The sequence below is a fragment of the Carex rostrata genome, chromosome 12, assembly GCF_964058835.1.
Source record: "Carex rostrata chromosome 12, lpCarRost1.2, whole genome shotgun sequence".
NCBI classification, from domain to species: domain Eukaryota; kingdom Viridiplantae; phylum Streptophyta; class Magnoliopsida; order Poales; family Cyperaceae; genus Carex; species Carex rostrata.
In genome coordinates this window covers 7847661-7982981 of record NC_135929.1, presented here as the reverse complement: position 1 = coordinate 7982981, position 135321 = coordinate 7847661, and the positions used below count along the sequence as shown (strand labels likewise).

General features: G+C 34.3%; 16 protein-coding genes, 2 long non-coding RNA genes, 3 other non-coding genes and 4 pseudogenes across 25 annotated transcripts; 12 read left to right on the top strand and 13 right to left on the bottom strand.

Annotated features, from left to right (window-relative positions):
- Positions 1-14619: 14619 nt before the first annotated feature.
- LOC144563188 (uncharacterized) lies at positions 14620-16289 on the bottom strand. Its single transcript, XM_078312603.1, has 3 exons — positions 16056-16289; positions 15588-15836; positions 14620-15079 (listed from the first exon to the last, which is right to left on the bottom strand). Exons 1-3 carry the CDS (start codon positions 16215-16217, stop codon positions 14741-14743), a joined length of 750 nt encoding a protein of 249 aa, XP_078168729.1. The 5' UTR covers positions 16218-16289; the 3' UTR covers positions 14620-14740.
- Positions 16290-18835: 2546 nt separating this feature from the next.
- On the bottom strand, positions 18836-21097 carry LOC144562803 (Rab5-interacting family protein). Its single transcript, XM_078312097.1, has 4 exons — positions 20927-21097; positions 20015-20210; positions 19529-19548; positions 18836-19175 (listed from the first exon to the last, which is right to left on the bottom strand). The coding sequence occupies exons 1-4, from the start codon at positions 21016-21018 to the stop codon at positions 19145-19147; spliced, it is 339 nt and encodes a 112-aa protein (XP_078168223.1). The 5' UTR covers positions 21019-21097; the 3' UTR covers positions 18836-19144.
- Positions 21098-30880: 9783 nt separating this feature from the next.
- LOC144563587 (beta-1,3-galactosyltransferase pvg3-like) lies at positions 30881-34479 on the top strand. Its single transcript, XM_078313074.1, has 2 exons — positions 30881-30886; positions 33715-34479. Exons 1-2 carry the CDS (start codon positions 30881-30883, stop codon positions 34477-34479), a joined length of 771 nt encoding a protein of 256 aa, XP_078169200.1.
- Positions 34480-37669: 3190 nt separating this feature from the next.
- Positions 37670-41211, bottom strand: LOC144563177 (glycerophosphocholine acyltransferase 1). Its single transcript, XM_078312586.1, has 8 exons — positions 41053-41211; positions 40862-40945; positions 40378-40435; positions 40179-40279; positions 39578-39673; positions 39397-39490; positions 38808-39045; positions 37670-38310 (listed from the first exon to the last, which is right to left on the bottom strand). The coding sequence occupies exons 1-8, from the start codon at positions 41125-41127 to the stop codon at positions 37968-37970; spliced, it is 1089 nt and encodes a 362-aa protein (XP_078168712.1). The 5' UTR covers positions 41128-41211; the 3' UTR covers positions 37670-37967.
- A 1214-nt stretch (positions 41212-42425) lies between these two features.
- Positions 42426-46755, bottom strand: LOC144562801 (urease accessory protein D-like). Its single transcript, XM_078312095.1, has 8 exons — positions 46573-46755; positions 46429-46494; positions 45603-45677; positions 45322-45366; positions 44733-44966; positions 44287-44369; positions 43649-43814; positions 42426-42629 (listed from the first exon to the last, which is right to left on the bottom strand). Exons 1-8 carry the CDS (start codon positions 46675-46677, stop codon positions 42504-42506), a joined length of 900 nt encoding a protein of 299 aa, XP_078168221.1. The 5' UTR covers positions 46678-46755; the 3' UTR covers positions 42426-42503.
- Positions 46756-49638: 2883 nt separating this feature from the next.
- Positions 49639-49710, bottom strand: TRNAD-GUC (transfer RNA aspartic acid (anticodon GUC)). The gene has a single exon. It is a non-coding gene; the product is annotated as a tRNA-Asp (tRNA).
- A 699-nt stretch (positions 49711-50409) lies between these two features.
- On the bottom strand, positions 50410-52579 carry LOC144563031 (uncharacterized). The gene is made up of 2 exons (XM_078312401.1): positions 51271-52579; positions 50410-50993 (listed from the first exon to the last, which is right to left on the bottom strand). The coding sequence occupies exons 1-2, from the start codon at positions 52438-52440 to the stop codon at positions 50577-50579; spliced, it is 1587 nt and encodes a 528-aa protein (XP_078168527.1). The 5' UTR covers positions 52441-52579; the 3' UTR covers positions 50410-50576.
- A 4664-nt stretch (positions 52580-57243) lies between these two features.
- Positions 57244-57362, top strand: LOC144563731 (5S ribosomal RNA; annotated as a pseudogene).
- A 2342-nt stretch (positions 57363-59704) lies between these two features.
- LOC144563032 (uncharacterized) lies at positions 59705-63114 on the bottom strand. Its single transcript, XR_013514239.1, has 2 exons — positions 62956-63114; positions 59705-61234 (listed from the first exon to the last, which is right to left on the bottom strand). It is a non-coding gene; the product is annotated as an uncharacterized LOC144563032 (long non-coding RNA).
- A 2197-nt stretch (positions 63115-65311) lies between these two features.
- On the bottom strand, positions 65312-69357 carry LOC144563199 (katanin p60 ATPase-containing subunit A1-like). Its single transcript, XM_078312619.1, has 7 exons — positions 69099-69357; positions 68014-68455; positions 67587-67784; positions 66907-67151; positions 66555-66713; positions 66032-66119; positions 65312-65752 (listed from the first exon to the last, which is right to left on the bottom strand). The coding sequence occupies exons 1-7, from the start codon at positions 69221-69223 to the stop codon at positions 65471-65473; spliced, it is 1539 nt and encodes a 512-aa protein (XP_078168745.1). The 5' UTR covers positions 69224-69357; the 3' UTR covers positions 65312-65470.
- A 1527-nt stretch (positions 69358-70884) lies between these two features.
- Positions 70885-73392, top strand: LOC144562802 (2Fe-2S ferredoxin-like superfamily protein). The gene is made up of 7 exons (XM_078312096.1): positions 70885-71088; positions 71696-71809; positions 72075-72128; positions 72227-72289; positions 72393-72455; positions 72981-73088; positions 73190-73392. The coding sequence occupies exons 1-6, from the start codon at positions 70924-70926 to the stop codon at positions 73014-73016; spliced, it is 495 nt and encodes a 164-aa protein (XP_078168222.1). The 5' UTR covers positions 70885-70923; the 3' UTR covers positions 73017-73088; positions 73190-73392.
- Positions 73393-75587: 2195 nt separating this feature from the next.
- Positions 75588-81035, top strand: LOC144562798 (uncharacterized). Its single transcript, XM_078312092.1, has 17 exons — positions 75588-75729; positions 76135-76335; positions 76454-76498; positions 76684-76724; positions 76837-76918; positions 77155-77199; positions 77388-77444; positions 77567-77626; positions 77719-77846; positions 78564-78810; positions 79134-79200; positions 79313-79383; positions 79460-79549; positions 79803-79911; positions 79998-80089; positions 80214-80319; positions 80745-81035. Exons 2-17 carry the CDS (start codon positions 76213-76215, stop codon positions 80840-80842), a joined length of 1461 nt encoding a protein of 486 aa, XP_078168218.1. The 5' UTR covers positions 75588-75729; positions 76135-76212; the 3' UTR covers positions 80843-81035.
- Positions 81036-82266: 1231 nt separating this feature from the next.
- LOC144562799 (P-loop containing nucleoside triphosphate hydrolases superfamily protein) lies at positions 82267-87292 on the top strand. Its single transcript, XM_078312093.1, has 13 exons — positions 82267-82546; positions 82730-83073; positions 83400-83479; positions 83562-83613; positions 83876-83917; positions 84006-84084; positions 84302-84333; positions 84479-84547; positions 85129-85203; positions 85547-85663; positions 86187-86237; positions 86520-86655; positions 87009-87292. Exons 1-12 carry the CDS (start codon positions 82420-82422, stop codon positions 86652-86654), a joined length of 1203 nt encoding a protein of 400 aa, XP_078168219.1. The 5' UTR covers positions 82267-82419; the 3' UTR covers position 86655; positions 87009-87292.
- Positions 87293-88187: 895 nt separating this feature from the next.
- TRNAE-CUC (transfer RNA glutamic acid (anticodon CUC)) lies at positions 88188-88260 on the top strand. Its single transcript has one exon. It is a non-coding gene; the product is annotated as a tRNA-Glu (tRNA).
- A 727-nt stretch (positions 88261-88987) lies between these two features.
- Positions 88988-91789, bottom strand: LOC144562796 (Protein phosphatase 2A regulatory B subunit family protein). Of its 3 annotated transcripts, XM_078312090.1 has the most exons (4): positions 91585-91789; positions 91431-91502; positions 90070-91239; positions 88988-89558 (listed from the first exon to the last, which is right to left on the bottom strand). In XM_078312090.1, exons 3-4 carry the CDS (start codon positions 91228-91230, stop codon positions 89220-89222), a joined length of 1500 nt encoding a protein of 499 aa, XP_078168216.1. In that variant the 5' UTR covers positions 91231-91239; positions 91431-91502; positions 91585-91789; the 3' UTR covers positions 88988-89219. The 3 variants fall into 3 exon arrangements, with proteins under 3 accessions (XP_078168216.1, XP_078168215.1, XP_078168217.1); XM_078312089.1 differs by lacking the exon at positions 91431-91502 and having other exon boundaries at positions 91585-91786; XM_078312091.1 differs by lacking the exon at positions 91585-91789 and having other exon boundaries at positions 91431-91564.
- Positions 91790-94022: 2233 nt separating this feature from the next.
- Positions 94023-94095, bottom strand: TRNAE-CUC (transfer RNA glutamic acid (anticodon CUC)). Its single transcript has one exon. It is a non-coding gene; the product is annotated as a tRNA-Glu (tRNA).
- Positions 94096-100231: 6136 nt separating this feature from the next.
- LOC144563586 (F-box/FBD/LRR-repeat protein At2g04230-like) lies at positions 100232-101008 on the top strand. Its single transcript, XM_078313073.1, has one exon. The coding sequence runs from the start codon at positions 100232-100234 to the stop codon at positions 101006-101008; it is 777 nt and encodes a 258-aa protein (XP_078169199.1).
- A 3593-nt stretch (positions 101009-104601) lies between these two features.
- On the top strand, positions 104602-105334 carry LOC144563730 (uncharacterized). The gene is made up of 2 exons (XR_013514401.1): positions 104602-104763; positions 104965-105334. It is a non-coding gene; the product is annotated as an uncharacterized LOC144563730 (long non-coding RNA).
- Positions 105335-107366: 2032 nt separating this feature from the next.
- LOC144563585 (protein LURP-one-related 5-like) lies at positions 107367-108338 on the bottom strand. Its single transcript, XM_078313072.1, has 2 exons — positions 108099-108338; positions 107367-107657 (listed from the first exon to the last, which is right to left on the bottom strand). The coding sequence occupies exons 1-2, from the start codon at positions 108336-108338 to the stop codon at positions 107367-107369; spliced, it is 531 nt and encodes a 176-aa protein (XP_078169198.1).
- Positions 108339-109185: 847 nt separating this feature from the next.
- LOC144562795 (RNA polymerase II transcription mediator) lies at positions 109186-113912 on the top strand. 3 transcript variants are annotated; one of them, XM_078312086.1, is made up of 9 exons: positions 109186-109378; positions 110103-110257; positions 110368-110578; positions 110676-110789; positions 111001-111086; positions 111165-111570; positions 111661-112119; positions 112248-112547; positions 113488-113912. In XM_078312086.1, exons 2-9 carry the CDS (start codon positions 110157-110159, stop codon positions 113812-113814), a joined length of 2004 nt encoding a protein of 667 aa, XP_078168212.1. In that variant the 5' UTR covers positions 109186-109378; positions 110103-110156; the 3' UTR covers positions 113815-113912. The 3 variants fall into 3 exon arrangements, with proteins under 3 accessions (XP_078168212.1, XP_078168214.1, XP_078168213.1); XM_078312088.1 differs by having other exon boundaries at positions 109209-109378; positions 110011-110257; XM_078312087.1 differs by lacking the exon at positions 109186-109378 and having other exon boundaries at positions 109736-110257.
- Positions 113913-114994: 1082 nt separating this feature from the next.
- Positions 114995-116286, bottom strand: LOC144563220 (chalcone synthase 2-like). Its single transcript, XM_078312650.1, has 2 exons — positions 116109-116286; positions 114995-115995 (listed from the first exon to the last, which is right to left on the bottom strand). The coding sequence occupies exons 1-2, from the start codon at positions 116284-116286 to the stop codon at positions 114995-114997; spliced, it is 1179 nt and encodes a 392-aa protein (XP_078168776.1).
- Positions 116287-118828: 2542 nt separating this feature from the next.
- Positions 118829-119823, top strand: LOC144562800 (chalcone synthase 2 pseudogene; annotated as a pseudogene).
- Positions 119824-121696: 1873 nt separating this feature from the next.
- Positions 121697-122565, top strand: LOC144563584 (chitinase 2 pseudogene; annotated as a pseudogene).
- Positions 122566-127925: 5360 nt separating this feature from the next.
- On the bottom strand, positions 127926-129273 carry LOC144563215 (chalcone synthase 2-like). Its single transcript, XM_078312646.1, has 2 exons — positions 129096-129273; positions 127926-128981 (listed from the first exon to the last, which is right to left on the bottom strand). The coding sequence occupies exons 1-2, from the start codon at positions 129271-129273 to the stop codon at positions 127984-127986; spliced, it is 1176 nt and encodes a 391-aa protein (XP_078168772.1). The 3' UTR covers positions 127926-127983.
- Positions 129274-130722: 1449 nt separating this feature from the next.
- Positions 130723-131600, top strand: LOC144563582 (chitinase 2 pseudogene; annotated as a pseudogene).
- Positions 131601-135321: the final 3721 nt, after the last annotated feature.

Below are 135321 nucleotides of genomic sequence, written 5' to 3'. Positions count from 1 at the left end.
ATCTGTGAATTGTGATCTTTGAATTGTCAACTGTAGTGCAGTGTGTTCTCAAAGTGGTTATCCATCTCGGGTCCCATAGAACCAGTGGTGGAGACTGAGTGTTGATGCACATCAGCACTTAAAAGAACAAAATAAAGAGGGAAATTGAAACCAAAAATGAGTTTTAAGGGAAACTTGGATTTAAAATTGCTATAGTTGTTAGCTATATGAATTGATAGAAAAAACATTGCGATGTCTGCTGGTATATATATATATATATATATTTATATATATGATATATCAGCCCCAATTTTCAGTGACTTGTGATAGAATGTGATTTGCTTCTGCAACAGAGGATCCGAGCGCACCTTGACAGAGAGACGGATAAGCATAACAATGAGTCAACGAGATGGCACAGTGCAGATTGGATGGCTCATATTTAATATCAAGAAGAGATGTCAGATCTAATCTGGACCGTTAATATGAAATTAATCAGGACTATGAGATTTACATACAAACCAGGGAGGGGGGAGGGGTCCCACAGTACAGCTTTAACATAAAAAGCAGCAACAAAACAAAGGAGAAAAATACAAAAAATGCATGACAGAGGCAAAAAGCAACAAAGAATAGAATATAACGCTACACAAGGGGACACAGAGAGAGAGAGGGGACAAGCAGAGACGCACAGGCTTATTATGCTAATGCTAATGCTAATGTTATGTAGCAAGATGGCAATGTATCAAATCAAAATAAAAGATGATATATGCACATCTACACGCGTGAACTGTCTTTTTTTATACAGGCACAGTACGGAGCATTTAAGGTGACCAGAGGTCCAGAGGAAGCATTTTGCATGGCAAGGTCTTGTCTTCCCCCATGCCATACTATACCAGCCACCAGAGCACAGCAGAGCGTACCTCCCTGTTTGAATATTCTCCTGCCTCTGTCACAGTGTCACACAAAACATGAGCACTGAGCCACTGAGCATTGAGCATTGAGTACTATCCTCTCTTCTGTTCTCACCTTTAATTCGATTTATTGCGAATTCAATACAGTTCCAACTGTTCGGACTATACTCATGTTACTCTGCAATTCTCCAATTGCAATCTAGTGGAATATTTGGCGTTATATGATAGGTTTAATTTTATTATTACAGAGATGAGAAAAGCAGAGAAATTGAGCAGAAGAAGGGGATTATTACACAGGTAATTTAGAATATAAAATCAGAATAATTACATGACATATGCAACAAAATATGCATGAGAAGAATATTTTCTTCTTCTGTTAGAATACAAACGGAAGTTTTTTCGCTTATTATCTATTATTATTTTAATCAAAAGAGAAGGATCAGATGCTCTATATTTCATTTCCATGCATTTTTAATCAGTGTCATTTCTTGCTCAAAAAAAAAAAATCAGTGTCATTTAATGGGAAGATTGTTTTTTGTTCAAAAAAAATAAATAAATAATGAGGTGCTATTTTAAGAGCAATAATTATATAAAAGAGACTTTTTTTCTCTTCATGCTCTTATTTACCCTTCTTCAAATTCTGTTTACTACCTAAAGAATAAAAAGTGGCTTTGCTATTTTTTTTCCTTCATTTTTTTTTTTTTGAAATACAACTTCCAACTAAAAAATGAACTAAATTTTATTTAAAGTTTTAAACTCTTCTTACTTGGAATGATTTAAAATAGATAAAACACCCAGCCAGATATTTCAACAATTAATGGTTTAAAAAAAAAATTAAGAAAGAAAAAGATGGAGCAAAACAAGTGTAAGTGATGCATTCCCAGATTAAATTACTCAATACAAAGCTTTATCCTCACACATTACAAAACACTAATCTCTAATCACCAAAAATACAGATAAAATCATACAATGTCATAAAAAAAAAACAAAAGAAAGAGGTAGCTAGGGAGATTGAGAGAAGTGAAGAAGAGGTCATGCACACAAGCTAGCTAGAGCGTCCAAGAATGCGTCCCTTACAACCTATTTAAATCTTAGACAGATAGAGACTAGAGAGAAAGAAGAGAAAGAAAAAAAAGGTAGCATGCAATTACCAAGAGAAGAGATCGGACCGTAATGCCTCAATTCCCCACAAAACCAAAGCAAACAAGCTTCGGATTTATCTATGCGGCTGCTGCTTGTTTTTCACCATTGCATCATGATTTGAGTATTCCCTACATTGCTCCCTTGGAAATGGCCGAGCACACTGGGATTCCATATCAGAGAGATAGAGATAGAGATAGAGAGAGATATTGACAGCCGCTGTCAAGTTTCAAAAAGAAAAGAGAGAGAGAGAGAGAGAGCAAATAAGTGCACGAGTCAAAAATAAAGGTTGGCTATTTTTTGTTGTGAGGAAACAGGCAAGGAGAAGGACAGTTGGCAGGAGAGATGTTTTTTTTTTTAGCAGGGAATATTCTCATGAAAAATTGTTTAACTTTCGGTCCAGTGTATATATTAACAGGAGGGATCCACATAAAATGTTTTTTGTGATATCCAGTTACAATTTATATTTTTAAAGTTCAAATAATCAATTCAAATTGTTTAACATGATAGATATGTTAAAATGTACTTGCTTATCAAATTTTATATTTTTTTGAATTTTTTACTATTTAATAAGTATTTTACAAAATTGTTGTTTTTAGACCATTGAATTTTTGTACCTATTTTAATAAATAGTAAAAAAAATAAAAAATATATGTAAAATTTGATCTGCAGGTATATTTTAATATATCCATTATGTTGAATGGTTTGAATCAACTGTTTAGACTTTGAAAATGTAGAGAGTAATTCAGTGCCACCAAAAAACATTGTAAGTGGATCCCTCCTCATATATTAAAAGAATACATTTTGCACGAATATTAAAGCAAAAAAATAGTAAATTATGCATGGGAAGAGAAATAGGCGAATTTTTTTAAAAGATAGTTTGCATCTCTATTTATAAATCAATTGAGCCACAAAAAAAATTTACGTATTTTGGAGTTTTCTACTATTATTACTTTTGTATTAATATAAGTTTAGAGGAGGATTTTGGTTGCTTCAAAGTCTAAAATTTAAATAATAAATCTGAATTTTAGTTGGTTCTTCTTCTTTAGAAAAGTTATATAAAGTCTGTGATATTTTCATATAAAAAATACTATAAAAATTATTTTGAATTTTTATACAAAAATTTATAGTAATAAACTAATAATAATATGAGGAGTGATCCACTTACAACATCTTACAATAATTTGGTTTGACAATTTTTAAAGTCTAAACAGTCGATTCAAATTGTTCAACATGATCTCTATATTAAAATATGTTTGGAGATCAAATTTTATGTTTTTTGAATTTTCTTTTTTACTATTTATTAAGTATTTTGCAAAAATGTTGTTTTTTAGTGGTCTATAATTGTCTAAAAACAACAGTTTTGTAAAATATTTATAAATAGTTAAAAAAATCCAAAAAATATAAAATGTTATTTTCAAGTACATTTTTATATAGATATCATATTGAACCGTTTGAACTTTGAAAATTGAAAAACCAAATTGTTATAACATGTTGTAACTTATAAATGTAACTTGTAAGTGGATCTCTCTCTAATAATATTGCAATTATTATTTTTGTTTGGGTGTGGGTGGGGGCGGTTTGTATTGTGCATGTTTTCTTAATGCTAGTGGGGGTAATTTATTGTAAAGAGAAATGAAATCTAACACATCCTAGAAATGAAAACTAATTCCAGAGGTTTGTCTCCAAATCTTAGGTAGGTTGGTCAAAAAGTAACCCCACCACACATTGTTGGGACCTTAAATAAATAAATATTCTCATTACTCATTTGTTTGTTTCTATTTTTCTCACTATATAAAATAAATATTCTCACATGTTGATTGGCATCTTATAAGATAGTGGCTAGAGTGGGAAAAATAGCATGACAGAGTCGGCTCTATTATGGAACGGTACGGCGGTATGGAACGTGTATCGGTTACGTGCTATGACTCACGTGTTCCGTGCTGTGATTATCTTTTGAAAATTTGGCACAACACCGTACGTTACGTGAAAGATCTAGTTACAACACGGCACGTGATCACACGGATCACGTGTGATCCATGTAATTAGAACCGTTAGATCTTGATCAAATAATGAATCTTGAATAAACTAACTTAAATTATGATAAAATAGTCATGCAAGTCACGCGAGGTCACGACACATTTGGATACGGTGTGACTTACGTGGCATGACTATTTGCTTGTCGCAACCGCTTATTGACATTTTGATCACGACACGGCACATCACGAGACCAAAATCACAATGTTTTAGTTACAACACAATACGTTTTTTCCACTCTATTAGAAAGGAGTAAAACCCCTAACTTATAGCATATATATTATAGAGAAGTAATATAAGAGCTTCAAATCAAGAAAAAATATCCAAGCATCAAATGCTTGAATTATATTAAGTTTGAAAAATCATATTTTGTTACGGTAATTCTAGAAATATACATATATTTTCTAATACATTTATCTAACAGTGTTGAGAATTATCAATTATGAAAATTTCAAATAATAAAATTAAAGTACAAAAAATCGTTTATTATTTATTTACATATGTTTCATTTTTTTCCCTTTTTTAAATGAGGAGGGTACAATACCTTTATTTTTTCTGTCTTTACCTTGCCTCCATTTTTAAAAATATTTTGTTTTTGTATTTATGTGAATCAATAATTTAAAAAATTAACGTCTAAAAATTATCCCTATTAGTACGTTTTTTACAAGCTCTTAATGACAACCAAAACAAAGTTGAAATGTCACAATTTTGTATACGTGCATAGATAAAATGATGTAGATCATATCCAACGGTTTCATTTAATTTAGTTCTTAAATTTTAAATTTTGAATTATTAAAGTTCCTAAAAATAAAAATATAATAAAAACAAAAAATAAAGATATTTGAACAATCTTTTTAAATATTTGGTACAAACCAAATTATTCCATAACAGTGAGTTTTAGTGTAACTTGTACCTGGAAAGGATAAGCAGAAGTTAGTGCGATTGGATTGATATTTAAGCAAAGTTGTAAGCAAAGAACAAAGCGCACATTGCACAGAAATCAAGGATTATAATATAGCACAAGGGGAATGAATGCTCTCTTTTCCACAAGTATGTCAAGTATAAAAAATCACATTAATTAATTTCTTATTATGTTGATCATGAATAATCTTAATTTTCAAGAAGTAGACACGTCATTGCAAACGTCATATACTTACCTAGTTACCTCTCTTCGGCCCTCTTCGGCGCACCGATGAAAATGGATATGGACATAGAAAAATTGAAAATTTGAACTGCTTTTACTTTTTACTGTTCCAAACATCTCTTCTCCAACAAAATGATTGATAAAAATGGAAAAGCTCCAATCTATTGCAATGTTTTTGTCCCTAATTCTTTCCTTAAAAGAAGTAGATTAGAGTAATGAGTATTTAATCATATACTAACAAAGTTATTAAGTTGCACTAAATTTAAGAACCATGCTTGAGATGGTTTTTGAGACACAAAAAAAGGTACATTATACAAATATAAATTCCATGAGCATGCATGACACTTGGAAATGGAATCTTCACACCTTTTTCTCTCTCTTTTTTTTTCCTCCTTTCTGCTCCAAAAGGAGGGATAACAAATTAAAAATTAATACACAGCCTTCCAATCTACGGTGCTCAAAAACATACCACATGAAGACATGATAGAAGAGAAAGTAGGTAATTGGAGTATCTAAGGAGACATAATATTTATTATTATAGTTAAAAAAAATTGTTTATAATAATAATGTTATAACCAAGGAATAGGGAATAGGTGATTTTGAATTTCGTATGACATGTTCGTCTGTCACTGTATTTCACCCGACTTGCTAGCTTTGAATGTTCAATTTTCTATATTTCTTGTCTTTTTTTTTTTTTCTTCCTCGGCACTTTTATTTTATTTTCTCTCATTCAATTATGTTTTTATTTATTTTTTGCGATTTTTGAGTGAGCGCATATATGGATCAGTCAATTTCTTTGTCATTTTCGTAAACAAATGTTATAACCAACAAAAAGGGAATAGGTGGTTTTGAATTTCGTAGGACATGTTCGTCTAACACTGTATTTCATTCGACTTGCCAGCTTTGAATGTTCAATTTTCCATATTTCTCGCCTTCTTATCTTTTTTTTTCTTCCTCTGCCCTCTTTTATTTTGTTTTCTCTATTTCAGTTATTTTTTTGTTTTGCGATTTTTGAGTGAGCGCATATGTAGATCAGTCAATTTCTTTGCCATTTTCGTTTTTTTTTCTTCTCTTTAACAATTAGACAAAATAAATCTGAGGTTCAGAGTACGAGTAAGTAATTTATAATTCCATTGATAGATAATTAAAGATTATAAATTGATCAAACTCTACTAATTCAAATTCAGAAATAAACAGTTGTCTATCTTGTTACAGAGTGACTCTGCCACTGTCAAGAAATGTGTTATTAGTGTCAAGTGTCAACTCTAATGATATATTGTGAATTTGGAAAATTATATCTGTATTAAATTTATGAATATGATAATAACATTATTCCAACTAAAGATTGTTGTTGTTTTAGGCAAGAATTTTTAAAAATTATTATTAATTGTAAGTTTGTAACTAAAAAAAGAACATAATCAAAGTACAAATCCACAGTGAGTGTAGACTATTTTTTTTTTACAATATCAATTATAAAGGGGGAAAAAAAATACTTAGAGGTGCTTAATTTTATTTTTATTTCATTTTTAGGGTGTAACTGAATAATTGGAAATTTTCAGGGTTACATACAAATATTATGATGTCTATTTTGTCTTTTAAGTTGAGACTTGAGAGCCATGTGAACTTTTGTACTGGAAAGTCTCATCATTTTTTAAAAGAAGCGCAGCATTATAGTTAAATAATATGTTAAACAAAAGGTAATAGTATTAATGTAATCGTTAAAACTTTATATATTTGATAAAAAAAAAAAGTTAGAAGTAATTTTGAATTAATCCAAATTTAATACACATTTTATTAGATAATCAAGAAAACCTATACATAAATTTAAAGGACTTTCTCGATTCTTTTGGTATGTTGAGAAATATAGAGATCCATTGTGGAGAGTTTCAGAGGCGGACTCAGAATTTTTGTTGGAGGGCAAAAAAATAAAGAATCTGATTTAAATAATTAATCGGGTCTAAACCCATTAACTAATTAGGTACTCGATAAAAGAAAAATAATTTTTTAACTTATACTTTTCAATTCTCTGACTTGTAATTTCTAATTCTCTAACCTATAATTCTAATTACCAATTATAATTCAAGAAATTTATTTTATTTTAATCCTAAATTTAATCCAAATTATAAATTAAACATTTAGAGGAGGGCAAAAAAAATTTAAAAGGAGACAAAGTCGATTGAAACATCCCGATCTCTATTAAAACTCAAAATTCAGAAAAACAACTGCCCTCCGAGACCATGTGGGTCCGCCTCTGAATAATCTCAAAACACATGGATAACCTTTTATATTTTATTTATATATTTTTATGTTTTGTGATGAACCAATATTTCTCAATATATTAAACAAATCCGGGGACCAATGATCTGATTCTGATAACCACGTGGGTAATATTAAGGGAAACAAAACAAAAGGTACAGAAGAAATGCCACTGACTGTATACAGTATACATAAATGATAGCATGCCTTAATAAACAAAACAACACATATGATGTCTTATAAAAAAAAAACAACACAGATAGATGCTTCAGACAGATAGAGCCTGATGCACATAATTTTTTTCTTTTCAGAAATATAATAAATATTTTGCCAGAAACGAGATAGATGGTACTTTTTTTCCGAAATTTTTATTTATACCATTTAAAAAAAAAAAAAAGCTAAAACACTCGTAAAATTGGGGAATTCGAAAAATATCAGGGTTTTCAATTCAATCTGCGATCTCATTTTTGGGAGGGCACAGATTGATTGGAGGTCCCCATAGAACCTAAATATCAGAGTATTAGTATATTATGGCATTTTTTAGTTTTTGAGAGGCCTCCAATTCAATCTGCGCCCCCCCTCCCCCCTCCCCCGCAAGAATAGAGCCGCAGATTGAATTGACGGTCCTGATATTCTTAGAATTCCATATAAAATGTGGTTTTTTTTTTTCGGAATATAGTATAAATAAAAATTTCGGACTTTTTTTAGGTGTCACATAATGACTCGAATTATTGATTCGATTTTTAGATATTGATGTAGGTCTTCAAATTTAGTCACTAAAAATCCAAAAATTAAAAAAAACCGTAGCATTGATTCAGTTCCTTTATACATTCGATGTGAATTTTCTTTTTACATTGATGCTAAAGCATCCAGAGTATTACTTCAGTTCCTTTAAATTATTTCAAATTGTTCATGATCAAACTTGAATTTTTTTAGTAAATTTAAAAAAAAAAAAAAATTGTGAAAATATGAGTGTTGCATGCCTTTCATGAGCCTGTTAATAAAACTCCAACAAAATAAGATGCATGACAGGCTGCATAGCAATAATGGCAAATCAGAAATGATTTAAGTGCATATTCATTCATTCATGGGTTAAAGAAAGAAAAGCAGCACTACTACTACTATTACTATTAGAGGTCAAATTGAAAGATTCTCTGCTTTATTGGGGATTTAAGTGCTGCCTTTTGTTTCAGTTCCCTGTTCTTCCTAAAAATAATAATAATAATATTAATAAAAGCACTTCCCATCTCAGTTTTGATCTTCTTTGGTTAGTACAACTTACACAAATAATTTGTGTTTTATTTGAAAAACATATAATATTTTTTTATTCGCGGATAAAACGCGAGTCACGAATTATTTGCGAGAAAAACACGAATTATTTTTTTTTTGGGTTTTTTTTGCTTTGTTATTGTACCGAATTATTTCCGAATTATACTTGAATCACAAATTTTTGACATTGCCAGACCGAACCTGAACTATTCATTTGTCACTGTGAGTACAAGTGTACAACACTTGAGTTTTGTTTCTTGCCCTCTTTTGCAAATAAATGGGAGAAAATGTTAATTTAGATTATTCCGTATAGAAATAGAGTTATTATTAAACTGTATATTAAAATGTTGTAGAATATTAAATTTACTAATATTATAAACTTTAACTATTTTTATAATTTTTAAAAGCTGACCCTAATTAATAAAAATACATCAATATTTACAAATCAAACATGATCATTTAAAAAAAAAAAACTTTTGTAGTAAACAAAAATCCTAAAATAATAAACTTTGATATTCGACAAGATTTAATATGTAAATTTTATTGTGCGAATTGACCATTTAAATATAAAATAGAAAATTTAATGACATGATAATATTAATATATTAACTTAGCACTCTTTCTCTGTATATATTTGCTCAATTATCATAGCGGTCTGAGTTGGAAAGAATTATGTTGGCCCAATTTGCATGACATACGTAGGGCTGTTCATAAGTCGAGTTAAATCTGAATTATAATTAATTCGGATTTAATTCATGAGTCAATTCGAGTTTCTCATTCAAAATCGAGTTGAAAATTCAACTTATGAGAAATTCGAGTCAACTTAACTCAACTCGTGACTCATGAGCCAACCTAAGAGACAAACTAAGATCGATTAAACAACCCAAGTTTCAATTTAGAAGTGGACTTAGAAAAATGTATAATTCTATGTTGTTAAATCCACATCACAAATTCTACCAAGTATGTATATCAGGAGAATAATCATAGATAAATGGAACAAGTGATTAAAATAAAAAATAGTACAAAGCCTAAAATAACAGTTGGGAATTAGAGTCTTGATTGAGTCATGAGTTGAATTCGAATCGAGTTGGAAGTAACTCTGATTCAACTCATGAATTAACTAAGTCAGTTAACTTGATTTAAAACTGATTCGAGTTGTTAGTTTATCATCTTGCTCCTCAACGAATTTATATAGCTTGCATTTTGCAGTAACTCAAATTTTAACAAAGATTAAATGATTTTGTGCATTACATGTGTGGACTGAATTGGTCTGAATTTTGATTGGATGGTCGAAATTTCAAATTTAAGATATGACTTATGAAGTTATGAGGTAATATATAGAATACAGACTCCTTCATTTCCACATTTTATATTGTTTATGAGGTAATATATAGAATACAGACTCCTTCATTTCCACATTTTATATTGTTTTTGGTTCAACATTGGTCAGGGGCAATATTTTCTTCTTTCTTTTCTCTTTCTTGGATAAAATAACAGTGTTGTAAATAACGGTGTGTGTTTGTTGGATGAACAGGTTACCATTAAGTAATTATTCGGTATGTTGTGTATTGTATATATTAGTTAATCTGACATTTGAGGTAATTTTTTTCGTCCTTTTGAAATTTTTAAAATGATTGACTAAATAATTCAATAAATGACTGACTAAACGGACTAAATAGCCGTTTAAATGGAAAGCGGATGATTAATCGAACATACGAGACAATTTGACGTTCTCATCCGCAAACAACCTTTCACACCTTATGTTTGTGACAGTTTGGTTACTGTCATCGACCGAGTCTAACCGTCAATTAGTCAGACAACTTGACCGTTTTTTTTTACAACACTGTAAGGTAGAGATCAATGAATTTTTTTTTATTTATTATTTTACAAGACAATTTGTCAGCGATGCATTGCATATTTGTTGAGAATATAAGCAACAGAAGATCCATATCAGTAGCTGACTGTCTAATTCATGCCAGGTGGGAACGAGGCACGTGAGCGGCGCAGGGGCCGTGGAAACAGCGCACGCCTATGTTAGATTTCCTATTCAATATTCCAAATCCTTTTTGTGTCTGTTCATTGGGGGGCCACCATTTCCTATCCTACCGAAATTTTTATTTCTACCATATTAACTCAAAAGATTTCTTTTTGAGTTAATGCAGAAGATACGAATTCCAATTTAGAGGCCTCCAAATAAAATTGGCAGCTCTATTTTTTTGTTTTTTTTTTTGTAAATGGCACAAATGAGGTGATTTTAAAAATCAAATAAAATTTCAATTTAAATCGGCACTGATGAGGTGGCACAAATTTCAAAAAAGTCATACAATTTCTATATAAAAATAAAATGGAGCCGCAGGACTAATTGACAGCCTCTAATATTTGAAGCCGCTAAATAATTTGGTGGCATGAGTAGTTTTCAAATTCTCATCAAATGAGAGTGTTTTGGATTATTTATTTATTATTATTATTATGATGGTATAAATACAAATTTCAGCCTATCCTAAGTTGGAATTTGCCGATTTCTTTATTTATAGTGTAAAATACCAACAATTCATAGTATCATTTTTACAAAAATTTCTCAAGAATTGAAGTACAATTCAGTATAATTGGATTTATTATTTGAGTCCTTAAGATTTTTTGTGGCTTCTAGACTGTAACGAATCATTGCAGCTCATGAATTCGAACATATCATAGCGACCTTGTTTGTTTTGGATATTTTTGCAAAATAATGCTACATATTTAATTATTTATTGTATAATACCATGAATTGAATGATCGGTGGAATTTGCATTTTGAGCCTCAAATTCAGTATGCTATTTTTTTTTGTTTCAATTGTCCATTTTCTTGGTAAATAATGATTAACTAGTATCGTATAAGTACGTTACAATATAGATATATTATAAGAGAATAAAAAAAAATTCATACAAAAGTAACATATTTTTATAAAAAAAGGTAGATTAATAAAATAAATAATTATTCAACAATAAAAAATATCAATATATTCTCATACAAATGTAAATCACACCTAAGAATTTTATTTTTTCTGGTATATAATATTTTTTTTGTTATGTTGGTTAACATAGAAATAAGAAAAATCATCAAAATAAGTTGTATTATTTTTCGTTGTCATATTATGACACATTCTGTTGTATTATTTGTTCTTTCTGACAAATTATCCTCTTAAAAGACTTATATTAAATAACATATCTGTTATTAAAACAAAAAATTATAAGACAAGTATTATTTGCTATTGTTATTATTATAAAGGTTATTTTTTCTCTTCCTAAGAATTATATGTATGTACCTAAAATAGATAACATAATCATGTTTACTTAGTTAAATAAGATTATTAAATGATAAATAACAATTCGTATATGATATAAAAAATTGAAAAAAAAATGAAGACATGATTGATCAATTATCAATCAATCTAAAAATTCTTTAAAAAACATTAAAAAAATGTAATGAAGGTAGACAAATAAACTTGTGGCGAGTACATATATAATAAATTTTGACTTTTAAACGTAAAAAAACAAAAAAAAAATATGCATAAAAAAAAAAAAAAGATAGACTATTTGATTAGAGAATTGATATTCAATCCAAAATTTTATATTTTAATCATAGCCGTTGGCAGCTACTTATATAAGAATAGAGATTAACAAGGCTAAAGCAATGTACTCTCCTCGAGAACATTTTATCTTTTATTTTCCTTTTTCTCTTTGAACTTAACCATGAACACCTTTTAATTTTGAGAAAAACAATTTTGCTCTTTGGAAGAATTTCGGCTAGAACTAATCAAAACCTATCTTTTATCAATATAAAGATTTATTATTTTTAATTATAGATCATGTCTTGTATAAATTTTTAATCATATACAAAAAGATAAAATAAATCACTACTAATGCTAAAAAAAAACACTGACTGTTGATAATGGTAATAATTGGCTATTTATCCACTAATATTAATCATATAAAAAATTAAATAACTATCCACCAATAATATTAACTGTCGATCCTTTTTTATAATGTGTATATCATGTATAAAAACAAAATATCAACTTAAAGCAAAAATCTCCTTAGCAATTCCTGAAACACTGAAAATTTTAGTTTCAATTTTGCTGATTTGCATTTTTTTTTTTTTGCAGCTCAAATGGAAGTCCAAATAAAAGGGTCCGAAAATTTTATTTATACCATATTTAGAAAAAAAAAAGAGAGTAAAAAAACATGTTTTATGTGGAATTTCAGAAATACCAGGGCCGCCAATTCAATCTGCGGCTTCATTGGAGGGGCTGCGGATTGAATTGGAGGCTCTAAAAAAACCCAAAAAATGCACTGTAACATACTGGTATTTAGTTTTTTTTTTTTTTTTTTTTTTTTGGGGGGGGGGGGGGGCTCCAATTCAATCCGCGGCATCCAAGAATGAGGCTGCATATTGAATTGGAGGTTCTAGTATTTTTCGAATTTCCTAATTTCAGGGATTTTTTTTTTAAATGGTATTAATAAAAATTTTGGTGAAAGGGCACCATAAATGAAAATTTAAGAAGTAGAGCATAGTGACAAATTCTTGTAGCCTACGGCAATGTTGCCGTAGAAAAACATGTGACAAATAATAAATATATGAGAGCCAAACAGTGCATGTCCCAACAAACAGTGACCACTGTACTAGTTTCTCCGTATGTTGATTTATAGTAGTAAAAATATTTTCCAGTAATAGGACAAAAAAATTTCAGATTTCAGCAGATAGAAATTTGAGTTTCTAAAGACTTGTAACAAAAATTAGAATGCTAATCCATTTGATAAAAACTGATATTTTTTAAATTTTTATCTCTTTTTTTTAGTTGATATTTTTTTAATTTGTTAGACTTATTGGTTAGAACTTTCAGATATCTTATCAATAATCCTTTACTATAATCTGAAATTAATCTGAGGACGAGAACCAGTTGTTGATAAGTAGCAAAAGTAATACCCTCTGTGTAGAAGGTCTCATAATAAAAGTTAGGTGGTTACTAACTTTACTCTTAACTTCACTAAAAATCAATCTGAAATTGACCCAAAACATTCACAATTCATCCTCAATCAGTTGTACAAACAACAACAACAACTAAGCTTTTAATTCCAAACAAATTAAGGTAGGCTAGAAATGAAACCCAATCATAATCATAAAGTCTATGAGTTTCATTTCATGAGAGAATAGCTCAGTTGTACAAACAACAACAACAACTAAGCTTTTAATTCCAAACAAATTAAGGTAGGCTAGAAATGAAACCCAATCATAATCATAAAGTCTATGAGTTTCATTTCATGAGAGAATAGCTGCTTTTCGATCATTAGTCTATTGTTGGCTTGCCATACTTATCACGAGTTCACGACCCTCATCTATTATGGCTTATAACAGGCTATGCAGAAACTACTACCAGTGGAATTCTCAGTTGTACAGATATAGCTAAAATGTACCTCAATTATCAAATTAAGCACAAAAAGAAAATAAAAAAGGGAACAAATGACATACTATAGTTAGTGGTCTAGAGTAGTACTCTATGATGGTATCTTCTTTCAAATATTTTGTTGATTAAAAGCTAATCATTCTTGGTTTGCAATCATATATATTGTGACCAGCATTCATTAATACATTATTTGTAGGGGGAATTGCACAGACCCCTTAAAATCTTCAAAATTACGTATTTCCCTCTTAGAACTTTGAAATTATGTATTCTCCCCTCTAAACTTCAAAAACTCACAAATTTATCCACTTTATTGTCTTTTATATTAGAAAATTTATAAAATACCCATTTTATCATTTTATAAAAAGCATAAAACACCAATTTGACTCAAATTTGAATCTGAATGGTTTCTCTACAAATGTGACTCAAAATTTAGAGAGAAAATACGTAATTTTGAAGTTTTTGAGGGGTATACGTGAAATTCCCCCTTATTTTTATAAGTATAACAACCAAAACATTCTACAGTCACTAATAAAAAGGAAAAAAAATCCGGTAAATAAAAAACACTCAGACATTTTCGTCGAGAGCTTCCTCTAAATCACGAGGGCCATGAAGAAGTCTCGAATGTTCGGTCGTAGTATCAAGGAAGTACAAGGAGAAGCACATTATGACACTAAAAACCACCATCGGAATCGGACCAAACATCCAAAGGAAAAGAATGAACGAGATGTAAAATGCCCTCAAACCAAGCGACCAAAAATGGGTGCCTCGGTTCAAACCCGATGATACGTACTCAACAAATTCGGCGGTTTTGAGGGCTTCATCTTCTTCCTTTTCTTCTCCTCGTGATTTCTTCAAAGATGGAATCCCAAGCAGGAAACTGGTGTGTGCATAGTACCGGATTGCCTGATAAAATTAAGTTCTATTATCACATTCTTCAAAGTACACAAAAATTTGAATTCACAATCCAACCGTCTGATCAGAATCCGAGTCAATTTGAGTCATTTTGAATATTCATGCCAATTTTTGAAATAGACGGTCCCAATTTTTTTTGTGAGTTGCGATTCAACCAATAAACCCAAAATTTATTAGTGCATTTGTATTATTTAACTGGCGTTGGTATAATTGGGCTTGTTACTAAAGTGGGCTTGTGGGCTCTAATTTTTTCATATTAACTTGAGTTAAGCTTAGGTGCTACAGATAGCATAAGTTTTTCATATTAACTTGGTATAATTGGACTAATTGACGGTTAGACTTAGCCTTACTCTATTAATTTTGTCCAAATTGCCCAAAGCTTTTTGTCCAAAAGTTAAGACAATTAATTACAGTTAAGAATTTTAAGTAATAGTGCACATAAATTAAACAATTTCCAACAACAAGATGATTAGCTGAGGTAACAAACTAAATAACTAACCTGGACATTACAAACGAATGCGAAAATAAAGCAGAGAGCAATGGCGAAGAACTTGACCGACGAGAGGAGGTTAGTCTTGTTGCCATAGATGAGCATGGAGGCCGAGGTCAGAGGGGAACGGTTTGCGTTCGCGCCCATGAAGACGCTTATCAGCGACACCAGCGTTATGGCGGTGGTTGCCAGAACCGTCGATGCCATTATGTTGTTTCTCAGGGTCTGCACTGCTAATATTCCATTTTTCTCTGAATCCTGTATTTTGTTTTTTCCTTTTACAGTTAAATAAGGAATAGTTAAATTAAAAAAAAAAAAGTAAGAAACCTTTAATCTCCCTGGTAAATTAAATTAATACTTGTTAAATTTGTAATTAAACTTGGTAATTATATATGAATTAATTAAACCTCTGTAAAATGCTTGTTAATTGAAATAAAATAAGAAAGAAATGGTGAAACAAAAGCTAAGGGATCTAACGGTCATAATTGCGGTGGCCCATCGTTTACGAGCCATGGCGTTGAGGCCTATGACAGTGCGTGCGGGGTGGCGAACGATCATGCGGAGCAGCCACAGGTGATAGCCGGTTACAACAGCAAGAGCCACCGGCACTAGCACCAGGTCCAGCCGGTTTTCCTTCATTTCTCTCCCTTGCAATTTTGAAGGGGTTCTGTTGAGTGTTGATCAAGCATAATTAAGATCAGCGTTCACTGCAAAAAGAAAAGCAAAAGTGAAAGAAAGCTTGCGGATGTATTGTGGCTAAGTCTCTGTATCCTATTGTATTGCTATATCTTTGATCGAGTGACCAACTCACCAGCATAGTGACAAATGAATAGTTAGGGTTCGGTTCGGCGGAGTCAAAAGTTTGTAATTCGGATATAATTCAGAAATGATTTAGTATAATAAAGAAGAAAAAGAAATAATTTTTTTTCGTATTTTTCTCACAAATAATTCGTGACTTGCTTTTTATTCACGTTTTATTCGCGCATAAAACGTATTATACGTTCTTTTACTTTTTATTCGGAGTTCTGTTCGAAAACATCAAAAAAACGAATAAAACATGAATTATTCGCATATATTGTTACTGTGGTGACCTGCCTCTCAATTTTAACAAAATCATATAACAAAATAATAACATAGTATTGTTATGTTATTGTGACTATGACAATGTATATTGTAATTAGGGAATCAACGGGCCGATATGAACTGAGCCGGGCTAGGTTTGACTGAGCCAATCACGAACCGAACTAGCTTGTTAACATCTTGTTTGTTGTGAACTGCGTTGCATACAGACCATTTGCTATGAAATAATTTATTTTCTTCTTATAAGGGTTTCATTCTCAAAAAAGAATACTAAAAAGTTGAACAATAAATTTATCTTATTTATACAATGAGCTAAGAAATGAACCGAGCTGACTCAAATTTGAACTTCATAATTTATATCGAACTTTTTTTTTATTTTTTGCCAGCTCTAATTATAAATATTTATAATGGCCGAAAAAGCAATGTGGCGCTTTGCACGGGCCACAGTAAATCCATACTAGACAGAGATGGAGGCTGTTGTCTCTTTCATTATAATGTACGGCTACGCAGTACGTAGGTTGTAGACCGTGGCAGCTAGAAGCGGTGCCTTGTCATCGGAACGAGATACGCTGCTATTTAAAATCCTGCTATGCTGTTATGCTGTTCTTCTCTTCCTATCCCAATCCGAGTGTATAGAGTGGAAAAATACACGCTGTGTCGTAATTAATATGTTATGATTTTGGTTTTGTGGCGTATTGTGTTATGGTTAAGTTATTTTTTTACATGCTGTGTTGTACTGTGATTATAATATCAAGAAGTGGTCACGATACGCGAATGGTCACGCGAATGTGCAGTGACCAAACGTACTTGACGTGACTTGTATGTCCATTTGATCAATATCTAATTATTCTAATTACACGTGACTCGCGTAACCACGTGTTATGCCGTGCCGTGACTAGATCTTTCATGTGTTGCATCGTGCCAAAGTTTTAAAAAATGGACACGGTACAGGACACGCGAGTCACGTCACGTAACTGAACTGACACGCGTATCGTGTGTTCCATGATGTAACTGTGTCATTCCGTGATGGAGCTGGCTCCACGGTGCCATTTTTCTAACTCTACGAGTACCTCCCATTGGGGAGTTTGGACAGATTTCATTTTTTTTTTTTTTTTTTGAGTAAAAACGGATACGGATCGGATAGTGGTAAAACCATATCTGTATCCGTTTTTATTTTCCGGATACGGATACAGATCGGATATTAGACGGATACAGATACGGATCGGATATTAACCGGATACGGATATCCGCTTTTTATAATAGTGAATAACATAATATTTTTTCATAATTCATATTAAATTATATAATATATATCTACTATTCGGATACGGATAATTAAAATTCAAAACCATATCCGTATCCATATCCGCACGAATATTCGGATATCGGATATCCGTATTAAATTTTCAGATACGGAGTCGGATACGGTCGGATAATATCCAACCTGTTTGCACCTCTACACCCAACTATTTAATATCCCTGTCATTACAACAAATAATTTTCTCCATCATGATTTCAAACCCATTACCTCTTAGAGACCGACTGATTTCATTTTTAGAATTTTTTTTTTTTTCTATTTTTTGGGCGTAAATAGCTAATTTTTTACAAGGTTCCTTTAGTTAATTCTATACGGTTGACAGGCAGGAAAATCTATGAAATGATTTCTACGAATTTATGAATGGAAAAATAAATTAGATTTTGGAAAAAAAAAAAGTTTCTTCTTTGTGAAAATTAAAGTATGTAAATTTTTATAAAGGGGCCCGTGTACCATAAACGAGCCCACTGTAAGTCTCCTAAGGTATACTATTCTTTTTTGAAAAGACTTGGTAGAAGGGAAGGTATACTATTCTTGAATCAGAGTTATCCAATCCAATTTGATTTGATGCAAAATCATTTTATTTATAGTTGGATTAACAATCCAATCACGCACCGACTAACACCAATTTTGGCAAATAATAATTGTTACCTGCCCCCAAAAAATTGAGAATCAATTTTTGGCATTACAATATACCTGAGATATCTTTATACTAAAAGTTTATCTAAGCTTTTACCAACATACAGAGGCATTTGAAAATAATGGGGTGGTGTGCAGTAAACAATGGCAACAGTTGGTATTTGTTGAATACCATAATGCCTCAATACCATGGCCAACTTATACATGTATAATTCCTCGTGTATTGTTGAATAAAATAGACCAAATTGGTATCTGCTCAGATAAGATGTCAAAACATTAACAATTGTACAACAGTTAAATTTACTCGGCATGATATCGAAGCCTCTGATCCAACAAAGATTGAAATGAAGCTAATCTCCTCTAGATAACAGGCAGAATGGCAGAATCATCGGTAGCAAAAAATTACAATTACCCTTAATCTCAAATATTACAAATAAAAATAAAAATTTAATCTACTGAAAATCTGGTACTATATAACAAATTACAAAAGCTAAAGTGAAAAGAAAAAAGTTCATCACCAGCGATCTTTTCCTCAAAATATATGAACGAAGTCATACGCAAATCTGAAGAAAATAAGTCAAGGATTCTTATGAAAAAAGTTACTGAGGTGGTGCATGTAATATCAGATTAAGATCCTACAACTATCTAAGTTCACTTTTATAATTTCTTTTATGAAGGTAGGATTTTGGTGGTGCAATGTCCCTACAACCTAACAGAAAGAAAAAGAAAAAAAGGAAAAAAAAAAAAAGGCGGGGAGGGGGTGGGAATCAGAGAGAGAACAAACAAAACTCAACTGATAGTCTGATATAGTTACTAAACTATACCAGTACCAGTAATAATACCAGATTGGAACAAACTATGCACATGCAATTTCGAGAAATAAAATATAAAGAGGCTTCATGCTAGTAAAGGATACGTCCAGAAAAGCACAAATGACTGCAAAAAAGAATGCAACAGTAAATTAATAACAATTAAGTAAAAGGAAACAGTTAGCAACAATTACCAAAAAGAAAATATAGTATCATTCAAACCAGTGAGTACAATTTGCAAGGATTACCAAAAGTCATCATTCAAAACAAATAACGATATACTAGCATCAATATGGCTGCTCGGTTAATACACAGCCAAATCTAGGCCCCACCAATTAAAATCAAATATTATCTGGTAACTTTTCTAATCTGAATACTAAGTATTGATTGCATATATCACAAGTTGGGTCATGGTAGTTGGTAGGGTAATTAAAAAAAAAATTTCAACATTGGAATTGCAGAATATAATTACATCAAGGAAAGAATAATTTGACCCCATATCAAAACCAGGTTGATTTGTAATCCTCGCTTGTACAACACAAGTATTCCAATTTGCAAAAGAAGAACAAAACTTGTAGTAAAATAAAACTAACCATGAGGCCGCCTAGAATACCATCAAGAAGAATCCTATTCCAAGAATCAAAGTACGAACCAGCAGAGAACTTGGCCTTTGCTGCCAGCCCGAGAGAGGCGGCTAGCATCACCATAAAATAGAAGACAAAACCAGTAAGGCCAGTGAACCCCCAAATACCAGCAACCACTCCTCCTATGATAGACAGGAAGGTTCGGCTGTGACAGAGAAAGTTCAAACAATATAAGATAATATCATGTGTGTGAACAACAGGAGATTATTTTTGTAATCAAATTAAGCATGGCCAAAACACCTACGGTATACCCCTTCTTGCCCAACTAAATGTAATTTTTTTTTTCTATTTTTGACGTCGTTTTGTACAGGCCTATACAGATTGGTACTGGACCAGACCAGCAAAAGATCATGTACGAGTTCACTTAAGTTCTAATCATGCCCAATTGTGATTACATGTCTGAGTCTCGGTTTCTATTTTTCAGTGCAAGATTAATGCTCAACTGAATCCTCTGTTGCTCAACCCAGTGTATCCTCAATTTACCATTAATGGGGCAAGTTATTGTTGAACAAACCAAAATACAAAAAAGTGATAGCACCATGCCAGTAGTGAGCTCAGACAACTAGACTAGCAGTATATGGTGTAGTAGTGCTCTTAGAAAACTGATACGAACAAACTAACACAAGTATCTTATAAACTATATTGGCATCTCAAATCTTAAACTTGCATTGACCATCTCACGAATTGATCAATTTTAGGTATGTACCAAACCAAAGATCGTGTTGAAATCGCAATAGGATACTTGTGATTGGGAAGATCCAATCACACATCCACCCACTTGGAATAATCTTAGTGGCACGAGAAAGGTTATTGCTTTAACATGAATAGAAAGGATGAAGAATCAGGGGAGCAAGAAGAGACCTGTAGTTGATCGATTTCATGTTGGATTGGAGATTTTCGCCATTGATGATTGCGGGGAGGTCAGAAGCGGCAGATCTATCCTGAGTCGCCATGGCCTCCTCTGCGCTTTTCTTCCGATCAACAAAGGAGGCGATTAGAGGCGGAGAGAGAAAGGGGTTTATTTCGGTGCGTATTTTAGTCTTATAATGGGATGAGCTCAGATCCTCCCCGGTACCGTAATAGGGAATCTTTTACAATTACTGGATCTGGACCGTTCTTTTTTAACTTGGCACGAATCTCAAAGCCCAATAATACTGCCCCGCGCTAGCCCGAATCTCAAACCGTAAAGTGAAGGGAATCTTTTACAGTAATGGATCGGATACTTGTCCATTTTAAACTTTATAGGTATCCGGGATTACAGCACCAAGTTTGGATATCCTACAGTACCCCAATGTTTGAGTTTAGATATGGACCGTCCGATTCGAATCGGATCGTCAGATTAAAGGGGTCCGTGAGCTCCATCTTGGACCGGATTAGGAAAGATTTGAATCGGACGATCGTGATCTAAACTCAAATATTGAGTTACTTTAGGGATCTGGACGAGGTCACACCTGGGCTGAAATATAACATCAACATTGCATCTATAAATAGGCTGGGTTTAGAAAGCCCAAATAAGTATTTTTATTATGTACAATATTATAAACGACATCATTAAAAGGACCAATTTGCAAAATGATTTGGGCTTTAATAGTTTCAGTTTCAGCTTCATTCAAATTTACAGTTCATTATTTTAGAACATATCCTCAGGTTACGGTCGTAATTACCACTAAGTTAGAATTAGCCCAAATTAGCCCAGAAATAATAAGAATGTTATTTGGAGAATAATTCTTTTGTATGTTATAGAGGGAGGGGGGTTTTAATATTTTTTTTCTTCTTCTTTTTCTTCTTTATTTTGGATGAACGAAAGTAGATTATAATTATCTCCCTTAGTTCATTAAACAATGGGATCATAATTTCTTATGAGCAGAATTATGTTTCTGCGAGTTGTTAGATTAATTTCAATTAAGTGGCCTAGATAATGGATGTAAATGTTTTGGGAGTTTTAGTCTCTGAAGTCACCAAATAAATTTTGTAACTCTTAGTGTCATGAATATTGAGAGTTTCAATTCTTTTGGTTTTCCACTGTTAATAGCACACTAAATCTAATCCGTTCATTTGGTATTTGATGGATGTACCAGATTAAAGCTAAACAAATATAAATAGGTCCTATCCCTACCCATTAGAAGTTACACACAAATATTTTCATTTCAAATGTTTGTAACATTAAGAGAAAAAGAATTAAGGGAGAGAAACTGTTTATACACCAAGTTGAAGTAACATGGCTGCATCTTTCGCATCAGGTAATTTTATGTTTGTGACAAACATATTCTATAAGATCCTAAAAATTATGTTTGATCTATGTTAATGCATAGAGACTTACTCAAGTACAATTAAATTGGAATTATTCCATGATATATTAAATATGGTTTGTTTGTTTGTTTTTTTTTGTTGTGAGTAAGAATGCAAGAGTGATTAACGCTTGTGCAAAGTTTTGTAATTTCTTCTTAATGATGCATCTTTTCACCTGATACTCGCTACCTGGATATCATAAAAAAATGCATCTTTTAATTATTTTCCACCGTGACAAGACAGTTGTGCAATTTATTATAGGTAGAGGGTTAATTTAGCAAATTACTTGTGATCCGGGAATATATCAACATCTGTTGCTTTTTTTTAAGTGAAAAGCAGAACTTGCTATTTTTCTCTCTCTCTTCAAAGAGGATAGGAAAGAGAAACATAGGAGATAGAGAAAAGAGCAGAAAGTAACAGAAATTTAAAGAGCAACGGATCTCATTCTCTCATAACATGTTTGTGTTGTGAGAGAAAGATTCCGATGAGATTGAAATGTGTATGATGTCTAGTTTAAGGTTTTCTATTTGTATTGAAATTTGCACAGATAATTTAAATTGACAGTACAGTTTGAATCTACTCACGCAAACTTAAATCGGACATTAAATAGATTTTGATCCTATAAAAACCCTCTCCCGGTTTGTGTTACTTTTTTCAGGACAAATTTTTTGCTATCTTCAAAATTCTAAATATAGATCTGTGAGCAAATGTTTCCGTAATTAACTTGCCACAAATTAATGTTTAATGCGAATTTTAAATCTCGATATACAAAAATTGATATTACAAATTTTTAAAATTTTTAAGAGCTAGCATTTGATATAATAACAAAGACACATGTCTTATGATGTGGGAGGTCAGGGATTTAAAATTCATATAGAAGTCTTTTATGGACAATTAAATGGAAGTCGGTAAGCTAAACCTCCATCTTTCTATATAAAAAAAAAAAAGATATTAGAAAAATTTCCGTATAAGAAACCGAACATTACCCTTAAAAAAATAGTCTTGTTGCCCCCATTAAGTATGTAAAACATAAGTGATTTTTGAACCGGAATGAATAACTCAAATTCAAAATATTTTTATTTGTTTCAATAACATTTCAAGAAATATGTTAATTTTTTTACGTCTGCAAAAAATCTTGTCTGAAAAATATTTCATAGTACTTCTAGTATATCTAAATTATAAAATACTTTATCTATTTTGTAATTTTATTTAATGTTTCTTTTAATATATTCAAATTATAAGTTCTATCCTGTGGGTCCTTTTTTTTGTCCTCTAAAAAATTGTTGACGTCCATAAATATCGTGTTATAAAAACAATAGTTTCAATTTTTATTTAAGTACCACATATTTTGTTGAACGCCATTGATATTCAAATTTAAATATTAAAATATAAAAACATGTGGTGTTAGAACTCCACGATCAAATTATGGTTTTTTGGGTGTTTTGAAGAGGGTATTATTTTTCACAATTCAATTCATAAAAATATTAAGGGTTTGTTCGACATGTACTAAATTTATAAAAGATAAATATTTATGGGCGTGAGATCTGATGTTACTATTAAACAGACATAAAAGAAAAATTATATCAGAGATGAAAGATAAAAAAAAAAAAATGAAAAGACTCGATTTCACTTCAAAATTTAACCTTGAAGTGACAGAAAGTTTGATAAATATTCCAATTGTGAATATTGAATCATTTTAAATAATATTTGAATAACTATTATTTCACAACTAATTTTCATGTTATGGGTGAGAAAAAAAGGTGCTAGGACGTATATTAGAATTAGAATTAGAATTTTTTTTAAAAAAATCTCTTTGTTGTTTATGTTGAAATAGTTAATTGATTGAGCCGATAAACACACTAAATAAGTAAAATAAAATAGACACAGAGAAACTTAAAAATTGAATTTGTGAAGTCACGTGCGTCGCATATATTTCCTTATTAAAAAAAATATCAAAAATTGTGAAATTGTGAGGGAAAATCGAACTCTCAACTTTGAAATAACTAACCGGTTTAGAACTTTTTTTCTAGCCAATTGCGTTAAATCAAATTATTATTATTATTATTATTATTAGTATTATTATTATTATTATTATTATTTTAAAGATAAAATGATGGAATTATTAAGCACCATTATAGTATTTTCATATCATAAAAACTATGGCGCCATAGTGTGCTATTCTGCACTATAACCGCGTTTGATGGATATTGTACTGTTTTTTTAGCTATTCCATAAATCTTTGATAAAATTAATAATATAAAATAAGGAACTCCCGGAATAAGTAAGAGTCACCATGTCAAAAATAAATATTGTGCAAGTGCATCAATTATAACTAATAGTCAACTCATTGGTATATGTAATAATTAATCTTCATTTACGAAGCAAGCAAAGTCTACTCACAACTCAAAAGTCCCAATCAATAAATATTGTTTAATATTGAGTATTATATTCAGCAATCAAACATATACATTTAATAAAAAGGTGGCCAATATAGATGAATATCATAAGATTTATTACATTCTCTTACAGTTTATTTTATTTGACATACACTTTTTTTTATTTTCTATTTTAATTTCTAGATGAGAACGGTTCAAATGCAGAAGCTTTCTGTTGTATTTGTATTCAAAATTTAAAATTTAAAAGACGAATTCAAGGTTTTATTGTTTATTTCATAAAGAATCTATCCGTATAAAATTTTATAATTTTTAGAAAATATTTTAAGCCGGCTAGTATGACATCAGTGTCATTTCAGTCTATACAACACTAATTCTAAAACCTATTGAATCGACTTTAAACGAATAATCCAAACTGTTCAAACTTGTCACACCCCAAATCCTGGGTCTGACAGCCTGCCGCGTATATTTATCAAGACATATATATACACAAGGCAGTTGATCTTTTATATGCATTACTAATATCCTCATCTGCTGTATCCGTGTAATAAACCTGAAAATAACCCAAAGGGTGGGGGTGAGAATAAATTCTCAGTGCGAAATTTGCCACAGTTTAGATTATTGGACTTGCAATCAGACTCTATATTCAAAAATGAAACCCAAACAATAACAATGCAAACAGATATATATATATATATAATCATAAATAACAGAATGCCAGTGCTCGACAACAATTTATCAACCTGAAACACAGTTCACGGAATTTCCAAGATGAATTTCAAACACAACATATATTTGGCTTAACTCGACTCATTAGGGCTTGTAGCAATTACAGATGTTCTTTCGAGCTGGACCCTTTATCAAACTCACATCTGTAGGGTTACTGACACCTACAGATGGCCAACCGAGCTGGACCCTTTATCTGACACTCATCTGCAATTGCTTGGCTTAACAGTTATTAAGGCCTGGTTCAAGTCACATAAAGAAAATTCTCTTGAGATGTCGTTTCCAATATTCGCAATATTCAATTGACCTTCCAAATGCATTAACACGTAGGAGAATGCCACCGAGCCATAGACGTTACACACTAGTCACCCACGATTCCAATTCACACATCATAACATAATCACCCTCCCTCGTCCCAACCGGTACTGGGAAACATTGAGGGCCGTTCACCTAAGGCCATTTAGGATCCTGGGAATCAAAGCCAGCATACAGCCCGACTTTGCAAATTCATTGGATCCAAGTGTTTAACTTCGTAAATCCATTCACATACATATCAAATCGTGGTGACTTTCAATCAAATCAGATCATAATAGATCGACACAACCTACAACCATACCAGCATGCAAATCACTCAAGTCATATCAATTCGAGTTTAATTTGATTGGGCTATACAAATGCTTTACACAATTCAATGATGCAATCAATGAGATTCAACATGACAAACGAATAACAGTTTAATTCCTGAAAATAAAGTATCAAACAAGTCCAAGAATCCCGCACTTGATTATGACGAGTGTACCGCTTAATTAAGGATCAGACGTCTCGAAGTGTCCCGCAAGGTCTTGTTCGACCGAGTCTACGCCTATATTACATGTATACTTAATTTAAATCATTGTTCAACGATTTATCTGCTTACTTGAGTGATATTATTTTCTTTATACTTTTCTCAACGTAATTCATATATTTTTGGTGTCAATCCTTTTATTCCTCTTTATTACTTAACATTTATACAATCTCACATAAATTCATACATATGGTCATAACAAGCTATTTCAAAGCCTATCTACCAACATTTCAATTTAAGATCTCTTTACAATTATTTCCATTCACATATGGCCGACCATGTATATAAATTTCAACAATTTACACTTTGTCCCCTTCACTTAAATTATTTACACTATCTAGGGATAATTTGCATAACAACCCCTAAACTTTTAACATTTCACAAAATGGTCCCTGTCAGTTCAAAGGCACCATACACACATTATCAGCACCATACCAGTAGTATACTAGGCTGGTACCACTGGTACCAGCACTATGCAAGTCAGCACAACAACACCTCAGCACAGGTCAAAATAGCCTCAACAAGGCATCAACAAGCAACAGCAAAACAGGAAGACAGAACAATGCAACCAAGTACACACAGGAAAACGAGCCATCGAGACCAGCAAAACAGAAACAAGCCCCAGGTCAGATCAGAACAGGCACACTAGAAATCAACAACACGGCTCAAACCTCAAGTCAGCACCAATTGCCGGGAAAATCAACAACCCGAGCAAAAAGGTGTAATTAACTACAATTCCCTCAACAAAATACAATCAATTGAACAAGAGGCTCGATAATTTATCCGATTAGAGCTAGCCTGGTATGGAGAGAGCAAATGGGAAAGGGGAATCGACACCGGAGCAATAACAACCCGAAATTAGCACAACTCAGCACCAACCAAGCATCAGAACAGCACCAATCAAGCACCGAGACAGCACCAATCAAGCACCGAGACAACACCAATCAAGCACCGAGGCAGCACCAAGCCAACACCGAGGCAGCACCACGCCAACACCAGCACGGCACCAAGCCAACACCGAGGCAGCACCACGCCAACACCAGCACGGCACCAAGCCAACACCGAGGCAGCACCACGCCAACACCAGCACGGCACCAAGCCAACACCGAGGCAGCACCACGCCAATACCAGCACGGCACCAAGCCAACCCCTCAACCCTAATTTCTAGGGTTTCATGAGAGGGAAGGGGAGGCAGAAAAGAGAGAGAGAGGGCGGATGGTTCTGGCGGGTCGAACCGAGAAGAAAAGGAGAGAGAGATGGGGCGGGTCCAGCGGGTTCGCCGGCGACGGAAGAGGGAAGAGGGGGCGGAGCCCCTTTGTTTTTGGCGTAGAAAGAGGAAAGGGGACGGGGGGGCTGGGGGTCTGTCACGGGTAGAGAAGGAGAGGAGAGAAATAGAGAGGGAGTTATTAAATTGGGTTGCTTTAAGATTCGTGCTGGATGAGATGAGTAGTTGATATAATTCCAAACTTTAAATTACAACATTTAAGATCTGTGTTAGATTTAATCGGATGGTCCCAATAATTCAGCATTTCATTATGGTCTCATTTTAATTGGTTTAAATTCCGTTTCTTTCATAAATTCAAATCGAAAGTTCATAAAATTTTGTAACTATATTTGTACATATAATTTGTGTATTTATCTCTCAATTTAAGATTCGAATAATTCGTTCTCCTTTTATATAATTATATATATTCAATTAGTTCTCTAAAAATTCTAAATGAACGAGTTTTATAATTTATATAATTTATTTGTACGAATAATTTCGTATAATTATACTCTTATTTGGAATTCAATTACTTATTTATTCACACGAATCTAATTAAATCAATTTCTTCTTTCCTAAAAATTCAAAGGAATTGTAACGGATTTTCTAAGTTTCTAATTTACCGAATAATTATAATTTTATTCCTAGTGCTATATTTTATCTTATTTCTAAATCTCTAAATTTTATTATACATAATTTCATACATTATTTATATTACGAAATTTTAGTTTCGTTTTAGTCGGTCAGAAAATTTCTGAACGATCGTTAAGTTAATTAAACTTTTTTTTATTTAAGCCAAATGATCGATTTAGCAAATTTAATCATGTTTTAAAATTTCGGAATGTAACAAAACCGATCTACTTCATTAGTTGTGTGTTTACATGCAAAATTTATAATTTTTCGAATTTATTTAGTATTAGATCAAGCGGTCAAATGTGAGAGTTTTTAAGTTAATTTTAATGTATTCATTTTTCAATATTTTTTTCCATTTGATTTGATACTAAAATACATAAGGTGTCACAAAATATCCGTAATTAATGTTTTTTGGTTTTGTTATTTTTATAGATAGGTTAGCTGCCTTTTGTGGGAAAAACCAAAAAATATGAGTAACTTTTTTTTTCATAAAATTATTACTGTGACATATATAAAGCAATCAAATTTCACCGAGTTAAAATTAAATTATTGAGTTGATTTTTTTTATTAAATTTCCATAGAAAATTGGTGGTCACAACATACCCTTAATCTCTAATTTGCTGTTGCGTATATGACTTTTCAGTTTGCTGTTGCGTTGAAATGCACAAGTAGTTCCCAATTTTTTATTAATGAAAAATAAAAATTAAAAATATCGGAATCGTTTTGTTGAAAAACTAAAATCTATAAAATATGGAATGGTTTATCCCGTCTCATTAATCTTGATTCTAATTAGCGATCTAACTAAAAAAAAAATTGGACGAAATAGACTATCTCGTTTATCACTGTAGTAATTTTTTTATTAATTTTTTTTTTCATTCTCTTATATGAAACAAAAAATGTTGCTACAATACTGGACGAGATAATCTATTATGTTCATAATATTTTCGAGTCTAGAGTTTAGGATTTAGGGTTTAGAGAATGAAAAAAAAAACCCTAAACTCTATTCTGTTCAAGATATTTTTTTTCCTGCTTAGCGAGACTAACAAAACACTAATTTAGATGAAATTTTTTGTTTTGTCCGAAGGACGGAATAATTAATCCCGTTTTTCTTATATTTTGATTTTTCAGTAAAACGATCCCCAATAAAAAAATCGGCAAGTAGTTCAGCTGTTGATGCCACAGAAAATCTGAACTTGGTCAATGCAAATGGACGCAGTATAACCGGCGCACGTAACGTTAGATGGCATTTATTTTATTTTGTTTTTAATTCTGATGTAAATGGTCACAATTTTAATTTTAGAAATGTATTAAATATCTTGTAAAGAATTAGAAAATTGGAAAAAAAGAATGTTTTATATATTTCTAAAATTAGATATACATTTTCTGTTGCCAACTCAAAGGTCAATTTTTTTGCGTTTAAAATTTTAACACGTGATATAATGTTGAAGAGAGGAATGCACTGTGTACCGGATTGTGTGATGTGTAGTGCGTGTTCATTTGAAATAATCTTTCATCTCTTCTTTGAATGTCGTTATGCAATGGAGGCCGAAATTTTTATAAATATCCAAAAAAACTATAAAATTACGGAATCTACCCACTGTTTGAATGAAATTCGAAAAATACCCAATCCGGTTATCCAATAACTGGATTTGTGACAAATTTCCGGTTAATGAATTCCCGGACTCAAAACAATATATCCGGTTAACCATTCACTGGAAAGTTGTTGTTGTTTTTTTTTTTTTTTTAACAACATATCTGAAAGTTGTATTTTTTATTATTTTTTTAAAAACAGAATTTTTTTAATTTTTTATATTGAAATATTAGAAATGTTGAATATATTTCTTTAAAAATAGATGAAATACAATATAATTTGATTTATTAGAAAGACTGCAACAAATAACCCGGATCAATATTTTTCAGGCCAGATTTTTCGCGGCTGTAAGAAAAATTAATATATTTCTTTGTGTTATTGGAAAAAAAATAAAAATGCTTAGATTTTGAGTTATTGATCCCGGTTCAAAAGTCACTTCTATGTAATCTAGAAAATATTGTGATCCTTCTAGGACATTTAATTTATGAAAAGTTGTATCTATTTTTTATTATTCAAAAAAAATTCTCAAAACAGATACAACTTTTTATAAATTAAATGTCCTAGAAGGATCACAATATTTTCTAGATTACATAGAAGTGACTTTTGAACTGGGACAAATAACTCAAAATATAAGCATTTTTATTTTTTTTCCAATAACACATAAAGAAATATATTAATTTTTCTTACAGCCGCGAAAAATTCGGCCTGAAAAATATTGATCCGGGTTATTTGTTGCAGTCTTTCTAATAAAGCAAATTATATTGTATTCCATCTATTTTTAAAGAAATATATTCAACATTTCTAATATTTCAATACAAAAAATTTTGTTTTTAAAAAAATAATAAAAAAAATACAACTTTCGGATATGTTGTTAAAAAAAAAAAAAAAAACAACAACTTTCCGGTGAATGGTTAACCGGATATATTGTTTTGAGTCCGAGAATCCATTAACCGGAAATTTGTCACAAATCCGGTTATTGGATAACCGGATTGGGTATTTTTCGAATTTCATTCAAACAGTGGTTAGATTCCGTAATTTTATATTTTTTTTTTGGATATTTATAAAAATTTCGGCAATGGAGGTATGGGGGCACTTTGCTAATTTATTCTCCATTTCTAAGTCGGCACTAATGACTTGGGATTAGTGTGGAAAAAACATGCCGTGCCGTGACTAACACACTGTGACTTTAGTCTCGTGCAGTGTCGTGCCGTGACTAAGTGAACAGTGATCCGTGCCATGCTGTGCCGTGACCAAAATGTCAAGAGGTGGTCATGGCACGCGAGTCACGCCGTGACTCGCGTGCCGTGTTCAAATGTAACCAGGCACATTTCTTACGTTTAACTATTTTTCATAATTTAAGTTAGTTTATTCATGTTTCACCATTTGATTAAGACCTAACGGTCATAATTATATGTGACTCACATGATTACGTGTCGTGCTGTGCTGTGATCAGATCTTTCGTGTGCCGTGTCGTGACCAAAATGTCAAGGGGTGGTCACGGCACGTAAATGGTCACAGCACGCGAGTCACGGCACGAAACAATAACATGTGCCGTGCCGTAACCGTATCGTTCCATAACAGAGCCGGTTCCGTCATGCTATTTTTCCCACACTAGTTGGGATCGATCATGGCAAGGGTTCAGGTGTCTTAATCAAGAGAGCAAAAGAATCTGAACTACTAGATTTGGGGGAGTTTTGTGGGGCATTTGAAAAGAGAGAAATTCATATCTTTTTAGAGGCAAGAGGATGCCATCAATAGTGTTGGCAAAAAAGATCAAAGAAGAGACGGAGCTTTGGCTCTTGTGTTGCAAGGGAGGTAACAAAGGTGGCTACAATTTGCAAGTTTAAAATTAGAATTGATGTATTAGGTTAAGGAGTTGTAATCAAATTTTATTTTCTGTACACTTGATAGCTACTATCAAGTCTTCTTTTTTTTTCTTTCTTTTTTTAAAATATGGTGGTTCGAGCATCTACACCACAAATGTTATTTCAATTTATCTAACATGACAATTTGTTTTTGGTTGCTTGAGAGGTACACTAATTTATGAAAGTAAACTCTCTTAAAGAAATTAATTTTTAATTGTTGGTTGCTTCTCTTGAGATGTAATCAATAAATTATAGGTGTAATTTTTTGTTGTTTTGATTTTATTGGCACAAATGTGATATAAGAGCAAAATTAGGGTGTGATGTGTTCATCAAGAGGGGTTGAGCACACCTCCAAAAGACTATCGGATTGACTTCGAACTACATATTCAAACTGTTGAAATCCAATTATTTCATGAGTGATACATGTACATGCAAAAATTTTAAAGTTTTGAATTTATTTAACACAAGGTCAAGCGGTCAAAACAATGAACATTTTATAAGTTATTTTTTTAATTGTTTTATTTATTAATTTTTCATTATTTTTTTGACTGCTTGATCATGTACTAAATGAATTCGAAACTTTAAATTTTTTGAATGTACATGCATCACTCACGAAGTACTTGAATTTTAACAGTTTAGATTCATAGTTTGAAGCCGATTTGATAGTTTTTGGATGTGTGCTCACCAATCTCTCTTGATGAACACATCACACCCTAGTTTTGCTTGTGACATAATATGGTCATAAAATATCATCAAATCGTGTCTTGAAAATTATAATGTGTTAAAAAAATTATTATTTTTTATTGAAGTTTGATATTTTTAAAAATATATTATCATACTGACATATTATTCATTATTATATGTAAAAGCAACTAGTATTGTGTTAAATCAAATTATTTTAATATTTAAAAATACAACCAAACAAAACTCTTACCTGCACTGTTAGTAAAAAAAAAGAAAGAAATTATAAAATATAATTAAATCTCCCTCTACTAACCTGAATCCCTATCTTGATTGAACCTGACTGAAACGGATGACCCAAATTTACTCTCAACCCAGACGTTTAAATTAGCACGAATCTTAAAGCACAAATAATCCTGGTCCTGCACCATCCCGAGGGGAGGCAATTTATACAGAACAATTTTCAATTTTTACAGAACACTTTTTTTGGATAGACCATTTTACCCTTCAGTGAATTCGGACTCAAGATTGGCTAGGTATAGAAAGAGAATCGAGAGGATATGAACAGAATTTTTTATTTTTAAAAATAGATGAATTCTCTAAAAATTTATATCTCATAGAAATAATTAAATCGTTAATTGAAAACGTAAAGAAACCAAATTATTCTGAAATTTTTATTAATAACATGTAAAAATATTAAATTAAATTAAATGAAAATAATAAATCTTTCTGTAAAATTCAAAAAATAACATTTTTATTGAATAAGAATTATTCAGCGGACTTAAAAATATCAATTTCACTTAATAATCTAACGGACTTGAAATTAAATTTTATTTTAATATTAAATGGCCCTGCTTGATTTGATGCTTTTCAGATGACACGTGTCATCATGATTATTCAATGCTTGGTCCGCCAATCAAGTGAGCCATCAGCTATATATTTTAGTTATTAAATGAAGGATAAAATAGTCTTTTCAAAAAAAATGTTCTGTAAAAATTGAAAAGTCCATCCCGAGTAGTCACTGACTGAGAATAAATCTAGACCGTCTGTTGTAATCAAGTACCTAAGAGGATACAAATCCCAACCTAACAACCTTCTTGACTTCTTCCCTCCCTCCAATTCCTATGCATATAACCTCTCTTTGGTCTCTTATTTGCAAACAAAAAGTACACACAAACAGAGAACTCTCTCTCTCTCTCACTAAGAGATACTAAGCAACATCATGTTTGGGTTTGGAAAAACCTTTTCTTATGCACCAGTCATACTAATCCTTCTTCCTCTTGTTTTACTTAGTGTGATTTTTTTGGTCCCAAATTCTAATAGCTATCTGGAGTTCAACTTTTTCTCTAACTGTCAATTACAGACCGCACAGCCGCCGTCTCCCGAGTTGAAACCCGAATTCAAACTCTTATTCGGCATCCTAACTGTCCCCGAGAAAGCCGAAAGGCGAAATATCATTCGCATGGCCTATGCATTCCAGAAGCCGATCCCTCGTGTGCAAATAGACGTTCGTTTTGTATTTTGTACACTCAAGACAGATGAACAAAAAGTATTCATTGCCATGGAGATGCTCACTTATCATGACATAATCATCATGAATTGCACCGAGAACGGTAGCGAAGGAAAGACATACACATACTTCTCGAGCGTACCAAAGATATTTTCCTGTGAAGAACGGCCGTACGACTTTGTCATGAAAGTAGATGATGACGCGTACTTCAGACTCGACAAACTATACGAGGCATTAACAGATAAACCTAGAGAGGATACATATTTGGGTAAAGGCTACCCTCCTTTAGACCAAGACTATCCGCCGTACCTGGTTGGAATGGGGTACGCGTTGTCGTGGGACCTGGTACTGTGGATTGCAGAGTCAGAATTTGCTCGAGACAATACACACGGTGTCGAGGATATCACGTTGGCGATGTGGCTCAATGTAGGAGGAAAAGGGAAGAATAGGTTCAATATGAGAGAAAAAATGTACGATTTTCACGGCATCGAGGCGAAGGATTTCCCGAACGACACGATTGCGGTGCATGTGCTGAAGAACGATTTCACATGGATGGCCACCTTGAAGAACTTCAATGAGAGAGATGGGCTGGATCCATCTCCTTTTTACCATGTTTAATTGATCAATCATAATTAAGCTCAATTTACTAATTATTTGATTATGTCTATAATTAGTTTGGTCAATGATGTGTATTTGTTCTCTAATTAGTTTATTAACTGACCTTTTCATTTGGTAACTCAAATAGTGCCTAGCACTGCTATTGTTTTTTATTAATTGTATAAATATTCTCTGAGAAAATTATTGATAAGCCAAACATATATTAGGTTAATTTTTTTTCCTTTACTAGTCTGATTCTACCAACAAATTAATTAAGCTTGTTAGTTTGGCAAGATTTTGTTAAACTTGTACATAATTGTAAGAAAAAAGACTATTTAACACCAAAACAACATAGCCCATATTTTATTTGAATTATTTGTATTATAATTTGTGCATCATTTGAGAGCAAAAACTGAAACAACAAATTAATCTTCCTCATTTTCCATTGCAATAGTATAATAAAATAAAGTTTTTTAGTGAATCCTGAAATGATTATAATGTATTGTTGGTTGCTCTTTGATCAGCTGGTCAAAAAGTTATTTTTTTTTTTTAAATAGCAAAGAGTTAAAAATTTAGGTTTGCTAATTTGGAATGATATATGAGAAAACATATTAGAGCATTTATTACAATAAATATAATTAAGTTCCAATAGAAATTACTTACTGGTATTTTGATATTACAATATACAAGTAATAAGTTGGTCTCCTTTCCAGTAGTATGGATTTCATTGGGTTGTTCCAGGCAGATCTGAGCCGTTTATTTCAGGTCAGACATCCAGATCAAGCCTGATGCTTCACAGGCATGTACAAATTCAGTGTTGATCTGGATCCTAAGACTGTGCTCCAGATGAGGGGACGAGAAGGGAGGGAACGACAAATTCATTGTGCGGAGGTGAGAGCCTACGAAATCAGGGCTGACCAAACGAGCTCACCTGCTCTGGAAGGGGAGAATCGGAGAGGGAGCGAAGGGGAACGAGTACTATTTAGAGGAGAGTGTCACTTAAATTTTGGTGAAATCTGTCATCCCAAAATCGGAGTGTAGGTTTTACTGTTCGGAGGGTTCACCTCCTCCATCGCCATCCCCTTCCTTTTCTTTAATGAGTTGTTTTCTCTCTAATTTTAGAGCACACCCTAAGAAATAAATCGGACTGTCTCAAAACTCCATATTGTTTAGGAGAAAGATGAGGATCTGTTGGTTCTGGCTTGATTTGAGGATCCTTGAATCTGATTTTTTGGATATGACTCTGACTTAGCTTTTAGTTGTTATTTTGTGGTTATAGCTATGTTTCTTAATTCTTAGTATGCTACTGTTTTGTAATAATCTTAGCTATGAGGATTGATGTGAGAATTTAGGTGTTATATAATAATTCTAGCTATGAGGTTGATGTAAGAACTTAGGTGGGTTGGTAGTGGTGGAATTAAATCTGCTGAAATCCTTAAGAATTTCAGAGACCCTGAAATTCAAAATCCAACCATCTAAATTTTTTTATACATGAATCTCAAAGCATATAGTTTTTTATGCACAAATCTCAAAATATATAGATGGTTGAATTGAGAATTTCAGGTTCCTGAAATCCTTGAGAATTCTAGCAGATTTGTTTCCGGTAGTGGTACCAGCTTGGTACTATTTTCACCCTTGTGATTTTCTAATGAAGATCAGTGACAATGACCACTTTTATTTTTTTAAAAAAACTAATAGCGGAGACAAAATCTATTGTATGAGTGAGCAAGGGCGGACTCACATGGTCTCGGGTGACGTAGCTGCTTTTCTGGATTTTGAAGTTGCCTCCTCCGGATTTTAAGCTTTAGCGGAGATCGGGACATTTCGATCAACTTTGTCTTCTCCTGAAATTTATTTTGCTCCCCTCTGCTTGTTTGATTTGTAATTCGGGCTAAATTTAAGGTTAAAATTAAAATAAATATCTTAAATTATTATTAATAATTAGAATTATAGATTAGAGAATTAGAAAGTACAAGTCAGAGTATTGAAAAGTACAAGTTAAAACATTGTTTTTTATTGAGTACCTAATTAGTTAATGAGTTTAAACCCGAGTAGCTATTTAAACTCAATTTGATATATTTTTTTGCCCCCTGACGAAAATTCTGAATCCGCCATTGTGAGTGAGAAAGTGTGATTTCCTCTTCTTCTTTTTTCTTTTTCTTTTTCTTTTTCTTTTATTTAAAAAAAAAAAAATAGGTAGGCTGTCGAAAGTGTGATTTCCTCATTAATGATATATTCTGGTAACTGAGAGGAAAAATACCTACTGATTTCCATCACTTCGCATAGACAGCATTTACAAGAAATGAAATAAAATAAGAGTGAGTCTATGGTACTGTGCATATTATGGGTTGGCACCGTGCTACGGCTCTATATTCGAGTTTTCAAATTCTAACGGTCGATCCGAACCGTTCATCTTGTTCTCCATATTAATATTAATATGTGTTTGGAAACCAAATTTTATATTTTTTTGAAATTTTTTTTACTATTTTTTTAGATATTTAGAAAATTACTTGATCTGAAAATTCTGGACCATCAAAAAACAGTGATTTTCAATAAATCTAAAAAAATAGTAAAAATTTTTCAAAAAATTGTAAAATTTGGTCTCCAAACACATATTAATATGGAGAACAAGATGAACGGTTCGGATCGACCGTTAGGATTTGAAAACTTGAATATAGAACCGTAGCACAGTGCCAAATCGTAATATGCATAGTACCATAGACTCACTCATAAAATAAAGCTACTGATAATTTGGAAGTTAAAACACACGCATGGAGAAACTAGACAATAGTTATAGAGACTAATTAAGCAACACGATTACCCGACTTCATCATATTTCAAAACGTGAAAATAAAGAGACAAAAAAGGGAAAAAAAACAGGCGGGAATTCAATCACATTTGTGATCTGATAACATTCTTGATGCACAAAAATATTTTTTTCCTTTTTCTTTTCTTTTATTGTAGAAGGAACAATTTTCACTGAAGTTGAATAAGAATATGACATGTATCTAATTACTCAGGATATTTCATGAATGTTATTACGATCTCAGCTCATTTATCTGTGATTGTTATGTTAAAGAATTTCCACAAATAGTTAAATGTAATTTGCTGTCGTCATATATACGAATGCAGGCTTTCCATTAACCACTTAATAAAAACAGTGCAATTTGGGTGTATAACAAGTCAAATGGCAGAATTCTAGATTCTCATATGATAAAAGAAAACTTCACTCATCGCATTCTATTATACATGTGTTTATCAGAAAACATTGGCTTAAACCTATTCAAACAAACAACTATATTTACATCCAGGGAAACAAATATATTCCACGAAAGAAGAAAAAATTGCATTGACAAATGTCTACAAGCAAACGTTCTTTTTTTGTTTTGTTTTTGTTCTTTTTTTCCCATTGTCATTGATGGAAACAAGAGGCACCTAAGTGCACTTGCTGTTCGACACAACCTATGGAGAAAACTAAAATCCCAAAATTCAAATTTTGGCTGGAATTTCTACGAATTATGTTGTTCTTCATATTCATTAATGTCAGCTTGCGGGACTGGATCCTGCATTATGGGCTCCATCTCCAGTTTTTTTTTCTCCATTCGTACTACTTTCTTAGGCAAGACTTCTAAAGTGAAGGTCCCACCATTCCATATTGTGGCTGAGACCTTCAAAATTTGGAAAACTATGTGTAACCAGTACGAGAGGAAGATTGGTACAGTAAGTGCCATCGTGGCAACAGTGAAGAGACCCTGAAGCAAAATGTACATTAAAGGACGGTTTTGGTCACCTAATAACCCGCTTAGTCTCCACCATATGTTGTTTGCCTTTTGTGCCTTCTTAGAGAGTTCCCTGATTGAGAATACGTTAGTAATAAATCAATAAATTTTCTGCAAAAGAATTTAAATACATATCAAATTTATTTGCCGGGAATCTGTCCCCCTGAAAACCCGGAAGCTCTCCGATTCAACAGTTTCATAGGAAAAGACTAGGTGTCTACAGAACCCAAACGAAGCACATAAAACCTTAAAAAAGACAAAAAAGGCTCCAACCAGCAACCAACAGTAGACAATCTGCACTAGACCAGTACGGACTAGCTGGAATCTAGTGGTATCAAGTCCGTCATATGATTGGATTACAATGTCAGATTGGTAACCGGGCAAGTAGCTCAAATCAAACCTAAACATATTGTTAAACACAAAAGAGGCCCAAAAAAGTAATATACAGAAATCAAACAAATAGGTTTCCTATCAGCACAACTGCTACGGACCCCAATACGAAAATCCTTGACTTACAATATTGGATCCTGATTCCAATTACTTCTGATCAGATCTGGTAAAATCACTTACCGGTAAGAAGTCATGACTTCTGGGTCCTGCAACAGCCGCTGACGGCGCAGCACGTCAACAATTAGGAAGTAGAGGAGTTGCCAGAGTGTATATGCAACAAGCGGTACAAAGAAAAGCCAGGTCCATAGGTACGACTTATCTTCTACATATGGCCAGGAAACCCTAGCTGCAGAGCCTTCTGGATGCATGGCTGCAAATGCCAGTGGGTCCCACCACCGGATTGTGAAGAATACAATACCTGTGAATTGAGTTGTGTAGATTATCAGGATAGAAGGGGGAATTCACACCAGGTGACATACAAGTCAAGAACAATAGTGGTAGTGTGGTACTGTAGCACAAACTATAAGCTGTCAAGGCTCTACTGGACCCACATGCTGGGATATACTGCACTTGTCATAATCAGTACTACAATAAATTGTTACTTCTAGGTATAGACTGATTTGCGAATCCTATGAGATATTACTCCAAAGGAAGTAACTAACGTTGGATACATCAAACATGTAAAAGAACTACGCAGTTCTACTGGGACAAATTCACAAAAAATCGAAAAAATGAAAGAAAAATAAAAGATAGGCAAAGTTAAGTTTACCAGGCAAAAGATGGATGAGAACACTGACAATCTTGTCAAGAGAACTAAATACAAGACTACATCTCCAAACAATTAATGCCCATGCTAATGGCCCCTGATCAAATTTAAAGCCAATGTATAAAAGTTCTCTGTAGATGTCAATAGGAGAGAAAATGGATACACGAATCAAATAGGTTCTTACCTCAGCAAAGGAGAAGCACACCATGAAGAGTTTTTCATTCTTTGGGTAGAAGAGAAGTGTTACTAGAAAAATTGTATTTGCATAATAACAGAAGTCCTGTGCAGAGTAAACAAAAAAATCAAAACCAAAACACACAAGTTAGATTATGTGTCCTGTACAGAGTAAACAAATAAATCAAAACAAAAACACACCAGTTAGATAATGCACACATGATCAATGGTATATATATTGGCATGAGATGTTATACAAAAGAACACCATCACTTTTGGTTGAATAGCACTCATTTATGGTCCGTCATTGATTCATTACTAGATGAACACTACTCAAAAGAACAGTACCTTAATCTCTTGTTAAAGAACAAATCATTTTAGATCTAAAGAGATAAAAGCACCATGTGTACCTCCAACAAATTGTCATTTTCTTTGATACTAGGAAAAGGACAAACATGCAATGCATTGCTAGGTACAAAATTATACATGACAAAACAGTAACAAAATTCACATAAAAGGTAACTAAATATCAACAACAATCTCATTTTCTTTGGTCACGTAAATGTATTATGCAGGCGAGCATATATTTAAAACAAAGTGAAATAACTTACCAGTAGGTAATAGTGCCACTTCTTGTAACGATAGTATATCCATCTGAGAGGTACAAATATAACATAGAAGAAGCAATACCAATACGGAATATCCTGTGGCCCTAAGTATAAAATGAAAACAAATGATTTTTAGTTTAGGAAGTAGCAACAATGTTATTTCTTATTTTAAAATTAAGATGATAGAGAAAATGACACATACTGGCACCCAGGACGAAACAAAATGCACCAAATCCCGTAACACCCAACAAATAAGTCACCTGAAAAATATAACATTTTGTGCTAAACCATTCAAATTACAAAATGAATGCAAATCCAGTAATCATTTGAAATAGAAGTGAAGTCCTAAAAAACACACACAAACCTCCCGTACTATTTGTTTTTTAAAAAGAAAAAGAGCTCTTCATCAACCCTTGAGCCATGCACTTTGTAAAAGAAGTCACTAAAACATAATTTCTACCGAGGAATATGGAGAAATCTCCAAGTATTTCTTCAGACACATACATTTATCAAGACTGACGTGATCACTTGGAACTAAACTAGCAAATCCTGAACCAATCGGGAACCAAAATGCAATTAACATGAAGAAAAAGAACAAATCTCGGTAACAGTTCACACAAAGCACTTGCACTAGGACTCCAATAGGAAATAGTAGGAACAAATAAATTAACAATAAAAAAATGAACCTTCAAAATAGTTCGTTCGTGCTTCTCTGCCTCAGAAGCAATCTTTAAAGCTTGTTTCGACAATATCTTCTTCGCTTGAACCCTCTAATCGACCAAAACAAAAACAAAAAACAAATAAATTGCAAAATTAATCCAATCTATAACCAAATTACTGAAAAACTACAAATATCTGCACAAATTCTCTCACTAACCTTCGACCGATCCGACAGCCTTTGCTTGAATCCGTCTCCGTCTCCGAAAGCTGCGTCGGCCTCATTCTCCGCCATTTTTCTCCCCTTTTGCTTTCCGGTACTAAAAGGTCGCCAAATTGGTTTAACCCTCTGATAGGAACGCGTAAAAAAATGAAGAAATAAGAATTGGAAATGGAATTCGTGTCGTACCACTGATTGGAACGGAGAAGTTACGAGAAATGATGATCTCAGAGAGGTCAAATCGCGTTGAAAATTCGTACGGATAAAAGTGATAGGACTAAAATTTTCCCCTTCCTTTTGCTCTTCGCCGACACGTGTCCCGGTGTCAATAGAGATAGAAGCGTCTGGTACTAGAGGAGGTGGCGGTGAAAGAATTTTTGTAGATAGACTCTGTAAAAAAATTACGAAGTTTAACTCTCAAAAAAAAAAAAAAATTACGAAGTTAACTCTCAAAAAAAAAAAATTACGAAGTAAGTTCCTTTTTATTTGGGAAAAGAGAAGACGCGTAAATATTATTCGGAATTGGGCTAAAAATTGTGGGCTGAAAGCCCATTCAATTTAATAAATTCTTATTTTCAGGCTCAAATGAAGCCCATTTATTTATTAGTTTCTAGTATTTTTGGACCATCGTCAAATTGGACGATATTGGTTTATACTTTTATTGAAATCAAAGCCATCTGAATTTTAGAATTTGATTTCCACAAAAGCAAATTTGAACCGTCGAGTCTGAAATAGATTATTCAAATTTGCGCGAGCTTCCAATAAGCACGATATTAATCGAGCGGAGATGAAATTCCTCGCTAAGAGCTATACAAAAGACAATGATGATCTTAGTTGTTAAATAAATGCAGTATAAATTAATATGATCTCAAATAAATTCAATGCCAGTATATTCAATGCCAGTATAGGGCATCATTAAAACAAATTAAAAATAGAACTGAAACTGTGATTAGTAGAACAAAGTACACATGATGGTCTCGGAATGTATCTCTTGCGGTACTTATAATAAAGTCCTAACTGGTACCTGACCTGAATTCATTCATAGCCTCGGGGACGGGGACTGAGTTGTTCTATTTCGGTACAAAAAAGTTTCTGCACAAATTTAGTTCGTCTATTTTCTCCAGAAACGGTGCAAAGTCATTCTCCGCACAACCAATGACGGTGCAAAGGCAACCCGGAATTGTCTCAAATAGGAGATATGCAAGTGGGAAGTGAGTTACAAGAAACCAGACCTGACCATATGCTGAGGGAGATAGAGATGGAGATGAACTCGTTACTCATGCAGCCACCAAGTGATGAAAACAGTTTGCGTGAAAAGAAACTACAACAAGATCATGGAACTCGTCTTCAGTTACTTGAAGCGTATTGGTATCAAGTACATTGTTTCTTAGTCTACACACTTTCACAAATTCTTAGTCGTACATACAACAAATAACATTGTTTTCTTATGTTTACAATCCAGATTGGCAGTAAGGTGGAGCACCCAGAAACATCTCCAAGGAAGAAAGATGGGTTCGCAAGAATGCATACACAGCCTCTGTGTTTGTTGCCGCGACACGGGTCACTAAACCCATTCCCTACAAAAAATATACAAAGAGTACCTAATTGACCTGGCTGCCTCTAAGATATGATAGAAGCTGTTTCTAGCGAGGCTATGGTACTATGCATAGCGCATTATGGTCTGTACTATGGATCAATATCTGCATTTTCAAAGTCCAAACAATCAATCTGCACCGTTTTAACATGATCTTCATATAAAAATGTACTTATAGACCAAATTTTACATTTTTTAGAATTTTCTTACTATTTTTTCTAGATAGGTAGAAAATCCCTTGATCTAAAAATTCTAGACATTAAGAACTAGTCTTTGATCTAGTGACAAAGGCACATGATCTCTATGTTCTCGGTCATGGGTTCGAAATCCAGATGGAGAAAATCCTTTGTTTTATTAACAAGAGTATTAAATAGTTGGGTGGCTTGACCTCCAACCTGTACTCAAAAAAAAAAAATTCTAGACATTGTAAAGTAGTGATTCTATCTAAAAAATAGTAAATAAATTCTACAAAATTGAAAATTTTGTCTGCAAGTACATTTTCATATGGAGATCACGTTGAACAGTTTAGATCGACTATTTCAAACTTTGAAAAAAAAAATTACTGATCTGTAGTACGGACCAATCTGCGCTATGCATATACCATAGCCTCACTCAATATAAAAAATGCTCATGAGGTGGGTTTGGTTGAACTGAACTTTTTTAATTGTGAAACTGTAAATTGAACCAAACAAAATGAAGCTGTGATAAAACTAGCAATTGCAACAGCAAATTTATAGATGGAGAAAGAACATCAGACATTTATCAGTTTTGCAACTGACATTATTTTTCTGGTTATTTGAAAATAACACCCATCCAAAGTTGACAATTGTTTATAAAGAAAATTTAGATGTTCTAACATAAATTTTTGAGAGAAGTTCAAGGCCTATCTTAGTTCTTTTTTGAAAGTTCAAGGACCAACTTGAACTTCAGGATTATTTAGTTTAAGGGCTACTGAAGGGTTTATAGACCAAAACCTTAAATGTTTTTCAATAAGATTGATACCTGGGGGCCAAATGTACTGCATGAAGCTATAAGATCTGGAACAGTACGGTCTTGCTGAGTTTCCAATTTTGCATATCGACCAAAAGAAGTAGGGGGGCGTAGCTGTGCAGACATCATTTTCTTTACTTCTTCCTTTATTTGATTTTGTATGTGCTTCAGCTTTGGACTACAAAGCATGCAATAAGAAATTAAGTTTTTACCAACCCTTACTTTCAGTGCCAACATGTATTATCTAGGTCTATACGAGTTTTGGACTACTTAGGTACACTATGAAACAAAAGTAGTTGCATATTACATTTTGTATCAGGAAGCATATTGCTAACTAATTATAACAGAAGTTTTCACTATAGCCATGAAACTGAAAGCCAATTGATCACTCTATAGCAAGATTAGCTTAGGTCCAAGATGGTAATTTTCACCAGTTTGACCATGGTTTTTGCTTCTTTTGTTGTTGAGGGTAATATGAGATTAAATTGGACTAATCAAGGTTAACTATCATCTCCTTGAGAACATTAGCAAGAAATAATTTCTATCTACTATTTCATACAGCAGATAAAAAAAAAAAAAAAAGATGGACTTTTACTGAACAAAATGTATAAAATAAAAAGATACAAAAAATATGCGAAAGGCGAACTCACCCCAAAATAATTATCATGGCAATTACTTGATAATCATGCATGCGCTCAGCAATGCTACAGATCAAACTTTGTTCCAACAAAACCTATTATCACATGTATTTCATCCCACTTAATTAAAATCAATAAAAGGAATATTTTTATCACAAAATGGTGTAAAATAAAGTAATGCTCAAAAGGCATCAATTATATTTTCTAACACCATTGCAACAAATCAGTTCATCCCACTACTGTGTACAATAACTCCAATTTTTGTTGGCAAAAATGATTACAAGAACATGACTATCTGATCAAGGTTAATTTAGTCCCTAAACATTTACTAAAAAGATACTAATGTGTTTTTAGATACAATAGACCAGCTGTGAGTTTTTCCAGTGAAAAATTAAGTTCTGATTAGGCCTCAACTAAAAAAAAGGTACAAAAAAAAAAAGAATATATAGGAGGATTACCGAATCAATGAAGATAGGCCGATCATTGTCTAAGTAAACACAATTTGTACTTTTGTAGGAAGTGAACTCCCACTGCTCCCCACTTTGGTACCGGCCACTTGTGATCCAATCAACAACAACCAAATTGGAACTAGAAACAATTCTGAAATTTTGCTTCTGATCATACCTGGCAGTCGAGAAACAGGTGACAGGATCTGGAATCAGTGCCATAAATGCTTCTTCTCCAATTCTCGCCTACTGAACACACAAAAACTTGCTATTAACAAAGGTATTTTTAAAATTTGATCATCACTTTTATTATAAGTGCAAAAAACACCCATCAATTATAATGTTTGCATGTTGCAACTAACAACCAACTTTCTTTCGTTTACTTTTAAGAAAGACCAACATTCATAAGTAACCTTCAGAACCCTGTCATCATTATTGATTGCTCATACCGATCTATGTATTGATAGGTTCATTGGTACAAAAATATCATTTGCTAAAGCAAAGGCAATTTGTGATCGAGTTAGCTGGACTTTTAAGAAGTTAGGTACGTGACTGTCAATTTTTCAAAAACTTAAAAAAAAAGGCATATAAGTACAATTACCTCCAGTATTTGCTCTGAGAACTTTGAGCCAACAGACTTGTATACCTGTTAATTGTTCATTGCGTTAGAAAAAGACAAGGAATTAGATCTGCAGAAATACTGAAATAAAACCACAGCTCCAAAGAATAAAACTTAACATTCTATCTTTAGTAAATTAGTTTCATCACTATACGGCCATTTTTGTCTTCTAAGGCTCTGAATTAATAAACAAACAGACAAAATACAACGCAATTCATGTAAAATTATATTCCTTAATAAATAAATAAAAAGCGTGATGCAACCTTCGTTGAAGCCTGGGTAGTAACAGAAGCAGTACATTGGTCACCTATAGATATCTTACAAGAGATTTTATCACCCTGCAATTTAATTCAAAATCCTTTAATCTTTTGACAAGAAAATGCACATTCTTAGTTTTTGCAACCAACTTACTACTACTTCCTTTAGTTTCAAATAATTAAACAAACAGTATAACAAGTGCAAAAAGTGTGAATCTGTGCAACTTTTAAAAAAACTTGATTCAACTATTGAAATTTATTCTATGTACAGCTCTGAATATTTTTTCTTCTGCTTGACTCAGACCTTAAGTTCTTTAATTTGCAGTGTGGACTGTAAAATTTATCTTTTACTCAACCAATACCAATAATAAAAAGAAAGTTCAAGACCTATATTGACAAAAGTATAACAGATCAAGGGGTTACTTCAGTTGAACAAAACTCAAAAGTTACAAGGTGAACTAGAAAAAACTACACATCTTATGTAAGAGTATTTACTTGTTGATCAATTTGGGACTATTCAAGTCTGACAAATTTAATTAACATGAGCATTACCAGACTAATCCTTCTAAAAGGTTCTACATTCAATTGAACACAAAATTCAGGCTTCCAATGATATCTGATATGACTTTTCAATTCACAATTCCAGATGAGAGAATTTTTGTGATGATACTGATATTAGTTTAACAACAATGCTGCACTATAACTTGCATTGAATACAACATAAGGTTTAAGTTACTTTCCAACAGGTAATTCAACTTTCTTTCAAACAAAGACAAAATGATCCCCATTTTGTGATTTAAAAATTATATGATTTACTTTTCAATGATCTAACCGAAACTATGCCACCACCATAGGAGAGAGCATAGATCCAAACTGCATCAACCTGAGAGGCGCCCACCTACATTACAATCGGAAAAATCAGGTGACATTTCAGAACTTGTAGGGTCTAATTCGAGAAAAAAAAAAAAGGTTTTACCTTTTTGGGGAGAATAAGCTTCAAGGGGTATCTGAAAAAACAGCGAGTGATGGTTGATCTGCCTCTCACCTTCTCTACTGTGACTACACCCGATGCCTCCGCCATTTCTCTGTGTGTTTTCGTCTTGTCTCGCTTTCTTTCTTTCTTTCAACGCCTCCAGATGTTTTGAGTAATTAGACAAAAGTCTAGGGGTGTTCATCGGTTCGGTTCGGTTAAAACCGAACAAAAATAGCTAAACCAAAACTTTAATCTGTTTTTAAACTGAGAACCGAACCAACCGAATTAAATTAATGAACCGATAAAAACCGAACCGAAATAAATTTCGGTTTATTCGGTTTAACTAAGAAAACCGATCAAATCAGATCTTAACAAAGAGAAAGAGGAGATAATTTGCTCCATAGTCATGATTGATATTTTCATCAGTATTAGATCTGAGTTCAAATCGTAATTTAGTCCAACCCACTTAAATCATAGTCCATTTTGTTTTCAAAATTGTGAGATCTCTCAAAAGAGAGGAAAGAGGAGAATGAAAAAAAAAATAACAGATCGAGAGAGAGGAAGGAAGGGCGAGAGAGAAGAGAGAAAGATAAGTTCAAACAAAAGAAAAGAAAAAATAGAGAGTTCACCTTGCCGTCAAGAAAAAGAGAGAGAGAGAGACAGCGAAGAGAATAGGAGAGAGAGAAAGAGAGCGTTACAGCTAAGTTAGAAAAAAAGTCTGATCAAAGCAAAAAAAATTGATATATAGTTAAGTTCAGTCGATTCAGTTCAAACGGTTTGAGAATTTTTAAACCGAACCAATTAAAAAAATCCGAAATAAATCAAAAATTGAATCGAACCGGACCATTTAAACTGAAAAACCGAACTAATTAGTCCAAAGTTTTTCGGTTCGGTTAAAAACCAAATAAACCGAACCAATGAACAGCCCTAGACAAAACACCCTTCTAATACCGTTTGTAAACGCTCTGATTTTTTTAGTATAATTTTATATAATAGGCCCTTCGTCTACTTGTTACTATAATGGTCGGTAGGTTAAACGTCAGGTTTACTGTGATATCATCTGAGAATATAGAATTCTGCTATTTTAGATGATGTTTTTATTGTGTGATCTGCCATATTTGTTGTTGTGTGATCCAGTGTTTTAAAAATCGGTTCTTATACAGTATTAGAAAAGTCACCGCATACTGCATATATGTGGCTGCATATTCGGATTTTTATTCGGATTTATATATGCGGATTTTAAAATAAAAATTCATATTAATTTGTATACAAAAAAGTATTTATAATTGACTGTACATATTAAACTGGTGATAAAATATTAAATATCAATTCTCATCTCATACTAAATGAAATGCTGAAATTTAAAGAATTATAAATCGGCCAAATAGATAATATACGGAAAAATATATGCGGCCGAATATGCGGTCGAATATTCGAAATCAAATATTGGACCGAATACGAATATTCGGCCGAATAGACTGATTTTGAAAACATTGCTCACCACTATACTACAACGACTTTGTTGTTTCTCTTGACCAAGTTTAAAAATATATTCTAAATATGTAATTTTTAATTTATCAAAATACAAAGCCGAAACGTGATATTGCATCCCTCTCTCTATTTGTGGGCAATAAAATTAAAAACACTAGCTAATATTGACAATAAAATAAATTAATAAAATTCCATAAGTATTGCTTGGTTAATTAGATTGTTCTCCCGCTGATTTATGTTATATATCATGTGAACATTAATTGTGTTGCTTAGTTCTTGACTTCATGAAGTTGCGTTATAATTAATGGTTACCATTAGCAATGAATTTTCTTTATGTTTTTTCTTCCAAATTTGGGAGTTCCAGATGGCTTGATTTGGTAATTTGATTTTGCATTTAGTCAGTGCATGATATTCAAAATGTTTTTGCATGTTGAGTTAATTTGTTTATATCCAAAGAAGTTGAGAATGGTACTAAATATGTACTTAAAAACTATTTAACTATATAGATCGAATGAGATTTACCATTTTGCGGTTGTTAATTTGGATTGGGGTTATCTTCAGGTACTTAAAACAATATTTACAAATTGGCATATGAAAAGCAATTTGTTTTATCTATTCATCAAATATGGTATATTGTGCATTCGATGTTTTAGAGGTGTGAATTAATCAACTGTCATGTAATAGCAAACTAAAATTTTTATTTATACCCTTTCAAAGAGACAAAAAAACACTCCCAAAATGAAGAAATTTCACATTTACCGGGCCGTTAAGTCAAAGTGAATCTGCGGCCTATTTATATATGGAGGACCGCATATTAGCTTAGAGGTTCCTCAAAATTTAAATAATGAACTGGATATTTGCTTAGAGGTCCCTCAAAACTTAAATATATTCAATATTACAGTATATTTTTTTTTGTTTTTGTGGGGCGGCCAAGCCAATTTGAGGTCCCCTATAAATGGGCTGCAAATATGGAATTCTACCATTTTGGAGGCGTTTAATTTTTTAATGCTATTGATTAAAATTTCGAGATAGTAAACCAGCAGCACATACGCACATATCCACAATTATACTCTACACAAACTAACACATTTTCAAATTTCTGCAGCACCGACAGCAACAAAGGACAGGAATAACAAGAACAACTGCTTTACATGCTTCTCCACCTGGCTTGCCTCAACAAACGCAGCCGAAATAACGCGAGGCCTGCCCCGAGTTATTTCATAAATTTGGAATTATATTCATGTTATAGAGATGGTATCCGTGAATTTTCTTTTCTTCTTTGAAATATTGCAAAAGTACAACAATAATTCATAATTGTCTGAAATGTACAATAAAAAGTCATATTTTACCAGCAAGGGTCTAATCTAAATGACCACATGGTCTAAAGGGAAATGTCAAAAACTTCTAATAAATCGGTAGGGGTTATCAAAATTAAGCTGCTGCAGGTGACGACACTGGTCACACTACACAAAAATTTGTGGGTAATGGAAACGTTTTTGCCAACTTTTATGTGTAAAAAATAAATAACCACATGACGACACTGAATTTACTTTCCTATATAAAAAATGGAAAAAAAATCGCCGTTGCCGGGGATCGAACCCGGGTCACCCGCGTGACAGGCGGGAATACTCACCACTATACTACAACGACTTTGTTGTTTCTCAAGTCGAACTTTTCTTATTTAATAAAATTTATCAGTACTGTTGTGTGTGAATCATTTCCACTAACCTGACTATAGAAGAATAAAATGCTCAGCTTTCTTTTGATGCCGCCTTTTCAGGAAATAATTAAAAAAATAATTCTTGCTTTCTTATTTCTGTATAGAGATTATTGTTAATCAAATCTATTTTTTTTTTATAAAAGGCAAAATAACCCTTTCCGGTTTCGATGAAAAGGTAACCATTGTGTACAATAAAAAAATATTTTACCTACAATCCAAAAAAATGTCCATAAAATTCTAGTGGAAAAATAGTTGGCCTTGGCATGGAATTTTTTTTAGAAACCATAAATAAAAATAGATTTTATCAAATCAACTTGACTTTATTTTTTACAAAATCTATAACAACCGAGATGCCATTTTGGTTTCATTTTTTTTTGGGACCGAAATGACAATTCAGTCCGAGTCGTTTTCACAGATTTTGAGTTGAAAATATCTTAGACCGAATTGTCATTTCGGTTCCGAAAAAAAAAAAAAATTCGGACCAAAATGACATTTCAATTCTTATATTTTTTGTAAAAGAAAAAGTAATCATTTGGTTTCATAAATTTTTTTTTTAATTATGATTTATAAAAAAAATTCCTTGGCATGCGTACATCCCGTGGAAAAAGTAAAGAGGTGAAAAAAACAAATAAGAGAATGAATGACATTTTATATAGCAACAAAAATTATATACAACGAAGATCTCAACAATTAATCATGAGCTCATTATCCAAGTTATCCAAAATGTTACAAAAGTGTATCAATCATCACCTCTCAATTTTGTCTCATGTTACTTATCCATGCAAGAGCTACTGAGCTAATGATCACCACCAGCCACAAGAGCAAGTTCCACCTCTTGATTCCACTCCACACACCTGGTTTCCCAATAACTGCTCCTCACCTCATTTGCAAAATAGCTTACCCAAAACCTACCCCCTATTCTCCACCTCACCTTTTCCCCCTCCATCTCTCTCCCTATACGCCACATCACTCCTTCTGGTAGCTCATCTCCTGCCACCACTAAACCACCTTTTTTACTGAACGCCCTACTGGGACCCCGCCAACGCCGCCTCAGCCCGGTTCGGGGATCTGTGGGTGCACTACCAGGTCGCCACGTTGCAACTTCTGTCCATGTGGCGGTGTCGCAGAGAACCCCTTCAAATACTGCTGCACTTCCATCTGCCTCTTGTTCCCATCTCCAGCTTCTGTTTCTTGTTCTAGCTGAAGATCTAACCTGCCAGTTGAAATGATTATGTTGCATTTATGCATTGAAGATCGATGCTTTACTGCGCATCAAAATACAAAAATATAATATTATAATATTTTTTTAAATTAACTATTATAATTGGATGAATTTTACCAAATCATTATATTAAGTATTAACATTAAACAATGGAGAATTTGGCATAGCTATAGGAACTAAACTAAAGCCTAAAATTGGCATCAGAGTCAAATAAAATGGTAAGTCAATAGATTGGCAAAATGTACTGCTTTCTATTAGTAATTAATACCTTTGTTCTTATCCCTTTGCCTTTTGCACCAGCAAAGAAGCCCCCTTTAACTGTTTGGGTGGTCTCTACTTCTCGCTCCGGGTTTCCACTTGACCGGCCAAGGCTCGGACCAGTTGCATAGGTTGAGCCAGGCGCAGGCCCGACCCAAAACCGCACACGTGACGGGAAGTGGCGCTCACTTTCAATTTCAATCTCATCTTGTTCCTCAAGCTCTGTTTCATCATCTTGTCTATTGTACCCTAATCTGATTACATGCAGACGTAGACTGTCAACGTGTATGTTGACCCGGATAAACCGTGGGTCCCGCATACAAACATTGCATTCCAATTGGACCACTAGCTCCAGTTGTTGGTGTGCCAGTGTGTATCGCAACACAGATTCTTTCGGCTCGTTCACCATTTCACGATCCTTATTTGTCTCGGCAGCTCTAACACGAACCATTGCTAAAATGGGCGCATAGCCTTTCAACACAAACAGACCGTGAACTGATGTGGCATACGAGAAGCACACAGCTGGTACCGGCCCTGCATTTAACTTGGGCCCAGTTTGTATGTCTCTAAGCAAGCACCATTTGGAGAGCATGTAGCCCAGTGACCTCATATACCGCTGCTCTACGTCAGGCCCCACTGCCAGAAGCAAATTACTAATAACCTTAGTGCAGTTAAGAGCATGGGTCACATTTTCTGTCAATGCAGAGAAGAAGAGATATCCAACTTCAACCGGTGCATCTATAGCACACAACAAGAACAAACGGAGCAAAAGTGTGAGCGAGAAGAACGATGAAGCCTCGTTTTCTTCAAAAGTCTCTGCCACTCTTGATATTGATTCTAGCTTAAGGTAAACATTGGAATTTAAAGAAGAGATGGAAGGGGAGACAGTGATGATTTCATGAATAAGTTGATGTAATAACAGACAGTGTCGGGTTGAAGGAGAAGAGAGAGGAGATGGATTGGAGACCCATAGTGTGCGAGGCGGGGCCGATGAGTTGTATTCATGGAGAGAGATGGAGAAGGAGACCAGCGCATCATCAAGGCTTGAGTCGGAAGAACACTCAGCTTGGAAAGTAATGAATTTGTATGGCGAAGAGGCCAGGAGGAGAGATGGAGCAGCATCTGACGGCCAATCATTCAGCGAAGGCAAAGACATGATCCATGACCAGACATTATCCATTTGTTTTGGGTTAGTATAATTGGAGTAGGGGAGGAGAATCACAGAGATGGAAAGAGCTATTTGTGTGGAGAGTAGAGGCAGGGATGGTGTTAGATTAGGTTTCTATTATATCTGGTGGAGGTTTGAGAGAAGGAGATGTCATGATTTTGAAAGCTATGGCTTGTGAGCATGTGAGTACAAAACTTCCCCAATTTGAGACTTTTCTTCAGAAATCAGTTCAATTCATCAGAAATCAGAGAAAACTTCAAACATTCTCAATTTGAGCATGTGAGTACAAAACTTCCTTCCAAGTAACAAGTACTGAACAAAACTGGGTAATCTAAAATATCTAAATTCCATGCTACTGGAGAGAAGCCGAACCTGACAGATCATGGTATATGTCAAGAGTGAAACCAGAAAATTAAGATTTGAGGGGACTGAAAAGTAAAAAAAGCATGATGTGTGGCACACTAGAAATTGGCTATTTCAGAAGTTTATATGGGCACACTATAAATTCCCCCCCTTGTATATTATGAGAAGGGCTGAACCATATATACACTTTGAAGAAACATTTAACTGTTAAGGGCAAAAATGCCCATATAAACACTTTTAAAAATCATTCAAGTGTAAAGGGCAAAAATTGTTCATTTGTATTTATGGGGATGACCTAACCACCCTCTGCAGTTGCCCTAAATCTGTCCCTGGTATATGTGATACAAAATGGAGAGGATATGAACTTGAAAGATGGAAGTTCTGTTAGATTACTTGCATCTCAGAAGGAAGATTTTATTATTAGGCCCACACACTAAGAAAGAAAATTAAACCCAAGAAAAAATCCATCTCAACTTCATGAAATGTAAGAAGTATCAAGTATACTAAAGTCACTTTTAGATAGATCAGCTAATGAACATAAAATGTAGTACCTAAAATATCACTAAAAGAAGATACCAGTAGAAATATCATATAGCACCAATTGATTGTAAAACAAATTCGAAACATAAGACTAATAGATTAAAGAAAAGAATTTCATCCTTTTACTTTGCTCATTGAACTATTGATAGAATTTCAAAGATCCAAGAGAAGCAGGAATTAGTCACAATACATATGCAAAATAGTAGAAACCAAAAGGACAAAAAAGCATGGTTTAGTTTTCCTAAACCAATACTCCTAGTGAAAAATAATTTTTTTTATAATAATAGTATAACCCAGTATTTCAAAAAAAAAATCAAGAAACCAGTAGCAGGATGTCCCCAGTAAATTGCAATTCATCATACATTGATACAAATTGACAGCTAATTGAATGAGCTTCAAGTTTCAACTAAAGCACCGAGAAAGCAAGATTTCTTCTCAAGTACCAAGTGTGACCAAACCAAAAGGTTGAATGTAGGGGTGCCAACAGATCGGATAGTGGTAAAAAGATAACACTAATATATTTTTTTTTCTTTCTCTTTCTTTTTATAGTAGAAAACTAATGAGGAATGCTCTACTTGCATCTCAAAAGAAAACCAGCTTCGCTCCCGTGCAAGAGGAAAGAAAAACTCACCCAAGGCATCAAGCTGTCAAGTTTTACTGTGTTAAACATAATAGGACAAATTATGGCAATAGTAATGCGAGCGTAAAAATTCGCAAAATAGAAAAGAATACAATGTTGTGTAAAAATAACTACATGCAAGCACCAAATAATAATCATGGGCTTCAAATCTTTGTTGTCAGTATTACTTATTGCTAGCTTCCAAAGAAAAGGTTCACAAGGAGCATAACAGAATCTGGATCCAACGACAAAAATATATGAGAAGTAGAGCAAAGTGAACCTTCCAACAATTAAGGTCAAAGAAGTACTACCAGAAAAATTCGTTGTTCCAGTTTAAAAAAAAAATAATGAATTTCCTGTACAAAAGATGTCAGTCCATTTGTCCAGAATCCATAGAACACATAAATTCAATCACAACTACCAAAAAAACAAAATCTTGTAGGCCTATTTGATAGAACTTTCAAAAAAAGAAACAAAGCAAAATTTCAAATGATATCTCATCAAACCAGTAGAAAACTCTTGCGTTAATGCCCTCAGAAAGTGAACTTGTTACTCATAGACGAGTACCAAAGTGGGTTTTTAAATTGAGCAAAGAGGAAGCAAGCTTATCCTTTCAGTACCAAGCGGCATAAATAGCTCCATTCCCTCCATACAGTGATGGTGATGATGATGGCAACACTAGCAATAGTAATAGTAATTAGAGTGAGGCTATGGTACTATGCATATTGCACATTGGTCCGTACTATGGAAATTGCATGACATGGATACGAGTATCATGAAAATAATTTTCCGGATTCGGATCCAAACAAAATCAGATAATATCCAATCCGTTTACACCCCTAACTGCAATACATATCCAATACAGAGACAATTTGTCCACATGAAGTGTCAGGCTAACATTGTAGGGATTGCCAAATTTCCATTATGACATTATGAATTTTCGAAGGAGAAATACGTAATTTTGAAGTTTTTGAAGGGTATACATGAAATTCCCCCATAAATGGAATGCTAAACTGCATTTACCATTAAGTAGTAAATATTTTCAAGAGGAGGGATCACTTGACACCAGTTATTTTAATCCATTCATGAGGCATGAATTTGTTCTATTTTATGTTGGATATTAATAAAAATGTCGGCTCAAACTGCTTACAAAGGGCTTGTTTGGAAGTCCTTGATCATGTGTGTTTATGCCACCAAATTGATATTGTTTTCTTCTTCCCATTACTGGTAGGGAAGTAACTTGAAGAGTAAAAATAGCTATTAATGACAGCTCACATCTCAAAAAGATAAGTTTGCTTCACCAATCATGCTCAAAGAAAAACCAACACAAGGTAAACGAGCCTCCAAAACTTTTGTATAGTAGATTCCATCATCGAGCATATAGAGCATGTGCAAAGGAATTAAAAGAACCAACTATGAAGTAGAAAAATTCATATATAGAGTGAAGGAAACCAATTAGCAGGAAAAAAAAAAGATAACCAAAGCCTCAGATTAGTAAATTTAAATTTAATGCATAAATAAGTAAGAGCAGAACTTGAAAATGAAGCTCAAAGCATCAGTTGTTTTAGAGCATCTAGAGAAACACAAAACTAACAAGAAGAAGATATTAAAATGTAGTACCTAAAAAAAAAAATACAAGCAGATACCAGTGGAAATACCAAATAGCACCAATTGATTGTAAAACAAATTCGAAACATAGACTAGTATGACTAAACCTTCAAAAAAAAAGACTAGTATGACTATCTTGGCAGCTAATTTCTGTGTTTTCCATTTGAGAAAAATCTACAAGATAACATTTGATTTATTACTTAATAACAGAATTTTGAGTAGCATACGACCACAACAATAGATTATTTAAAAAAAAAAAAAATTAATCCTTTTACTTTGCTCATTGAACTATTGATCAAATTTCAAATATCCAAGAGAAGCAGGAATTATTCACCTACAGATGCAAAATAGTAGAAACCAAATGGATGAAAGAGCATTGACACATCTACCAAGTCACCAATCAACAAACACTGTATACTTTTCAGACAACTAAGTGCAAATAGTTTTCCCAAACCAATAGTCCTAGTGAAAAAGAACTTTTTTCATATAAAAGAAGTAAAAGCTAGCAGTTCATAAAAAATCAAGAAACCAGTAGCAGGATACCCTCAGTAAATTGCATTTCATCATACTTCCGTACAAACTGACAGCTAACGGAGAAGCAAGATTTTCTCTCAAGTACCAAGAGAGCTCTAGACGGAACAGATATAACACCTTGCAATTAGCAGGTTAATATTTAATGGGTCAGGTTAGATTTTGCTAGTTCTATGACCAAACCAAAATGTTGAATGTAGGGGTGCAAACAGGTCGGATAGTGGTAAAAGATACCAATAATATATTTCTCTTTCTCTTTCTTTTATTAATAGAAAAAAATATGCTCTACTTGCATCTCAATAGAAAACCAGCTTTACTCCCATGTGAGAGGAAAGAAAAACTTGCCCAAGGCATCAAGCTGTCTAGTTTTACTGCATTAAGCATCATTGGGCAAATTGTGGCATTAGTAATGCAATATTAAAGGTTAGCAAAAAGAAAATAATACAATGTTGAGTAAAAATAACTACATGCAAGCACCAAATAATAAATCAGGGTTTTCAAATCTTTGTTGTCCTTATATTGCTCTCTTCCAAAGAAAAGGTTTTCAAAAGATACATAACAGAATCTGGAATCCAACAAGAAAAATATGCTATAAGTAGAGCAAAGTAAACATTTCAACAACTAAGGTCAAAGAAGTACTGCCAGAAAAAAATCATCGTTCCAGTTTAAAAAAAACAACGAAATAATGAATTTCCTGTACAAAATATGTCAGTCCATTTGATGCCCGCATCAATTGAACACATAATTTCAATCACAACCACCAAAAAATAGGATCTTGTAGGCCTATTTAATAAATCTTTCAAAAAAAAAAGAAACAAAACAAAAATTCAAATGACATATCGTCAAACCAGTAGAAAACTCTTGCATTAATGCCCTCAGAAAGTTAACTTATTGCTCATAGACAAGCACCAAAATGGGTTTTTAATTTGAGCAAAGAGGAAGCAAGCTTATCCTGTCAGTACCAAGCGGCATAAAGAGCTCCATTCCCTCCATACAGTGATGGTGATGATGATGGCAACGACAGTAATAATAATAATAATAATAATAATAAGAGTAAGGCTATGGTGCTATGCATAATGCACATTGGTCCATACTATGATCTATATTCAAAGTCCAAACATTTGAATAATAATGTTAATAACAATTATAAAGATGGTTGTGATCATGCCAGCAATAAAGCACTGGATCCTATCAAAACTCCACAGTTAAGCATGCTTGGGCAGAAGTAGTACTAGGATGAGTGACCTCCTAGGAAGTCCCTGAATTGCAGAATTCACATCCTCTGAGATATCTCAAACTATGAGTGTTTTTTTGGAAAATCTCAACTCTTCAAATACGTTCTGCACAAATTTCAAAGCACAAATAATACTGGCCCCCTGCGCTTTCTTCATTTTGATTCCGGTCAACAAAGTTCAACTGTAATTCATCTCTATTAAATTCTATTGAATTGAAATCAATTGAACTCCAACATCTATTGTGTTCCAATCAAACCCTTAGTATTTGAAATTCGCAATCTAATCACTTCATGGCTTTATTCATGTCCAGACAATGAATTCCATTGTAAAGTAAGGCACATCATTTTCTAGCATGCAATTAATATTTAACCCAGCTATGTTTCACATATATGGATACGAGTATCATGATGTAGTAACATGAAGTATCAGGCTAACATGCTTACATGGGTTGCCAAATTTCCAATAATGTCAAGTTTTTGTGGGATATTGAATATTATGATGTTTTAATGGGAAAATTGGTTATTTTAAAAGTCTGTATGGGCGCACTTGAAATTCTCCCTTATTTTAAAAGTCTGTATGAGGCATGAATTTGCTCTAACACAGAGCTCAACCTGATTACAACCCAAAAAATGAAAGGTCGGATTTGGAATTTTAAGGACCCTACAATCCGATAGGAAAGGGGCGATGGTAAAAATGTTTTTTGTAGTAGTGACCCGATTACAACCCAAAAAATGGAAGGTTGGATTTGGAATTGTAGGGACCCTACAATCATCCCTTCGGATCGTAGCAGATTTATTTCCCCAAATTGAAGAGGAAACATAGCAATTAATGACCGCTCACATCTCAAAAAGATAAGTTTGCTTTGCTTCCATGCTCAAAGAAAAACCAACACAAGGTAAACGAGCCTCCAAAACTTTTGTGTAGTAAATGCCATCATCGGGCATAGAGAGCATATGCAAAGTAACTAAAATAGAAAAAAACTATAAAATAGAAAAAAATCATGAATAGAGTTAAGGAAACCATTTAGCAGGAACAAAGAAAAAAAAAAAAAACTTGTAAACCAATTCACCATGAAATTATCCAGCTAAAGATTACAACTTTCATATAAATACTTTAATGCTTCTGTGCATGATCAACAATATAGCACATCTAAATGGCAAAATCTAGCAGTATTCATTTGCAATCAGAAAGCATTCACCTTGCCAAAAGCCAGGTCGATAGAATCGAAGGCGAAAACCAACTGAAATAAGCGGCTTCATCGAACCACTTGATTTGGGGAAAATGAGGAGAAATTGAGGGACGAACCCTCAACCCTCTCTTTCCATTGTAATTTCGGGTTCCGATCCAGTGCAATACCTGACCGTGCAGAATTAGATCTGAGCCGTCCGTTTCAAGCTGGCACGAACTAAAACAAACCCTGATAATCTAAGAATTCATATCACCTAAGGTAGCTCAAATTTTTTAGTTTAGATCTAGATCGTCCATATGCTATGGCACGATATTAAAATGATCATGATCGACTAGATTTTTGATCGGACGGTTCAGATCAAAATTTAAAATTTGATTTACCTCAGACCGCGTCAAGACAACGGCGATTTTCTCGAGGTAATTACTATTTCATGGGGCTTAGATTTCATGACCCAAATAGAGAGATCGGCAGCTTGACAAAAACAGAAGAAAAGACATGCAAGTATGTAACAGTGGAAAGCCCAACTCAATTTTAACGGGCCGGATCCTTTCGAATGCCGCCTATAGTGCATGCCATTTCATCTTTAAAAGGCCCAGCAGAGAATTCTCAGTGAAATTTTGTACTTAAAAGAGTAGAATTAGTGTTCTTATTTGTTAACCAAAGTCTCTTGTTTGTAAGTTTAGCTTCAAAATCTATTGAACTAACTTCAAACTATAAATTTAAACCATTGAAATCAATTTAAACTACCAATAATGTATTTATATGTAAAATTTAAAATTAATTCAATATAAAAACAAGCAGTCAAAATTAAAAAATTTATGAGTTAATTTTAATGTAATCATTTCTAAATATTTTTTACTGCCATTTAAAACCAATCTAATAAATTTTAAAATTAAGCTCACCAACTCCTTAAACATACCATATTTACTTTTGGAATTCGTTACAATTTATCGCCTCTTATAAGGGAAAAATGAAGCGAAAAATTTGTCAATCCACCGTAAACTTTCAATTAATGAGATGATAGATATGGAGTAAAAGAAAAGGTATAACCAACCCAAATAGAGATAGACCTATTATTATATGTACTAATATAGCTTTCTTTTCAGATACTTCATGTACCAAAGAAATTAAATACGCCTCTGTCAAAACAACAAGTGCAGTAAAAATACTTGAAAAGGTAAGCTGAAAAAATTGAAGAAATTAAGTTCAAATTACTAAACATGTTGAAATAGATTACATATTGTATTAAGCCCTCAGCATGCCATAGCTTTCTTTCAGATAACTCACATAACCAAAGCATCAGATATAATAAATTTAATGCATAAATAAATAAGAACACAACTGAAATAAAAATGAAGCTCAATGCATCAATTGTCATCTAGAGAAATACAAAACTAAGAAAAGAAAAAAAGGAAGCATAAAATTTAAATAGTGTATAACATAGGAAAGCCCTCAGAGAAGCACATCATAGTTCCACTGGCAGCAGGTAAAGAGGTTTTCAATCTGAGCATGTGCAAAAGCAAACTTCCTTTTAAGTACCAAATACTCTGAACAAAACTAGGTAACCTAAAAGATCTTAATCCATGCTACTGGAGAAGCTGAAATCCATCTCAATTTTATGTGATGTAAGACAGTAAGAGTATCATCACTGGGTAAAATAATGTCAAGTATAGTAAAGTCATTTTTAGATAGATCAGCTAATGAACATATTAAAATGTAGTACCTAAAATACATTACAAGAAGAGATCAGTGGAAATAATATCATATAGCACCAGATAATTGTAAAATAATTTCGAAACATAAGACTAATATGACTACCGTGCCCGATAATTTAGGTGTTTTCCTTTTCAGAAAATCTAAAAGAGAACATTCGATCCATCTCTTAACAGCAGAATTTTGAGTAGGCATTTCAATCCTTTTACTTTGCTCATTGAACTATTGATCAAATTTGAATGATCCAAGAGAAGCAGGAATAATCACCTACCAAAGCAAAATAGTAGAAACCAGTAGGGCGAAAGAGCATTGACAAATCTACTGAGTCACCAATCAACAAACACCGTATACTTGTCAGACAACTAAGTGCAAATAATTCTGCTAAACCAATAATCCTAATGAAAAAGAGCTGCTTCATATAATATAAGTAAAGCTAGCATGTCATACAAAAATCAAGAAACCAGTAGCAGGATGCCCTCAGTAAATTGCATTTTATCATACTTCAATACAACTCGTCAGCTAATTGAATGAGTTTCAACTAATGCACGGGACAAGCAAGATTTTCACTCAAGTACCAAGAGGGATCCAGATGGAAAAGATTGACCTTTCAAACCAAAAGGTTAAATGTAGGGGTGCCAACAGATCAGATAGTGGTAAAAAGATACCAATAATATATTTTCTTTTTCTTCTTCTTTCTTTTATAATAGAAAATTAGTGAGGAAAGCTCTACTTGCATCTCAATAGAAAGCAGCTTTACTCCCGTGCAAAAGGAAAAAAACCTCACCCAAGGCATCAAGCTGTCTAGTTCTACAGTGTTAAACATCATAGAGCAAAATATGGTGGTAGTAATGCAAGCATAAAAATTCACAAAAATAAAAGAATACAACATTGTGTAAAAATAACTAGATGGGAGCACCAAACAATAATCAGGTTCTTCAAATCTTTGTCGTCCTTATGTCATATTGTTTGCTTCCAAAAAAAAGATTTTCAATAGGAACAGAACAGAATCTGGAATCCAATGAGAAAAATATATTATAAGTAGAGCAAAGTGAACCTTTCAACAATTAAGGTTGAAGAAGTACTACCAGAAAAATTCATTGTTCCCGTTTAAAAAAACAACAAAATAATGAATTTCCAATACAAAAGATGTCAGTCCATTTGATGCCAGCATTAATTGAAGACAAAAATTCAATCACAACCACCTAAAAAATAAAATCTAGTAGGCCTATTTGATAAATTTTTCAAAAAAAAAAAAACAAAAAAACAAAAGTTCAAATGACATATCATCAAACGAGCAGAAAACTCTTGCATTAATGCCCTCAGAAAGTTAACTCAGAACTCATCGACAAGCACCAAAGTGGGTTTTTAATTTAAGCAAAGAGGACGCAAGCTTATCCTTTCAGTACCAAGCAGCATAAATAGTTACATTCCCTCCATACGGAATTCACAACCAGTGCAATACCTGAGATGCAATGAGTAGATCTGGACCGTTCTTTTAACATGGCATCTCAAAACTGTTGTGTTCCAATCAGACCCTTAGTAATTGAATTTCACAATCTAATCACTTCTTGGCCTAATTCATGTCCAGACAATGAATTCCATTGTAAAGTAAGGCACATCATTTTATGAATTCGTATCCTCTGCATTAATGGAACATGCGTTGATAGATCTGGACCATCCGATTAAGATCCGCACTAATATTAAAGGGCCCTGTGCGTCATAGGCGTGACCATTCGCGTGCCGTGACCACCCCTTCACATTTTGGTCACGGCACGGCACAACACATTTTTTCCACTCTAGTGGCTGATAGTAAATCTCAAACCGTAAAGTGAAGGGAATCTTTTACAAATATTGGAGAGGATACTCCAAGTTTTTGCGGGGATATTGAGCGAATTCAGATCCAGTGAAGTACCCCAATCTTTGGGTTTTAAATCGGGACCGGCCGATTCGAATCTGCGATAATCTATCCGAAGTGGAGGGCACACATCTCAAGAGATGAATTCGAATCGCGAAGCAATCTCGAGCAACGGATTCGAATCGGATGGTCCCGATATTGAGCATTATGGAGTTTTTATAGAGAAATTGGCTATTTTAGAAGTTTATATGGGCACACTAGAAATTCTCCCTTATTTTAATCCGTTCATGAGGCATCAGTAGGGCTACAAACGAATCAAACCAAATCAAACTTACCCCAGTTTGACTTTTAGTTTGAATAAGATTCAAACCGAACTGAACGAACTTCAATCGAATCGAACTAGTTAATTACGAACATTTTCCGAATCAAATTCAAATCGAATCACGAACTACGAACTTTTTGTGCAGCCCTAGTTCATGCCACCAAATTGATATGATTTTTTACCATTACTGATAGGAAAGTAACTTGAAGAGGGAAAATATAACTATTAATCACCGCTCACATCTCAAAAAGATAAGTTTGCTTTGCTTCCATGCTCAAAGAAAAACCAACACAAGGTAAGCAAGCCTCCAAGACTTTTGTCTAGTAAATTCAATCATCGGGCATATAGAGCATGTGCAAAGGAATTAAAAAAAAAAAATCATGCATATAATTAAGAACACCAATAAAAAATGAACTGAAAGAGAAAAAAAATTAACATTTTGCAAGGAAATGCCTAAGTGCTTCTGTGCATAATCAAAGATATCGCACAACTAAATGGCAAAATCATTCGATTATAATTCCAAAATTCGACCTCAGGTCTAAAAGCATTTACCTTGCCAAAAGTCAGATCGATAGAATCGAAGGCGAAAAACAACTGAAATGATCGGAATGGGGGACCTTTTCTTTCTCGGATGGAGGAAGGAGAATAGTGCGAATTGGGAAGCAGCTTCATCAAAGCGTTTGATTTGGGGAGTGAGGAGAAATTGAGTGGAACCCTGAACCCTCTTTCCATTTTAAATGTTTGATAATTTAATGTTTATTTAATATACGTATTAACAGTAAAATATATTGCTTATGTTGACATCCTATTACGTATTAAATAATAGAGGAGGGATCCATTTATTACAGCATCTTATAACAATTTGGTTTTATAATTTTTAAAATTTAAACAATCAATTCAAATCATTCAATATAGTATCTATATTAAAAGAGAAGGGTTAAAATGCATCATTGATTTTGTGCCACAACCATACCCCACATCTTTATCTCCGTTTACAAAGTTCAAACAGTCGATCCGAACCATTTATTTTATTCTACATATTAAAACTAGTAATCGTGCCCGTGCACAGCAACGGGAGCAAATTATTTAGTAGAAATCATTAAGCTCCTTAATAAGGAGGAGAGATAATTCAAATCAAATTTGTAGAGAAAAATAGTTAAATACTATATTTATCTACAAGATAACACATGTGAACTTAGTGGTAAGAATTTTGGCACGCGGTGCACAGGCTCGGTCCGCAGGTGCTGTGCGTGGTTCAGAGGCGCGTTCCACGGGTGCGACGCACGGTATATGGGCGCTGGGATCATATGTGGCGCGACTAGTGCATTCTTAAGTGTTGAAGCTCATAATTTGGAAAATTCATCTATGTGCGATCTGGAAATTCAATGGTTGAGCATCATTCCGAAAAAAAAACAGTAAATCAGGACCCTTGCAAGATCTAGACATTAAGCTCCTTAACAAGGAGGAGAGATATGCTTAGAGACCAAATTTTATATATTTTGGAATTTTTTTACTATTTTTTAGATAGGTACAAAATCACTGCATCTGTACCATCCAAAAACAGTGATTTTGTACCTATCTAAAAAAATAGTAAAAAAATTTCCAAAAAGTATAAAATTTGGTCTATAAGCACATTTTAATATGTAGAACAAGATGAACGGTTCGGATCGACTGTTTGAACTTTGTAAATGGACGTGGGGTATGATTGGGGCACAAAACTAATGGTACATTTTAACCCTACTCATATTAAAATGTGTTTGGATAACAAATTTTATATATTTTTTTAATTTTTATACTATTTTATAAAACCGTTGTTTTTCAAACAACCATTTTATAAAATGCTTAATAAATAATAAAAAAATTCAGAAAAATATAAAATTTAATTTGCAAACACATTTTAATATAGATATCATGTTGAACGGTCTGGATTGACTATTTAAACTTTAAAAATTACAAAACCAAATTATTGTAAGATGTTGTAACTTACAAATGTTGTAATCATGTTGAACGGTCTGGATTGACTATTTAAACTTTAAAAATTACAAAACCAAATTATTGTAAGATGTTGTAACTTACAAATGTTGTAAGTGGATCCCTCCTCTAAATAATATTAATTTTTAAATTGAAGGATTCTGAATTCAGAGAAAACACGTGAAAATAGATGTACACAAGTAAAAAGGTTTATGTTCTTACAAGTTATTATGCATTCGTTTAGTCGGTTTAGAAACATTTAATTTTCAAATTAAGCAAAAAAATATGAACGTATCAATTTTAATATTGTTATGAATACATTCAGTTAAGGAATTTTTGTTCCTAATGCTAAGAGGAATTATCTTAATCCAAGATTTCCTGCTAAAAAAGAAAAATTGAATGCTCAATTGGATGTGTCATGTGCCATTCATCAACAGTTGAGTCGGCTTGGCACCTTAGCGCATAAGCAGTATTTTAATATTCGGTTTATATGCAGTATGCGGAAAACCACCGCATATGTAGTGCGGTATGCGACTGTATATGCGGATTTTAAATGAGAATTTATATATATATGAACAAATATATGGTAATATGTGGTATAAATCTCCGTTAATATACTCTAAACCGGTATTTTTATCACAGTTGATATATTCTAAACTGGTAATATGTGGTATAAACTACTGTTAATATACTTAAAAATTGTATTTTTATCACTGTTAATATACTCTAAACCGGTAATATGCTCTAAACCGATAATATGCTCTAAACCGCATATTCGGACCGAATATAGATTTTCTATTCGAATTGCAACCGAATAAGAATATATTCGACCGAATAGACCAAATATTACTGCAATGCGCATAAGTGTGGCAACCAATAGGAGCAAGGATGAGGTGCACAATTATCAAACTGGAGCAATTCTTAGAAGAAACATGGATGACATTGGTAAGTGAAATTTCATACTCAGATTTGAGAAGTATTCACATTAACTATATGCACAAATCAATATGTACAAAAAAAAAGCATTTATTCTTCTTTCAACAATTAACTGATACAGTAAAAAAGGAATATTCTATTTTTAGAAGACAAGATCCTGTCAAGCTGAACCGAACTCAGCAAACCACTTCTCATGCTGTTCTATATCGGCAGGAGAAACACTCTTCTGGACCTTCGCCAAGGCTGCCTCAAAATCGCACATGGCCACAGGGTCATTGACAATTTCTTCCATGGCCATGTTTTTTATCTCCTCACGTGTTTTACCAGCAATTTTTCTCCTCATTCCATTCAAAGATGCGTCGCGACACACATTTGTCAGGTCATCTCCGCTGTAACCTTCTGTTCTTCTTGCCACGTCATCAAAGTCCACATTGGGTGCCACCTGTTTTGACAGAATTTTATTACAGAAAAAAATTACTAATAAAAAAAGAAGTATGCAATTTCTGCCTCTCAGTATCCGTAGATCGGGTACTGCCATGTACACGTTGACAAGAACCAGTACAGGGATTTATGGTCATTCTAGGTAGTAGGTACGATGGTACCTGGTGCAACCTACCACAACCTTCAAGCTTTATTGGCTATAAGAGATTAAATTAAATTAAACCAGAATATACAAGATACATATCCACATTGTATATACAGCTAAAAGAACATCACATACCTCCACTGTTCTTAGATTAATTTTGATGAGCTCCTTTCTGCTGTTTAGATCTGGTAGAGGTATGTATATACGTTTCTCCAACCTCCTCCTGCATCACATGCACCTTAAGATGACTCAAAAGTACACTATTATTATATAGTATGACATCTACAACACTGAGCTTTTTAATGTTGTATTGTCAAGCCATAATAATTGCACTGTACATGAACCCCTTTGCTTCTTACTATCTTGAAAACTTTAACAGATCAGATAACAGCCAAAATGCATATATAGGTGGCAACAAGGGTGGAGTTAGACTTTCAAGCTATGGAGGTCAATCATATAAAATTTTCATGCTCGAGTATGGTAGTCAAATTTACGGTAACCATAGCATTTTACTCCAAAACTATATAGAAAATCATCTATAAGCCCAGAAATTTTAAAAATGAATTGGGGGTCAATATTCACTCCATGTAGATCCGACCCTAGTTGGTAATAGCATTAATCTATTTATATTCAAGGAACTTTTTTTTTTTTTACAAACCTTAGAGCCTCATCAATGTCCCAAGGGAAGTTAGTAGCAGCTAATACCATCACAAGCTTCTTCTGACCATCTTTGCCAGTGGAGCTGTTATTTACTCCATCAATCTGCACTAAGAGCTCAGACTTCACTCTTCTAGAGGACTCATGCTCGCCAGAAGCTCTGAAATAAAATGCATCAGAAAATATTATTGGATAACAACAAAAGACAAATACAACAGAACTAGTTATTCTTCATGCATTTTGCATCATTCATTAAAGTAGTACCAGAGAAAAGAGGCTCCACCTGGAACTACACAAATTAGTAAAGGAAGAAAATCAGAGAAACTAATGTAGTAAAAGGCATCATTTTGTACCCTCGAGCATTGCAGAGGGAATCAATCTCATCAATAAAAATGGTGCTTGGCGCATATGCCCTTGCCAGGTCGAATAGGCATCTGACCATGCGCTCACTCTCTCCACGCCATTTAGAAGCCAAAGTCGCAGAAGAAACATTGAAGAAAGTTGTACCACATTCTGTGGCAACAGCCTTTGCCAGAAGTGTTTTTCCAGTGCCAGGTGGACCAAACATAAGAACCCCTTTCCATGGACGGCGAATACCCTGAGAATATAGCATTGTGCTCATATACGGTTTGGAATAGAAATAACTCCGTTAGTTTTATTCATGTTGCAATTTATATTTGGACCAAGGTTTTCTGACTGAACTTTCCGAACATTATCCGTGCTTTCATAATTGAAGTAATGCAAAACATTTCATTTCCAGCTTCCAAGAAAACCTTCACAAATTATCCTGTTCTGCAACACACCCTTCCTAAGTATATGTTTTTGGTTCAATAAACTTCACTTTTCAATTTACTATGATATACATGCATACTTCAACTTTACTACATTTTGATAGAGAATAGTTTCTCATATACTCTGAATTAGTAATAGATTTGTGGCTTCTTCTTTTTTCAAATAATTGGTTCTAATATTAAGTATTAACCACCAAAAAAAATGTGTAATCAATGCTTCCTTGGATGAAAATCTGTCTCACCTGAAAGTACTCTGGCATCCATATAGGCAGCACAACTGCTTCTTCGAGGAGCCGTTTGGCCTTGCTGAGGCCGGCAACATCATCCCATCTCACACCGGGAGCGTTGTCAAGTACGTCTCTTTCTAGCATTGCTGCCAAGTCCATGTCAGGCCCTTCATACTGTCCTTTCTTCCCCTTTTCCTCTTCAGCGCCACCACTCTGTGGAGTTACAGTCAATTTTAGTAAAATCTCAAAAGTACTTGACGAGCAGTTCCTCGTTTTACTGGTAAATAGAGAGAAACAATTACCAAAATTCAGTATGCCGTGCTTACTGTAGTGTCAAACTAATTCCCAGCTTTCGAGGGCTGTATAATTTATTTTGAGTTCTCTGTTCATACATAATATTGCAATTGTTATTGCTTCATTTTAAGTTCAGGTATTTAAGTACCTCCAAATTTGCCTTGGTTGAACTCAATTTCCCTTTCTTTGTAGATGAGCTAGCAGTAGTACCAATACCGCTCTTGCCAGTTGTACCAGATTTGGAAACTCGCCTGGAGACACCAGACCGCGATGAATCACGAGACCGTGCTGTATTCTGATCAGATTTTCTCGACCTTAAAGTTCTTGATGGCAACCTGCTTGGTGAGGCCCAAATGTCAGGATCGAAAGAAGGTGGCTCCGTTGGGAATGGATACTCATCCAATGGTTGGAAAATGAATGACTTGGCAGGTATGGGGGGAGCAGAAGAATGCCTTGAACCAGGAATGATGTCTTTTAGCAAGTGAACTTGAGTCTCCAGTTGCTTCACTATCTCTGCTTCCTCGGAAATTGCTCTCTTGCACTCAGCCCATTTTGCACGGGTTACTGCATCATCAAGTGTAGCCAGATGCCTGCACAAGGGGATTAAAAAAAAACTTAATGCATAGTTACAATTCACAATTCATTGTAACTTAAATAGTAAATACAAAACATTTTTTCAGCTTGAATCAAACCGTAGGGATTTAAAGAAACCTGTTACGCAAAACCACCACAACATCAGGCACATATAGATAACAGGCCAGATTGGGCATAGATAATTCTCTATCGGTTTCAGTACTAAGTATCATTGTTCTCGGCATTTTTGAAACCAGCACCCATGTCAAGCACTAGCAGTCAAATATTCCTGAAGTGTGCAATTGAATTAAATACAAGCCTCATTTAATTTTACCACAATTCTTGACACAACCAGACCTGCTTGTGCCTAAATTTATTTTCCTGTTTAAACTCCCAGTCATCCAATTTGAAGTACACTCCTGTAAAGATCAAAATTCGACACAAACTGTAATTATTGACTCAGACAATTGCAGCACATGTAGAGTAGGATCAATAATTCTACTCGAAGTGAGGCCATAACAGTTTAAATGATCAACTTTTAAGAAAACATATCTCAACGGCACCTAAACCATGATCGATTTTACCGAAATTTCAATTATCCTTTCCTTCGCCGCTAATCCAATCAATCCCTATAGGGGAGGAGAAGGGGAGAGAGAGTACTTGTTAATCTGAGCGAGAACACCATCAAAGAAGGTGGCGGAGGTGTCGTAAAGGCCTTCCAGCGCGTAATCCCTGGCCAGCCTCACATGCTCTTGTAGCCCCGCCAGAGCTCCGCCTCCCGTCATTGAAGGCGAAGGAGAAATTTTGCAAGGATTTTACGAAAGTAAGAGAGACCGAGTGAGGTGGGAAACGAGGTGCACCACTTGACGGTTTCTTTGTTGAAGAAAGAGATGAGAAAGGAACAAAGCCGGTTCAACGACGAATTCGTATCCCCTCAGGTTACCTGACTGAGTAGAATTAAATCGGACGGTCAGAAATGGGTTGGCACGCATCTCAAAGCACAAATAATCCTGCCCCCTCTGTAATCCCGAATCCCGACCGGCTGAGAATAAATCTGAGCCGTCCATTTCAATTATCCTGAGTCAGGTACCTGGGAGGATACGGATCCTTCAACGACACCGTCCGGATTCAATTCCAGAAAAAATGAATCCGGGAAATTAGCATGAGTGCGTGATATCTCAATTTTTGCGTGACCTACGTGTCCAGTGCTTATTCGGGTATCGCGCAGGGGCAGTATTATTTGTGCTTTGAGATATCTCAGAGGATACGGAAAGGAAAAGAAAATTCAGGAAATTAAAGTGAATGGGGTAACAAATTCGAGCTGATTCATGGAAAATTCAGACCGTTAGATTATTTTTGCACGCATCTCAGAGCAACGATAACACTGCCTCCTATATTCTGAATTGACACCGAATTAAATATGACCCGGCTTTAAAATCTTTGTAATTTCTCAATGGATACAGACTCTTGGTTAGCCTATTTGCAAATGTCTCCTATAATATTTTGCTGAATAGGTTCCAGGTAAGGATGTTCAAATGGTTCAGTTTGTTCAGTTTTCAACTAAAACTGAAAAATTTCAATTTAAATGGTTTAGTTTTTTGGTTCAAATGGATCGGTTCGGTTGAGTTTTTTGAATTATTTCTGTTTAAATTGATCAGTTCGGTTTAGACTTTTCAAAATCGACTAAACCGAACCAACCAAATTATATTGTTCAAGTATGGTTTATATTATATTTGATTCAATCATTGCTTCCTTTCATTTATTTTAGTTTAAATATTTTAAAATATCTACATATTTTGTATGGTATTAAGTCATTTGTGTATGAACATGTGTAATTTTTATTAATAATGACATTAATAGATTTATTTCGGTTTGAACCGAATAAACCGAAATTTACTTTGATTTGTTCAGTTTGGTTTTTAATTGGTTTATAAATTTAATCGGTTTGGTTCAGTTCAAATTTTAAAAACCAAAAGAAAATTTTGATTTGATAATTTTAGTTCGTTTTTAACCGAACCAACCATTTGAGCACCTCTAGTTTTAGAATAAAGACTCTTTTACATGGTGCATTTGAACCCTTCTCTTAAAAAAAATACACGAAGAAGAGAAATTTCTTTTTTTTTTTGAACAAGACGAAGAAGAAGAGAAATTTCAACTTATACTTATTTAGTGATGAATTGAAATGTTATAATCTTAATTGAGAAGCAACAGTAGCAGTCTTCCACTAAATTCCCGAGTGCAAGAATTCTCTTGAAAATCCTCGAAACAGAGAGCCTTTTCGATAATTGTTAAAAAAAAATAAAAAAAAACCGGGTTCACATTTGACGTGGCACTGTGGCAGCACCTTTTGCGTTGGTTCAATCTGGGCCCAATATATTTGTGCGGTCCTTAAAAAATGACAATATTACAAAATTAACCAAAACTTTACCTTAATACCTTTATTTATATAAAAAGATTACCAATATACAACAAATTAAAGAAAACCATGGCAGCCACAAGCTCTCTCTTCTCCTTCTCTCCTTTCACATTTAGCCATAGCTCTCCATCTGTCAAGACTAATCGATCAGTTCGCGTTAGTGTGTCCTCAAATGCCTCAGCGAGTTCATCTGAGATTGCTTCTAAACCCCAAATAGAGCTTGAATTTCTAGGGGTAAGTATACATATTCACCTCACCTTTTTTATTCGCTTTCCAAGATTCACAGTTATTGCAAGTACTAAAGTAAGAACAATTTAAGAGCCATAAATTAAAAAAAAAAAATTAAGACTGAATAAATCATAAAATAATCTTGTTAAACTTTTCTGACAGCCTGCCTTGGCATAAATTATCTACAATTTATAGTCCTGGCCTATCTCTTTTAGCTTGAATAAGGAAAAAATTACACCAGTATATGTTTGAATCAGTTTGTGTATACTCAAGAATAAAATGCTACTTAACATAAATTGTTGCAAGGAGTATGTTTGGTTGGGTTGAGAATAGGCTATTCTAGGGATTAGGCTATTTGAAATAGCTTATTCGGTGTTTGGTTGTGATACAATAGCTAGAATAGGAAATTCAAACGTTATGTCTTATTAGAATAGACTATTCCTAAGAATTTTAAGATTTGGCTATTCTAATAAGACAAATAATAGCTAGCTATTCTTGTTTTGCAACCAAACACACCGAAGGGTTAGGCTTACAAAGTTTTTAAACATACAATACAAATTTGCTTTCCCCAAATATGGTTTTATCAGCATCAGGATTATTTTTTTCTGGGCAGCCAAAACCGAAAGATGACGGCACATATCCGGTGGATAAAGCGGCAGCCATAAGCGGAGAGAAATTACTTCGCAGTATAATGCTAGACAACAAGATTGAGCTATATGCAGCATATGTAAGTAAATCGGGATTCTAAATAGCTAGCTATAGCTACGTAATAGCTGCGCTATAGCTTTTTCGGACCTTAAAAGCTATAACGCTATTAACCGTTTTTCTTGTTCTAAATAGCTACTAGCTATGGTTGCGCTATAGCTTTTTCGGACCTTAGAAGTTATAACGCTATAATTGCTATTTAGAACCTTGAAGTAAATCGATATATAGTAGTCTCCATACTGAGCTTTCTTTTGCCATCTGATACATCAGCATTTGATCAAATGCAGGGCAAGGTTATGAACTGTAGTGGCGTAGGCAATTGCGGCACATGTATTGTTGAGGTACCCCATTTCTCATTTTTTTTTTTTTTGAGGGGGAAACTATAGTTAATATATCAATTTACAAAGTGAACTTGAATCATGGTATTATGACATTGTAGATTGTTGATGGAAAGGAGCTTCTGAATGAAAGAACAAATGCCGAGAACCGGTACTTAAAGAAGGTTTGTTGGCCAAACAATTTTTTTAATATTTGCCTTTTACAGTGGTAAGATTGTAGTATTCTATAGGGAAGGTAACCAATTTATTAATTTTTTTGAATTTCAGAAACCCGAATCTTGGAGGCTAGCTTGTCAAACTATTGTAGGAAACAAAGAAAATTCTGGCAAGGTAATATGTATAGAATTATATTTGTTTTTGGCTTCTCTCAATTTTTGTACTGAGACCAGGGGTGAAAACGGAGAGGATAGTAATAAAACCATATCCATATCCTTTTTTCATTTTTTGGGATATGGATACAGAGCGGATATCAAACGGATAGGGATATGGGTCCAGATCAGATCGGATATTAATTAAATAATATAAAAAAATATTAAAGTTCAAAATATTCTTCTAACTATAATGGTGAATAACATAAATTTTTCATAATATATATTAAAATATATGGTATATATCTACTATTTGGATACGGATAATTGAAACGTAAAATTATATCCTTATTCACACGGATATTCGAATATCGAATATTCACATCGATATCCACATCTAAGTTTTCGAATACCGATCAAATACGGATCGGATATTATTCATACCGTTTTCACTCCAAACTGAGACTTACTGAAATCTCAACCTCACAACTCTTGTCAGATGGTTCTGACTGTATCAAAACTTACAATTTTTTTTTTTTTTTTGTAGGTTGTGGTCCAAAGGCTGCCTCAGTGGAAAAAATGATTTACATGCATCAAATGCATCCCATATTGATTTTGCTTAATCAGTTTTAACCAACTCACAATTCCATTGAAGGTTATATCAAACAAAATTTGATTTTTCTTATTGTTTTAGATTAACAATGTTAATACTGATGTTATAGTATTTACTTATTTCTCTTTCCTTTCTTATTGCAGCTACAGCAAAAAGTCAAAAATTAATATTTATCTCACTTTCGACAAGAGGGATAGGAGCTCATAATAATTAAGAATGTGTATAATTTATTTCATGTAATGTTCATTGTACAAAACAATTTTTTTGTCGAATTAGATCATATACAAAAAATATTTTGGAAACATTAAAAGAATGCTATTGATAAATTATATGATCGGTTTGAATTTATGATGTGTTGCTTTTTACGCATTAGTTTCTCTATTAAAGGACACTAGGTTCCAATGTCTTGTGCCTTTCATATCTCATCATACCTAATATTTTATATCTTCGTTTTCAAAATCTAAATTGTCGATCCGAACATTCAACATGATATACATATTAAAATATGATTGGCGATGAAATTTTTTACTATTTTTTAAGATGGATAAAAAATCACTGATTTTGGACTTTATCAATCTTAAAAAATAATATATATTTTTAATTACAAAATTTCATCTTCAGACATATTTTAGTATAGATATCATGTTAAGCGGTTCGAATCAACAATTTGGACTTTAAAAACAAAAATATAAAATATAAAGTATGAAAAGTATGAGATATTGGAACCCTCCTCATTGATAAATTATATAATCAGTTTGAATTTATAATATGTGTTGCTTTTTATGCATTAGTTTGTCCTTCAAATGACACTAGTTTACAAGCTTTTGCAATACGTTGTAATAAATCCTTGTGTTGACAACAAATGTTGTGAATTAACGACTGAAAAGCTACTTCAGATGTTGAATTAAGAGTGAGGCTACGGTATTATGCATAGTGTATATTAATCTATGCTATAAGTTCAAAAAAAATTTTGTTTTAAAGTTTTAATAGTGGGTCTAAACCGTTCAATATAATTTTGATATGAATATATATTTGTAAGTAAATTTTACATATTTAGATTTTTTATTTCTATTTTTCTAGAAGGATAGAAATTCACTTAATCTGAAAAATCTCGACCTTTCAAAAACAATGAATTTTTACCCGTTTAAAATTATAGTAAGAAAATTCTAAAATTCTAAAATTTAGTTTACAAATATCATGTGTGGAAGCTATGTTGAACGATTCGGATCAATCATTAAGATTTAAATAAAAAATATTGATCCATAGTACGAATCAAACCATGCTATGCATAGTACAGTACCATAGCCTCACTCTCAAATTAATATTATCTTTGTCACTAGATAAATTGGCTTTCATTATCCTACACCCCTGTAAAGACATGAGAACAACTCACATGTGCAAAATAATTAAAAGATTCAACCGAACTAATCTGTTTAACACGAAAAACATAACCATTTAATCCGAATTTTTTTGGTTTGATTGAAAACCAAATAAACCCAACCCAATGAACACCTCTATGCCTAGGGGTGTTCATTGAGTCCGGTTTAATCGTTTTTAACCGAATCGAATTAGTTTGGACCAAACGATTCGGTTTTTTCGGTTTAATGGTTTGGTTTGGTTCAGTTTGAAATTTTCAAAACTGAAATAACCGAACCGACCGAACTTTTATATATTATGAGTTTGGTCCGGACTACTCCGGTTTATTTCTTAATCAAATGCTTTAAATACTTCGGTTATTTCTTAATATCCCAATTTATTTCTTAATATTCCGGTTTATTTCTTAATATACTTTAGTTTAATATAAATCAATTGCTTTAAAAAAACAAATTATTATATTTTAGTTTGAACCGAACAAACCGAAATAAAACTTCGATTCAGTTCGGTTCAGTTCTATTTTTGAAACATGAATTATAACTTTGATTTGCCTAATTCGATTCGGTTTCATCCGAACCAAACCGATGAACACCCCTATCTATGCCCAATTTTTCCTGCCTCGATTTATGAAGCTGAACAGAGAAAAAATATTAAAGAAAAAAGAAAGGCTTGGCAATTCAATGATTTATCTTGAATGGAGCATGAGAACACAAATCTACCATACAAGGGTATTAATAATGCCTAATCAACTTTGCCTAAAAAAAGCCTAATCAAGCTTCCAGTTATCAGTTATCACATAATACTCCCATCTAGTCCAACATAAGGCCCTGTTCGGTAATAATTCCGAAAGTATTATTCACATGAGAAAAACAAAATTCACTCAGACAAAATTTTTTTTTTCTCACATGAACAATAAAATTCAGTTTAAAATTTTCAATTCCTATACCTATTCCAATTCTCTGCTGAGCTGCCGAACAGATCCTAAAAGAAATAAAAAAACCTAGACAGGACAATCCAAGTATGAAAAAGCAAGAGAGGAGGCCCAATGAGGCCCAATCTATTCGGCTCAATGCGGCACTGCACGGCAGAATTAGACGCTTCGAGACATTTCTCTTCCAGAGAGCTAGGTTATCTATTCTTTCTTATATCTTATTTTTTTACAGTGAGGCTTACTACTGGGACCCTTCACCAACGCCACTCTTCTACGGCCGCACCCCTTCTTCTCCGGAAGCTTCTTCATCTCTCTCCTCTCTTCGCAAATATCGCATATATCGCATCTTCTCCTCTGTTGCGCTCTCTCTCAACTAAGGTACTATTGTTTGTTGCTACTTCTCTCTCTCTTGTCGCTCCATTTGGGTTTTTGTTGATTTTGCTACTGAAATAATACATGTCCTCTTTAATGATATTTGTTATATCACCCAATTTAGGGTTTGTGGTTTGTCTTATTTTGTCAGAAAAATTGGAACCTAAAAACTAAATTTGTTGTGGTTTCTATTTTTGCAAACACCATAACTTTAGGAAGTTAATTATACAGGTTAGATTTATGAAATCAGATTGGGTCCTTACTGCAACTTTGACACATAGATTAGGTCAATCAAATCCTACCTATGCTCCTATTTGAATACGGAACTGTTTGTTCTCTCCATCACATATAATGTTAGTAATCGTAGTGCCAACAACAGTTATTTAATATCAAAGTACCATTGTTGTCTAGTTCAAGACAGTGCAATCGTGACTTCCTTTCTGAGAAAAAGACAACGCGAAACCCGTTAATTCGGAAACTAAATTACATATGGAGAGCAATGGTCAGCTAGCAGACATCAGATCAGTGGTAGAGGGTGTGGGGGCAGAGGATGATACCTCGGTGACACCACTCCATCAGATCGAGTCTCTCTGCATGAGCTGTGGTGAGAATGTATGTAATCTATAATTTGCTTCTTTTATCTGTATCAGCTTAGATACTGTTATTGTGTAATAATCTCAGAAAGTGTGGCTTCAATAAATGGTGTTTTGTTTGCTTTAATTTGTTGCAGGGCATAACGAGGCTTCTCTTAACTCGGATACCGCATTTTAGAGAGGTAAGCACTTGCTAACTTTTTTCAAATTATGCTCTTATGAAGTTCAAAATTTCAAGTAATTTCTTCATTTGGTGGAATTGGTCTGCACAAGGCAAATGGACCCCTCCCCTCCTTTTATTTGATTTGATTTCATTTGATTTAGTTCTTTGTATATTTTGTTATAAGCGTTATTATCTTATATGTAGGTCGTGCTAATGGCATTTGAATGCCCGCACTGCAATGAGAGGTAATTTATATCTGCATTTGTTGATGTTGGATAAATAACATACAACTTTGGTTTGATTGATTTGTAGCCACAGTATGTGCTGACTATAATGGATTTTCTTTTAATTCAATAGAAATAATGAGGTTCAATTTGCCGGCCAGCTCCAGCCTAAAGGGTGTCACTATCAACTGGAGGTTCCATCTGGACGCACTGAGGTGTGCTTCAATTCTCCTTCTTTGGGAGTTTGATCAATAATTGTCAAAATTTTGCATTTGTGCTTTAATTTTCCTTGAAGAGTTTCATCAGTAATACACTAAAATTTGCATTTGTGCTTTTTTTGTCCCAAATTGCCTGAGGCTAAAATTCACTAAAATATGCATATTGCTACTATAAGACATTAGTTCCGTTTTTGTTTCTAATACTGTTACTTAATATGGAATTTTTGTTGCAGATATTGAATCGCCAAGTCGTTAAGTCTGACTCTGCAACTATCAAGGTAAAATGTTTATTTCATGCTTGAAGCATAAACTCGATGTTCATTAATTTTATCTAGTTTGTTGGATCATTCTGGTTGCTAATCAGAAATATGTTCATGCTACCTTTATGACAAATCATATGCTAGCATTGAATTTTTTTTTAACGTCTTTAATTTCACTTTTTAATTTGTTTTTCTGAATTTTTCAGATTCCGGAATTGGATTTTGAGATCCCACCTGAAGCTCAACGTGGATCACTTTCTACGGTAGTTTCTTTACTATGAAACTAGTTGCCTCAGCTAGTTACTATTCTTTGACCTTTTTTCCTTTACAATTCATTTATTAATTATTATTTTTTCTGCATTATTCATATCTAAATATTATATAGGTTGAAGGTGTTATAGCCCGAGCTTTGGATGGGTTACAGGTTCTCCAAGATGAAAGAAAGGTTCATTGCAGATAATTTCTATCTCTGTTTCAATTTGGCTATTATATACATTTTGTATTTAACTTTTTGTTATTTTCATTTCTCTTTTGTAGAAAATTGATCCTGAAAAAGCTGCTGCAATAGATCAGTTTTTAGAAAAATTGAGATCCCTTTTGTCGGGAGATTCGAATTTCACTTTTGTCCTTGATGACCCGGCTGGTAATAGCTACGTTGAGAACCCGTGAGTATTTTAGTCTTAGCTTATTCAGCTCCACCAATACATTAAGTAATAATTATAGTTGTTTGATTGTTTATCAAGAGACAAGGATCACCATAGTGGCTCGTACCAATGCCAAATAGACTTGCCACTTCAAAATTTTGCATCAGGAGTACTTAATCATATTCTTGATTTTTTTTGTCCTTCAACAAAACTACACCAAGTAGTTGCAAAAGATACCTAACATGTCTCATTTTTTCAAATTTCAACTTCCAAGTAACACCCAGTATTACATTGTGTTTTTGTTGCAATGGAAATTGACGGTTTAATCACTAGTCAATGAGAGAATAAGTGACTAGCGCCTGAACTTTCATCTTGGCTTTACGAAAATGGTTGATATCTCTTCATATAACTTCACTTGGATTATGGAAAAGTAAACCTATAGTAAATTGCTCTAAATTTGTCAACATTTGTAGTATATACCTTATCATTATATTCATTAAAGGAGTTCATACTTCGCACACTGTCAAGAGATTCAGATGTAAGTTCCAAACATAAGGGTATCTCTTTATTGTATGCAATTGCAAATTTGTTGGCTAATTTGAGGAATATTTTGTTTTGGAATGGAGTTCATTGTTTAAGCCCCCAAAATTGCACAGCACAGAACCTAAAAGCTAGGGTGAAATTTGAATTAAAACTAAAGGTACATGCCTGTTATTCTAATTTTTTTGACAATTGCAGATACGCTCCTTCGCCAGACCCATTGCTATCCATCAGATTTTATGAAAGAACACCTGAGCAAACAGCCGCCTTAGGTTTTCTTTCTGAACCAACTGCAGCTGAAGAACCTGCACCAGAAGAGAATAACTTGATGTCAGATGTTGTGCCTCATGGGTCAGTGGGATCGGTCGCAGGTCGTCGTGCAATTGCTCAATGTAATCCTGATGAGGTCGCAGCGGCCTTGTGTAGATATTCGGCCCCTGAAGAGGTAAGAGCTACAATTTTGCACATTGTGTGAATTTGAAATTTAATTTGTTTATATCTGATGAATTTTATACTTTAATATGTGCCAAAAGCTCATACTACCATATATTCCTCTATAGAGATGATTTCGATATACCTGTAAACTAAAAAAATAAAAAAGAATCAGCCAGCTGTTCTTCAAACCAAAATTGGCACTTCCATTTGTCGTGTTATCTGGCAAGTAATTTATTTCTTCTGTAGTTTACTTGTGATTTTATGAAGTCAATGGGTGTATGCAAGTTTTGAACTATATGCTTTTATCTAAATTATTCCCTTTTGTTTTTGTAGGTTGATACTTTGCCTACAACTTGTGGTGCCTGTGGAGTTAAAACTGTTACGAGGTTTTTTGCTACCAGTATCCTTTTTGCCTTCTCTTAAGTGAATGCATTATGAGAAATGCTTGCTTTATTTGCTGTTCAATAATTCTAGTGCCCATAATGTTTTGTCAAACCTTAACTAGTAAATAGAAATTCCTTATTTCCGGGAGGTCATTGTAATGGCATCAAGTTGTGACATCTGTGGCTACCGTAGCTCTGAGGTACTTATCATGCTTTTAGTTCATAGGAGTTTTGATTTCTTCATATACCCTTATTTAACTGTCTATTCATAAACAGCTGAAGGCAGGTGGTGAAATCCCTCCAAAAGGGAAAAGGATAACTTTGCAAGTGAAAAATTTAAGAGATCTTTCCCGTGATGTTATAAAGGTATTAGTTTTTACTTAATTAATACCGACTACTCTGGGATTTTGCTAAATTCCAGCTATATTTGCATTGGGAAGTAACCTTGAGATAACCCGGAGTAACCTGGCTAAGTTTTTTCTGTATTAACTGTAAAAAATGGGGTGTTAGTCACAAATGTTAGATACTGTTCATTTGCAAATTGAAGTTACTTATTTAGTTCTATTGATTAAATTATAATTTGAAGCATGATTTACTTCTTGTTAATTCATTTTTGCAGTCTGATTCAGCTAGTGTAAAGGTTCCGGAGCTAGAACTCGAGCTAACTAGTGGCACCTTAGGCGGGCAAGTTACCACAGTCGAAGGCTTGATTACTAAAATATGTGAAAGTATGTCAGAGTTTTCCCTTTCTTATAATGTTTCAAATGTAGTACTTCAATTATGAGTTGAAATTGATTTTAGCAAATGCATACAGGCTTGGAGAGAATTCATGGATTTAGCTTGGGTGATAGTTCTGACGAATGGAAGAAGAAAAAGTGGACTGATTTCAAACTGAGGTTATCTCAGGTATGTCTTGCAGCCGAGTCAGGAAAAAAGAAATTCCATCGTCAAATTTATTTTTCCAGGCATTGCAGGATATTTACTTTCAGATAGTGATTTGTTTATTAATTTGCTTATTTTTGTGGCATAGCTATTAAGTCTGGAGGACGAATGGACTCTAATTATAGATGATGCATTGGCTGCATCTTTTGTTTCTCCTGCTACCGATGCTATTGAAGATGACAAGCAATTAACAAGTATGCTTGTTTTGCCTCTCCCTTCCTTTCTCCACACATAAACACACACATGCACATGGACACACAAGAGTCATAGCATCATTTACTCATGCATGTTCTCAGAGATGAACAAATACCTCATGTTATAGTTAGTGCTGGGTTCCGGTCATTTTTTTTTTCTTGCTTCAAACCAAGTGGGAGTTCCCAATGAGTTAATAGTTAGTGCTGAACTGGTTATGCTCTTTGTTCAGGTTCTTGTTTGCTCATTTTTGGATCAGATTGGTAGGTTTAGACCAGTAGCTGGTAATCCTGATCGGGTTTGATATTTGCCTGATCTGTACACTGTAAAAATACCAATGTAATCTGGGTAACATAAATTGTAAAGATGGGTTTTGACTTTTGATTAATAATTTATGTCTTAATTTTTTTTGTTTCTGTTGTGGCAGTTGAGGAGTATGAGAGAACATGGGAACAAAATGAGGAGCTCGGTTTGAATGACATGGATACCACCTCGGCTGATACGGCTTACCAAACCACAAACTGATAAAAGATTTATTCTCATACAGAAATGTAATGTGTAACTTATAATTTTGTTTATGCTATAGGAGTGTTGTTATACTAGATCATCTACTGAACATTTGTATGCTTTGAAGTTCATTTGTTGTTGTATACTATGTTTGTACCAAAATTTTGTGCAATGTTTTGCACCTATGGAAGAAGTTATTTTCCGTTTTCTTGTCTAGCTTTTTTAGATGGTTCAATTTTTTTTTTCTAATTTGTTTAGCTTGCTCAGATCATGTATGTTATATTTTAATTACAATTTTCTGTTTTTGAGGCAATATTTTACTTACATACCTAAAGAATGTTTAAACGAGTGATTGCTTGAGTACTGTTTAATAAACTTTAGCGTATAGTTTCTAAATAAGGAACTTTCCTACATATGTGAAAGTGAATTAGAAATTGTCATATCAGATTGAAAATTCTAATAATATCATAGATGTAGATGCTCTTATAAGTTATTAATGCACACTTTTTGGGGTAGGATAAGTTGACAATTGTTACACATGGCATCAAAATTTTATTTTGTTCATCTTTTTTTCTAATTTAGACTAGATGACTTCTTAAATAATTATTAAAAAAATCGTATGTAATATGAATTGATAACATCTGCAATAATACTGCCATTTTTTATTCGCACTGATATTTTTTTACCCTTATGATTTTCTATTCGCTATTTAACTCTTTAATTAATTATAAATACATGTTCTTTAATTAATATGTAAAACAAAAACACTTTGAATAAAATATTGACCCTGTCTCAGTCTCACGCTTGGAGTTCAAATGCAAGTCCAACTCAAACTCTATAATTTTAAAGTGCGTTTCCCTTGTCTCCTGCTGTTGTTGATTCTGTTTAGCGTTTATTGTAATCAAACGAAGAGGTCCCAAAGTCAAAAGACTCTATTTGCACTTCCACCCCTCCAAAGTTTATATAATTAGAAGAAAATTATAAATTCGGAATTTTTTAAAGGTTAATGCTTTGGTTCCTTTTTTTCTTTATTCTATTGGCATGTATAATATTTTTAGCTTTCTGTGGGGTATAAAAGAATTTGTCTTTCAAAATGTCTATTTCCAGGTTGGTTTGTATAGTAATCGAGGTTTCTGAGGGGGTATATAGAAAAATATTTTTTCAAGGAGAAATTGCACGTATGCCTCTAAAAAAAAATACAAAATTACGTATTCCACCCTCTAAACTGCAGAAACAAATTACCCATTTTATAATATGAAAGACAATAAAATAGATAAATTTGTAAGTTTTTGATGTTTAGAGGGGGGAATACGTAATTTCAAATTTTCTAAGAGCAAATATGAAGTTTTTGAGGGGTATACGTGAAATTTCCCTTTTTTCAAAAAATAATTAGGAAATTAAAGGAAAAAACAGTATCAAGCATTCCCAATCTCCCTATCCAAACGATTAGAAAGAAATGCTTTGTGTTCGCTAAAGACGCGGGAAGCCACGTGTCACTCTCTCTCTTCCCTTCTTCCCCAGCTAAGCCTCTCTCTCTCTCTCTCTCTCCGCTCGCCATTGGAGTAGATAGAGAAAACTAATAAATATATAAAAAGATGAGAACTTTAACTACACTTTCTCACCTATCGCCATGCCTCATTCCTTCTCCTTCCTGCTCCACTCCCCCTTCTCTCTCTTCTCGCCTCTCTCTCCCCCCTGCCACCATTTCTGGAATCCACTCAGGTAAATACAATTTGTTTATAAATTGAATTGTTGCAGGAATGCTTTTTGGATAAATGATTTGATATGTTATTGAATTTCTCGATTCGGAAAATTTTGTATTGTAAGTTTGTAACTCAACAGTCAGAGAATATTATAGAATTTGGAATTAAATGCTAATGGATCACATCACATGTCATGGTTTAGGCATTTTAGTGAGCAAGAGGCGTCCGATGGCTCCGGTGCACTGTACTGTTCCTTCCTCCCCTGCTCTCATTTCATCTGTAGGTGATCTATTCGGCTTTATATTGAGCGGGCCCTTGATACCGAAGCTAGGGTTTGATTCTGACAAGGTGGCTGAGTCGATTGATAGTTGGCTCAGGTGTGGGTCCCAATTATGCCGGCTGTTCCGGTTACAGGAATTTAATCTGTCTGTTCCTGAGAAGGCTAGGATATACCATTATTATGTACCAGTATATATTTGGTGTGAAAATCTGCTGTTGAATCATAAATCTTCATTTAAAGAAGGAGATGAGATACCGCCTTTAGTGGTAAGTTAATCTGCTCTTTTCTGGCAAAATTTATTGGCCTTTCAAAGATAAAATTTAGGCTCGAACAAGTGCTACTAACAAATCAGGTTGGCACATGCCAGAATTTCCAGTTTGGATCAAATACTGACATGTACTGGTACCAGAAAGTACAATTATTGCTCTTTTCTTGTAGTTGTTTACACTTTACACAGTAAGACTTGTCAACCTTTTCAAATTTTAGCCATGCAACTTGATGCAAAAAGCCACAAGTTCAACAATTTTCTTCTTTGTAGTTTGCTCCCTCTTCTTTTTCTTTCAATATTAACAAAGATTTTTCTTCACTGTAGATAGGTGTGAGTGCTCCTCAAGGAAGTGGGAAAACAACCCTTGTTTTTGCACTTGAGTATCTTTTTCGGAGCTGTGGTAGGTGAGTTTTAATTATTTTGTATTAAAATCATTTTTGTCATTGTATCTGCTATTAATTTTAAATTGCATGATTTATCTTCTAGGAAAGCCGCAACCTTATCAATTGATGATTTTTACCTGACAGCTGATGAGCAGGTGATGAATTTGTACCTTTAATATTATAAAGCATTACTAAAGCATTGCCGAAGCAAATCAATAGAAGTATATACTAAAAGTATAAAACATAAAAGAGTGCATGACATGAAGAAAATGTATATTATTTCAGAAGAGGCATTTCTGTAAAGTTTCGGCATTGGTTTATAAGCCTAGTTTTGTTATAAAAACATATTTCCTTTTCTTCTCATTTATGCAACTCTCTCTCTCTCTCTCTCTCTCTCTGAGTTGTATTGAAATGCAGGCTAAGCTAAGGAGCCAACATCCTGGGAATGCGCTACTAGAGGTATGAAGGGAAGCGAACTTACAGCTAACCACTCTGAAGTTAATCATGGAAGAAACAATTTATAAATATTATATCTTAAACTACGTAGTTTCGTGGAAATGCTGGGAGCCATGACTTGCAATTTTCAATTGAGACTCTGACGTCACTGCACAAAATGACAAAAGAAGGTACTATTCCTTCGTCCTTCCAATTTCAATGTCTTTTCTTCTTATCCATAACTAAAAAGAAGCAAAAGACAATCAAAAGAAAATTCCTTTTTATATCTGTTTTCCAATTTTCGAAGTGTTGCATATGATGGAGGCAACATTTGCTTTCTTTTTTTTCTCTCTTTCTCAACCGAGACAAAATTATATTGAAGTTGAAACTGTGATTTCTAATGTTTAGGTATGAAGATGAAGCTTCCAAGGTATGATAAGGTGTGCACTGTGACAAAATCAACCTTATGTTCAAACTGACTTTAATTTTCTGATAATTTTACGATATGATAACAAAGTTAATTTTCATGTACTTTGAGTATGGTTTGTTTCTTTGAATTTTGTACTTTATGCATTTATTGTGTAGTCCGCCTTTGGAGGAAGAGGTGACAGAGCAGACTCTTCTAGATGGCCAGACATTGAAGGTCCAGTTGAGGTGATACAATTTCATATAAACTAAAACTTTTAAGTACTTCCATTTTGTGTTTTTTCACGCTAACTATGTGCACTAGTCTGTTGTTTTGCAATAATACCCAACGTTTTTCATATATCAACAGCTCTCAATTGTTTTTTGGACAGTTAAATTTGAATTATTAAAATTAAACAATTTATTTAGCAGTTTTGCAAATTGACCCATTACTATTTGTGTATTTGAAAATAACACGTCTTACCCATATCATTTGTGAGATTTGCAGCCAAAAATTATTTTTCCTTGTTAGTATTTCCTCCCAATTGAACTGAAACTAAGCCAAAAGTTTTAGATATTGGATAGCTAGTTTGTATAAATTGGTGAGAAGAAATTGCTGTGTCATATAATAACTTCTAGCAGTAAGTTTTGACCTAACCATGGTTTTGAAACTTCTGGTGTGGAGCATAACGTTTTAGTTTGCAGGTGCGATAAATAGTGGGTATTATTTATAGGCACGCAGATAGTTTCCAAATGATAAGAAAAAAGAACCCACTTGTTTGTTTAGTATGCATTAATCCAAATTTTATACTCACTGGTGATTGATTTAGGTTGTCTTATTTGAGGGTTGGATGCTAGGGTTTAAACCGCTTCCCAATGAAGTTGTCAAAGCTGTTGATCCTCAGGTTGCCAATTTAACTTAACATTTATATTCCTCCTTTGTGACTCTCTATCTGCATTGAAAGAATCAAATTATAATGCTAAATGCTAATATATGGCATTTCCATATATTGGTTATACTGGCACCCTTACCTTCCTGCTGAAATTTCGGTAGCTACCGGTTGACAACAAGATAACCCCAATGTTTCTCCTTTTCTTTGATTTTTTAGCTTTATATTATTCCCAATTAAAGTTATTGTGCCAAAATTAAATATCCTTTGTAATATGATTTGGTGAATGCTGTACTAGTGTGTTAGTAATTAAAAAGTTTTGGTTATGTTCGGCCTCTGATTTTCTCGATTTTTCCAGCTTGAATTGGTAAACAAGAACCTTGAGGCATATTATGATGCATGGGACAAGTTCATTGATGCATGGCTTGTGATCAAGATTAAAGATCCTAGCTGTGTATATCAGTGGAGATTGGAGGTATGTACCAGATGGTACAATCCTAGTTTGGCCTATTTTTAAGCCTTTTCTATTATCAGTTTTTGGTTGTAATTGCTTCTATACTGTTGAACTGCACACTTAATGACCAATTATGGAAAAATTTCAAACTGAGGCCTAAGTTTTGCAAACTCAGGTTAAAATTTGGCGTATTTATTTTTTCAAGTAATGAGGATTGATTGTGGTTTTTGTAGAATAAAAACAATTACCGTGTAATGTACCAATAATATTTTGGACAAGTATCCTCTCCAATATTGTAAAAGATTCCCTTCACTTTACGGTTTGAGATTAACTCCCAGCCGCTTTGAGATTCGGGCTAGCGCAGGGGCAGTATTATTGCGCTTTGAGATTCGTGCCAAGTTAAAAAGAATGGTCCAGATCAAGTACTTGTAAAAGATTCCCTATTACGGTACCGGGGAGGATCTGAATTCTAATATTTTATCTGCTCCTTTCACTTTATTTATCATAACTTGTTTGGGACTAAAGGCTTGGTTGTTGTTGTTAGGCTGAGGTAGCAATGAGAAATGATGGGAAACCAGGCATGTCTGATGAAGAGGTACGACCTTTTTAACTGTTATGAGTTTACTTCATATAAATATCTCAACTTAGTAATTAATATTTTGTTCATGTATACAAATGTCATATGCATAAACATTCAAGATAAATCATATGCTTCTTATAAGCTATTATCCTAATAACAAATACAAAACTATACTGTATACAACGGCCCACTAAGCAAGGAATATTTGCCTGTAAGGACAAATCCAACAGCACAAGACAGTTTGCATGTTTTTTGAATGATGCTTTAGTTTTACGGAATTGGTTTGGGATTTTGTAGGTTTTGGATTTTGTATCTAGGTACTTGCCAGCATACAAGGCATATCTCCCTACATTGTATGCCGAGGGACCTAACGGGTCAAAGCCAGAAAAGCTTGCAGTGATTGATATTGACGAAGCGAGAAATCCCATCTAAGGTACTCCATTGCAAGTACACCCAATACTTTTTAGCAAATTTGCAAATAATGCTAACACTTCTTATGCTTGCAATTAATTCCAATATTGATTGGTTATCTGCCAATCCTTCTAATTAAAATTGTCGTGCCCCCGAGATTTGCATGTTGGTTCTGTCACTTATTGCAAATATCATGCTGCTTTGGCACCTGTTGTGTGAAACTCACTCAGCTTAAATTTTAGTTTAATTTGGATATTGGACAAAGAGGACATTGCTAATTTCTCAACAATTAATTGTTTATTTGGTTTCCATTACACTTATCTATGATGTAATGATGCTGGTATGATATATATTGATACCAAAATTTTAATGTAGAGCAAAGATAGCAAGCTTTGGCTCACAGAATGAAGACAAAATGCAAATGTATCTAGGTCACCTAACTTGATCATGCGAGCGACATTCGGTTGCATCTCCTTGTTCATTTTCTTCTTCTTCTTCTTCCATCTCTTCTTCATCTTCTTTTTTTTTTGTGGGTTTTTTCATGTTTAAATTTTAATACTGTTTTCTTTGTAAATACTGTTAATTAGACAGTGGAGAGGCAAAATGTAACACAACTATAGAAGAAAAAGAAGAAGAAAATGAAAAAAAAGTTAAAAGCATATTGTCTTTCTATTTCTTGACAAAGCAACTTCGGCAGTTTGTTAGAACTAAGAATTAAAATTTACTGCAAAGGTAACACACCTATGATTTATTAATGAAATCGGTGGGTTAATACCACTTTTACCAAAAAAAAAAAAATATTGCAAATGCCGGATAAAATTTCAGATTTTGAGATTCATAACACACTGAAGTATGCGTGTTAACGGTGTTATATACATAACATTTGATAGAATCTGACAAAAACCTGGGTTACACGCTTCTGGAAATCAATATAATTCTCTTGTTTTCAACTGTCGCTGGTAATTGATTGATTAATTGGTGATTTTTTTTTTTTTTTTGTAATTTCCCTGATGACTCGGGATTAAAATAAACTATTGTTTTTGTCTCCTAATCATGTCTCACATCCTTATCTCTGTTTTCAAAGTTTAAACAGTTGATTCGAATCGCTAAATATGATCTTCATATCTAAATATGCTTGGAGACCAAATTTTAGATTTGTTACAATTTTTTTGCTAATTTTTCAGATGGGTACACAATCACTGTTTTTATATGGTCCAGAATATCGTGAAAAAATAATAATTTCGTACCTATCTTAAAAATAGTAAAAAAAAATGCAAAACGAATATAAACTTTGGCCTTGAAGTATATTTTAATAACAATATGAAAATTATGTGGAGCAATTTGAAAGGACTGTTTGAACTTTTTTTTAAAACAGAGATGAAGATGTGAGGCGTGATAGGGTTCAGAGTGACATGAACAGAATCCATGCTTATAGAGGCAGCTGACCTAAACGGCTAAACAGAGAACTAATTTATTGGTGCTTGAAAACCTGGAAATGTAATTTGTTACATATGATAATAATATTAAGTTTAATGAGTTACGTTCAATCAGAAATCCGTTGTAGTCTAGTTGGTTAGGATACTCGGCTCTCACCCGAGAGACCCGGGTTCAAGTCCCGGCAACGGAATTTTAATTTATATTTTTACTTCGACCGCACGCTTTCTCATGTAAATATGTGAGCTCGTCTGGTGGTGACTGGTGAGCCGTGTCTATTTCGTGCCTAGTGGCTCTTGAACTACTACTAAAACATTAACCAGGTAGTATTCCTTCGGTTTAGAGGACATGACACGGGGGTCACAAAAAAGCTTGTGGTGCGATCGTGCTCACTCGTTATCTAACTCAGTTAGAGTTGGATAATTTGTATGAACGTGTGTATTTTATACTATCTAGTTCGGTCTAAAAAATTTATAAATTTTTTTTTTTTCTTAACACAAGATCCAATCAGATTGTCACGAGCTCATGACAATTTTAGCTCGGATATCTAAAATTAGCTCACTCGTGACTTAAACAAGTTAACTCGTAACGAGTTCAAATTGGACCCAACTCGTGACGAGCCAGCTCATTACCACTGACATTTTCAGGAATATTTCCATCCGGCATATAAATATTAAATTTTCAACTTCAACGCCTAGAAAAAATAGAAATCATACATGTACAATTTTCCCCAAACTAAAATGTACCAGTTATCAGTCATGCATACAACATTTCAGTATCACCGCTCGTATGTTCAAATCAATATTGTTGAATGTTGATGCTTCAACTTCAGTACCTATAATTTATTTAATTTGGCCTACTATCATATCATGCTTTATGCTTACCTACCCATAATATTTTAAAGAACGCATGATATTTGGAAGCACTGAGAATAAATCTAAAGGCTAACACTGATCACTGATGTTATACCTTCTACAGTAAGGTCAAGGGTTGCCCCAACACATAGTTACCAAAAGAGCAACATAAACGAACGATTCCTTCTAATACAATAAACAGAAAGGAAATAAAGAGATAAAAAAGAAAAAAAAACCTATCCTTAAAAAAGAAAAAATGAAAAAAAAAGATACACAACTAGAACTTATTTTTCTAAGCTCAACTGAGGCCAACCAGGACAGCTGTTTTGCCAGTCACCGGCTGATAGGCAGCGGCCGATTCCAGCCGGTCCCATGCCAACCTCCGCTTTTCTTCGTACTCGGTTCTCCTCTCTTCCTCTTCCTTGAACTTTGCTTGGCACTCGCTGAACAGCTCCTCATCCATTTCAGAGAGCATCTTAACTACATTTATGGTGAGGTTCAATACCGCCTGATTCCAGTGGTCCCGGGCATTTCTCTCTAGGGAAGGCAAGAGTAATGGGATTAGAGTTTGTCGATTTTGCGCCACTAGACGAAGTATGTGGTCGTTGTTGAACATGAATAGTGTACGCTCGGCGACCTGAAAATGAGTATATTGCATTTATGTTTCAAGTCAGAAATGGAAGAGAGGGAATAGGCATTACAGGTTGGAATATATTATCACAGAAGATAGAAACTGCTGTTTATTAACACTGACTTCATATATATGAAGTATAGAACTCTTTTTCTATATTTCAAACTAACCATAAAAAGTTTGACATGTATATAATAGAAATTAAATGAAACGTTTTAAGAATTTATTGATTCAAGCTTTGCATGTCATACAATGATTCACTACTTCATTCAAAGGAATACTTAATTAGACTGCACCACGAATTGATGGTATATACCTCTATGCAAAAACACAGATACATGTCTAGCAGTACTAACCGGCAATGGACCAGACCAGTGCACCATCTGGTTCTACACCATACCAGTTCTATTACATAACGTTCTTCTGGCCAGGGTTACACTATGAATTTTTTTAAATTAAACCAGGTACTGTTACTTGAGCAAAAAGAACTTCATGTAAAAGAAAAAGAAGTTTGCACCTGAAAATGGTAGCTGTTAAGGCAACATGCAATCCTTCTGAAAAGCGGGACCATACATTTCTGAAACTCGACCATGCTTGTTGCCTCCAAAATCTCCTCCAGTTCACTCAGAAACATCACCTCCTTTTGACTGCTTGTCACTGGCCAATACCTCAACAACCCTAAAATAATCGAGCCGGCCAATTTAGGCTCTTTCTCCACATACTGGGACACACAATAAGTTACCTGTTGCAAATAAAGCCCCAAACCCTTCGGCTTATGCAACGGGATCAGAACCCGCCACAGAAAAATCTTGTGTTCCTCCTTTAATGGCAGCGCAAAACCGCTAACTACACTACCAAAAACTTCTAGAAGCTCAGCTATGCCATTGTGCCGCTCGGTCTCGAACACAAACCGGTAAAAGATGTTACTAACCGATTTGCGAATGAAAGGCCGGTGCACCATGAACTTACCATAAATTCTATGTAAAATTGCTTTTAAACAATCTCTCTCTCTAGGGTCCTCCGATTCAAACAAATCCAAAAGGCGTAGTATGAAGGAGTGGTCAAAGTACTTCTTTCCTACCTTGGCATCGAGCGACTGGGACCCAATAAATTTTAATAGAAAATCATAAACCAGCTGCAAGTGGGGCCAAGCTGGCTCGAACATGGGCTCTTCCTCTTCAGCCTCACCTGAACCTGAGCCCGACCCAACCCGATAACTTGGTGGGAAAACCCGAAACAGATTGATTGAAAACATCTTACAGCTAGCAGCAATCATGGGTTCAGTGAACCAAGTGCACACACCCGAACTGACAAACTCAGTTAGGTCAAGAAGCGCTTGCCTTTTGAGGTCTTTCTCTGTGGAGTTCTTGTTTGTGTCAGTGAAGTCGAACTGCACACAGCAAAGGGCTACTTTGCTAATGAAAAGGGATATTTTTTCTGAGTTTGGCACGTCTTTGAAGAGGACCAGGGGTTCGATGTCGGCAATCAGGCTAGAAGGGAAGACAGCCGATGACATGCGCTTGACCGAGCTAGCTGATGAGCGGGGCCCGCATGCACTTCCTCCATTGGAGCCGAGTGAAGGGTCAGATACGGAACGAATGAGACCCGACCCAGAATTCGGGTCAGATTTTGAGGAAGAGGATTTGCGGGGAAGCTTGTTCAGGAATTGTTTCCACATCTCTTTTCCCTAAAATTTTGGAAGGTGATAATTTCAAATGAAAAAAGGAAGACTTGAAATTGCTTCTCTTTTCTTGCTTTTCTTTATTTTTTGTGTACTTGAAGATTTAGTTTAACTTTTTTTTTTTAGATTTGGGTGGTTGAGAGAAGAAATAGAGAGAAAGGGAGAGCAATGCACGTAGTAGTTGGAAGTGAACTTACAGTGATAACTCAGCACTGTTTCAAATAAGGAAGCCTGAAGAGAGACACTGTGCAAGATCTCTACAGAAAAGACTTAAAAAACCAAAAAGACTCAAACTTTGCTAACTTCTCTACCCACATTGCCAAATTCAAGAATGAGAAGAGCGAACTATACCATTAGAGAGGTGATTATCGATCAAACGAAGGACTTTCGCGTCGAGCCGGATCTGAGCTTTTGAACCGAGAAATCAAAGGATCTGACAGTGAATTGTGGATTGATAAAATGGAAATTGTCAAGGAAAACATGCTCAGTTAATAATCCCTCGAGATTCCATTAATGGTTTTTGAATCAGAGATCCCGATAGTTCTTCCTTCGTGAGCAGTACAGGCGCGTATAGAAATACTGAAATGGAAAGGTTGCTCTTTTTCGCAAACAACCTTCTTAAATGATTTTATTGTGTCAGTATCCTCAAAATGCAGAAGTGGTTGTACTGTACTGTACTGTTTAACACTTTAGCTAATGAGATCTGAGACTGAAAATAATTTAATTTAATTCTTTGCTTTGGAAAAAGCAAACTTTCCTGTTTGCGCATGAAGCTATAATACAAAAAGAAAAAAATAAATAAAGTTGTCATGTCCGATATGTAGAGTTGAAAGCGGTATGGATTAATATCCGATCTGTATTCCATTTGTATCTGAATATGCGTGAGGATAAAAATATTATTTGCATCTTAATAGTAGATATATACATATATTTTAATATATATTATGAAAAATTTATGTTATTTACTATTATAATTAGATAAATATTTTTAACTTTAATATTTTTTAATATTTATTATATTTTAATTAATATCCGATCTGATCCAAACTTGTATCTGTATTCGTCTGATATCCGCTCTACATTTGTATTCAAAAAATTAAAAAAGAATTATAGATATGATTTTACCACTATCTGCTCTGTTTCACCCTTGTCGACATGTCTGTAAATAGAAGTGAAATTATACTTATTTATGATAATTAATAACATTAAATTTATTTTATAATAATAATCAAAGTTGATTTTGTTATTGTTGACATTGACATAGCCAATGTTACTTCAAAATATGTCTACATCCAAATTTGTAAAAAAATTAAACCTAAAAGACAAAGTGCATGGCTCTTTAATTACAAGAAAAAATTATGAAACAAGAAACAGTTAATTACACGCCAGAGGAAACAAAAAAAAAAATAGAAAAAAGGGCTAGATTCAAAATATATAAAGGGGCCAAGAATAAAATATTTTGAGGGTTACCAGCACAAAAGCGAACAAACATAAAAAACCAGAGCTTTCATACGAATCCAATTATTTTATTGATTCTCTGCCTCGAGGGGGGAATAAAATTGAAAGCGACGGTGATTGTCCGAGGGAGAGTCAAGAGCCGTTCGATCGAACAATCGGGATCTGATGGGAGAATATGGACCGTTGATTGAAGGAGAAGGGTCGGTGTATGCTGGGGAGTGGAACTGGAGAGGAGGAGTGGGAGAATGTACGGCAGGTGGGCCAGGCAGAGTCATTGATGCGACGCGACGCGAGATGTGATAGAGATGGCCCGCCAGATGATTTGGCGCCCGCGCTTCTATGAGCCGGCCCGGGCCGGCCCAAATGTAACAATTGATCTCATAAATGGTTGTGTTTGGACGTAGTTCAAGTCTTCAAGAAGGGGATTGGCCAACGGGTCCGGATACCCTAAAGTAACTCAATTTTTGGGTTTTGAATTAGGACCGTCCGATTTGAATCCATCGTTCGGAATTGTCTCAGAATTCGAATCCATCGTTCAGAATTTTCATCAACGCATATAATGAGGAGTTAGGCTAATATGACACTAGTGTTATATCAAACTAAATAACACCACATCTTAAACCCTTAGATCTGTTTTAAGATTCGTACTATTCGCTTTTACTGTTCAAGCACTTCATTTTGTACGAATCTTAAAGCAGATCTAAGGGTTTAAGATGTGGTGTTATTTAGTTTGATATAACACTAGTGTCATATTAGCCTAACTCTATAATGAGGAAGGAAAGAGCCTTTTCTATGGTGTCCCTTTTTTATTAAATGTGGAAATTAATGAGATGTAGATTTAAAGAATAATTAGTTACTTGATTTGTAAATTAGCAATAATGTTAATGCATCAACGGGAAGATAATATGTAACTATTTTAATAACTATTGTATATTGACAATTGATTTCTAAGTTCTGTTTTCACATTCTAGAAAAGAAAAGGAAAATAAAAATCATTGTTTTTATATGGAGATTGTGGATTTAATATCTAAATAAGAATTTTTCGTGGATATTAAAATAGTTACATAGCTAAGCTCTCAACTTTATTAAAAAACAAAACTAAAATTATTCAATTTCCATCAATATGTGAAAATGGATTGAAATAAATTGTAAAACAGAGATGGCGCAGAGCATAACATAAAAGATAAATTGTTATTCTGACGCTTACTACTTTAATTTGAATGTGAGAAAGAAAGGAAAAAGTGTAAAAACAAAAAGCAAAAATGTAAGGGGGAAAGAACAAAGACAAATTCCAATTTAGTAATTTTCCATTATGTGGAAATGTAAAAAGATTCCGTTGCCGGGACTTGAACCCGGGTCTCTCGGGTGAGAGCCGAGTATCCTAACCAACTAGACTACAACGGATTGGTGAACATATGATATTCGAAATATATATATCACTTTTTTTATCCATTGCGCCTCTCCCTTTGTATTCCATTTGTTTTGATATCTATCCCCCTCTGTGCTATTTTGGTGCATTTTGTCGGCTAATTTCTGAAATTCCTAAACGAAAGCCTCCCGTGTTAGTGGTTTGTTCTCCTTTTCACTTCCCAATTTCTATAGCAAGGGATCAGTTCCTTTGATTGCTTTCTGGCGGTGGCTTGTAGAGGTAAAACCCTAAAAGTCGCAATTTTTTTTAACTTTAACATTGTTAATTTGAATATTTTGAAGAAATTGGAAGGCTCGCATGGTTTTCCCTTTATTTTTTCTTTGTTAAATTTAAGGAAGATTCATAGCACATGTTGATCTTTTTGCCTTTAATGTTCGTGTTATTTCAATATTCTTTTCCTCTTTTTGCCCGATGATGAAGTGTTAATCAATACAAAGATGGAGACAGCTTACCTGTAGCACTAGAACATAGCAAGCTTTGTCTTTTTGAGATGCAAGTAAAGTTTGATTTAGCCCTTTCCTTGAAGTATGCGCAAATTAAAAGAAGGGAAAATTTGTTATTTGCCACTCCAAAACCTTCAAATTTGAAAAATGTCATCCCGAAATTTGAAATTGTAATAATGCCACTCTAAAGTTCATTAATTTCTAATTTTGCCACTCCAAATAATTAATGATTACTTCATTGGATCCGAACTCGGTTGCAAGTGTGTGCATGCTTTATTTTTGGGGGAATTTCATGTATATGTTGGGGAGGTCAAACAATTACACCTGATTTAGTAATCAAACAATTACATCTCATCTAGCACCTTGTTTGGATGGAGAGTAGAGGAAGGGAGGGAATGGAAATAAAAGAAAAATTTCGCTCGAATCATGTTTGGTTGATAAAATTATGGCGGAGGTTGAAGTGTATAGGAGAGCAAAGATTTAACCTTGTAATCAATAGATTTGATTTCTCTCCCAATTTGGGATGTAACAGATGGCCGAAATTTTTTTAGTTAGCACCCTAATAAATCAGAATTAAACAAATACCACTGTTTTAGCCAAATTATAATTGTTACCACCCACTTGCACCCAGTCCGCTCACCAAATTGAGCTGGTGTGCGTACTGGGGAGGCGCACCACTTGGTGCTTGTACTGAAAGTTCACAATATCATATATACCCCTCTAAAATTGTGTTAATATTATAGATGCCACTGCGTAACATACTTGGTACTGGAAAGAAAAGGATGCTTGTTCTGGTCTCTTGGCTATGTATGAATTCTGGAAATGTGTAATGTTTTAACTTTCTGAGGGCACAATGTTTAACCAAACTTGCTTCTCTTAAACATAAGCATCTCAAAGTGATTCTTGTTGATTATTTTTTCCTAATAGTTTTTTTTTTTGTATCTGATTAGAGTGGTATAGTGCCAATTATATACAGAGGTCTGTTTTTGGTTTGTTTTTGGTACTGTTTTTGCAGTACCTGATTTGGTAAATTCTGATGCTATACCCGTAGGGTTGAAATATTTATGCCATAAAAACATGTGAATTGAGGCTTTTGATAAGGTATTAATTTGCGTGTGAATAACATTTCCTTTTGTTTTATAGGAGCGAACATTTTTCCAATTTTTGAAATATTTATGTTTTACAATGATATTTTTCTTGAAGTTATTATCATCATTATGTTTGGAATTACACTTTTTAGATCAGTCAATTAATTTCTTATAGACTTGAGCCATAATTTCTTCCTTTTTATCATTCTTTATGTATTGTGCTATTTGAGGTAAATTATTTTCCTATTATTATTGACAATAATTCAATCCCACTTTCTATTTTTAATTATTTTGTACTTTTGAATGTTGATTGTGCTATATTAGTTTTCCTTTATTGAGTTTGGGCGAGCAAAGCTCAGCTACTTCCTTCTAAGAAGCAACCAGTGTTACTGGAATCTTTCATATTTACTTCAGGCAACATTTACTGATGTACCCTTGCAAAACCTCAAAATATCACTTCATGAAGTCTGTTTGTTGCCCTCCCAAAATAGTCTTTTTGGTATTTGCAAGGAAAACATGCTTTCAGGCAGCATGGAAATAGTTGTCAGTGAACTAATTAATTTTGTATTGGATAAATATCTTGGGGGGGTTAATTTGCATGAATACACTTATTACTGCCTAGCTCATCTTTTTTCCCTTCTTGCTTCTGTGTTTTTTCTTTTATATTATCTTCTCCATTGCTTTTGGCCAAGTATTTTTTCCACCATTTACTTTCCTCTTTTTGTTTTGATAATTTGACTTGCAACTTATATAGGAGATATCACTTCCCAGTTATTCCATCCCATTTTATTTCTTTTTACAATGTATGTACCACAGTACCAGTATATATTATCAAGTGCGGTCATAATATTCCGAGGATGGAACATTAGGTGAATTTGACTTCAAGGTTGTTATAGTAGGATGCATTGGGAACTCTCATCAGACTAGCAAATTGTTTTTTTTTTTGGTGCAACTCATGTGTCTAAGCATTATGATTGTCGAAAAAGAGAGTATTTGGACCGTATAAAAGTGACTTGCTGCTGAAATGCTCAAAGTGTAGCGCAGGAGTTAACTTCAATTGGCATGCACATAAAGAAATAGAAATTCTAAATTGATGCATGATACTTGGCAGTTTAGTGTTTTCATTATGCTCTCTCCTGTGGGAAGTGCTTGTAGTTATCAAAAGGCAAGTTAGGACTTCATAGAAGGGATGATAGGGGACCTTAAAATGCTAGTTTTGTGATTATATGGTGTCTCTTGTGTCTTGGTTATACACATGTATATTTCAATGTATATAACCATGATTGGTGCTTGGTTATATATTTCAATGTTCAATTGCTAGTGCTTTTAGAGGATTATGTATAACTGGATAGTACAACTGATACCAGCAATAATAAATTATGAACATTATCATTTGAAACTGTAATAAGAAGATCCAGATCAACATGCTCCTTGTCCACAAGCCATTCTATTTATTTTTATTTTTTTTGGTTTTGTGAAATTTCCTTCTTATGGTGTAAATCTTAGAGCAAAAATGCATAAAGTATGCTTATTGATGCGGATTTTATCTTCTTCTTTCCATTTTTTTTTAAATATTGCATTCACTTCTCCATTTGCTCTCAAAAGTGTTTGACATGTGTTTTCCTTGCCTCTTAGAGCTTAATATTTTTGTAATTGGGTTAAATGTATAACTTTTTACTATTATACTAGAGGAGGGTTCAAATGTCTCCATGTTTTTGTGTCTCCATCATGCCTCCATCTTTCTCCATCATTTTCAAAGTTCAAACAGTCGATCCGAACCGCTCAACCTAACCTCCATACTAAAATATGTTTGGAGACCAAATTTTATATTTTTAGGAATTTTTTTACTATTTTTTTAGATAGGTACAAAAATACTGTTTTTAGATGGTTCAGATTTACTGATTTTGTACCTATTTAAAAAAATAGTAAAAAAATTCCTAAAAATATAAAATTTGGTCTCTAAACATATTTTAGTATGGAGGTTAGGTTGAGCGGTTCGGATCGACTGTTTGAACTTTGAAAATGATGGAGAGAGATAGAGGCATGATGAAGGCATTTGAACCCTCCTCATTATACTATATAGTATATAGTATATACTCCATTAATATTTTCCTCATTTACCAGAAACATTTTAGTATGATGCACAGAAACTATAAATAGACTGGTTCTACTCTCGCCGTGGGCCCCAGTTAAGCCTCAATTAAATGCCTTGAGTTCAAAAGGAGAGAAATGGTTGTACCTAAATTTGTGATGGTAAATCTCTATTCTCTAGTCTTGGTACCTAAACATTTTTATTATTATTGTTTCTCATGCCAAATGTACATGAAATTAAAATTAGGTGTTTATAACAGAATATCTTCAACTCATTGATGAATTTTGCTTTTGATTCCAAAATTATCAGTCTTATATATAGTTGTTGTAAAATGAATATCAATTCAAACCCGATCTCCTTCGAATTCAGATCCAGTGAAGTAACTCAATTTTTGGGTTTTAGATATGGACCATCCGATTCGAATCCGTGACAATCTATCTAAGGTGGAGCGCACATATCCCGAGCGACGGATCCCAAGTGATGAATTTGAATCAGATGGTCTCGATCCAAAACCCAAAAATTGGGTTACTTTAGGGGATCCGGACCCATCTCCTTCATAAGAGACCCGTTACTAGCTTAGCATTCTATTTATTTTTAATTAAACCCCCAGACTTTAAGGTGTGAGAAATCTGTTCATTTTCCTATGATGCACCCAATTCACATTTCTCAAAGCATATGAAATACATCATTTTGCAACCTCCATACATCTAAATCACATTACTCATCACACAAAATACACATTTGCATAATTAATGCTAGCTAGGAGGGCAGATTGTCATGCACAACCATTAACAAAGCTCACAATCTCAACAATATTTATAACAACACAATATATGAGCATAATAGAAAAACTTGGAGGCATTAGTTTTCACTGTGGGGATCATCAATGCAAGTGATTAAGAAAAAATATATAAGACATTGGAAGAAATCATAATATTAATTTTCATATTTGTTATATTGAAATATCATATCAAGATGACATATATATGGATGGAATGAGAATTAAGTTCAGGTCCGCACCTGAATTAAGTTTCTAGCTTCTTCATCAAAGTTACATCGACTTTTGTATGTATAATTTTAGTTGAGTTATCTAAATATTTTTTATTTATTTAATAAAGATTTACAATTATAGTTTAGAGATGTGTGTACATGTAAAATTTTAAATTTTTTAGAATTCATTTAGTATAAAATTAAGCGAAGATTAAAGCTAAAAAGATAATGAAAAATAAATACATTAAATTAACCTGTAAACATTTTTTTTATTACTTGACTTTGTACTAAATAAATTTCAATTTTTTATAATTTCACGTGTACACGTATTACTCATAAAATAGATCGATTTTAACAATTTGAATTTGTCGTTCAAATCCAAATTTAAAATAGATGATTATATCTAGATAAATCAATTGACAGGCTATATTTGACTGATTACAATGAATATATACTAATCTTTTTCGAAATTATTTTATCAATTCTTATTTAATAGGCAAGTGCTTTTGTTTTTTAACCAGGAAAGAATCACATCTTGACATGTTTCAAATGCGTTATGCAAAAGAAATTTCACATTCTAATATTTTTGTTACCTGCCACGAAGAAATCACAATATAATTAAATTAAATTGAGCCTGATATTTCTTTTTAGAATTCAGTATACAAAATAAGAACTGGGGTATTTTTAAGCTCACCAATTATTTAGTGAGTTTAAATTTCAAAATTTATTATAATGACTTTAAATGATGAATTCAAATTGTTAAAACTAATCTGCTTTATTAGTAATGTGTTTACATGTTAAATTAATATTTTTTATACGTTCATTTTTATTATTTCTTGACCGTTTGATTTTGTTTCCTAAATTAATTTAAAAAATTATAATTTTGATTTGTAAACACATTACTCACGAAGTAGATCGATTTCAATAATTTGAATCCGTCATTTAAGTCATTTTGATAAATTTCAAATTAAAACTCATCTAAAAATTGGTGAGCTTAAGAAGACCCTAATTCTTTTCCAAAATATGTACTAGATACAATAAAATGCATACACATATAGGTACACAATACAAACAATTGAAGTTCCTGATTTGATTATATTTACACAAAACGGTATGTTGTATAATTTGTGTGAAAACAACACAACATTTCGAAAATAAAAAAATAATTAATTAAGGGTTTTATCCTAAAATAGCGAGTTTCAAGCGGTGCCATAAGCTCTTGTCTTTTTTCGAAAAGATATAGATTAATTTCGAAAATAACATTTTAAAAGAAATTGAGATGTATCAGACTTTTTAATAAAAAGAAAAGATAAATTTTATTCTTATGATCACACTTTTTCCAGTCAACCCTTTTTCCCGAAGCCGGAGCGCGGGAAAACGCAGCGGGAGCGGAAGTAAAATCTAGATTCTCAAATTAGCACGCAGTTTGTGTTTTTCTTCAAAACCCTCTTCCCCTTCGTTCTTCCAATCAACCCTTTTTCCCGCTAAGGCCACTGCCATGGCGAACTCTAAAACAAATTCAAACCAAATTGACCGTCTCTCCAATCTCCCCTACGCATTGCTCCTCACAATCCTCTCATTCCTACCCACTCACATTGCTGCTCGCACTTCCGTTCTCTGCCGCTCCTTCCGCCACCTCTGGGAGGCCTCTCCTTCCCTTGCGTTCATCAGCGAAGACCTTCCTTACCCCCAACCTGAGAAAGACAACTTCGTTGCCATGGCCGAACGTGCGCTATTCTGTCGCAATCCCAACCACTCCCTCCACAGCTTACGCCTCGAAATCTCCCGTTGTGACCGACGAAATGCCTCATTTCTTTGTTCCTTACTTACCAAGGCCCGCTGCCTCGAGTTGCATCACCTCACTATCAATGGTTTCTGGAATGCAGATTTCTCAAATATCCTTCCCATTATCTTTACCATGAACTCTCTGAGGTCCCTCTCGATTGATCGTGTACCTGCTTTGGAATATGGCCTATCATATCGGGACTATCCAAAATTTAAGTTTCCTTCTAGAATCACTTTAACCTGCCTGAGAAGTCTTTCCCTTGAATTGTTTAGGACTTACCTGCCTGATCTCAACCCACTTTTCTCCCAGTTGTGCTCCTTGGAAGATTTAAATCTTGATATAAAGCATCCGCTTGGGCTTAGCATTTCCTCCCAGACAATAAAAAAACTCAAACTGATTCTTAGCTTCAGTTGTCGAGAATTTTATGATGTGGTGTTGTCTCTTCCTTCATTGAACTCACTTCACTTGGAAACTCAGCACAGCGTTTGAAGTCTGTCTAATATCCATGGAGATGTTCCTTTGTTGAGAAAAGCTACGATCTTGATTGGGAAGATGTAAGTGCTGTTGCTGGTGTCACACCCCAAATCCCCGGGGTCTGACAGCCTGCCGCGTGTATAAATCAAGCGTCACATATACACGCGAGGCAGTGGATCTTTTATATGCATTACCAATATTCTCAGTCGCTGCGTCCGTGTAATGAACCTGAAAATAATCGGGAGGGTGGGGGTGAGAATAAATTCCCAGTGCGAAATTTGCTACAGTTTAGATTATTGGACTTGCAATCAAACTCTATATTCAAAAATGAAACCCAAACAATAACAATGCAAACAGATATATATATAAACATAAATAACAGAATGCCAGTGCTCGACAACAATTTATCAACCTGAAACACAGTTCACGGAATTTCCAAGATGAATTTCAAACACAACATATATTTTGGCTTAACTCAATTCAATAACTCAATTCAATAGGGCTTGTAGCAATTACAGATGTTCTTTCGAGCTGAACCATTATCAAACCCACATCTGTAGGGTTACAGACGCCTACAGATGGCCAACCAAGCTGGACCCTTTATCTGACACCCATCTGCAATCGCTTGGCTTAACAGTTTATTAAGGTCTGGTTTGAATCATATAAAGAAAATCCTCTCTGGAATCATTCCAATAGTCGTAATATTCAATTGACCTTTCAAATGCATTAACACGTAGGAGAATGCCACCGAGCCATAGACGTTACACATGTCACCCACGATTTCCAATCACATCTCATAACATAATCACCCTCCCTCGTCCCAACCGGTACTGAGAATATCGAGGGCCGTTCACCTAAGGCCATTAGGATCCTGGGAATCCAAGTCAGCATACAGCCCGACTTGGCAAATTCATTGGATCCAAATGCTTAACTTCGTAAATCCATTCACATACATATCAAATCAAATCGTGGTGACTTTCAATCAAATCAGATAATAATCGATCGACACAACCTACAACCATACCAGCATGCAAATCACTCAAGTCACATCAATTCGAGTTTAATTTGATTGGGCTATGCAAATGCTTTACACAATTCAGATGCAATCAATGATATTCAACATGACAAACGAATACACAGTTTAATTCCTGAAAATAAAGTATCAAACAAGTCCAAGAATCCCGCACCTTATTATGACGAGCGTACCGCTTAGTTACGGATCGGGCGTCTCGAATTACCTCGCGATATCTGGCTCGACTGAGCCTACACCTATATTATACGATTACTTGGTTTAGTTCGGTTACATTCTCAAAACTTAAATTCCAAAAGCCGTCTTTCCATTCGTCAATTCTTTTATACCTTTCGGCTCATTTATAACCATTTTAATTCAAGTCCAATTTACTAAGGCTCAAAACAATCAACCATTTCAATTTAATTCAAGTATAGCCCAACAGCAATGTCACGGCTATCATTCCATATAGATTCACATGGTTCTTTAATTCTTTGATTTGTGCATTCATACTCTTGTAAAAATATTTCTCAAGTTGACTCGGGATCAGGCTTTGGCAGGTTCACTGGTACAGTGTGTAATACGCTTTAATAAACACCATGTAGTATAAAACCATGAAGACTTTGTTATATATATGTTTTTATTCAGAAACCAATTCATTTTATATCAGTAAAAGAAGCATTCAATTAAACTAGATATTACTACACAACCCACAAGACAGATACATACGTTTGTACCGAATAATCCAATTCATATAATTTCACATATGGCCGGCCACCATTTCAAACAAATCATTTCTTACATTTTAGTCCCTTTAATTCATACAAATCACCATGGTTCTATATTTTACAATTCCGACCATTAATAAAAATCATTTTGCAATATAACCCCTTATACTTAATTTACTCGAGCAATTCGATCGAGTCGGGAAAATCAACAACCCGTACTCGAAACTAACAAATTCACATCCTACGACATTAATCAATTCATCAAGACACAAATCAAGAATTTTAGAAATTAACCGAAAGAGAAAATGTCGAAACAAGTGATCGGTTCCGAGGGTTTCGCCTCGCCTCGCGGCCATCTCACTCGAGCACAAGCAAGCACCATAGCAGCACCAAGGCAGCACCTAGCCACCACCAGAACAGCATCAAGCCAACACCAGCATGGCACCAAGCCAACCCCGAGGCAGCACCACGCCAACACCAGCACGGCTCCAAGCAAGCACCAAGGCAGCACCACGCCAACACCAACACGGCGCCAAGTGAGCACCGGGACAGCACCAATCAAACCGAGGCAGCCCATATCCTCAACCCTAGAAACTAGGGTTTCATGGGAGGGGAGGGGGGCAGAAACCGAGAGAGAGAGGGGGCGGGCCGTGGCTCTCACGGGCAGAGAGGAAGAGATGAGAGATCAGAGACGGGTCCGGTGGGGTTCGCCGGCGACGGAAGAGGGGGCGGAGAGGGGGGGGCGGAGCCCCTCTGTTTTCTTTCTTTGGCATAGAAGAGAGGAGAGGGGAGGGGGTCTCACGGACAGGGAGGGAGAGGAGAGAAAGAGAGAAAGGTTTTATTATTTTGACTGCTTTAAGATTCGTGCTTAACATATCTAAACGGCTTGAGATTTTCCAAAAAGTCACGCAAATATGAGATATCTCAGAGGTGAATTAATTTGAGGGTGGACCCGAACTCAAAATTTGATTTGGTTAATTCCAATTCTTTAATATAAAACAAGCCTTGAGATTGGTGCTAGATGAAAAAAATGAACGTTTGAGATTTTCCAAGAAAAACAAATATATATACATAAATGTATATGGTGCAAAGTCATTCCGACAGGAATCAAAGGAATGTTAATTATGAATTATTCTCTTGTATAACTTCGAATTCAAGTTTTGTAAATTTGTAACTATGTTCGCACATAAAATTCGTATATTTATTTCTCAATTTGAGATTCGAATAATTTGATTTTTCCTTTTATATAATTATATATATTCAATTTTAGAATTCGAATAATTCGATCTCCTTTTTTTCTAAAAATTCAAAGGAATTGTAACGGATTTTCTAAGTTTCTAATTTACCGAATAATAATAATTTTATTCCTAGTGCTATATTTTACTTTATTTCTAAATCTCTAAATTTTATTATACATAATTTCATACATTATTTATATTACGAAATTTTAGTTTCGTTTTAGTCGGTCAGAAAATTTCTGAACGATTGTTAAGTTAATTAAACTTTTTATTTAAGCCAAATGATCGATTTATCAATTTAATCATGTTTTAAAATTTCGGAATGTAACAGCTGGTCTGCTGAATTGGATCTCACATGTGGAAGAGCTAAGACTGCATGCAAAAGAGAAGAGGGTAATAAACTTTTACCTCTTAAATTTATTGTTGCACATGTCATTTATGTTTTCTTTGTGCACCACTGGTGTGAGTTGATCTTCAAATTTAAATTTAGAGTGGTTTTGTCATGATATGTCAGATATGCGTCAGATATTGGTATCACAACTTCATATGATTACTTGGTAACGTATGGGACAATTGAAGGTTGGTGCTTTACATGGATATTCTTGACATGTGTAATTTTTACAGGATGTAACAGACCCAATTCCTATCTTGTTGGAATATGGAAAGGATGTGCCAAAATTTTCTAATTTGAAGCACTTGGATGTGATCGTTTGCTTTCACGAGCATAATTTTGAAGCTGTCATCAGGATGCTCCATAATTGTCCTGTTCTGGAATCACTGAAACTGTTTCATGAGGTGCACAAATTTTTTTTTTATTTGTACCTATTTGTCTAGAGTTTCATTATATGTGCTATCATATGAACGGGTGACGATTCTTTGATGAGAATAATCTTTTTAAGTTGCTGATGTGGCAAGATTGCACCTATAATAGGAAATGATATAGGTAATGGAACCTATACACTATTTTCTATCTTCTCTTTACCCCTAATACTTCAGAAAAGGAGGATGAGAGATGCAGGATCAAAGCTACCACGTAATGTTGATGGTAATTACCGGTATGCAATTTTCAAAAATCTCCATTCGGAGGTGGATAAGAAAGCATTCATGAAGTTGATGAGTATGGATTATAAAGCATTCAGGTGGTAAGCTCGTAACTTCGACTTGCATAGTCCTGCTAAATGAAATCGTTTTCATTGTTTTGCTTGTATTGATTATTTTTGTTGGAGCTAAATATCCTAGCTGTGTTGTTTTCACATGGTTCTAATTATGTCTGAAGCATGTTGATAAAAGCAATACTACAAGTGTTTTTGTTTTTGGCTCACTCCTATGTAAAGTTAGACTCAATTTGGGCATACATGCATGTTGATGTGGGATGCTTTTGCTTTTTCTTATTGTTGTGTTGGTCCTTGGTGATATTTATTTCTCTTAGACAAAATTATATATCAACTTATATTTCTGCTAATTTAACTCAGTTGAAGTTTCACTTTTAACAGTTTAACAAGATATACCAAAACAAAGGAGAAAGAACAAAAAAAAAAGAGAACAAAAAGGATGAAATTCTTAACATTTGAGTACTGTTTCAATCATTCAATTTACACTGACAAAGAAATAGTATGATTTCAGTCATTCTGAAGATGCTGATAAACTTTGAGGGAAGATTTAGGTAAGTTAATACTGACTGAGAACTTCTCTCTTGTACAGTTTTCTTAACTAACAATACAAGTACATCACAAACACAACCTTGATTTCAAAACTTTTTTGTGAGCTTGTTTCCTAACTACTCTCCATTTTGATTCCCGATTTCAACATGTCTAGTTTGTTTACAGCTATTCCTGTTGACTTTGTTTTGGTATAATGATGACCATGTTCTATTTAAAAGTGTATTAGTGAGGGTGGTCAGTGAATTTACAGCTACTTTATCAATTTCCATGTATCAGTATTAATACTTGTACAGTACTAATGCTGAACTGGTAACACATTGGTATTAGTTTTTTTTTTTTTTTCTTTTCCTTTTTCCCACATTGTACTCTCTATTGTCTTAATTGAATATAGTTTATGTTTTGTTAGTCTTAAATTTGAATTCTGGTTGGCTTCAATTTAGAATGGTAGAGGTGCTTGTAATTGTAGTTGTTTAGTATTAATTGTTTCATTCTTTGTCCAGTTGTAATTTTATGTTTTTGGTTGTCCAGTTGTAATTTAATTATTTTTTCCAAACGTCTATTTACTTGGCTTTTTTTTATTCATGATACCTCTTTTGGATTATTTCTTTTTAAGAATTCAGCATAACTGTTGGAGATATTCCATCTGGGGACAAATAGCAAAACTGGGTGCCCTTTTGCAAATTGTAATTTGCAACATTTTTACTCTTTCCCTGTTCCATTTATTATTAAACTAGCAACTAGATAAAGGATGAAACAATTAATACTTGATAAAGGTTGGAATTTTGAGTCAGTTGGGACATAGTAATTGATAAAGGTTAATATGAGACTGTACTGACATGGTTGGAACTTAAACACTGATTGGGTCTCAGTTGGGAATTGATTGGCAATTAAATTATGCAAGACTAAGCAATCTAATGTTTTGCTTTACCAATTGCAATCCTTAAATAGTCTCTGAATGGTCCTTGCTTTTTAGACTAGAGGATTTTTGTAAAAGCAACCTTTCTGAGTTCAAACATCAAGTTATATACAATGCCTCTAAGTTTGAACCTTTCTATGGTCCAAGCAGTTGAGAAGCTATCCAACTGAGTCTGGTAAAATATCATTCTGTTCAACCCATATTGCACTACTTGTATAAATAGAAGTTCAATAAGATGTGTTGGATTTATTAAATGGTATGTCCGTTATGGAAAATCCAAATCCAATATCTGACCCGTTATGAATAGATGCCAACCCTTTATGAAGAGGTGCATTGGTTTTATATAAACCATCCGTATATCTCTCTCTCAATTAATTAGTACAAAAACGTATGAATAGTGACTGCCAAAATAGAGAGAAAAGATAGAGAGCACCAAGAAGCACTCTGCTAATACTTGAAGGTCTTAGGTCGTGGAAAACGCAAGATTTCCGACCGGGTTCGGTTTGTAATTTCTTGCATAACCAGTGATACTGCTGCACTCGCAACATCCGCTTCCGCACGAAGATTAACAGAGTAATTTGTAAGTTCTATCCGTTAATTAACAAGATGGAACACTGATTATCTTAATTGCTATACTTTTTTTTTTGTTCAAGCTCACTCATGCTATAATTTTTATTAGGAAACTCTTATTACATTATTAATCTCCTTATGTATGTTCATTAATTATGAGCATGTCAATATAAAGATTGAAAGATAATCCTTTTGTCAAGAACCTATAAAGAGGGGGAAAAAAGAAAGAAAATGAGTAAATATTGAAGGCTTTAGCGTAATCGATCCATTACAATCACAAAAGCCATCACCATGCTGCAATTGAATCTAGGCTGAATAACAAGACTAAACACATCATTTCCTAGTAACACGGAGGATGTTTCGCCGATCGTTTTTCTAGAAATTTGTGCCACCTCCTCCCTTTTGCTGTTGTAAATTTTGCAGTTTCTTCTTTCAAAGCAGCCTTCAATTCTGAAACCTGGCACTAGCTTTGGTTTGTTATTATCTGCTGATGTTTTTACAAGTACCTCTGCTTTATCAACGTTTTGGAGCATTGAGTATCGCTTCATTGAGAATAGTTTTGAGTTTGGTTACTTGTTAAAAAGGCACTCTTCAACTCCGTACACATTCCATCTGTCGTGCATGCTCATAATCTATGACCAATATTATATATGTAGCATAAGAAATTATGAACGAGGCATGTCACAAATAAAGTCAATTCATAAAAATATATCCTTCTTTTACTGAACCTCTTGAACTTATCATATGAGATAGCTATTCAATGCATCAATATATAGTATAGCTTAATTATGGTATATTGTTTACTAAAAAAATTTTATAAAACAAAAAATCCAGAGCAAGCACCTCTGATTGAATCTCAAAACCAAAGGCAACCAATATACACCTATTTAACAGCAATGCTGATAAACTTTGTCAAAATTGAAAAATCCCTAATGAAATGTCCATTTATTTTTCCTGAAATATATCTACGTAGCATCACATACCCGAGGCCGTAAACAGATGAGAGCCTTCCCATTTCCATCCATGAGCACAATCTCTTTGGTCAAATACTTTTGCTTTCTTGAGTAGTTATCAACACGAAAATCTAACTGCCCGGAATTGTCGTACACCGAGAAACCATAGGTTCCTTGAAACCCCATACTCGATTTTTGCCACACCGTGAAGACCCTCGGTTTGTCGACATTTTTCAATGTTTCTTTGCTCTCTGTGTGCTGCACTTGCATCTTACTCAACAGTCTGTATTCTGTAGAGAGAGAGGGAGAAGACGGAGAGGTGGTTCAATTATTGGCTTAGATTTGGTGACCAGTGTATGGTTATATATATATATATACACACACTTATTATATGCGTTGCTACCTTTACTTGGTCGATCGTATATTATTTTTTATTATTGTCCGGCTTAGCACGTTGCTTCCTCAATTAATGGAAAATCACATTATTATGACACTTTATGATGGGTATGATCTCGTTGGATGTGATGAATCAAGATCATCTCCAGTTGTATGAAAAAAGACACTGAAATTCAAAATTCTTCTAGTAAGCACTCAATTATATATATTGGTGGTGCATTTTAATATGATTTCAAACTTAGCTATAATTAATGGTGCTTTTGTAAAGTTCATGACTCTAATATTGCAAAAATGTTAGAATATATTAATTAGTTGGATTGTGCGAATTTCAGTAGTGAAAAACAAGTTTTGACAACTTTAGAATGTACTAAAATTTATATTTATTTCTAAAAATCTCAAATTAAATATATAATCTAGTATCTGCGACCGCTTTTTGGGACCGTATCCTCCCAGAGTCCCAGGTAGCTGACTCAACACAATTGAAACGGACGGCTCAGATTTACTCTCAGCCGGTCGGGATTCGGGATTACAGAAGGGGCAGGATTATTTGTGCTTTGAGATGCGTGCCAACCCCTGAACTCACATCCTCTGAGATATCTCATATTTTGCGTGAAATTATGGAAAATCTGAAACGTTCAAATGTGTTCTACACGAATCTCAAAGCAAAAATAATAGAATAGACACCGGACACGGCGGTCACGCAAAATATGAGATATCTCAGAAACGCACTCCCAAACCCAGACCCGACCGACCCGTGCTTCTCGCGACTCAGCAATCCCCTGCCGGAGCACAACCCCCGTCCCCATCGGTAGCCGATTCGCGACCTCGTCGTCAAGTATAAGCTCAAAACCTCTATCCTCTCGTTCGCCTTTCCGATAGACTTTCTCCGTTTGAACCCCATCTGATTGTTCCAGGTACTACTGCTACTACTACTTGACTCCTAGTTAGTTAATCTTCACTACATGCTGCTATTATGTGTTAGTGTTTCTCTGATTTTTGAGTAATGATAAATGTGGTTGAGGTTTCAATTAGACTTTCTGGGGTTTGATTTGGATTGGAGTAGAAAATTCTGTGTTTTGCTCAAAATGTGACTAATGCTTCCCTTTCTATTGAACCCTTTTTTTTTAGCACAAGGCATGGCATTACTATATTGATGATGAAAGTTACAATTGAAGAATATTCTTTGCAATTATGTCATTCACCTTTCCATCTATTGCTTCGTAACCCTAGTTTAGCTTTTGTAAATACTTTTCTTATTAATGAAATGTTAGCTACATAAAGTTGTCTAACCTTAAACAAAAGCAGAAGGATTGCTCCATCTCATTCTCTGTGATTCCGTCCCTATTCTTTACCATCAGTCGAAGAGTTTCCAGTTCCCTTATCCCTACACTAGGACATCCTCCATGAATTTCAATTTGTTGTGTTGTCTGATAATTTTAATTTGCTTCATTGCTGTTCGATTGGTAACCAATTCATTGTGTGCTCTCTCTGGGTGTTGCTACGATACAAGTGTTGGATTTGATTTTGCCATTTTACACTTTAACAGGAGCTAAGACAGAGAGTACATACAACACAGACTGGTAGAGATCAATAAAGTCCTACAAATAAGTACAGTTTTGTTTCTTTATTTTTATGCAGGATTGGATATTTTAGATCGCGTAGGTAAGGAAACATAATCAGAATAAAGAAAGCATGGAAGTGGAGAGAAGTAAGAGGATGAGGATTGATGTTGACAAGCTGCCCATGAAGCGCCTTCATGCCATCGACGAGATTGGCAACGAGCAGTTCCCCCTGTAAGTGCGCTTTTGCTTCTTTCATTTACCCTCTTTCTTTTTGTCCACCCCGGTTTTCATCATAGCTCGTATATCCAATCTGGTGCTCATGTATGAATTTCTTTATTCAGGGACAAAAGCAATGAAGAACAACGTCTCTCTGCCATACACCGCATCGATTTCTCGGTGCTGGTGGAGAAGGAGAATGAAAAAGAGAAAGAAAAAAACGAGAAGGAGCTCAGTAAAAGCAAGGACGGGCAGCAGCAAACATGGCAGGGTCTGATAGAGAACCTGCAACAAGCCCAGCATGAGTTATCTGTCATCCTTGATCTCATTTCCACTGTAACTATTTTGTAATTATTGGAAATAAAAACTTCTCTTCAGATAGGTGGATTATTCTGACATGGATTGACCAGTCGGTTTGCTGGTTTTGATATAGGTCGAGGCCAATGATATGGTGGCAGTAGCAGGGATGCAGAGACCAAAACCATTGCCCAATGAAGCTCTTGCTGACTTCGCTGTATCTGCCGCAACTAAAGTTCAGTGTCTCCGGGTAGTTTCTCACACCGCATCATCAATTTCATGTCCTTTGTTTTACTATTATCCATTGCCTTTAAAACGCATATAGTATTGTGCATTCTTCTCAGTGATGAATTGAAGGATGTACCATCAGCAATTTGACATGTGCTTAATTTATATGCATCAGCTATCAAAGGGATGGTGCTTGTGCATTTAGTTTGATTTTGTTCTTTATCCTTTCGCAGCATCTGGGAAAGTACTTCAAGCAGTCTTCTAAGGCAATGGAGCAGCAAGTTTCAATGGAAGCGAGATTCTATGGTTCACTCATCAGGTTATTTTTTAATCTCTAAGTTTGCACCCCATCCTGTTTAAATTGAAGCAAGCTAACTGGTACTGAACTAATTCACAGATTGCAGCAGAACTGGAAAGTGAAAAGGCAGCGTGTCGGAGGAAATGAGGGCTTCACCTTTGATCTGTTTGATAGCAGCTTTTCATCAGCGTCAGATGCAACTGCGATGACTCGGCCATCACATATGTCTACAATCAGTATCGATCGAGACACTTCTGGCATGCTAGCCATTCATTTGCCTCAAAAATCATACCATACTCTTTCCCTCAGATTTCTTGGGGATGACGATTCATCAACTTGCCGAATAAAGAGCAACACCTCTGAAAAGAAAGCTTCTAGCTCAGGGTCTGGCATGGCTTGGCAATCCACATCTAAAGAGTCCCCAATGGATGAAGATGTTAATAGCTGCATCGAAACAACACATTCAATTCTCAGAGATATTCACAGATCCCTGTTTGAAGAAAAGGTATGCACTTGTTTGCTCGCACACTGTTTGTTGTAATCTTCATTTTTGGTACTTCGAGTGATTGGTGCAACTAACTGCTTAATGGATCAGGTGTTTGACATGGTGAACCGGGAGGCATACAATAGCCAGTCATCTCAAGGGATAAATGTGACTGGGATGCGACAAGACCTTTTGCAGCTGGTGATTGGTCAAGATAATTCATTGTGTATCTCGCTTGTTTTGTCTGAAGCTGAGAGGGAAAACAAAGAAAAAGGCAAAGACGACTCGTACAATGAAGATAGCAGCGAAATGTTTTCCAGTTCTGCCCTTGTTCCTATTTCTCTTCCCACTGATGACAAGAACGGTCCTTCTAGAAGCTCTAGTAAGCTCGCTCTTTCCTCCAATCCGGTACTCAGCTTACAAATTTACCTGCAATCTATTTTCCATCAAGAGGCTCTTTTAAAGGCAAAGGAGGGGCGTGGCAGCAGCGGTTCTCTATTGGCTCATTTCTGCATGACAGCCGCTCACAGGGTCTTTTCTAACAAGGTTCTCTCCATTTTGGAAAATCTGGTACTATCTGTTCTCCTTTTCTCTTTTATTTTTTACAAATGAACCAAATTTATTTCTACTTTTAATATCTTTAAAGAAATAAAATAAAAAGGAATTTAGAACTGCTTTTGTGTACTGTTCTTGTACAGGTTAGCAGAGTACCATATGTTGAATTAGTGTCGCTCCCCACATGGCATTCTCGAACCTCTTCATGGAATTTACGGTTGAAAGTGCCCGAAGCATCATCAGTTGTTGATGGTGGGTCCCAGAAGCAAACAAGAAGGTCCCAGTTCCTGACGAACGTGGTGATAAAGGATGGACAGATTAGTTTGAGGGGGCAGAGCTCTGCTACGGTTGTTGCCTCTTTTACTGGTGATGCTGCCGAACCCCACTCTGTCAATGCTTACAGCTGCGATTTGGAGGATTTCCCCATGTTCATTCTCCACCAGGTTATTTTTGTATCTCTGCCCCTTCTTTCTGTTAAGTTAAATTTGCTTGATCTTGTTGAATTTTCAATAGAATGAAACCCCACAATGTAGAACCGCGGGCTTAGTGCAGAGTTCAACTCTCGAGAATAGCATCTAAAAGATTCTGGGGGTGTATCAGAGCCCGTTAATAATAATTAAAAAATAAAATAAAGACCACAATCTTGTTGAAGAATTGTAAACAAAGTAAAGTCCTCATGTAATTACACATTTTTCTTTATACCATTAGCTAGACTTTGCACTGTTTTTATTGTGCGTTAGCAACATAACTAATTATAACAACATAGTTAATCATAAAATTCCGAGAAAATTAATCTTACAACTGTAAATGAGGCTACATATTGTGCTTTATACTTTTTTGGTTTTTTTTTTTTAAAAAAGCTTGACAGCGGCTGTCACATTTTTATATTAAAGCAACATTAATTCAGTTAACATCAGATACAGCTAACAAATTTGCACGTGCTATGAATATATCGAACTATTCTAGTGCATTATAACCTAGCAGTATTTAGTCCACAGTGCAACTTCTCCCATGATTCTTCGAGCCAGCAAATTGGCCTGTACCCGGTGATCTCCAAAAACAACTGCATTTCACTGTTTCCATACGTGCCAGCACACACTCATGAACCTCGCTGTCCATATTTTCTTTCCATTGATACCCAGAGCCCTTGGATTGGTTATTTCACTGGGATGTTTTCATTCGGGGACCAATTTGAACCTCTTCTGCAAATGTAGGGACTTCAATAAAATAAAAAGGAAAAAGATAAAAACGGGGCTTCATAGCAAGCTACAGTTAAAAACACCTGTAGTAAGCTTTTCTTTGATTCATCAGAAGTATCTATCTTGGTCTAGATCGAGGGGGCTGTTTATTAATTAATTACTATTTGTGGGATTAATGGGGCAGGTGGCGAGTCAGGTGATCCAATGGCTGCACGAGGAAGCACTGGTAGTGGGCATGAAAACAAGCATGGACATGCTGTCCTTGAAAATGAACCTGGAGCAAGGGGACATCCTCAGCCTCCTGGCCCGTGTCGACCCTGATGATGCCTCCGCTTGTATTTCTTGGGTCCTCGCCATGCTACCTTCTGGTACTGAGGATGCCGTTACCTTTTCTTTTAACCAAACTGACTCAGAAAATACCAGGTTAAAGTCTTTAGGATCTCTTTCTCTGGAATCTTTGCATTCAGTGCTTATGGATCTAGCAAATATCTGTGGGGACAGTACCATCTGATGCTGAAATTTGTTTCTCCTCTTGCATCTGTACTTTGAGCATTGCTAACTGTTGTTTTCTTTCAACTTGTTATTTATAGATGGCCAACTATTTCCCCCGTAGCTCTTGACTTGACATAATTTTTTTCCCTCTTTGTTTATTATATTTCGTGATACCTGGAGTGGCAAGTTCTTTTATCTATGCCTAGTGAACGGTTGAGAAGGCTCTGAAATGATACAAAAAGATCCTCAACTCTCTTTAGGTTTCCTGCTGATTAAATTTTCTCATTTTTGAGGATTTCTCTATAGGTTTTTTAAATGTTGTTTTCCACAAAAAAAGAATAACCAATCAAAGCCAAATTTAACTACAGCAATAAATAGTTATTTCTTTATAAATTAATCAAGATTAAATAATCTTGAAATTTGAAATTTCCTTCCCAAAGGAAACTATTTCATAAGATTTTTCATGGCACTATGTGATTCCCATGTTTTTGTTCTCCAACGGAACATCCTTTGCAGCCAATAGAACCCAAGTATAAAAAACAAACAATGGAACAAATAATACAATTTCTTCACAAACTTATACAAGTATACAATATTTGCTCAATTATAGTTGAGAAACCATGAAGTTTGCTCGATTTTATGAGCTACTGTTTATTTTATTTTATAAATATGAGCTGCTGCAGTTATTCTTACTATTTTCATGAAATTTCTATTGCACAAAGGGCTAGTCACATCCAACTGAATGTACTTTGTTGCGTTCATATGCACTATAGAAAGCATAAGTTTTGAAGAACGAAATATAAGATCTTTTATTGGAATATAATTTAACGCACAATGCCAAGAGGTACATAATAATGTACCAGTATAAGAGATTGACATCCTCGGCGCATATAAAAAAGATTTGCCATACAGTGATGTGCCATTACCGGAAAATTGCACTGGTAATGGGAGTTCTGGTAGTATCATGCTTGCAATTATACAAAATCGCCTATTTAGATTTGGATTTGCAAAGCAGAGTATTTCTTTAATAGCATTTGCAAACCGTCATTTGAACCAAGATTTATTACAGTATTTAAATAAAATAATAATAAAAACAATCATTCAATTACATTCGGTCGCTGAAATTAAACTGTATCTTACCTACTACGCCTACAACAGGAATAAAAGTTACGAGCTTATTTGGGCCTGCCTGATATCTTTTACTGGGCCGTGATGGATAAACTATGCAATACCACGGTCTCTACCGTAAGACCAGGCCCAAATCCAAAAAGCACTCCCCAATCGAGCCCCTCTCCAGTTGTTGCTCTGCCTTGCTCAGCTGATCGCTTCCTCATTTCATCCATAATGAACAATACACAAGCGCTAGACATGTTGCCATACTCGCTCAAGATGTGCCTGGTAGCACGCATCTTCTCCTTTTCTAGTTGAAGCTTGGCCTCCACTTGGTCTAGGATGGCGGGGCCTCCCGGATGCGCAATCCAAAAGATGGAGTTCCAGTCGTTGATGCGGAGAGGAGAGAATGCCTCAATGAGACTCTTCTCGATATTTCTCGATATGAGTCCAGGGACATCTTTAAGGAGGTGGAAGGTGAGACCGACTTCACGAAGGTGGCCATCTATGGCTCCTTCTGAGTCGGGCAGAATCGTTTGTGAAGCAGAAATTAGCTGGAAACACGGCCGCTCGATCGCTAGGTCGGGGTCGGCACCAACTATGAGAGCAGCAGCGCCATCCCCAAAAAGAGCTTGCCCTACCATTGAATCAAGGTGCGACTCCGATGGACCGCGAAAGGTAACAGCAGTGAGCTCTGAGCAAATCACCAATACTCTAGCCCCACGGTTGTTCTCGGCAAGGTCTTTGGCCATACGAAGAACGGTGCCCCCAGCAAAGCAACCTTGCTGGTACATCATGAAGCGGTTTACTGACGGACGGAGGCCTAGGAGTTTGGTGACTTGATAGTCAGCTCCCGGCATGTCCACGCCACTGGTGGTACAGAAAATCAGGTGTGTGATCTTTGATTTGGACTGGCCCCATTCCTTGATGGCCTTGACCGCGGCCTCCTTTCCGAGCTTTGGAACCTCTCTGACAACAATGTCCTGACGTGCATCAAGAGACGACTCCATATAAGCACACATGTTCGGATTTTCTATCAAAATCTCTTCTGTCAAGTGCATATATCTTTTCTTGATCATTGATTTGTCACCTAAAGATTGGTAAGAAAAATTACTTTAGCAATTCATCCTCTAATAACAACACTACAAACAAAGGATATATTTCTCCTATTAGAAAAAGAAAGAAAGAAACAAATAGACTTACACATGCGCTGAAATTTCTGCTTAAGCTCCGTCATATGTTCGCTTTTAGTAACGCGAAAGTAATAGTCGGGATAGTCAGCCTGGTTCAGACAGTTAGTTGGTGTGGCCGTACCGATGGCCAGTACGGTGGCTGGGCCTTGAGCACGTTGTGCCTGTCGGATTTCGTCGATGTTGGCCATGACAAGTCTGTTTTTGACACAGGTAACGGCTAGATGCTTGGATAGTTGATTGTTAAAGCAAGACTAATTAAGAGTGGATTGGTGAGTGGAGTGCGAGAGTGAGAGAATTAATTTATAAGATAGCAAGGTAGAGGCATGGTGTTGGTTGAGGTGGCTTTGTTGAAATCAACGCATGGTATTTGTGGATTGGTAAACTAGTCAAAGAGAAGAATTTTCAATTTCAATTTCAATATATTACAACACAGCAATTTCATAGCAAGCAACTTTTATGGACTGGCCTGTCAAGTGTCAACCACTTTTTGAAGAAATTGTATTGTGTTGAGAGGGTTGTGGACAAATTTTATTTAAAATCAGATTAGTTTAATTTGTGTTCAGATTCATACAGACGGATTTATAATTTAACAAATTTAAAACGGTTTCATATATAAATTATAAATAATAATGGCGCAGAAAAATTACTACGACTTGCTTTTTTTGGTAAAAATTATATTATAGCATGTAGTTTGTTTATTTTACCCTCTACCATAAAATTGTTTATTATTTTAATATTTTTCATTTCAACCGTTTCATTAAATTATATGGTTGATCAAACATAATACAATATACTACGCACACCCTTCAGTAAAAACGCCGATCCAAGTCCTAGTTATTCTTTCTTTCAAAATAGAAAGATAAAAGCTTTAATATCATATTATCATCATCATCTGATATTATTGGATTTTGATTATCATAATTCTCATTCGGATTTGAATTCCGACCGTGTGATCATAATCCACACGAATATTAAAGAGATCACACGAATTGTAATTTGAGCCGAATTTATTGATCAGATTTTGATTGGACGATCCAGATTTAAACTTGAAGTATATCTTAGAGAATCTTCGGACCCGGCATTACCCCCACCTATCTATTCACACCTTTTGACTCGGAAATCACTACAAAGTCAATAAGCTCTGCTAAATTATTCACCAATTAACTTGCTATCGAATTAGTGATGACGATAACAAATATATATATATACAGAGAGAGAGAGAGAGAGAGAGTAAGGCTACCCTACATTGCAATGCATAAACATTTTTGTGTATTGGACTATAGATCACCGAATTTAAAGTCCAAATGACCGATTCAAACCGTTCATCTTGTTCTCCATATTAATATGTGCTTGGAGACCAAATTTTACATTTTTTGGATTTTTTTTACTATTTATTAAGCCACTTTGAAAATCGCTGATTCAACGGTAACAGTAAAATAAAAAGGCACTGTTATATCAACGATTTTTAAAGTGGCTTAATAAATAGTAAAACAATTTCTAAAATTCAAATAATCATTTTGAACCGTTCAATATGATCTCCTTATGAAAATGTATTTGTACATCAAATTTTACAATTTTTAGAATTTTTTTTGATAAATGTATAGAAAATTACTCAATCTACATAATATTCTAGACCATTCAAAAACTGTTATTTTCTATCTAAATAAAAGGAAAAGAATATATAAAATTTAGTATGTATATGCATTTTCATACTAAAACTCATGTTGAACGGTTCAAATTAACTATTTAAACTTCAAAAATGAAAATATTAATCAATTTATAGACTAATATGCACTTTGCTTAGTAACATAGCCTCACTCAAAAGATTATATATATACACGCATTTTCATTGAAATTTATCTCTTAAGACTACTTAATAAATATTCATTGAATAATAGTTTTTACTGGTTAATGAGTCTGCATCGTCTACATTAATCCAAAAGAGCATTTTCTGAGTTAATACATTTGAGCCGTCTGATTTTACGGTTCATTGAATAATAGTTTTTACTGTTCAAAATTAATTATCCGTAACTACACGTGTTCAATGATGAGTTTAGTGCTTGTTGGGTAATGATAAAATGATACAAATCAAAATGTTCCTTATGGATAAATTTGGATAGTAAAGATAAATTTCGAGTAGTTGTGAAAATAGAGTGCAATATACTTGCAGTGGTGGACAGATCCAGTCCTTGAAAGTTTCATTTGCCGTTATGCATGTGCTTCCTTGTTATATAGGAGCATTATTTAATTAGTTTGTCATGTGGTAAGTGGTAACATGTTTAATTTGAAAGCTCCTATCTTTGACCAGTTTACCAATCCACCAATACCATGTGTTGATTTCAACAAAGCCAACTCAACCTACCCCATGCCTCTATATCTGCTATATCTTATAAATGCATTCTCTCACTCTCACACTCCACTCACCAATCCACTCTTAGTTAGTCTTGCTTTAACAATATAACAACGTCTATCCAAGCATCTAGCCGTTATATACCTGTGTCAAAAACAGATTTGTCATGGCCAAGGTCGACGAAATCCGACAGGCGCAACGTGCTCAAGGTCCAGCCACTGTACTGGGCATCGGTACTGCCACACCAAGTAATTTCAGCGCATGTGTAAGTATATTTACCTTTTATTTTTCTTAATAAGAGAAAACCATTTGCATGTTGTATTGTTATTAATGAAACAATTACTAAAGTTTTTATTTATTTATCATATCTTTAGGCGACAAATCTATGATCAAGAAAAGATACATGCACTTGACAGAAGAGATTTTGATAGAAAATCCGAATATGTGTGCTTATATGGAGCCGTCTCTTGATGCACGTCAGGACATTGTTGTCAGAGAGGTTCCAAAGCTCGGAAAGGAGGCGGCAGTCAAGGCCATCAAGGAATGGGGCCAGTCCAAATCAAAGATCACACACTTGATTTTCTGCACCACCAGTGGCATGGACATGCCGGGAGCTGACTATCAAGTCACCAAACTCCTTGGCCTCCGTCCGTCAGTAAACCGCTTCATGATGTACCAGCAAGGTTGCTTTGCTGGGGGCACCGTTCTTCGTATGGCCAAAGACCTTGCCGAGAACAATAGCGGGGCTAGAGTACTGGTGATTTGCTCAGAGCTCACTGCTGTTACCTTTCGCGGTCCATCAGACTCACACCTTGATTCCATGGTAGGGCAAGCTCTTTTTGGGGATGGTGCTGCTGCTCTTATAGTTGGTGCCGACCCTGACCTTGCGATCGAGCGGCCGTGCTTCCAGCTAATTTCTGCATCACAAACAATCCTTCCCGACTCGGAAGGAGCCATACACGGCCACCTTCGTGAAGTCGGTCTCACCTTTCACCTCCTCAAAGATGTCCCTGGACTCATATCTAAAAACATCGAGAAGAGTCTCATTGAGGCTTTCTCTCCTCTCGGCATCAACGACTGGAACTCCATCTTTTGGATTGCACATCCAGGAGGCCCAGCCATCCTAGACCAAGTGGAGGCCAAGCTTCAACTAGAAAAGGAGAAGATGCGTGCTACCAGGCACATCTTGAGCGAATATGGCAACATGTCTAGCGCTTGTGTATTGTTCATTATGGATGAGATGAGGAAGCGATCAGCTGAGCAGGGCAAGGCAACAACTGGAGAGGGGCTCGATTGGGGAGTGCTTTTTGGTTTTGGGCCTGGACTCACGGTAGAGACTGTGGTATTGCATAGTTTACCCATTATGGCCCAGTAAAAGATATCACGCAGGTCCCAATAAGGCCTTACTTTTTATTTCTCTAATTCTGTTCTATGCGTAGTAGGTATATCATATATGTGATTGAACCTCATGATTTTTTATATTTTTATTGAAAAATATTGTATTCCTTTTTTACTCTTTTTGTAGTTTAAGGTGGCTTCATAAAATGAATTTTTCACTGTTCCCCGCATATTTAATTTCTCAAGGATAATAAATCTTGGTTAAAAATTAAAATGATGGTTTGCAAATGCTGCTGAATAAGAAATACTCTTCTTTGCAAATGCAAATCCAAATCTAAACTTGTCATTTTGTACCACCACTACCATTATTAGTGTAATTCTCTGGCACTGGCACACCACTGTTGTGGCAATTTTTATTGATATGCACCAATGATTTCAATCTCTTTGTACCGGTTAAAAAAATATTTGTTTGAACCGTTCACCCATATAGGTTGTGCACTTGTGCATAGTAATAACTAATAAATTAACAAATCAGAAATAATTCAGCAGGATTTAAAATCTCTAATTTGGGCATAATACGAAATGCCCAAATAATGTTTTTTTTTATCATGTAAATAATATAGAAAAATTTTATAATGTTTACAAAATAAACAATGGATTTATAAATTTAACTGATAATTATAATGTGTTGTTTGTACAAGGCAATAAATCCGAAAATAATTTGAGAAAATGGTGAAAACAGACAATCAAACCCTTTTATTATTACATATTTCAAACCAACCCAAAGGCATCTCCTCATCTCCCAGCAACAATCACACAGCTGAAAGAGAGGGGGAGAGATTGGGTAAATAAATCAACTGGCCAAGAACTCTTGAGACTGGATTTCTTAATTAAGTAAACTCTTGACTCAGCGATTCATTAAATATCCCGTAAAACTTGTCCTCTGATTTAAGCTTCCTGCACGCACTTAAACCCATATAATTAAGCTGAAATCACACCTGATACAGTCACGTCACATGTCGTAAAACTGGTGAGAATATTACCCCTACCTGCTCATCATAATACTGCATGAACTGACCAGCTGTCGTCCTGCACCGTACTTATAAAACTGGAAGTTCACGTAATCTATGACACCAGAGTACCATTCACACCATTGTTCTGCACTGGGGGGGTCGGCGCAAATGATATCACACCATTGTGTTTTTGGAGTTGTTATGAGCTGCCCAATGCACTGCAATGAACATATCGGTGGCTTTCTCATCACCGAATTTTTCATTGTTTAAGTTGAGCAAGTCAATGCGCATAAAAAGTATAACAAATTGTGAATATAAATTGAAGTCTGTTAAGTTGAATTGCGGGTTTGTAAAGTCTCCGAGCATTGAACTTCTTTATGTTACTTTGATATAATGAAAAAGAAATTGATTTCAGGGGATTGGATAATATCCTTATTCAGATTTTGAACCTAGCTACGACGTCTCACAATAAAACTATTTTGATTTGTTGGTGTGTTGCTTTTGTAGGTTGTTTTTTATCTGCCACTATTTCTAAACAAGTCCACCATGTTAATTTATTCTTCATAATCCAGAGCCTTTACAACAAAGAGTAGGACTGAGCCTATAGAATGAATATAAAATAACGACTTTACAGCAAACCTGCAATTCAACTCTTATCTAACAGACTTCAATTAATCTATATTCACAATTTGTTATCTTTTTATGCGCATTGACCTGCTCAAGCTCAACTTGTACAATATAAGATAAAAATTTAAAAATATATAAAATCTTATCTGTTAAAACCCAAATTAGCAAGCAACATACTTATAAAATTGATGCTTCAACCCTTTTATATACCCTGCTCTTCTTCTCTTTCTTCTACATCTTTTTCTTGGCACCGATCCATTACCATTACCAATGGCAGTTGCTGGTACCAACTCAAATCTCTTTGCCGAATACATTGGGGCTGACTGGAAAACTGTCACATTCTCTGATATCCTGATTAATCCTAATGTAAAATTTCATTACATATGCTCTTTTGCAATCGACTACACAGTTGCCACGACACCTCCGACCCCAACAAATGGGGATTTTGGTGTCTTTTGGGACACTGAAAATCTCTCCCCAGCTGCAGTCACCGCAATTAAAGAAAAGCACTCCAACGTGAAGGTCGCTGTCAGCCTTGGTGGTGGCACTATCACACCAGATAAATACAAAGTTTACTTCAATGCCACCTCAGTCGACACCTGGGTTAGCAATGCTGTCTCCTCTTTGACCACCATAATACAAAAATACAATCTAGACGGCATCGATATTGACTATGAAAGCTTCAGTGAAGAGATTGACACCGATACGTTCACTGAGTGCATCGGGCAGCTCATAAAAACCCTAAAAGACAATGGTGTGATATCGTTTGCCTCAATTGCACCATTTGCAGATCTAGGCTACCCGGTACGACAGATCATGTATCAAGCACTTTGGGCACGGTACTCTGACATCATAGATTACGTCAACTTCCAGTTTTATGGGTATGGTGCAGGTACGACAGTTGAGCAGTACGTGCAGTATTATGACGAGCAGGTTGCCAACTATCCAGGGGGCAATGTTCTTGCCAGTTTTACTACTGGTAACACGGGTGACATTTCAGCTGAAACAGGTTTCAGCGCGTGCCAGGAGCTTAAATCACAGAACAAGCTTTACGGGATATTTATTTGGTCGGCTGATGATTCGCTGAGTCAAGGGTTTACTTATGAAATCCAGTCTCAAGAGCTCTTGGCCAATTGATTTTATTTAATCCCTTTCTTAATTTCCCCCTCCGTTTCGGTTGTGTGATTGTTTGGTGGTGGGAAATGGGGAGATGCATTTGGGTTGGTTTGAAATATATATGTAATAATACAAGGAATTGATTGTCTGTTTTCAGCATTTTCTCGAATTATTTTCGAATTTAACGACTTGTATACAAACTATACACTTTATTTATCGTGAAGTTTATGAACTTTTGTTTATTCTATTAACAGTGTTTGATATATAATTTATATTATTAAAACATTATTCTCGAATTTTGTATTATGCCCAAATTACAGATTTTAAGTCCTGCTGAATTATTAGTTTGGTTGTGAATTTATTACTACGCTTCAATTACCATTTTAATCGTTTATCCAACCTCGTATCGTATTCGATAAGACAATCTTGTATCGTATTCGATAAGACAATTATGAATAAGATTTTTTTCGTTAGCTTTTCGAGTATGGATAAGAAAATTATTTCATTAACTTATTGAATAATAGTACGTACAAATAAGAGTTATTTCGTATCAGTTACCCTATTGAGTAATTAATAATATATAAAGTTATATATGATAATTCTTTTTTATTTATACATATAACAATATTATTTTATTATTATAATTAGATTGATAAAGAATTATCAAACGAATGTTAATTAATGTCACGCTTTTGATTAAGTTTACTTGACTTTGACATTTTGTGATAATGGGCCAGGAGAGAGAAGGTACATCTTCATATTATTCAAAGGTCGAAAATACAGAGTGTTAGGTAAGAGGCAAAGCTTAGATATATAACCTCAACATTATTTATACCGCCGTAGAAAAAGCAAGATAACAAACATAATGAGAATACTAATTTAACAAATGGGCCGGCTATATATCTAATGTAGGTAGTGATTAAAGCAATAATCAAAGAGAAATTTATAAGAGATTGGAAGAAATTAAAATATGAAGTTTGAATAGGCAAATATGAGATTTAGCCTTACAACAATCACTATACAAGTGATGTGCAATTTATTTGAAGATGTTGTAATATTGATGGAGTTTATTATAAAGCTAGCAGTAGATTATCATTAAAGATTTACAGTAATCTAACAGACATTAATTCAGATCGATTCTGTTTTTAAAAATAGTTATTATAATTTGACAAATTTAAGATAGAAAAGATCAATCATGAGTTTATTTTACATCTGAAAAATCTATATATTATCATTGTCAAACATGTTTAATATTTTAAAATATTCAACAAAAATTTAAGACAATCTCGTATAAAATTTAAGACAATCTATTTTTTGCACTGCGAATTCTATAAGTTTAAAGTGTAAATTTTGATATCTATAAGTAGTTTGCTATTGTTTAATGAGTGAGGCTATGGTATTATGCATAGCGTACGTGAAATGGTCCGTACTATGGATTAATATTTCTGTTTTTAAAGTCCAAATAATTAATTTATATCGTTCAACATGATTTTCAAATGAAAATGTACTTACTGAGCAAATTTTTCATTCTTTATATTTTTTGTACAATTTTTTTATTGGTAGAAAATCACTTGATCTAAAAATTCTAGACCATTCAAAAGTAGTGATTTTTCTGGTTTGGTGTCTTCTATTATTTCTTTAGATATAATTTAAATTTTTCCAGAAAGCATTAATTCGATGACTTTAAACTAGATGATTTTTGTTATCACCTAAATTAAGAAATAAGGTTTGTCATATAAAATGCGCTCTCATCGTCTCCAACCTTTCTCCATTAATTCATCCAAATCACATTAATTCTCAGTACACACAAAATACATAGTTTTACAAATATCGGCAATGCATTTAAATCACATTATTAATTCAAGTTCCAAAAATACATATATAACTTTGTATAAGATTAGGTTAGGTAGAAGGGACGATTGTCATGCGCAATCACTCTTAAAGCACATATAATCTCATTCTAAACATTATATATATACCGCCATTGGAAAAACAGGATAGCAAACTTGAGGGGAATGCTAATTTAAACAAATGTGCTATATAATTTAGGTAGTGGCTAAGCCAATAATTAATGAAAAAAATAATGAAAAAACATAAGAGATTGGAAGAAATTAAAATATGGATATTCGTTTTTGTTATATTAAAATCTGAAAACAGATCGATACTTATGCTCCGTACGACAACTAAATTTTGAATCTTTTTGTTAAGTATGTTGATGAATAATTTCCGACCTACTTGCTCAGACATCAATTTTTGTTGACACCAACTGTATATCTCAATTCAAAATGATTTTCAGTGTGCTCGGTACACCTTCAGAGAAAGACATGGGTTTCGTAGACAACACCAGGTCTTCAAATACATTAAATTCAATTAAGAAAATAAATATCCACATTATCTACCAACTGTGTAGCTTCTCTAGTAGTAAAGCTTGTTGTTCTTCTTCCAGCAATTCATCAAAGATATAGCATTTTCAATAGAACAATATGTCAATTAGAAGAAGCAATGTAGATACGGATATGAAATGTTTCAATAAATTTTATTGCCAACATTAGACTGGTATTATTTAAATCAAAACTGTAAATGAGAAGTTTCATGTTGTCATGCAAAGGAGAATCATAATGCATTAAGGAATAATTATGTCATTTCTCATATTTCACAAGGGTGTAAGAGCAAATTAACTACCTCATCTTTCAAAAATTATATATATTTTTCAAATTATCTTTCAAAAATTGTAAGAAAAACAAAATTATTTTCTTGCCCATGGTTCACCCAGACAGAAATGGTTTTGAAATGTCCATTTTTGTTTTATCTATAGACAAACATGATATTGTTAAAGCAAAAATATTATAAAACATACTCTATGATGCATGTACTGTATCTAATGAATTCAGATCCTCTCCGGTACCGTAATAGGGAATCTTTTACAATTAGTGGATCTTGACCGTTCTTTTTAACTTGGCATGAATCTCAAAGCCCAATAATATTTCCCCCCTATGCTAGTCCGAATCTCAAAGCGACTGGGAGTTAATTTCAAATCGTAAAGTGAGGAGAATCTTTTACAGTACCTGAGAGGATACTTTTCCGTATCTAATAGCCCTCCCGGAAGAACATTTATGAGTAATTAGTTGCAATTCAACTCATTCAGCTTGTATCCAGTGTCCGAGTTTTCATTTTTGAGACCTTCTCAATGTGCGTGCAATTATGATCTGCACTTGACATGATCAGATATATATGATGTAGCCGCATTATTGACCCGTTTATTTAAAATATTGTATTATTAAAAATGAAAATGTTTATAAATATTGTGTTTTACTGAAGGCTTTTTACTATTTACCAAAAAAAAAGTTCTCAATATAATTTCATAATGCAATAAAATTGACAAAATAGTAATCTAAAATTATGAAAATATTAAATAAAAGACATTAAATGTTTTTGATAATTTAATAGTAGAGTTATATAAATATAAGAAGAACACATTACTAATTTGCAGCAAAATGATCTCTTTTTTTTATAGTAATTACAAAAGAAGCACCCTATTTTTTTTTTTTTCCTTTTTCATTGGAGAAATGCAAAAGTAAATTCTACTGTCTAGAAGTAATAAAGAAGAGAAAACTAGAACCAATACCTGTACGGTTGTACTAGCATGGATTTTTATTCTTTTTTTGTAGTATTACACATTTGATTAGCGGGACTCAATTCTTGATCCTTTGCACGCCACCTACCGCTTTCTTTGATTATGATTAGTGGGACCCACTTTAACTGAGAAATAATAATATATAATTATGTAGAAATGAATTAAATAGATAACAATCTATTAGGCTTAGGCGGCAATTTTAGCGGGACCGTGAAATTTTAGCTCTTTTGATTAGTGGGACCCACTTCACTCTACACCGAGATTATTTTGAACCATTATTAAATGTACGTACTACGTAATAGCTGTACGGCCTCTGATATTGTCAGGTATGTACGTATCAAGTCCTCTAATTACAAGTGGGATTTTGTACCTCCTCTCATTTTGTGTACTCAGAGAGTCGGAGTAAACATAGCACAAGTCTTCTGATTCAGTGTAGCCAGTGTAAACAGAGCACAACTCTCCTCAGATTTTTGGGAAACGCAAAAGTTGCATTTTTTCTAGAATTGCGTGACAACACGCCTTTGATATTCTCCCCAGAGAGAACTCCTTTTACTTCAAAGAAAAAAAAAGATGTTTCCTCTAAAGTAACTCAAAAGTTGAGCTTGAATCCAGACGTCCATGTCAAACTTGGGTAAAATGCATCTTCTCCTCTTATCGGACGGTATGGATCCAAACTCAAACTCAGAGTTACATTGGAGGAAACTAACTTTATTCCACGAATGCACGTCAGTTAATTAGAGAGTAATGATTGTCTAGTCTTTTTTCATAGCCCTCTTATTAATTCTCCATACGCTCCTCAGAACATTATTATTATTTTTTCTATATATATAGTAGTAAAATGATTGTCTAGTCTTATTTATTTATTTATTATTTTCATATAGACTTGTATCTTTGCATTTTCAATATCCCAGATCAAATCCTCATCATCTTCCACCACACTAAGCCTCTTACGCTTAGTAAAGCTACATACGTACGCTCTTTGATCCATTTATTTTTAGAATTATTAAAATAAAACATCGTAAGAACACTCTATTTTCCATTAAAAATGTTTTATAATTTTATACTTTATTTTAAAGTTGAATTAACTACATAAAAATTGTTTATTTTTTTTTCGTGACCAAACGAACCTCTAATGACTCATATTGAATTCCAATATTTTTTATTTTTTATTAATTAACTACTATTTGTAGGATTGATGGCGAGTCAGGTGATCCAATGGCTGCGCGAGGAAGCACTGGTAGTGGGCATGAAAACAAGCATGGACATGCTGTCCTTGAAAATGAACCTTTGTAACTTAATATCAATATATATATATATATATATAAATGAGGGCATTGACCCTCATTTTTTCCTCAAAAAAAATGTACCAGTATATATAAGAGATTGACATCCTCGGCGCATATAAAAAAGATTTGCCATACAGTGATGTGCCAGTACCAGAAAATTGCACTGATAATGGGAGTTCTGGTGCAGTATCATGCTTGCAATTATACCAAATCACCTATTTTGATTTGGATTTGCAAAGCAGTTTATTTCTTATTTAATAGCATTATTTTACCAAAGATTATTATATATACTTGAGAAGTTGAATATGCGGAGAACAGTGAAGGGTCTATATTTATGAAACAATCTTAACTACAAAAAAATAATACAAAACGAATTACAGTATTTAAAATAAAATAATAGTAAAAACAATCATTCAATTACATTCGGTATATCTGATCAGAAATTAAACTGTATCTTACCTACTACGCATACAACAGAAATAAAAGGTACGGTCTTATTTGGGCCTGCCTGATATCTTTTACTAGGCCGTGATGGGTAAACTATGCAATACCACGGTCTCTACCGTAAGACCAGGCCCAAATCCAAAAAGCACTCCCCAATCGAGCCCCTCTCCAGTTGTTGCTCTGCCTTGCTCAGCTGATCGCTTCCTCATTTCATCCATAATGAACAATACACAAGCGCTAGACATGTTGCCATACTCGCTCAAGATGTGCCTGGTAGCACGCATCTTCTCCTTTTCTAGTTGAAGCTTGGCCTCCACTTGGTCTAGGATGGCTGGGCCTCCCGGATGCGCAATCCAAAAGATGGAGTTCCAGTCGTTGATGCCGAGAGGAGAGAATGCCTCAATGAGACTCTTCTCGATATTTTTCGATATGAGTCCAGGCACATCTTTAAGGAGGTGGAAGGTGAGACCGACTTCACGAAGGTGGCCATCTATGGCGCCTTCTGAGTCGGGCAGAATCGTTTGTGAAGCAGAAATTAGCTGGAAACACGGCCGCTCGATCGCTAGGTCGGGGTCGGCACCAACTATGAGAGCAGCAGCGCCATCCCCAAAAAGAGCTTGCCCTACCATGGAATCAAGGTGCGACTCCGATGGACCGCGAAAGGTAACAGCAGTGAGCTCTGAGCAAATCACCAATACTCTAGCCCCACGGTTGTTCTCGGCAAGGTCTTTGGCCATACGAAGAACGGTGCCCCCAGCAAAGCAACCTTGCTGGTACATCATGAAGCGGTTTACTGACGGACGGAGGCCTAGGAGTTTGGTGACTTGATAGTCAGCTCCCGGCATGTCCACGCCACTGGTGGTACAGAAAATCAGGTGTGTGATCTTTGATTTGGACTGGCCCCATTCCTTGATGGCCTTGACCGCGGCCTCCTTTCCGAGCTTTGGAACCTCTCTGACAACAATGTCCTGACGTGCATCAAGAGACGACTCCATATAAGCACACATGTTCGGATTTTCTATCAAAATCTCTTCTGTCAAGTGCATATATCTTTTCTTGATCATTGATTTGTCACCTAAAGATTGGTAAGAAAAATTACTTTAGCAATTCATCCTCTAATAACAACACTACAAACAAAGGATATATTTCTCCTATTAGAAAAAAGAAAGAAACAAACAAATAGACTTACACATGCGCTGAAATTTCTGCTTAAGCTCCGTCATATGTTCGCTTTTAGTAACGCGAAAGTAATAGTCAGGATAGTCAGCCTGGTTCAGACAGTTAGTTGGTGTGGCCGTACCGATGGCCAGTACGGTGGCTGGGCCTTGAGCACGTTGTGCCTGTCGGATTTTGTCGATGTTGGCCATGACAAGTCTGTTTTTGACACAGGTAATGGCTAGATGCTTGGATATATAGTTGATTGTTAAAGCAAGACTAATTAAGAGTGGAGTGCGAGGGTGAGTGGAGTGCGAGAGTGAGAGAATGAATTTCAAACCAACCCAAAGGCATCTCCACATCTCCCAGCCACAATCACACAACTGACAGAGAGGGGCGCCTAAGGGCTTCATCCTCAACTGGCCAAGATAGAGAAAGATAGGGAAACTAAATCAACTGGCCATGAGCTCTTGAGACTGAATTTCTTAATTAAGTAAACCCTTCACACAGCGATTCATTAAATATCCCGTAAAACTAATTGTCGTCTGATTTAAGCTTCTTGCACGCACTTAAACCCGTATCAGGTGAAATCACACCCGATACAGTCATGCCACCTGTCGTAAAACTGGTAAGAATATTACCCCTGGGTATATAGTTGGAAACCTGCTCATCATAATACTGCGTGAACTGACCAACTGTCATCCTGCACCGTACTTATAAAACTGGAAGTTCACGTAATCTATGACGCCAGAGTAGTAGAGTACCTTTCCCAGAGTGCTTGATACATGCTCTGCATCAGGGGGTCTGCAAATGGTGCAATTGAGGCAAATGATATCACACCATTGTTTTTTTGGAGTTGTTAATTATGAGCTGCCCGATGCACTCAGTGAACGTATCGGTGGCAATCTCATCACTGAAATTTTCATTGTTTAAGTTGAGCAAGTCAATGCGCATAAAAAGATAACAAATTGTGAATTTAAATTGAAGTCTGTTAAATAGATAAGAGTTGAATTGCAGTTTTGTAAAGTCGGTTTTTTTTATTCTTTCAATTATGCCTTTGTTCAATTCTTTGTTGTATAGACTCTAGATTATGAAGAGTAAATTAACATGATCAGCTTTTTAGAAATAGTGGCAGATATAATTTAACTACCTATGAAATGCCAGGAGTGAAAATCAAAATATATGAAATGCAGTTCAACAAATTAAGACTGAAAATCAAAATATATAGTTTGGCACAGGCCCCGGGCAACATAGTTATTACAAATCACATACATGAAAAAACTGATATATTTCAATTTAAAATAGTGAGGATAATTATCCGATCATTGAACTTCTTTATGTTACTTTGATATAATGAAAAAGAGTAGGACTGAGTCTAGAATGAATATAAAAAAACGACTTCACAAACCTGCAATTCAACTCTTGTCTAACAGACTTCAATTAATATATATTCACAATTTGTTATCTTTTTTATGCGCATTGACCTGCTCAACTTGGACAATATAAGATAAAAATTTAAAAATATATAAAATCTTATCTGTTAAAACCCAAATTAGCAAGCAACATACTTATAAAATTGATGCTTCAACCCTTTTATATACCCTGCTCTTCTTCTCTTTCTTCTACATCTTTTTCTTGGCACCGATCCATTACCATTACCAATGGCAGTTGCTGGTACCAACTCAAATCTCTTTGCCGAATACATTGGGGCCCAATTTCGAAATGTCACGTTCTCTGATGTCCCGATTAATCCTGATGTAAAATTTCATTACATATGTTCTTTTGCAATCGACTACTCAGTTGCCACGACACCTCCGACCCCAACAAATGGCATGTTTGATGTCTTTTGGGACATTGAAAATCTCTCCCCAGATGCAGTCACCGCAATTAAAGAAAATCACTCCAACGTGAAGGTCGCTGTCAGCCTTGGTGGTGGCACCATCGGATCAGATAGCAACAAAGTTTACTTCAATGCAACCTCAGTTGACAGCTGGGTTAGCAATGCTGTCTCCTCTTTGACCACCATAATACAAGAATACAATCTAGACGGCATCGATATAGACTATGAAAGCTTCAGTGATGAGATTGACACCGATACGTTCACTGAATGCATCGGGCAGCTCATAACAACCCTAAAAAACAATGGTGTGATATCATTCGCCTCAATTGCACCATTTACAGATCTAGACTCCCCGATACTGCAGATCATGTATCAAGCACTCTGGGCACGGTACTCTGGCGTCATAGATTACGTCAACTTCCAGTTTTATGGGTATGGTGCAGATACGACAGTTGAGCAGTACGTGCAGTATTATGACGAGCAGGTTTCCAACTATCCAGGGGCCAATGTTCTTGCCAGTTTTACTACTGGTAACACGACTGAAACGGGTGTGATTTCTGCCGATACAGGTTTCAGGGCGTGCCAGAAGCTTAAATCACAGAACAAGCTTTACGGGATATTTATTTGGTCGGCTGATGATTCGCTGAGTCAAGGGTTTACTTATGAAATCCAGTCACAAGAGCTCTTGGCCAATTGATTTTATTTAATCCCTTTCTTAATTTCCCCCTCTGTTTCGGTTGTGTGATTGTTTGGTGGTGGGAAATGGAGAGATGCATTTGGGTTGGTTTGAAATATGTAATAATACAAGGAATTATTTGTGATCTGTTTTCAGCATTTTCTCGAATTATTTTCGAATTTAACGACTTGTATATACAAACGACACTTTATTTATCGTGAAGTTTATGAACTTTTGTTTATTCTATTAACAGTGTTTGATATATAATTTACATTATTAAAACATTATTCTCGAATTTTGTATTATGCCCAAATTACAGATTTTAAATCCTGCTGAATTATTTGTTGGTTGTGAATTTATTACTATGTTTCAATTACTCTTTCAATTTTTTATCCAACCTGTAATGTATTCAATAAGATAACTATGAATAAGATTTTTTTTTTTATTAGCTTATCGGGTATGAATATGGATAAGAAAATTATTCCATTAACTTATTGAATAAGAGTATAAGTAAGAGTTATTTCGTATCCGTTACCCTATATAGTAATTAAAAATATATATAATTATATATGATAATTCTTTTTATTTATACATATAACCCTCCTCCAAAAGAGGAGGGTTCAAATGCCTTCATTTTTTGTGTCTCGATTATGCCTCTATTTTTAAAACTTTAATAACTCAAAATTTAAGATTTAAAAGTCAAAATAAAACCTCTAGATGTGATCTATATGATTTTCTCTATGTACTCGTAGAAAAATATCACATTTCAATTTTGTTTTTATATGAATCAACAAGTTGAAAAATTAATGTCTAGAAATTATCCACATTAGTACGTTTTTTACAAGCTCTTGATGACAACCAAAACAAAATTGAAATGCCATAATTTTTTACACGTGCATAGATAAAATGATGTAGATCAAATCCAATGGTTTTATTTTAGCTTCTAAGTTTTAAATTTTGAGTTATTAAAGTTTCTAAATATGGAGGCATGGTGGAGGCACAAAAAATGGAGGCATTTGAACCCTCATAACAAAATTATTTTATTATTATAATTAGATTGATAAAGAGTACATTTCATAAAAAAAATTATTTAATAATTTATGATCAAATTAATGTATTTTATATAATTTTTTATTGAGGAGGGTTCCAATGCCTCATTTTTTTCATTCCTCATATTTTATATTTTCATTTTCAAAGTCCAAATTATCGATCTGAACCGTTCAACAAAATATTTATACTAAAATATGCATGGAGATGAAATTTTATATTTTTTTGAAATTTGTTTCCTATTTTTTAAGATAGGTACAAAATCACCGTTTTTGAACCGTTCAAAAAACAGTGATTTTCTACCCATCTTAAAAAATAGCAAACAAATTCCAAAAAATATAAAATTTCTTCCCTAACCATATTTTAGTATGGATATCATGTTGAACTGTTCGGATCGACAATTTAGATTTTGAATATGAAGATATAAAATATGAGGTATGATGAGGTATAAAAAAAATGAGGCATTGGAACCCTCCTCTTTTTTATTAGTATTTATGACCAATTAAATGGATGTATACAATATTTTATTTTTTATTTAATTAATAATTTATATATCTTAAATAATGAGATTAAGAATTATAAATGGACTAAAGCATTAAATTTGTTTATATATAGTGATATTAGGTATGCAATAAATTTTATTACGTTATATATATTTGTGGATTAAAACGATATATGCTATCAATTTATTTGTTAGTTATTGTTATTCATTTTGTTTCTAGTTATCTTAATTAATTAGTAAAGGTAAAATATAAGTAAGCTAATTTAATTTAGTGGGTAAAGGTTGAGTATAAGTAAGACTAATTTTAAATGGATACGAGTATGAAAATGTCTTTATTAGATCTGTACCATACCCAATGACATCCCTAGCTAGCTTCAACCTATTATTATATGAAAAAACTACACTATAAAGAAAGGAACAATAAAAGATTCTTTATTAACATTAGATGAAATGTTAAAAATTAGACCCCAATCATTCTATTGAAGAAACCTACACCAGAAAGGTTGCAAACGAGAAAAGCAAGTTTACTATGTCCAATATGGGTGAACGGTTCAAATAAATGTCACGCTTTTAAATAAGGTTACTTGACTTAGACATTTTCTGATAATTAATGGGCCAGAAGAGAAGGTCGAAAATACAGTCTTAGGTAAGAGGCAAAGCTTAGATAACCTCATAATTATTTATACCGCCGTAGAAAAAACAAGATAATGAATATGTTAATTTCAAACAGTCGATTCAAATCATTCAACGTAATGAATATGTTAAAATGTGCCTGCATGTCAAATTTTACATTTTTTTTGGAATTTTTTTACTATTTATTAAGTATTTAACAAAATCGCTATATTCAGACTGTTGAATTTTTGTACCCATCTTAATAAATAGTAAAAAAATTCAGAAAAATGTAAAATTTGATTTGCAAGCACATTTTAACATATCCATCAAGTTGAACGGTTTGGATTGACTGTTTGGACTTTGAAAATGCACGGTATCATCCGATGTCACTAAAAAAGGATGTCATCCGATTCCTCCTCATATAGCAAACTTAATTATAATTCTAATTTAACAAATGGGCCGCCTATAAATATAATGTAGGTAGCGATTAAACCAATAATCAATGAAAAATTTATAAGAGATTGGAAGAAATTAAAATATGAGATTAAGCCTTACAACAATCACTGCAAGTGTGCAATTTATTTGAAGATGTAATTTTTGTGCAATTTAGGTCTCTAGTTTTTGTTACAAATTAAATCATAAGTTTGGCATTCTTTTATTTGATACATTAAATATTTAATATATTAAAAAAACTAAGACTTAGTTGCTATAGATAGCATAAGACCTTTCATGTTACGACTTCAAAAATCTATTGTATAAACTTTAAATTTAAATCTTAGTTCAATAAATTATTATATAATGAATTTGTAGCCATACTTTTTTATTATTTTATTATTTTTGAATTTTTTTTTTACTATTTTTATAATTTATGAAAGATGGTGAAAAAAATGGCTAAAAAATTATCAATATTTTAGATCATTTTTTTATCATCTTTCATAAATTATAAAAAATAGTAAAAAAATTAAAAAAATAAAAATTAATATTTTACAAGTTTATTATATAATTATTTTACTAAAATACTTAGATCAAAATTTAAAATGTATATGTTAAATTTTGAAGGCCGTAGTTCATAGCAACTAGCCTTACTCTTTATTCTTATGTATGAAACAAAAATATTGACCATTGTCAAAAAAAAAAAAAAAATTGGCTCGATGGGACCCACTGTCATACTAACGTTGGTATTCTCTTCAGACTGAGTGCGACTTTTTCTTCTCTCTCTCACTTCACTCTGTTGCTCAGCAGCTCCAGCCAAGGAGCCAAACCCTCACCAAAACCCTAGCTCCAGCCAAGGGGATAGCAATGCTCCTGTTTCGCAAAACCCTTACTCCCCGCCTTTCTCCCTGGGCCACCGCCTTCACCTCCTCCATCTATCGCTTCCTCTCCACTCCGGCGCTCCACGAAACCCCATCTCCCACTTCTCAATTTGCGGTTCAATACCTCATCGGATCTTGCGGCCTTCCCTCCGACAAAGCAATCCGAGCTTCCAGGCATATATCTCACATTAAATTCCCAGATAAACCAGATGCCGTGCTCCGATTTCTGAAGCAGGCCGGAATCACCAAGCCCCACATCAGAGACGCTGC

What these genes read in the sequence shown, in the direction of transcription:
- LOC144562796 (XM_078312089.1), bottom strand. An exon ending in TTAACAGCTACCATTTTCAG is followed by an intron (nt 89,559 to 90,069) that starts GTGCAAACTTCT and finishes ACTCATTTTCAG; the next exon opens with GTCGCCGAGCGTACACTATT.
- LOC144562803 (XM_078312097.1), bottom strand. Translation starts at nt 21,018, where the DNA reads ATGGCGACTCAGGATAGATCTGCCGCTTCTGACCTCCCCGCAATCATC. An exon ending in ATGAAATCGATCAACTACAG is followed by an intron (nt 20,211 to 20,926) that starts GTCTCTTCTTGC and finishes TCTCTGTCACAG; the next exon opens with CCGAACCTTCCTGTCTATCA. An exon ending in GTATTCTAGGCGGCCTCATG is followed by an intron (nt 19,549 to 20,014) that starts GTTAGTTTTATT and finishes TCTTTTTTGCAG; the next exon opens with TCATTTGTGCTTTTCTGGAC.
- LOC144563585 (XM_078313072.1), bottom strand. Translation starts at nt 108,338, where the DNA reads ATGCAAGTGCAGCACACAGAGAGCAAAGAAACATTGAAAAATGTCGAC. An exon ending in TCATCTGTTTACGGCCTCGG is followed by an intron (nt 107,658 to 108,098) that starts GTATGTGATGCT and finishes TTCTCAATGAAG; the next exon opens with CGATACTCAATGCTCCAAAA.
- LOC144563220 (XM_078312650.1), bottom strand. Translation starts at nt 116,286, where the DNA reads ATGGCCAACATCGACGAAATCCGACAGGCACAACGTGCTCAAGGCCCA. An exon ending in GCAGAAATTTCAGCGCATGT is followed by an intron (nt 115,996 to 116,108) that starts GTAAGTCTATTT and finishes ACCAATCTTTAG; the next exon opens with GTGACAAATCAATGATCAAG.
- LOC144562798 (XM_078312092.1), top strand. Translation starts at nt 76,213, where the DNA reads ATGGAGAGCAATGGTCAGCTAGCAGACATCAGATCAGTGGTAGAGGGT. An exon ending in GTGGCTACCGTAGCTCTGAG is followed by an intron (nt 79,384 to 79,459) that starts GTACTTATCATG and finishes ATTCATAAACAG; the next exon opens with CTGAAGGCAGGTGGTGAAAT. An exon ending in AGATGACAAGCAATTAACAA is followed by an intron (nt 80,320 to 80,744) that starts GTATGCTTGTTT and finishes CTGTTGTGGCAG; the next exon opens with TTGAGGAGTATGAGAGAACA.
- LOC144563215 (XM_078312646.1), bottom strand. Translation starts at nt 129,273, where the DNA reads ATGGCCAACATCGACAAAATCCGACAGGCACAACGTGCTCAAGGCCCA. An exon ending in GCAGAAATTTCAGCGCATGT is followed by an intron (nt 128,982 to 129,095) that starts GTAAGTCTATTT and finishes ACCAATCTTTAG; the next exon opens with GTGACAAATCAATGATCAAG.
- LOC144563031 (XM_078312401.1), bottom strand. Translation starts at nt 52,440, where the DNA reads ATGGATAATGTCTGGTCATGGATCATGTCTTTGCCTTCGCTGAATGAT. An exon ending in GCAAAGGGATAAGAACAAAG is followed by an intron (nt 50,994 to 51,270) that starts GTATTAATTACT and finishes TTCAACTGGCAG; the next exon opens with GTTAGATCTTCAGCTAGAAC.
- LOC144563199 (XM_078312619.1), bottom strand. Translation starts at nt 69,223, where the DNA reads ATGACGGGAGGCGGAGCTCTGGCGGGGCTACAAGAGCATGTGAGGCTG. An exon ending in CAACCAAGGCAAATTTGGAG is followed by an intron (nt 67,785 to 68,013) that starts GTACTTAAATAC and finishes GTAACTCCACAG; the next exon opens with AGTGGTGGCGCTGAAGAGGA. An exon ending in TCCCTCTGCAATGCTCGAGG is followed by an intron (nt 66,714 to 66,906) that starts GTACAAAATGAT and finishes ATTTTATTTCAG; the next exon opens with AGCTTCTGGCGAGCATGAGT.
- LOC144563586 (XM_078313073.1), top strand. Translation starts at nt 100,232, where the DNA reads ATGGCGAACTCTAAAACAAATTCAAACCAAATTGACCGTCTCTCCAAT.
- LOC144563177 (XM_078312586.1), bottom strand. Translation starts at nt 41,127, where the DNA reads ATGGCGGAGAATGAGGCCGACGCAGCTTTCGGAGACGGAGACGGATTC. An exon ending in AGTGGCACTATTACCTACTG is followed by an intron (nt 39,674 to 40,178) that starts GTAAGTTATTTC and finishes TACTCTGCACAG; the next exon opens with GACTTCTGTTATTATGCAAA. An exon ending in TCTCATCCATCTTTTGCCTG is followed by an intron (nt 39,046 to 39,396) that starts GTAAACTTAACT and finishes CTCAATTCACAG; the next exon opens with GTATTGTATTCTTCACAATC.
- LOC144562801 (XM_078312095.1), bottom strand. Translation starts at nt 46,677, where the DNA reads ATGGCGGAGGCATCGGGTGTAGTCACAGTAGAGAAGGTGAGAGGCAGA. An exon ending in CTACCCAGGCTTCAACGAAG is followed by an intron (nt 45,367 to 45,602) that starts GTTGCATCACGC and finishes AACAATTAACAG; the next exon opens with GTATACAAGTCTGTTGGCTC. An exon ending in GCCATGATAATTATTTTGGG is followed by an intron (nt 43,815 to 44,286) that starts GTGAGTTCGCCT and finishes CATGCTTTGTAG; the next exon opens with TCCAAAGCTGAAGCACATAC.
- LOC144563188 (XM_078312603.1), bottom strand. Translation starts at nt 16,217, where the DNA reads ATGAAGGAAAACCGGCTGGACCTGGTGCTAGTGCCGGTGGCTCTTGCT. An exon ending in GGGCCACCGCAATTATGACC is followed by an intron (nt 15,837 to 16,055) that starts GTTAGATCCCTT and finishes AACAAAATACAG; the next exon opens with GATTCAGAGAAAAATGGAAT. An exon ending in CATTCGTTTGTAATGTCCAG is followed by an intron (nt 15,080 to 15,587) that starts GTTAGTTATTTA and finishes TAATTTTATCAG; the next exon opens with GCAATCCGGTACTATGCACA.
- LOC144562795 (XM_078312086.1), top strand. Translation starts at nt 110,157, where the DNA reads ATGGAAGTGGAGAGAAGTAAGAGGATGAGGATTGATGTTGACAAGCTG. An exon ending in GGCAACGAGCAGTTCCCCCT is followed by an intron (nt 110,258 to 110,367) that starts GTAAGTGCGCTT and finishes TTCTTTATTCAG; the next exon opens with GGACAAAAGCAATGAAGAAC. An exon ending in CTAAAGTTCAGTGTCTCCGG is followed by an intron (nt 110,790 to 111,000) that starts GTAGTTTCTCAC and finishes ATCCTTTCGCAG; the next exon opens with CATCTGGGAAAGTACTTCAA.
- LOC144562802 (XM_078312096.1), top strand. Translation starts at nt 70,924, where the DNA reads ATGGCAGCCACAAGCTCTCTCTTCTCCTTCTCTCCTTTCACATTTAGC. An exon ending in TAGAGCTTGAATTTCTAGGG is followed by an intron (nt 71,089 to 71,695) that starts GTAAGTATACAT and finishes TTTTCTGGGCAG; the next exon opens with CCAAAACCGAAAGATGACGG. An exon ending in TTGAGCTATATGCAGCATAT is followed by an intron (nt 71,810 to 72,074) that starts GTAAGTAAATCG and finishes GATCAAATGCAG; the next exon opens with GGCAAGGTTATGAACTGTAG.
- LOC144562799 (XM_078312093.1), top strand. Translation starts at nt 82,420, where the DNA reads ATGAGAACTTTAACTACACTTTCTCACCTATCGCCATGCCTCATTCCT. An exon ending in ACATTGAAGGTCCAGTTGAG is followed by an intron (nt 84,548 to 85,128) that starts GTGATACAATTT and finishes TGATTGATTTAG; the next exon opens with GTTGTCTTATTTGAGGGTTG. An exon ending in CAGGCATGTCTGATGAAGAG is followed by an intron (nt 86,238 to 86,519) that starts GTACGACCTTTT and finishes GGGATTTTGTAG; the next exon opens with GTTTTGGATTTTGTATCTAG.